This window comes from Cygnus atratus, chromosome Z (assembly GCF_013377495.2).
Source record: "Cygnus atratus isolate AKBS03 ecotype Queensland, Australia chromosome Z, CAtr_DNAZoo_HiC_assembly, whole genome shotgun sequence".
NCBI classification, from domain to species: Eukaryota; Metazoa; Chordata; class Aves; order Anseriformes; family Anatidae; genus Cygnus; species Cygnus atratus.
In genome coordinates, this window is record NC_066396.1 from 84300884 (window position 1) to 84428064 (window position 127181).

The window sequence follows — 127181 nt, forward strand, 5'->3', positions numbered from 1 at the left end:
TTGGACTGGGTATGAAGCACTATTCTGAGATTAGTTTATACTCTTTACCTAGTTCTGGCTCATTGCTGCTATGTTTCAGATGGTTGATATGTGGCATGAGAAGGGGGGCAGACGTGGCTCATTGTGACAACGCCATGGATTCTTGGACTAAAAATTGACTGCTGTTGCAAAGCTGCTTCTGAATGCTTTGGTAAGCAGAGAAGTAGAAAGAAATGGTTGCCTGACCAACCAGGCAAGAGCCTTTCCACAATTCAGAGCCACTCACAGCACAGATGAGAATGTTAATAGCTTTTCTTGACATCATCGCTGTGTCTGCAGAGCCAGTTCTGATAGTGTCTGAGAGCAGCATCCCTGGTTCTGGGAAAATGTGTTGATTTAGTCCAAAGAGACGAATGACTCATCTGCAGTGTGTCTCGCTATTAGCCACTGCAATTTGGAAAGCAGTTGCTCTCCTTCCCAGTAACGTAGCAGAGTTCTTCACGACTGAAAGTGCTGAGGTTAGTATGGCTGCTGGGGAAAGGGAAATGAGATCTTATTTCTGGGCCAGAGGGGTGCTCCCAGACGCAGGACAGTCCTGCCAAAGGGGCTCTGTCAGATGAGAATCACACAAAGTATAGGTAACCTAGAGGGACTTAATGCCCCAAGTCAAGTACTCATCTCTGTATGCATCATGGACAGGGAAGTGTGTGTTAATGGGATTAAATCCTGTTGGAAAATGGGAAGATGAATGGGAGAGGAACCCAGTAACTGTGGAGAAAGATGCTTTAGTAGGAAGGAAAAGGTGTTTTCTATCACTGCTCAATGTCAAGGGTCACCTTACTTGAGAGTATACCCCGGACATTAAAGAGTGCGAGGGAGCGACCAGAGAGGCTGGGAGAAAGCTTGTGCTCTTCTCTCCAGAGCCATTGTGTAAGTTACCTGTGGGCGACTGCACAGCATGGCAGCAGCTGGCTAGGTGACTGTGACCCATGCCAGAGCAAGGCACTGCTTAGCACTGGCAGGCAGAAGGCAGGAGGGCTGTGGCCCTCCTTGAACTGCTGTAGAGGAAATGCTCTGAGGCCCTGCTGTAGGCACACCACACTTGGCCAACCACCGACCATCATAGTCCTCTGAGCTTGTCTCCTCACATGTGATGAAGCATTCTTGTTGAAAGTCAGCATGGAAAATAGACTCGGAAGTGGTGAAGAAAGGTTCTCATAGGCCTGTGATTTCTTGGGAAGATGGGAATTTTGTGAGCAGGTGGTGAATGGCTCCTGCTGAGTGGGTACTTCTGGGCCTGCCGACCGCATGCTGCGGCAAGGCACTCCTGCAGGAGCTGAAAGACTGGCATTTTCCCTTGGGAACATGTTCTGGTAGAAGCAGGGTGGCTCCCATGGCTTCCTAGTCTGAAGATGACCAGAAGCAATCTTTACTGCTCCTCTGCCACTACCCCAGGATCATACTGGTATTTTGCTAGTGCACAGATGGCACATCTGTATAAGGCGTACAGCCACCAAGAAAGAGGTGCCATGAAATAGGCTGAGCATAGGCTCTTTCTTACTCCAGACTGTGGACTCTGTAGGGCATTGCAGCGTTGGAGCCAACTTCTGCTAGTGTTGCTGGTATGCTGTCTCACAAGTGGTTCCTGCAAACACAACAGGAGGACAGGTAGAGCAGCAGCCTGCAGGTATTCAGTTTTCACCAGTGCTGCCTTTCCAATAATGATGACCTCTAATGACAGATAAAAGCACTCTGAGCAAAGCAAAATGCAAAGTATGTGCCAACCAATGGCTCTACAAGTCCGGTGTGTGCGTTACCTTTTCACAGTGTTTAGGCTGTGAAAAAGGCCAACAGGTCTCCAGACAGTGCCCTCAGATAGCTGCTGCGTGGGTCATTTGGGGGCTGCTACCCTGCTTGTGACAATGAGCGCTTGAATTAGGGTTGCACAAAAATAGCAGCACCTCACACTGCTTACATTTTTCTCTATAACCTATCAGCTGTAACAAAAGAACAAAAAACATTTTACGTTTAATGAATGCATGCTGAATTCTCCCCGAAAAAGGAGAGAATAGTAATGTCTGAGTTTATGTCTGAAAGTCCTTCCTGAAAGTATGGACAAATCAGGGTCACAAATATACTCAGCATAAAGATGAAAGATAACTTTGGAAAGCAAACCTTATTTTTGCTTTGCTTGTGAAGATGAAGTTAGTATGAACATTTGAATTTGGGACAGCATGTTGCTAAGGTCTTCCCTTCCCCACTGTCAGAACCACAGTTGCAAAGATGTCTCAGGTGGTTACTAGGAGGGTGGACCCAGAAAAGTGCTATCCTGCCTTCGAAAGATCTGCTTTTCTGAGCCAATGTAAAATGTAGTAACCCCATTTCCTGCTGAGTGTTTGAGACATCACCCGTTTTTCCTCAGTCTCCTACAATAGCATAAATCTTAGCATTTGAAGAGCTCTACTTCCAGTTCCAACCTGTTGGGAAATTAAGGATACTTGATCATGTGACCTCTTCTGCATCTTATTCTATATACTGTAATTATCTGCTTGCTCAAATTCAATGTCAGGTGAGTTAAACTACATATATTTCGCCTGCTTGACAGCATTTGTGTCCTCCATGGCACATTTTGCTGCCTTGAAGAGCAAAAATCACAGAATTAAGAGGATGTTCAAGCTGCTGTGAAGATTCCAAATTTCACTTTTTTTTTTTTTTTTTTTGGAGGGAGGGAGGGAGGGAGGGGAAGGGGGTCTGATGGGATTGAGGAAATGCCTGAACTTCTGCTGATGAACTTCCTGCACACAAATCCCTGGCACTACCGTACATTTGTTCCTCTCCTGCTGCTTACCAACTGACTCACGCTGACAATTTATGTGTTTGCATCTCTCCTGCGATCACTGGTGGCTGCTTCTGATGGAGTCTTCCCACCTGCTTCAGAACCATCCTGCAAGCAAAACATTGTTACTAGCTCAGGTGGATGCCAGCTAAGAGCTCTGATCCTTCCCTCCCTGAAACTGCTGCTTCCTCGGTGCTACCGCTAGGGCTGGGACTGTCTTGTAGTACTACCCCACTACCTCCTCAAGTCTCATCTTTTAATTTCTCTAACTCTGCTTCAGCTCTAACCCCCTCATCGCAAAAGCCCCTGCCATACTCAGTGCTGAGATCTCCTTGTGCCGTATGTGTATTCTCCCACTCTGCCTGGGAAACTGCTACCAGCCGTTCATGTTTTGGATGTGCTGATCTCTGAAGGCTTGTGCTAGGTCAGCTTCGCCTTTAAAGCAGCCCATTACCTGCTCCCCTTTTCTGCCCTTACTCGTCTCATCAACAGCAGCTTAAAAAAAAGCAAAAGGGCATTGAGAAAAAAAAAAAATCCCCCAGCACGTTTCCTCTGCATTTGCGGACCCTGCCATTACAAGACAGCTTTGTCTCAGAAATTAATACCTCTCTGATTGAACACTTTCGTAATCCCTTCTTGGAAAGCCCAGCTCTGACCCCTTATGGAAAGTCTGGCCCAGACTTCTCCTCTCCAGTTCCCAACCTTGAAAAAGGGTCTTTGTAATCTTGTTCCAAGTGTCAGCACCAGTAGCCAGCCCTTCCTGTGGATCATGTACCTGCAAGAAGTCACTTACATAATGACTGCAGGATCTGAGACTGAACCACTGCTACTTATCAACACTTCCAGCATGAATACTGATGTCCTAGCTACAGGGCCAATCCGGAGCAACCATTTTCTTCTCTTCATGCTCTACGCTGCTCTACAGCACCGTGGTGGGTGCTCACATGCCTTCTTTTTTACCACCCACAGAACGGTGAGGGAGGAGAAGGGGCAGCAACACAGAGAAGAAGCCTTTAACATCTGCAACTGATACCAAACTCCAGCTGCCATCTCACTTACAGGCTCATTTCTGTCACCAGGTAGATGATGGCATTGGCCTGAAGAAAGCTTACCAGACTCCAATACTGACACTTGAACTGAATGGTATTAAACCACACAATCCAGTAGCTGCAGGTGAGTTTAAAGCAGAAAGGTGAATTGGAATAACAATGCTTTCAGTACTGAGTTCTGTTGCCCCCTTTCCTGCCAAAAGCATTTCCTCCTGAGATTCAGGGGGAAAAACCCGGGACAGACACTTGGCAAAGACCTGGGTGCAGCAGGCAGACAGAGGGAAGTCACAGGAAGGTACTACTGTGCAGTGGTGTTTCTGCTCTATCAAGGGGAAAGAAAAAAATAAAACGAAAGCGTGCACAGTGGAAGGAATCATTCTTAACAGACGAAGGAGGAGAAAGAGGTCAGTACTAGCTAACCTACCTCACAGCAGGGTTTCTGTTATACAGAATATAAATGCCAGCTCCTTTATTCCCATAGATCTGATTGCTACGGATGATGCCTCTTCCACTGCCAACAAAAACAGTGCCTGAGTGAAGGCCAGTGTATATCTAAGTGCACTGCAGTGTTATTTTTGCATGTGTAGAGAGAATAAAAGCAAAAGGAAGGAAGGTCATTCATAAATGTGAGCAAGAGGAGACAGCAACCACAGAGAAAAGCAACAGCTCCCAGCCCTGCTGGACAAAAGGTTAGACAGGTAATTAATCCAGCTGCTAAAAAATAACTCTCAAAGAGCTGAAGCACACTGAACTTTTACCTTTCTTTGAGATTCTGGTATACAATACCAACTTTCCCTTCCCATCATGCCTGCAGTTTCTTCTCCATCCAGGAGCTCCTGCTGCCATCTCAAAGAGCTGCCTGGAGCTGGGTAATACTTTCCTCTCCACAGCCCACCTGACGTGGGATGGGTCTGCAGCTCATTGTGAGCCTGCAGTGTGGCTGGAAGTCCAACTGCTCCCCATGTCCACCAAGTGGAAAAGACCCTGGGTGGCAGCCCACAGTGACTGGAGGCAGTTCTCCAAGCAGGATGCTCTGCATTAGAGCGATGCTTTTTCTCAAGCTTCCTGCAGCCTGAGTTACTACTGTACTACTGTACCACATGACTGCTTTTCACCACAAGAGGAGCCAGCACCTCCTGTGAGGACAGGTGTACCTGGTGACACCCTGTGAGCAGGACAGCAGTCCCAGCCTGGGATCTGAGGGAATGGTGGGGTAGGAACCACAAAACCCAGGCAAGGCAAGGAACAGCAGCTCAAAGCTTACAACCAAGGCTGGGAACAGCCCGAGGCTGTGAGAAAAATCTCAATAATTTTCTCTGACAGGATCGTCTGTGAAGCTATTTTATTTGCGATTGCAATAGTGGGCATCCTGCAAGAAGGAGCGCACAGTAAAAGTTTATCATAACCATACATACCCTATTACCTGACACCTGATTTCTCTCCTGTTTCCTCATTGCCTGAGTACTACAGGTTTGCAACCTTCTCAATGCACATCTGTACCTTATATGTACAATTTTATTTGACCAACCGTTAATTTCTCCTTTTCCTTTTTTTTTTTCCTTCTTCTCTTGTGACTAGAGGGCCCACGATTTTTGTTTTTACTGATTTTGCACTGCTCGTCCTGTTTTTCTTAGCTATCCTCCTTATTTTGGGACAGCGGGACCTTCCCCTTATCTACTTAACATACTCCCCGCTGCTATGCTACTGTCATGCCTGCACAATCAGTTTTGAATATGCAAGGTTAGTGGAATTTTCCACTGCAAAAACACCTTATATTGCAAAAAAAAACCAACTTTGTTTCTCACAGACCCAAAGCCAAATGCTTTAGTTCTGACAATGCCTTGCAGTGAAGGGGCGTGAAATCCTTGCAGCAGCCCAGCTCCTGGCCAGGTCCTGTCCCTGCAGCGCTGCACCAGTGCTCCACATGTGTGTGCTGCCAGGGAAGGCAGGTTTCAGGAGGACAACAGGGGCATGCATCTGAGCTGCACTGTCCTTCATCCCCTGCTGAAAACACAAGATGCTTTAACTCAGGTTTTAAGCAAACAACAGGTCTGCCTTTCCCAGCAATGTGCCAGCGCAAGGCTCTGTGTGCCACTCTGGCCAGCCAAGCTGGCTGTCCTCCTGCCCTGCAGCCTCCCGGTGCTGCCCAGGTCTGCCACCACAACTGCGTGGTGCCGGCAGTGCCATGAGTGGGTTACATACACATAGCCAGAGCCCTGCACTGTGCTGGAAGTTTTACCTGGGCATAGCAAACTCTGGCTGAGGCTGCAGAGCACCACCCTGGCGCCCATATGTTTTTTTGCATGTGAAGTACCTCACGCACATGTACGGAGTGCCAGGAGCAGAAAACATCTGAAAGAACACTGCTGATGGAGGGCCCAGGCTGCCCTGCCCACACGGAGGGGCCAGCCATCCTCAGGCAGGTTGCAGGGCAGGCACCAGGGGTTCTGATCCCATGCCTGCAGTTTCCAGTGACATGACGCTTTCTGGAGACGTGTAGTAGACAGAGAGGTACAGAATCCTGGGCCAGCACAGGCTTGGAAGGACACGTTATGAGGGAGAAACCCTGCCTGTTTGGTGTGGACTCTGCAGGGAACAACAAAGGTGATGATAAGTAGGGCATCCTTTTACAAGGTGTGAGCTTGATGTACAGGTGGAGGGGCCTGACTACATGACCCCAGCGTGCCCAGGTTGTGGCCTGCCTTTTGTTTGGCCTGGTTAAAGCAAGCTGTGCCTGGGAAAGGAGCTGGTGGAGCAGGAGGAGGGAGAGGGAAGAGGACTCACAGCAGCCTTCACAGCACCTCACTGTTTTGTATGCACTGCACAGCATAGGTGAGTGTCCTGGTTTCAGCTAGGATAGAGTTTTCCTCCTAGTAGCTGGTAGGGTGCCATGTTCTGGATTAGGATGAGAAGAATGTTGATAACATGCTGATGTTTTAATTGTTGCAGAGCAGTGCTTACACTAAGCCAAGGACTTTTGAGCTTCTCGCTCTGTCCTGCCAGCGGGCAGGCTGGGGGTGCAGCAGGAGCTGGGAGGGGACAGACCCAGGACAGCTGACCCAAACTGGCCAAAGGGGTATTCCGTACCATATGGCATCACGGTAAACAATATATAGGGGTGGCTAGCTGGGGTGGGGGAGGTGGCTGCTCGGGGATAGGCTGAGCACGTGGTTAAGATCACGATACCTTAGCAACAGTCCCTACATGGAAGAGTTTGCAACCTTCAGAGACTTGTATTTGCCAGCGGGCACTGTTAACAGGCCCAAGGGTTTACTGAGCGAAGCAGCAGGTAAGATGGCATCAAGCATCACCCAGTTGTCCCAGAGATCTACAATTCTCCCTGGAGCTGGTAGAAGGTTGCTCACCCATGATGCATCAAGCACAAAGCAAAACAAGTAAAAGTTCATGCTGTACTACTGCACAGGCATTATGCTGAGGTATCGCAGCAGGACTGATGATTCCGTGCTCCCAGGCTGTGATTTTCCATTGGAGTGGCTATAAGTTGTCAGATTGTGAGTCATCCCTACCATGGCCTTCCAGCTGTGCCAGCATTTAGCCATTTAGGTGAGCTTGTACATGGCATGATAGGTCACATCCCTAGACTTTGGGAGAAAAGGCTTTGGCTTTTTCTTCTTGGAAGAGTCCAATGGGATAAGGCTCTGGAGGAAAGAAGGGTCCAAGAAAACTGATTTATACTCAAGGATCACCTCCTCAAAGCCCAAGAGTGGTCCATCCCAACAAAGAGGAAGTCAGGCACAAATGCAAGGGTACCTGGAGTGGATGAACAAGATGCTCCCGGACAAACTCAGTCACAAAAAAGATGCACACGAAGGACGGAAGCAAGGATGGACCACCTGGGAGGAATACAGAGACACTGTCTGAGCATGCAGGGATGAGATTAGGGAAGCTAGGGTCTTAACAAAATCGAATCTAGCCAGGGATGTCAAAGACAACAAAAAGGGCTTCTAGGTGACATAGGTGACAAAAGGAAGACCAGGGGAAATATGGACCCGCTGCTGAATGAAACAGGAGAGTTGGTGACAGAGGACAGGGAAGAGGCTTAGGTACTGACTGCCTTCTTTGCCTCAGTTAGAACTAGCAAGACTGGATTTCAGGAATCTCAGGTCCCAGAGGCCAGGGTTAAAGGCAGGAGTAAGAAAAGTGTCCGCCTGGAGGAAGAGGATTGGGTCAGGGAGTGCTTAAAGCAAACTGGGCATACACAAGACTATGGGCCCAGACATGATACAGCCACGAGTGCTGAGGGAGCTGGCTGATTGACTGTGTTGCTAGTCTCAATAATTCTTGCATGATTCTGGTGGCCACAACTGCCCAAGGACTGGATGAAAGCAAATGTCGCTTCAGTCTTCAAAAAGGGCAAAAAAGGGTGACTGGGGGAACTATAGGCTGGTCAGCCTCACCCCCACCCCTGGGCAGGTGATGGAACAGCTCAGCCTGGAGACCATTCACCGGCACACGAAAGACTAGAAAGTCACCAGGAGGAGTCATGGATGCATGCAGGGGAAGTCAGTCAACCCTGACAGCTTGGTAAGCTTCTATGATGAAATGACCAACTTGATGGCTGGGGGGAGTGCTGTGGGCATTGTTCACCTGGACTTTGGAGGATATTCACACAGGATCTCCCCGTCAGATCCCCTCAAGAGAAGATGCTGATGTACGGACTAGATGGGCACACCATGGGGTGAATAAAATCTTGTCTGGGTGGCTGGGCCCAGACGGCGGTGATTGCTTGTGGAAGGGGGCCAGTAATGAGTGGACCACCGCCCTGTGGTGCTGCACCAGCTGGGCAAGTAAAGAGAGGGAGGAGGGCCAGCAGAAGTGCAACAGGGTGTGGGAGGGGCTATTTGAAACAGCTGACTCGGCTCCTGGCTGTACCAGGAATTTCCTAAAGCGTTTTTTTCTCTCTCCGCGTCCTCTCTGCACTGCCTAGCGGGCCCCACGGGGATGACAGAGCCACCAACCCCCGCGCGCACGCTGCGGCTTCCCAGCCTGCGGCGCCACCGCAGCACCCGCCCGCTTCCAGCCCTTGGCGCCGCGCCTGCGGGGGGCGGCACCGGCCTCGGCCCCGCGGCACGTCGGGGACCGGCTCTTCGCCCCGCCCCCCGGCCCCGCCCCCGTGGCGTCTGCGGCGGCGCGCTGCGTCATGCGTCACACGGCGGCGGCGCGCGCGGACGGCGGAGGCCGCGGGGCCGGAGCGGGGGCGCCCCCCCCACGGCCCGGCATGGCGGCGGGCACGCGCACAGGTGGGCGGCGGGGCGGGCCGGGCCGGGCCGGGCCATGCGCGCCATCCGCGCCGGGAGCCGCCGCCGCGCCGCCGGCCTGACCTTGAGGCGGGCCCGGGCCGGCCCCGCCGGGAGGCGCCGCGGAGCTCGGGGCCCGGCCGCCGCCCCGCGGGGTGACGGGGGCGGGGCGGGGCGGGGCGGGGGCGCGGCGGGGCGCGGCGCGGCGCTGCCTCCCTGCTGGCGGGGCCGGGCCCGCTCCGCCCCGCCCCGGCACCGGGCTGCGCTTGGCGGCGCTCTGAGGCCCCTTCCAGCCCGCAGAGCGCAGCGCGAGCGGGCCGCGCGGCCGGCAGGTAGGAGCGGCGCTGGGGCGCGGCGGCAGAGCCGTGCCGCTGCCTGGGGCCGGGGGGCGGCGGCTGGAAATGTGCCCAGTAGAAAAGGACGTGGGGTTGCTGGTTGGCGGCCAGCTGAACGTGGGCCAGCAGCGTGCCTGGGTGTCCAGAAAGGCCGACGGCATCCCGGCCTGCATGAGAACTAGTGTGGCCAGCAGGGCTAGGGAAGTGATAGCTCTTGAACACGGCAGTGGTGAGCCCGCACCTCGAAGAGTGCGTTCAGTTTGGGGCCCCGACTGCAAGAACGATGTTTGAGTTGCTTGCGTGTGTACAGAGAAGAGCATCAAAGCTGGTGAAGGGACTAGAAAACAGGAGTTACGAGGAGCGGCTGAGGGCATTGTGGTTGTTTAGTCTGGAGAAGAGGAGGCTGAGGGGAGACCTCACTGTGCTTTCCACCTCCGTGCAAGGAGGCCGCAGCACGGAGGCAGTCGGTCTCTTTTCTCAGGTGAGAAGAGAGAGGCCATTAGGAGAGGGTCTCAATTTGGGGCAGGTTGTGCTTGGGTCGGGTATTAGGAAGAATTTCTTCATGGAGGGTGTGGTCGAGCATTGGAACAGCCTGCCCAGTTAAGTGATGGAGTCCCAGTCCCTGCAGCTATTTAAGAGATGCGTGGACATGGCACTAAGGTACGTGGTTTAGTGATGGGGACTCAGTAGGCCAGGTGGATGTTTGGGCTGCATGACTTTGAAGGTCTTTTACATTTAAAAATCAATTCAAAATATCATTTAGGTCCTTTTCAATGTAAATGATTTTATTTTTCTGTGAGAAAGCAGTATCGGGTACCAAACACATTTCTTCTTTACTCTTTCCCACGTACCTTTCTGAATTACTGGCTCACACACCAGGTAGGTAAATGTGTTGAAATCGCTCTCCAGGAGGACATGCAAGTGCCACAAGGTGCTGGAAGTGGCAGGCACTTGCAGGTCTGGGTCTTGTAGCAGGGAACATGGTGTTGAAAAGCATTGCGTGTTCCCTTGCTCAGAGCGCTCTGCAGGGTGAGGGAAGCTGCCTGTGCACAAACAGGATGTTGTAACAGAGTCATGGCTTTGTATGTATAGGCAATGCAGTTGATCCATACCTCTTACATCTCTTTTATTGGTTTCTTTTGAGGGGAAAAATTAATGTCTTGGGCACACACACCTGCCATCGCTGTAACTGACTAGTTGTGAAAGGACTTTTGAGTAATATTTTTATAATGGTGCTGGTTTCGGTGATGCTTTTCCACACTGCAGTAGTGAATCTGCATGTCCCACTGCTCCCCTTCCAGCACAGGAGTGACAGAGACTGGTTTAGGTGCAGGTGTGGGTGCTTTAGTGTATAGAATCATTCAGGTTGGAAAAGACCTCTAAGATCATGTCTTTAACGTAGTACTGACAGGTCCACCACTAACCCACGCTAGTAAGTTCTGTATCTGCATGTTTCTTGAAGATCACCAGGGATGGTGACTGAAAAACTTCCCTGGGCAGCCTGTTCAATGCCACATAACCCTTTCAGTAAAGAAATTGCTCCTAATATGTGACCTAAAACTCCCCTGGCAGAACTTGAGGTCATTTCCCCTCGTCTTACTGCTTGGTGCTTGGGAGAAGAGCCTGATCCCCACCTCACTGCAACCTCCTTTCAGGTAATTATAAAGTACAACAATGTCTCCCCTGAGCCTCCTTTTCTCCAAGGTGAACAACTGCAGCTCCCTCAGCTGCTCCTCACAAGTCTTGTTCTCTAGAGCCTTCACCAGCCTCGTTGCCCTTCTCTGGACACCCTTCAGCACCTCGATGCCCCTCTTGTGGGCCGGGGGGGCCCAAACTGAACACAGCATTCAAGGTGCAGCCTCACCAGAGCTGAGTACAGGGCGACAAACACTTCCCTAGCCCTGCTGGCCATGCTGTTTCCGATACAAGCCAGGATGCTGTAGACCTTCTTGGCCACCTGAGCACACCGCTGGCTCCTTGTTCAGATGTCTATCAACCAATACCCCAGCAGGTCCCTTTCTGCCAGGCAGCTCTCCAGCCACTCTTCCCCCAGCCTGTACCATTGCATGGGGATGATAATGACTCAAGTGCAGGACCCGGCATTTAGCCTTGTTGAACCTCATACAGTTGGCCAGGGCCCATCGACCCAGCCTATCCAGACCCCTCTGCAGAGCCTTCCTACCCTCATGCAGATCTATATTCCCACCCAACTTCACGTCGTCTGCAGACTTACTGAGGATGCACTCGACCCCCTTGTCCAGATCATTGGAAAAGACATTAAACAGAACTGGCCCCAGGACTGAGCCCTGGGGGACACCACTCGTGACCGGCCTCCAGCCAGATTTAATTCCATTCGCCACAACTCTTTGGGCCCAGCCACGCAGCCTGTTTTTTTACCCAGCAAAGCTTTCGCCTGTCCAAGCCATGAGCAGCCAGTTTGTCCAGAAGAATGCTGGGGAGGAGTGTCCAAAGCTTTACTCAAGTGTAGGCAGACAACATCCACAGCCTTTCCCTCATCCATTAAGGGGGTCACCTTGTCACAGAAGGAAATCGGGTTCATCAGGCGGGACCTGCCTTTCGTAAGGCCGTGCTGATTGGGCCTGATCACCCGGTTGTCCCGTCTGTGCTGCGTGATGGCACTCACGATGATCTGCTCCATCAGCTTCCCTTGGCACCACCATCAGGCCTGTACAGCAGGCCTGTAGTTCTCCGGGTCCTCCTTCCAGCCTTTCTTGTAGATGGGTGTCACGTTTGCTAGACTCCAGTCAACTGGGACCTCACCTGATAGCCAGGACGTAGCCAGATTGAGCTCAAGTTGGGCTTTGGCCCTTCTAATTGTCTCCCTGCACAGCTGCATGATATCTTTGTAGTCTTCCTGAGTGGCCTGCTCCTTTCCCGAGGTCAGAAACTGTGTTTTTCTTCCTGAGCACTAGACAAAGCTCTCTGTTCAGCCAGGCTAGTCTTCTTCCCTGCTGGCTCATCTTTCAGCGCATGGGGATGGCCTGCTCCTACACCTTTAGGATTTCCTTATTGAAGAGTGCCCAGCCTTCCTGGGTTCCTTTGCCCTTCGGGACTGCCTCCCAAGGGACTCTGCCAGCCAGTCTCCTAAACAGGCCAAAGTCTGCTCTCCGGAAGTCTGAGGTGGCAGTTCTGCTAACCTCCCTCCTTTCTTCTCCAAGAACTGAAAACTCTTAATTTGTGATCGCTGTGCCCAGGATGGCCTCCAGCCTTCAGATCCCCCACAAGTCCTATTCTGTTGACGAGCAAAAGATGCCTTCCCTAGTTGGCTCACTCCCCAGCTGTGTCACCATTTATCTTCCGCACACTCCAGAAACCTCCTAGACTGTTTCCTCTCTGCTGTATTGTATTTCCAGCAGACATCTGGGAAGTTGAAGTCTCCCGTGAGAACAAGGGCTAGCGATTGTGAGACTTCTCCCAGCTGCTTATAGAGTGTTTTGTCTGCCTCTTCATCCTGGGTGGGTGGTCAATAACAGAATCCCACCACGACATCTGCCTTGCTGGCCTTCCTCCTGATTCATACCCATAAACAATCAACCCTGTTGACGCTCCTTTTGAGCTCTAGATGATCAAAACACTCCCTGTAACGTACAGGGCTACCCCACTGACTCTCCTCCTTGCCCTGTCCTTTCTGAATAGTTTATAGCCATACATTGCATCGCTCCACACTGTGGGGTGTGAGTCATCCCACCATGTTTCAGTGATGGCAGCTATGTCGTAGTTTTCCCACTGCACAGCAGGTTCCAGCTCCTCTTGTTTGTTGCCCATGCTGAGTGCATGAAGGTTTCATATCTCAGTTTGCTTACCAATTTGTTTCTGTTTTAATTAGAAAATTTACAGGGAGGACAAACTGCGTGTATTGAGGCCTATGAGACTTGTGTAGAAGCACAGCATCTGACAGATCTGCATTTACTGCTTTTCTCCTTCAAATTTTAAGGGCTTTCTTTTCTGGCTGTGCAACACTGAGTGTTGTTTGAGTAAACCACTAGTGTGAAAAGAAGCTGGGTCACCTGCAGCTTTGCTCATGTTTTTTCTTCTCTTTTTGATGTAGGAAAAGAGGACTGAGATGTACAACAGTAAAAAAAACAGTATGATGGATTCAGAAAGTTTTGCCCCAGCAGATTCAAAGGAAGAGCTCAGCAGTGACATTACAGATACCTCTGGTAAACATTACCTATGTGGCTACTGTGCAGCCTTCACAAATATAGCAGTTACTTTTCCCATCCAAAAGGTCCTCTTTCGACAGCAGTTGTATGGTTTGAAAACAAAGGATGCAGTACATCAGCTGCAGAAGGATGGAATGAGAAATCTCTACCGTGGCATCCTTCCTCCATTAATGCAGAAAACGACAACGCTGGCTCTAATGTTTGGCTTGTATGAAGATTTCTCATCCTTACTCCATAGCCACACAACCGCTCCTGAGCTCCTCACGCGCAGTATGGCAGCAGTGCTTGCGGGGACTACAGAAGCTGTTCTTACACCTTTCGAGCGTGTTCAGACTTTGCTTCAGGACTACAAACACCATGATAAATTTACAAACACATACCAGGCTTTCAAGGTACTGAAAGTGTATGGAATGAGAGAATATTATCGGGGATTGGTGCCTATTCTGCTCCGAAATGGACCGAGTAACGTACTCTTCTTTGGTCTGAGAGGACCTATTAAACAATGTCTGCCTGAAGCAACTTCTTACAGCACTCATTTGGTCAATGACTTCATTTGTGGAGGGCTGCTGGGTGCCATGCTGGGATTCTTGTTTTTTCCGGTGAATGTTGTAAAAGCTCGTATGCAAGCACAAATTGGTGGTGAATTTCAGTCCTTCTCAACAGTTTTTGTGAAGATCTGGCTGGAACGTGATAGAAAATTGATCAACCTTTTCAGAGGAGCTCATCTGAATTACCATCGTTCTGTCCTGTCCTGGGGCATAATCAATGCAACTTACGAATTCTTGCTAAAGCTGTTATGAAAACCACTTAATCTTCCTTCAGCCTTTCTGTTCATTTGGGTGTTGGCATGTTTGATGTCACTTAATCCCAGGGAACAGTTCCTGCATAAAGTTAAAGGTAATTCGTCTTGGCCTTCACTGTATATGGAGTAAATGGTGATGCATCTAAACCTTGGTGCAATTATGACTAGCTTTTTAAAGTATTTATTTGCCATCAGGTGAATTTACCAATAATGAAACTACTACACAAATGCAAGGTGTATGTAGAAAAGCAAACCAAAACCAACTTGTGTATCCAGCGGCTTATTCCGTATCAACTCCCAACAGTTTTCAACACTCCGTGTCTGAATGCGCTCCACTGTGCACGTTGTAGAACATGAAAGTCAAGAAGGGGCTGATGAGAATTAATTCCCTTACTTGATAAACTTCAAAGTCTTCATTTAAGAACTACATTTTCAAATGTTTTAGGGTCCGAAGTACTTGTTATTGTTCAAAGCTAAATGAACAAATGCAGATGGGGATAACTAAGTTTTTGAATTCTATGCTTAAACTAAGCCTACGCAAACTTTTCTGCCAGCTGTTGTGATGCTTGGCTTTAACAGAACATTTCATTCAGCAGCATAAAAGTAGTTACTGAATGTTGACTCCAGTGTAAGATGACTCAAGTTCAAAGTGGGATTTGTGTGTGTGTGTGTGTGTGTGCATGTGTGCACGCCTTCATGTGGAAAGGGAAAAGTGGAAGGAGTGAAACAGAAACTATACTGAAGCTTTAAAGTGTCCTTCCTTGTTAAAATTCTTCTACTTGTAAATGTGGAGCTTGTTCTGTGTTTTTTTTTTTTTTTTTTTGCATTACTTCTTTTTCTGTTGTTTTACAGCTATGGGGCCAGAAAGAAGACGGCTCTTTTTGTGAAATTTTGTGAAATAGTTAAGCTTCCCATTGTTGTAGAAGTAGGTCAGGAACAGCTTTTCTGTACTTAAGGTATCTTGTCTTTTGCAAATTGCTTTTATTTTTCATTTGGGCTATGAGTTAATTGATAACAAGAAGGTATTTTTTTTACCTGAAAATTGGAGTTCCGTCTCCAATGTATACACTTAACAGTTCTGTAAGACAGAATTGTACTGCAACACTGAGAAGATAAAATTTCTGGGTCATAACCCGCATTGGTGAAGTCTGTGATTATGGTACAGAAGATACCAGAAGGCAGACAAAGTTTGTGTGAGAAGCAGCTAAGTAGAAAAGATGCAGCACTTGGAGGACTGTTAAAAGACTTCTGTAGGCAAGTGCTGTTAAAGACTTACAGAAGTGTGCAGTATTGTGTGTCTTACAGACTTGGAAGTTGAGATGTGTTAGACTACAGTCCTTAGGGAAAAGGACAGGAGAGGGATAAGCATGGTTATTGTAAACCAGGGGAGGGTCTTAATGAAAAGCGTTTCATTCTCCTGGGGACTTCTTTTCATTAAACTGTATATTTAAAGCCACCATCAATTTTTGGAAGAGGGAGGGCAGGAAAGCTTTCAGAAACTTTCCCAAGTTGTTCTTTTCATAAACTTTGTAGTAGCTACTACTTTTCTTGTTTGCTAGACTGTCTTAAAATACTGGTTTTAATCAGTGTGTTATGATTGTAATCACAATATACTCCGTAGCTTCACAGTCAAAAAGAGCCTGGCACAGTGCTATATCTGAATGTTGTGGTTATCTGCATTGAAATAAAATGTTTATTGAATGTTTGTTAGTGGCAGAATCTGATTTTTACCAGGGTATTGTTTTTTGTAATCACTCCTTGATGGAATAAAAAAAGCGTATCCTGTTTGTCCTGTGGAAGATACTGTATGCTTCTCTTAATGTTGCGGAATTTGAAGAGTTGAACCTAAGAGTTTAACGTAAGCCTGCCACTAATTGGTGGTATTCATTACTGCAGCAAAAAACAATTGCACATCTGTTGCTGTCTCTGCTTATGTGGCATGGTTCAATGAACATGGTAAGAGTGTGTAGAACTGTGTTCAAATATATGTGTTCATAGTAGAACTGTGTTCAAGTATAATCTTTGCTTTGTTTTATAAGTACTACCAGTTTTACAACACAAAGTAATTCTATGTTTAACAAATTACAGATCTTTCATGTATAAGAGGAGAGATACTCATAAGGAGTGAAGAGAGAGGGGTCCAGTGAGTTTTGGCACAGTAAGTCTACATACCAGTTAGAGTGAGATGGAATAGGATGTGTTGCCAGTGTTGGAAAACAGCACGGAAAGAGCTACGGTGGTTCAGCTAAACTAAGAACAAATTGGTTCAAGCTAGTTTCAAGTTTGTTTTCAAATATTAACAAACTGATTATAACCAGGCTAACTGAATTCCATATCAGAATTTAAGAGTAGAGCTGACACACGCATCTCCAGAGTAATCATGAGCTGGCAGCATTTCTGTGTGTTGTGTTGTGTGTAGCCCAGGGTTACTAGCTTCTCCATTGTTCTTGGGGCACTACAATGATCATTTCCAGCTGAAGGAGGGAAAGGAAATTCTACTGATGATAATGGGAATACTGCTGTGTGACAGAATAATAGCGAGAACTCTGGTGATAACTAGCTTGAGCACAGAACAACATTATAAAAACTCCTCTGTCCCCGAGGCATGTTTCTGTTCTGAATACCTGGTACACCTATTTTAGACAAATTAGGTCTCAGCAATTCCATGTGTCTTAGATTTGGCCAGTTCTTAGTTGTAAATCAAGATCATATTGAGCAAAGGCACTGTGCCTCTTGCATGTGTTACAGCAAAGTGGCAGTCTGTGCCACAAGTGATGCCGAGGCAGAAATAGCATTTTTTTTTTTCTTGCAGGTGCTGTTTTCATTGTGCTTAATGGTAAGTGGCTTTGCAGGAATGCCAGCTTTCACAAGTGGAAGCATGACTGCCAAGTCATGACACTTCACAAGAGCAGCCCGTGGGCCTGCTCAGGCACACCTGTCCCTGACCAAGGTGGGGGAACCAGGTTTCAATTTTATCCTCTCCAATGGGGGCACGCAGTGGCCTTTCACCACTGCACAACGCCATCAGCAACATTTTACAAGAGCAGCAATGCTCTTGGGGTGCTGCCTTCAAGGGTATGAAGAGAAGGTGCTCTACCCAAGGGGTAATGGCTCAGGCAACGGATTGCTCAGCAACACTTAGGTTTGTTATTATCATTCTAGCTTCAATGTATGTCCTGCTTTCTAGGCTTCAGGAGTGAGCTGTTTCTTCCCACAAATGTGCTCAAGCGAAGAAACTAGTAGAGGGAGATGGGTGTATGCAGATTTCACTCTAAAGCACTTTTTTCTCTCTTGGTTCAAGTTAATATGCAAGAAGCAATGAGTGTTACAGAATAAAGCTCAGTGTAGGATAAATACATTAAAATAGATTTTAATTCACTGAATTATTAAATGTTTAATTTATTATGCAAGCAAGAGAAACTGTTCACAAATAGTAAGTTACTGTACAACTCTAAGTACAATATATTCAGAGCAGTTCTGATACTTTTTGTATTGTATTAAAAGGCTACACTTCATACTATGAAATCTCAGGTATTTCAAAATATTTACATGCACAATTTGTTCTAGTATTAAAAACCTTACACTTAAATGAAGATACTTAGTGCGTAAGAAAATGCACCATCGACTAAGATCAGGAAATTATAAGTTTCTTTTTCCTGCAGGACAAAAATATTATGGTTGTCAACCTTCTTTTACTCCTACTTCTTAGAATCTTGTAAACTCAATTTTTTTTATTTTATTTAAAAAAAAAAAGCTTCCATAGGGCAAGTTTATTTCTTCTTGCTAAGGGTTTGTATTTCATAGAACAACAGACCCATTACTTATGGTATCAGGACCTATTATATATTATACATCAGTGTTACCCAAATTAAAAACAACAAAACCCACAAAAAAAAAAAAAGATCTTTACATTCTTATTCTGGTAGCAGGCAAGCTGTCTTTACTGAGTGTCAAAGAGTGCAAACAAATGCGTATGTGGGTATCAAGTGTGCTTTTCCCCCTATCCCCAATAATTCTGTGGAAGGTTACATTTTTCCCTGAACTAACCATGTTTGAATGATGCCCAGTGGCTGTATATACACTGAAATACACACATGTACTTCATCAAAAAATTGCACATACATGAATGTCAATTTATAGTCCCATTAATAGTTTCTCTCCCTCTCCCCACAAATGCATAATGGTGCTACAGTGATGTAAAGACTGACCTCCAATGAAATACTTGGAAAATGCAATTACTCCCACAACATACAGTCACTGGACTATTACAAAAGGAGTGCTAGCTTCAAACAACTGTTTGGTTCCTGTGAACACTGCTGAAAGTTGACATTCCCATGGAGATCTTAGTTATGCAGTTTATCTGCTTCTGCTGACCAGCTATGTTGTGAAAGAAGGAATTACTTTACTATGGAAATCAATGAATATGAAACCATGCCTCTAAAAAATATATTGCATGCTTTACAATCGAAGAGCTCCATCTTCATTAGAAAAAGTATGAAATCCATCAAGTGATTTAACACTTGAACGGTCAACAAGTTTACAGACACTGGTTTAAGCCACTACTGTTAGTGCAGTCTTTTAATATACCATTTAAGTTTTATACAGCTTTGTCCCTAAGACATGTAAGGATGCAAGGTTAAGAATTTGTCGTTTGAAACATAACATAAACTTTTTTTTTGGGCTACCTAGAAAGATCCAAAGCTCATTGAATTACTTCAGTAATTCAATAAGGCAATATAAAGATTTAGAAAGACAAAAAAACTGTAAATCATTCCTTCCACCAAACTGTAACTGCAAGGCATTTCAGTTATAAGTAATGGAATAGTGTTTCAGTAAGTGTTTTATGAAATTTACAGATAAAATCTATTAGCTTTAACTGAAAAGTTCCAAGTCCTGTTGAAAAGGAGTAGTCAAATAACCAAAATCTAATTTTATCTACTTCTTCTAGTTCAAACTTACCACAAATGTAATCAGAAGAGTTAGGTAAGATTTCTACCACATATATGGACAGAATGCTTATGAATTGTGTTCCAGAAGCATTCAAAAAGTACGAGTGTTTAAAACTAAGAGTGATGCTGTTTTGGAAAATAAGGCATATCCCCATTTATGGTTTCATCAGTGTAATTTTGAGTTCAAGACAATAGTTTCAGCTACAACAGACTTGCTCTGAAGTTATATATATCTAAAAATTTTCCAAAGCATGACTTGCTATCTGAGAAGTCTGTGGGCATATATCTGCATGTGAAGTTAATTGAGTGTATTCTTCCTCCTCCAGCTGGGATGATATTCTACTTAGACACTAATGCCAAATGATTCAGTTGGAAAACCATGAGAATTGAAAATTTAGGACACTTACTAAATAATAGGAATTTTGTGAGTTTCATATACTTGATGACTTGAAGGTACTCCTTTAGCACCCAGTTGCTAGAACTACTGAAAACCCAGTGCAGGAGTAATTGATTAGTCCTCAAATTATCAAATACCTATTACTGAAGGCTTTTTATTACTAAATACATTCACCAAAAATTTAGAATCAGAGAATCCCAGAATGGTTTGGGTTGGAAGGGACCTTACAGAGCACCCACTCCCACCCCCACCCTGCCATGGGCAGGGACACCTCCCACCAGCCCAGGCTGCCCCCAGCCCCATCCAGCCTGGCCTTGGGCACTGCCAGGGATGGGGCAGCCACAGCTCCTCAGGGCAGCCTGTGCTGGTGCCTCATCACCCTCAGAGTAGAGAAGTGCATCCTTATATCTTAATCTAAATCCATCTTCTTTGAGTTTAAAGCCATTATTCCTTGTCCTATTGCTATATTCCCTGAAAAAGAGTCCCTCCCCAGCCTTGCTGTAGGTCCCGTTAGGTATTGGAAAGTTGTTACAAGGTCTCTCCGGAGCTTTCTCTTCTGCAGGCTGAACAAGTGTCCAGAGGAGGGCGACGAAGACGGTGAAGGGCCTAGAGGGGAAGACACATGAGGAGCGGCTGAGGGCACTGGGCCTGTTCAGCCTGGAGAAGAGGAAGTTGAGGGGGGACCTCATCGCAGTCTAGAACTTCCTTGCGAAGGGGCGTGGAGAGGCAGGTGACCTATTCTCTGTAATCACCACTGATAGGACCTGCGGGAATGGTGTTAAGCTGAGGCAGGGGAAGTTTAGGCTGGGCATCAGGAAGAGGTTCTTCACCGAGAGGGTGGTCACACACTGGAACAGGCTCCCCAGTGAAGTAGTCACTGCACCAAGCCTGTCTGAATTTAAGAAGCGATTGGACTGTGCACTTAGTCACATGGTCTAAACTTTGGGCAGACCTGTGCGGTGCCAGGAGTTGGACTTGATGATCCTTGTGGGTCCCTTCCAACTCGGGATACTCTATGATTCTATGATTCTATAACAATCCCAACTCCCTCAGCCTGTCTTCATAGAAGAGGTGCTCCAGCCCTTGACTATCCTCATAGCCTTCCTCTGGACCTGTTCTAACAGGCCCATAATGCACAGGAGCCTTAAGTGCCTTAAGTTTCAATGACTTCACCACTACCACCCTGAGTATGCTACCTTCAGAAATTCAAAACCTGAAGAGAATCATCAGGTGTATACATTTCCAACTGTCTTCGCAGGTATCTCCTTTCCACCCAAGCTGAATTTTTGCAAAAAGGCTTTTTAAGAGACAATCTTTGAAAGCATGCTCAGTAGAAAGTGAATCTGAATAACAAAATGACAGCCCTTTTAGGGTAAAGCTTGCTACTGAAATCATTGTACGATTTGTCAGCAAAATCTTAGTTAAATATTCACAAAAGATCTTAGAACACTTATGTGATAAACTCATATGCACATAAGAGACTGAAATGACTGCACAGGATTAGCTATATTACAGTGAAATGACCAGCCTGATGGTTGAGAGAAGAGCAGAGGGCATTGCCTACCTGGACTTCAGTAAGCCCTTTGGCACTGCCCTCCGTAAGATCTTCATAGCGAAGCTGCTGATGTATGGGTGGGATGGGCAACGAGGTGGATACAAAAACAACTGAATAGTCAGGCCCAGAAGGCAGCACAAAGTCTTGTTGGAGGCCAGTGACTAGTGCTGTATGCCAAGGGTCAATACTGGGTCCAGTCCTGTTTTAGTGTCGTCATTAATGATCTAGATGATGGGGCAGAGTGTACCCTCAGCAAGTTTGCAGATGACAAAACCGGGAGGAGTGGCTGATAGGCCAGAGGGTTGTGCTGCCATTCAGAGGGACCTTTACAGGCTGGAGAAATGTGCTGTTGGGTTAGGAGCCTCCCAGAGTTCAACAAGGGGAAGTGCCAAGTCCTGCCCCGGAGAGAAACAACCCCAGGCACCAGGACATGCTGGGGGCCACCCAGCTGGAAAGCAGCCTGCCAAAAAAAATGATTAGGGGGCCCGGTGAACGTCAGGTTGAACATGAGCCAGCAGTGAGCCTTTGCTGTAAAGAAGGCCACTTGTACTCTTGCCTACCTTAGGCAATGTATTGCCAAGCAGCTCAAGGAAGGTGATCCTTTTCCCCTCTCTCCAGCACTCGTAAGGCCATACCTAGAGCACTGTGTTCTGTGCTCCCCAGGGCAAGAGATGCATGAAGCTGCTGGAGAGAGTCCAGCAATGGGCCACAAAAATGATTCAAGGACTGAAGCATCTGTCCTACAAGGAACTAAGAGAGCTGGGACCATCTACAGAAAGCAAGGCTCAGGAAGGATCTCATCAGTATCTAAAGGGACAGTGTAAAGAGAACGGAGCCAGGCTGTTTTGGGTAGTGCCCAGTGCTGGGAAAAGAAGCAATGGGCACACATGGCAACATAAGAGTGTCCCTCAAAACATCTGAAACACTTTAGTGTGTGGTTGACTGAGTACTGGAACAGGTTGCCCAGAGAGGTTTTAGAGTCTTCCTCCTTTGGAGACATTCAAAAGCCATCTGGGATATGGCCCTGGGCAACCTGCTGTAGAATGGCCCTGCTCAAGCAGGAAGGCTGGATCAGATGACCTCCAAAGGTCCCTGCCAACCTCTACCAGTCTGGGATTTTGTGATGAACTTGAGGGATAAAACTTGGCATTCATAACTCCATATGTGATTTAATAGTGAACATTAACATTTTTCAGATTTTATGATTAGCCCAGTTAAATCCAAATAGATCTTACTTTAGACTGGAATGCTTCTAATCCATTCCCATACTGACAATACATATGAAGAAATACTTATCTAGTTACACTACAGAAACTTCCTAGTTGAATTCCTCTCTTAACATTAATTTGTAGAACAGTTAGAGGAACTACAACCTTAACATGAGCAGAAATTCTGCAGTGTTCATTTCCAAACACAAGATGAAGGTTTCTGTAACTGATGTGGAAAGCTTCCCACAAAAGAAACCCTACTGACTGAGGAGTAAGAGACATCCACTAACCATACACATTGTAAGAAACATTCCCTTTGATTCATTTGCAGTGGATACAGCACAAGATGTTTAGCTCTGTTAAGCTCTTGTTTCACTGCCCCAGGCTTTTCCAACTAAATTCTGAGGAAAAAAATGCAGATACATCTCCACACAGAACCTCTTCCTTCTAACAATAATCACAAGATATGCAATTAAGGAAAAACAGCCTAGAAAGATTTTTAAGGACAACAAAATATTACAGAAAGTTTACTTTTTTTTTTTTCCTAGCCAATCACAAATAACCAAATTAGTAAATAAATGAAAACATTTTTGTCTTTTTGTGCCAGCTAAACTAGCATGCACAAAGCCTGTTCATTATCAATCATGGTATAATGGTTTTGGCAACAGAAAAAGTCCTTTGGAACGAAGAGGTGTCATAACAGGGAAGCCTGAGTGAGTTTTAGCTGAACTCCTACCCGCACAAAATCTACATTTTTTTCAGATAGCCCACTTCAAGTCATGTTGCTGAAAATTAATCACAAGTATTATTGTATAAACCAACCAGAACTCAATGGCACAGGATCAGCAGGAGCAGAGTTCTGCCTAGAAGGCTAAAAACACAATGCATGGAGCCTGACTTGCAGATACGGTATGAGAATGTATACAGTGCTGGACTGAGAACTCATGTCATTATTACGTTCTGAGACCATAGTAACTATGATCTTCTCTGGATTTATGGGATTTCGAACACACTTCAACTAAACTGAAGTAATTAAAACCACAAACATCTGAAGGTCCTGTTGATGCACAATGCGCCTAGAACTTTGGCTGATACAAAGAAACACGTCCGCTAAGGCACCCCGAGGCAATCTGACAGTGAGTTGGAGAGAACTTTGTTGTCAGTACCACATCATTGTGAGAATAGAGGGAACGGATTTCTTTTAAGGGACCAGCTTCTTTGGGCAAACAGTCAACAAGTTCGCTGCAGTATGCATCAAACCCCAACAAGCGGATCCCAAAGCCATGCGGGGATGAAATCATCCGGCCATCAGGACTGAAACAAAGCTCTTTGATGTAACCCCGGCCCACATTGGCTTCTTCAATGCAATGAGTCAATCGCAGGGAGCAACGAGGTGAGACAGGGCGCACAGGGGCTCCTTCCTGGAATTCATAGACACAAGTCCACTAAAGGGAGAGTCAGAGAAAGGAACATTGAGAGTAAAGCTCTGCAAATATGCATTCACTCCTGCTGCACGTAAAGTAAGTAACAAAGGAATGACCAACACATTGCTTATCTACTCCTTGATAAGCATTTACTATGAGACACTGAAAACTGGCAGGTTCCTTGGCATCTTGTCTTTGAGTGGCCTATGTAAACCAGACATTTAGATTCAGAACTTTTTTTTTTTTTTTTTAATTAAATAGTTGCTAGATACAGCCTTTGAAATCTAGTTTTTAAAAGAGCAAAGCATAATCCTTTGGACAAGAGTTTGCTCTAATGTAGTGAGGATTTAAGTGAAATCTACAATAAAGCAGAACTCAGCCTTGTCCAATTTACAACTGCCCTTTGACATTTTGTGCCCTTAACTTCAAAAGGAAGGTCTTGAAACAAGACAAGTAGATGAAGGAATGTTATGAACAGCTCTATAACCAGCTTGTTACCTGTGAGATGGACAGGGACTTTAATGAGTAATCTAATAATCTAATCTCAAACCAAATGCAAGATCACTCCATGACAAACTAAATTTATGTCATCGTGGAAGACTCAGATTTAATCACAAGACAGAAGAAATGATTTTTGTTCTGTTCAATGTATTCTGTTAAAGTAAACACAAAGGGAACAATACTAATGAGTATTAATAGAAAACAGTAAAGCAGATACTTGGACTCTGGAAAGTTATAACTAGGTCAGTCATCAGTATCAACTAACCCAATATGATATTTGCCTTTTCAAAAAATTCCACAGTTTACAGAATCAGCACTGAAATTTCTAACCAATCTGCTATGCTTCCACTGAGTCATCTACATATTTGTATGCTGCCATTACAAAGAGTGGCTTTATTCCAAAAGTAAATAAAGAAATAAATAGATCAATTTACATCAGTTACCAGATTAAATAAACTATTTGTTAAACACTTAAATATTCAACGAAATCAGGTATTCAAACAATTATTTGGAATGGGTTGCCCAGGGAGGTGGTGGAGTCACCATCCCTGGGGGTGTTTAAGGAAAGGTTGGGACTTGGTGCTTAGGGACATGGTTTAGTGGGTGACATTGGTGGTAGGGGGATGGTTGGGCCAGATGATCTTGAAGGTCTTTTCCAGCCTTTATAATTCTGTGATTTGCAATTTTGAAATAAATATAAAACCTCTGTCTTAGTTAATAGGGAAGTCTGCACAACTGTTAAAGCAGTAATATTGAAATAAGCTTAGGAGGAAAACATGGTTACAAGTTGACTGACTGGTGGAATCTAGGTGTTCTGAGACTTTGGCTGGAATTTGAGTTATAACTGAATTTGAGTTAACCCTGCAAGTTACTACATCAAAAGCAGGTACTCCCAAACAAAACTTGCAGGTTCTTGCTTTCTGTATACAATCCATGAAGAATGGGTTTTTCATTATTTCTGACTGCATAACAGACTGCTTGTTTTTCTTTTATGTCCCAGTGCAACATATGCCATTAAGTGACAATTCACAAATACAATCTAGGGAACATAATACAAAACTGATCTCAAAGTCCACTGTAACTTATTTAAAGCAGTATTTAGGGGAGTGAAATCTGCAAATTGCATTTGAGCTGTAGCTGGTCTTGTAACTCAGTATTTCAAATACAGGCTTGAAATGGATTCTGCCACGAAGATCACTGATATCCCCTTTATTTTTAAATCGCAGAATTTTTCAGATGAGATCACTTTGAAGTTGCATAAGCATCACTGCAGTTAATAAGGTTCAAACCCATGATGTCGCAGTTTTAAGCAGATGCAGAACTATGCCCCGAATTTTTTTCATAGTGGTGCAGGAGCAGGCTCTGGAAAGCATCCATCGGCGTAGCAGAAGCACTTCATTCTTGCAACACTGACAGATAAGCACTTGAGGAATTCAGAGGAGGTTCTCTGCTTAACTTAAAATATGCTCACCACTGCACAACTGTGTAATCCTCTGTCTTTTACAAGTTCCTTCTTCCTATATTTGGGTGAGTACATATTTTTAAGTCATGTATTTGGCAGCCCAGGAACTGTTTGAAAAGTTTTAACCGAGCTGTACCTATAAAATGTATTCCATGGAAAAGTCAGGCAACAGGAATACTGAATAAAGGATACAAAGCTTTGTAAAAGAACTCTTTAAGAAAGAGAAGTACTCCATAACCCTGGGCTAAAATTAATTATTTCTGCTTACAAATGCACTAATTTATTCAAATGCAAACTTACCCCAAATAACAGATTTTCAATATAGTTGTATGATTGATACATCTTACTCAAAAGTTCCTAAGAAACATTTGTTTTACCTCTTGGTCATCTGTATTACTTGAGCACCGAAGAAGAGTAGCCCACCCTTTTGGATGTAGCTGTAATGATGTAATGCAGTTGCCTCGGTCTCTCTCTCCAGGAACCTCTGGTGTTAAGACCTCCAGACTATTTCTAGGTGATCCACCTAAAAGGGGAAGTAAACCGTAAGTCTAAATGAATTCTGTGCATTAACTTTCACTTCTCTCTTCAGTCTACTGCTGAAACTATGTCAAGTGTATTGACACCCTCATCTGTCTGTTAGAAAAGACTGTGCCTTATGAAAGGCTAGATCAAAGAGAGGTTATACTAACAACTGAAGTTAGTATCAATGAACTCAGTCCTGATTCCAAATAATCTTCATATTTTGAAATTCACCTTCCAAAACCTGTGTTAAATCATCCCATGTTGTGGTCTAAATTCAGGGTTAATGTTCCACACAAACACATAATTAGAACAAAATCTAGAATACCTTTTTTTTAGTAAGAACTGCTATTTTAAAAATCTTACAATGTCCTTCTCAAATTCTTATAAGTCTGCTCAGCTGTGTGCAGGTATACGCCCTTCTCCTCCTCACTCTGAAAGAGGTTTTCACTGGTAAATCATGCCCTGGGGTCCAGATAAGCTTCATTATGTCATAACTATGTTTGAACATCTCACAACCGTAAGTAATAATAACTTTATCCTTAGTTTAAATCAGCAAGCAAATTAAAAAGTATTTATCAATTTGCCAAGTTCATGCTGACTATTTGAAAGTGTATCCTAGATTCAGAGGAAGCCTGCTAATCATGGGATCATCAGTCTTCCTAGTTCTGTGTTTAGGATTTGCATGGAGAAACAGCAGGTACATGTTCCAATCATTAAGGAAAACAAAAAGCAAAACACAGCTATGTACTGCTCTGTTCATTTATTCCCTAAAGGTCATTCAAATGAGGTTTGCTGGAGGGAAAAAAAACAAACAGGGAAAAGACAGCATGTCTGCATAACAAAAATAATGTACTAATATGAAATAAAATCTCATTGCTGTTTTCAGGCTTCTTGGAGAAAAAAAAAAAACGATTAGAACTCCAGATTTTGATATGCAATGATATTTTATTGGTTTAACAGAAGTCATAGCAACGCTTTTAAAGTCCACAGAGAAAACACAGTATTTCCCTATTATTCTGTGGTCTCTTTTGGCTACAATTAATTGAAGTTCCTGATACTTATTTTCCTACCTTCTCGCTGGGAGGACCGTGACATCTGTTTCTCAGACAGTAGACCTGAATCATTCTGGTGACATGGTGAACCAACAGTTCTAGGAGCAGACGAACTTGAAGATGTTATCTCTGCAAACAGCAACACCATATGAACATAACTAAACGCAGCCCATTTACTGTCTATGTCCTTCACTTAACTCTCCCTAGCAATGTTAAGTAAAGCATAAGGGGAAAGCATCTTGATAAGAAAACACCTTCCAAAGATCCGTCTACAGCCTAAAAGTACCATTTTGATGTGCCTCAAACAAATAAAATGCCAGCACAACAAACTGTTATGAATAAGGAGCAAGTTGTACTCCTTCGTTTTCATGTGCTTTCACTACTTTTCCTCTGGCCACTCCGAAACAGGAGTTTGTCACTGTTTGGCTGTTAGTGCCACAATGTGGGAAGAAGCAATAAAATTTTAGAGAACATGATTCTACCAGGTCTGTTTTTGAGAGCAACTGCACCAGCACTTAATTGCTGGAGTGTGCACAGTCAGCCTACTCAACATGAGTAACTTTTATTACAGGACCAAGGATGCTAGATAAATAACACTAGAATAACAGCCTGAGGTGACAACATTCCACAGACTATGTCCTGTGATGCTCAAGTCTTGATAACAAAAATCACTTTGCCTGAGTCAGAATGTTATGCAACAGTACAGATGTGAGACCCCTGAAGAGCCGAAGAGCTCCTCTGCAAAATCCTTGTGACTCCACCTCTGCCTTCTTTTGCTAAGAGCATCACATAGAACACCTCTATCACAGAAACTGTTACAGATTTTTGCACAAGCATTTACCCGAACTTGATGTAGTCCTCCTAGCTCTTAAAATTGGGTAGCTGCCAACCTCTAAAGATTTATTTAGATCAAGATCATGCAAAATCAGAAGATATCCAGAGGATGTTGAGATCAGCATTTTGGAACAGTCTGGTGTCAATCTCATTCTCATAAGAAAACGGGTGTGAAAAAACTTCTTGTGAGGACATCCATCTTCTGTGCACCTGGACAGTGGAGGAAACAAACAAACAAACAAACAAAAAAAACAACCAGGAAATTGCTGCAGCGAACTCTGACTGGAGTCCCTGATAATGTCCGGAGGAGTCCAGGACATGCTAAGCATCCTTGTCCGTCCTAAACCTCTTTCTGCATGTTGTCTTTATCCTACTTATTTCATTACAATTTGGTCTATCAGTATTCACATTTTCAAAACATCCTGATGGTGAAGAACTTTTCATAAAGGACAAGCTACATTTCGTAGTATTAGCAAACAGCTCTCTTCTCTTTTTAGCAACTGGACTATGACAATATAAACCTGATGTGAAGTCTAGGCAAGAATTAGAAATCTAACAGCACAAACACAGACACATACCTGTTTGTATCCCAGATGATCACATTTCCATCGAACCCTGATGTTACTAGTAGTCTGGTATTGGTATCATACTCGATGTTCTTAACCCAACTGGTGTGACCGTGCAAAGTGCACACTTTTGTGTTCAGCTTTCTCAGATCCCAAAGGGCTATTGTAGTGTCATCAGAACAAGTTGCAAACAGTCGATTATCTAGAAATCTGAAAATTCAAGAAAAATACTGTGGCTGCTTACTAAATAAAATAAACTGGGATTTAAGCTAACACAGGAAAAGCAGAGCGGCTGCACAGAAAAAAAATTGTATATAGCAAAATATTTGTCAATAAGATTTGCAGTTCTGTTAAAAAACAGTACTGTGCTATTGTTTCATACCTCAACACCTCTAGTAACAAAACAATAAACCTTCACAAGCACAGTAGGCTACTTTTCTTCCTCTTTTTGTAAGTTAATCATATAAAGATTGCACAATCACCAGTGGGATGAATGCACACACAGAACTCCTGTGTTAATTAAAGCAGTTACACATCTGTACAATATTCACCTTTAACGAAGTTTAGCAAGTTTTTGGAAAGCCCAAATGCCACAGGAGTAGCCAGCACTAGTCCACTGGCAAGATGTTCAAATTGACTGCTTGTCCCTGCAACAGAAACCAACTAGCCTAGACTATCTGTAATTTATGCCTTTCATTTTCCCCATTATTTGCCAGGTCCCTTTGCCACTAAGATCAGCCAGCGCCAGAAGACACACAAATTCTATGTGCTTTTCAGACTACATGAAGTCCTATCAGCTTGTAACAAATTAAACCCATCCTCCTCCTGGCTCTTCAGTTCTACCCACATATCCACCCTTATTCTTTCCCTACTACTCTTTAAATCTTGTTTTTTTTCCCCACCACAGATGTAAGTTCTCTCTACTCATATATATATATATATATATATTTAATAAATACCACTCTTTGTTATTCCTACTGGAAATCCCCTACTGGTTTTAAACATTGCTGCTCTGTACAGCGCAAATCCCACTGACTTTGCCAAAGCACTTTGTACCCACACTTCCTTTAGTTAAACTCCTGAACTCCTCACTTTGGAAGGCTTGTCTTTGCTAGGCAAGACATATTGTTACTTCGCATCTAATTCAATCATTCACAACTGAAATACCACTCTACATCTTGAACACACTATGATAAACAGAACACTTGTTGTAAAGATTGTGATAGAAGTTGATTAACAGGAACCTGCTTTCAAAAATGCCCTGCCTAATCACCTTACAGGCACCTGCACAAAGAACTGGTGACATCACCATTGCTGAAAATACTTAATGCTAAGCTTATCAGGGTGCTGGTAAACAAATCTGTAGCCCTCTTTGTATCAGAATGTTGGATCAGACAATCTCCAGAGGCCCTTTCCAGCTTAGGCTTTTGATTCTGAATCAAAATTTTTGATTCTGTGGTATGACTACAACTTTGTATAGGCAGCTGAGAAACTCCTCTCCTGTACTGAAGACACTGAAAAACTGGCCCCATTGTTTCACGCAGGATATTTAACAGTGCTTCTCTTAGAGACCTAATCAAGCTGATTAACTGGCCGATGTACTGCTTGTTTTACTAACCAAATGGTTTAAACTGCATACAGTAGTGCTGTCTTGGAAATATTTATTACATTAAAATCTGAACACAGCCATTGTGTGCTTATTTCCCAAGAACTTTAACTATACTTCAATCCTTCTTTGTCCATCTTTTGCTGTAGTGCCCACTTGGCTTCACAAAACCCAAGGAAAACTGCTCACTGCAGCTGCAAAGCCAGGAGAAAGAGCCATGTAAACCTTCTGCATCCAAGCTTATGTAGCACCTGGAGCAGTCCCAACCAGCAAAGGGCTTTTGCTCCCACATTCTGCCTTTCCTTTCCCCACAATACAGTTTATTTGAATTTAGAGGTAGACATATGAAACTGGGTTTCTCAAATGTGAAAAACAATGGGTATACATATCAAAAAAAGTGTTTACAATGAGAATTCCAGATCATCTTTGGAAATATCTGCAGAAATGGCACAAGCTGCCCAAATTTATTCAGACTTCAATACAAATGGGCATTAGAAGAAACTGAATTGCAACATAATGTGAAATTCTGTTAAACTAGTGCAAGAACTGCATGTGTAATGCTACATATTTCACAAGATATTTGCAGAGTATTTGTGCATCAGAGAGTAGTGTAGAACTACTACAGAGAGTTGAATTGAATGAATTTGTATCACATGTATGGTGCTCGATATGCACCACCTATGTGGTAGATATGCACTTAACAGGTCTAGAGTTCCTGCTCACCTAACAGATGGCAGGCTTGTCACAATGTAGTGGAAAGAGAAGAAGAGAAAGTGAAAAAGAACATAGGTCATACTAGTTGTATTACTACACTTAACAGATTAAGGTCTTAATATGATCAGATGGTAATTCTTTATCCTGATAATCTTGCCTTCTGACAAAACTAAATATATGTAAACACTCCAAACTGAGGTAGCATAAGTCTGCTTGACCACCTCCAAGTCATTATATAAGGAATAATATATGATATAAAAATGCTCTGTCAGAAAGAAGATAGAAGGGCTGGAATCAGGGTAGAAGAGGAATCAGGGCTGGATGGCTAGGAATTAAAGAGAATAAACTGAGTCTAAAGGTTACTGAAGACAAAACAGAACTATTTTCAAAAACACCATGTGAAGACAATGCTTCATTTTAAAATGTATTTAGACAGACAAGTTATTCTTCTCATTGAGAAAATCACTGGAAAAAAATATTCAGCTTGAATTACCCAAAGCAAAGTTTATCTTACTCCAATTCTGCTGTAATTTTTCAGAAAAAAAATCCAGAACACCAAAAGTAGCTATGGAAAGCCAGAGTTCCAAGAAATCACATCAGCCTAACCTGCTGTAGTTACAAAGTCAAGATGCTAAGACAACGATGATCTACATGGAGACATGGTAAGTTACCCCTAGAAACTGCATTTTATCTTTTAGAGTTAGAACCTGACTACACCTGGTAAAAACAGCAACAAGTCCAATCACACATAACCAACTACGGTGAGACGAATCCAAATGTCTACACAATGAGTTTATGTCCTTTTAATTTCTAAGCCCTTCTTTAAGTTGTATGGTAAAGTAGCGAGATTTTAATTGCCCTTACACCCTAAGCTACAGTCAGTTATATGTCCATTAAAATATTTACCTACAGTGATATCACTACAGATGCCAAACGTGCAGCAGCTGCATTACATGAATGTCACTGAAATAGCCACTGCATTCAAAACACAAGTCATCAGGAAAAAATAAAAAATAAAAAACAGGCAAACAGCAAGGTGTCAGTGCCTAGCTATTCAGAATGAGGCAGACTGCGGCCAGACTGCCAGAGAACAATCCTGCAATACTGAGCATGCAAGTGATAAAGTGAAAAGTAAATGTCTAACGTACAGAAACATAGCTCTCCTGGTAAGTTCATCATAGCTTGATTTTTATCTTTATAATTATGAGCTCTAACTCATAACATGCCATAATATTCCTGAGGCTACACTGGGTTTATGCTGCAAGGTTTTGTTGTGGGGGAGCTGCAGGGGTGGCCTCTGTGAGCAGAGCCCAGCAGCTGCCCCATGTCAGATCAGAGCCAGCTCCAGATGACTCTAAAAGCGACCCACCTCTGGCCAGAGCTGGGCCATGAACAAACAACATTGGTTGGGTCTCTGGGAGAGTGTGTTTTTTGCCCCTTTCTTAGGGCAAGAAAAACACTGCATTGCAGCAGTTGGGAAAGAGGAGTGAGCAACCAAGAGAGAAAGAATCCTGCAGCCACCCAGGTCAGTGAAGAAGGAGTGGCAGAAACAAAATGTTCTGGACTGACCACAACCTCCTTTCCCTTTTCCCCCTGTGCTGCTTGCTGGGAGGAGGTAGAAGAAAGTGCATGGCAGGAAGGTGGTTTTACGATGCTTTTAGTTCTCACTGCTTGTCTGGTAGTAATTGGCATTAATCTTTCCTATGATTATTTTGCCCATGACGGTAATTGAAGAGCAATCTCCCCTTCCTTACCTCAACCCATGAGCTTGTCATCATATTTTCTCCCCCCTGTTGTGGAGGGGGAGTGAGAGAACAGCTGTGTGGTGCTTGGCTACTTGTTGGTGCTAAACCACAACAGCATCATATATATTCAATGCTAAGTAACAATCAAGGGAAAAAAATAGATCAGATTTGCAGGAAGAGATTGGAACACACTACATCTCCTCACTGTATAAATCCACCTTTTGCCTTGATCTGGAATGCTGCATGCAACCCTGCTTAGTCCACCAAACAGGTTCCAGAAGAAATGGAAAAAACATAGGGAGATACAAACAGCACGGAACAGCTTTCATTTAAGTAATGAAAACGTAAACTAGGATTCCTCCACTTGAGAAAGGCCTAGTTGAAGGTACATGTGATTCAGGCATATAAAACTGAGTGCGAGGGAGCAAGTAAATAGAAGTTAATGGTTTGTTGTCTCTCTTGTTTAAAGAAAAAAACTAAAATAAAAATAGAGAACATCATATTAAGCTCACAAGTTTTAAAAAACTTCTTAAATATACCTGGAAATACACTTTTGCTGTGGAACTCTGCCACATGAGGTGCAGTTACTGAAGCTCAAATGAGCTCAAAAACTGACCAAATCCAGGTGCAAAAGATGTCTGTCTGAGGTGATTATACACAAATCCGCAGCAAGTGGGAGGCTAATAAAAGAGGATCAGTAAATACTTCCCTCTTCTTACATACCTCTGAAAGCACAGGTTGCCTCAGTAATAATATTTGTAACATTAAAATGGTCTGCCCAGGGAAGTGGAGTCCCCGTCCCTCAAGGTTATTTAGGAGATGTGTAGATGTGGCACTAAGGGACATGGTTTAGTGATGGGACTCAGTAGGCCAGGTAGACGGTTGGGCTTGATGATCTTGCAGGCCTTTTCCAACCTAGATCATTTTATGATTATAACATAAAATAAAATACATTTAATTTAATTAATGCCAATTACAACAGACGCTAATGCCATGAATTGCAGCTCCTCCATCAAAAAAACCACTTGGCAGCATTAAATACCACCATCAATGCTTTCAGATTCCTCCTCTGCCCCTTCCCAGCCTCAAATGCAGGAGAAAAGGCAAATAGCACAAAGCAAACTGCAGCCTAATGGCTACACAAAATACACTTTCCCCAAAATAACGCAGAACACAAACTTACTACACTCTTACCAGAAAAGCATCCATGTTAAGAAAAAAAAAAATCTTTTCTTCATTCTGACCAACCTGATATTATTTACACAATCTTCATGAGCTTCAGAGAGAGTTTTGATGTGCTTTGAAGATATTGGGTCGAAAAGCAGCACTTCAGTCTGTTCACAAGCAACAGTCAACACAGACCTGAAGAGAAGCAGAGCAAAACAGAAACATTTGCATTTGGTAAAAGAACACAACATTTGTGCATACTCAACTAATCTTCAATCCCTTCATTCACAGAAACACAGATTTGTAATTATTTAGCTTGGCTTTCTCTTCACATTGCACAGAACTTACAACAGTGTTGTAAACAACTGCTATCAGACATCACATTACTAATCAAAAGAAAAGTGAGTTCTCTGACGAAAGGTGTTTTCTAAATGCGGTACTGTTACCATCAACAGAAGTCATAGTCAAGGACATCAAAAGCAAGGCACTGGCACCAGTCTAAGTTTGGTATTAGCACAGACTCGGCTGGGAGAGGATAGAGGCTGTTATCCATGTTGTCAAATTAATCTTAGAAAAACAGTCATTGAAGCAGGCTGCCGTTACTAAAGTAAGGACATAGAAAAGTCTGGAGCAAGATTTACTATCTTGCTGTATCAACTAAATCATTTTCCAGAAACAGGACAACTGTTTTGAACTACAATACGAAGGACTTACTTTACTCAATCTAAAACAAAAAAAAATCCTTTTCTTCCGCATGTAAGTCCATTTATCCACTCACAGCTTGTTACGGAGATGAAAATCAAAGACCTTTTCCAGATTACGCATTATTTATGAATGAGATCAGAAAAGTTTGCAGTAAGTTCAGAGGCCCCATGTAGGCATTGAAAACATCACCTGATTTCAATTTTGGCAGGTTTTCTAGTTTTCCATTAGCCTGTCCTAAGTTATCGATATTTATTTCCATTATATACGTTGAAAGTCTGATTTTAAATACACTAACACTACAGCGACAGTTAAGATTGGCCTGAAAATTAGTGAATTAGTGAAGGCAACCTCCACGAAAGCTGAGATGTTCCCCCAGCTCAGCAACAACTCTGACCAGTTACAGGAAGGGGGCAGCGTACCCCAGCAGTCCTTGGCCAGCAAAGCAAGAGCTTGAACAGCAGTACCCCATGGGGAGGCCAGATCTAACTGGCACTGCATGGACAGTCCACAGGTCAGATCATTGGAGTACTATTTTAAGGAGTCAGAAACCAACAGCATGGGCAAGCAACGGGAGCACAGCACTGCTCACCACAGTTGGCTCTGCTGAGGGAGGCTAAAAAGGAATCAGAAGTCACCAAAGCACAGAGGTGTTCTCGTCAGCACAGGTCAGAGCAGGTCTGCAACTAACTGTCAGACAATTTAGCAAATGTAAACAAGGCCTAGGCTGCTTCACCTGATATTAAGATAACTGAGGTTCAATGCCAGTTTATGCCCAACACCACTTGTGGCACACTAGGACAGGGAAGATGTCCCTATGTCACCACATATTTTTTGCTGAATTTGGTTTTGGACAAGAAAGATCTCTGGTTTAGCTACAGTGCAGCCTCTCAAGCACCAGATACAGGGGGCAGGAAGAATACAGAATTACACCTTGTGCCAGAGTCCTGCACAAATAATCTTAAATCACAGCACGGTTCTACACTACCGCAGGTGACACTTCTGACACTGCTATAGGAAACCTGTGTGTGGCTATTTTTCGTATTACATCACTGTGGCTAAGCCAGAACTTTCTCAGCTAACTGCTTTACCCTGCAGAAAGGTGATGGCAGAACCTCACATCTTGGGAAGCCTGTGTACAACCTACTGAGGATCTACAAAAGAAATTGCCTTCCATCAACATAGTCTCTCAGGACTAGGTTCGATAATCATGGGAGCTTAACTTTAACTTCTCTGAATAACAGAGGAGTGAATAAGGAGTCGAATTGTGGCACTACAGCACAATCATGGCAAAATTGTCATGAGTTCAGGTGTTCAAGGAAACTGGAATGCTGTTCCAATGAAAACTCACTGAAAACAGAAAAGGTGGCTAGCTATGTGAGAAACCAAGTAGTGTTTTTGCAGTAGAGAACTGATTTTCTGTATTCAAAGGTAGCTGTGTAGTCATAATAAGGAGAAATGCTAAGTAGATAAGTGGACAGTAGAAGGCCTCACTATTCCAAAATAAGGTAGAAGCTTGAGAAAAACAGGATGAGCAGCGTGAGAACAGTAAAACAAAGATCACAAGTTCTCAAAACATAAGAAAGGAGAAATTAAAGGGTTGAAAAAAAAGAAAAAATGTACATATATGGTATAGAGAAGCGTCGAGTAGCTTGTGAACCTATAGTACTCAGGCAATGAGGAAACAGGGGAGGTGATCAGGCATTGGGTAATAGGGAATAAAAGGTTTGTTTTGTGAATAAAATGATTGTTTGTGAATAAAATGATTTGTTTACTAAAATGTGCTCCTGATTGACACGACACCCGCCATTGCAATCACAAATAAAAGAGCTTCACAGAAGATCCTGTCTGAAGAAAATTATTTGAGATGTTTCTCACAATTTGGGGGCTCGTCTGGGATCTTGTCGCCTGCCAAAGCTTTCTTGCCACCACAGACAGGAAGGTGCACCCCGCTGATTTCAGCGGTCCCGTCGGGGGTGGTGGGTCGTCTCAGTATGGCAGGCAAAGGACTGAGACTGTTAATCTGAAGACAGGCTCCGCGAAGCTCTGCGGAGAAGGGAGGCCAGCAGTGACATACACAGACACAGCCCAGACATAGTCCAGCCCAGATCGGGAACAGGCACAGGCATTACTGCTGATAACCCGGACCGGGAAGCCGTGCACGGACCAAGGTAAGGGAAACTTTACCCTATCTTGCCTCGAGCTGGGTTCGGGGAGACTCTTGTGTGGAGTGTGAATGAGACGCACTTTTAGTGCGAAGTGAGTGTGGAGTCCTGATCCGCGAGGTTCTGTAGTCCCGCGAGGGGATGAACGAGGTCCCCTCGGCTGGAGAGGGATGAAGCGAAAGAGAGAAGAGCGAAAGAGAGTCTCGGGGGTTTGGGCCCCTAGGTGTAGGGTACCCCGAGCACAGTGAAGTGAGGTGCTCGGCAGTACACCCCACCTCTGTCCTAATCCTAGGTGAAGGCGTGTGGTACCCTGTGGGTGGTGAAGTCCACAGCAGCACGTCAGGAAGAGCTGGGGATTAAGGGTTCCAAGAGTCAGCAGGGTGGGGTTGGAGACCCCGGGACTGTACCTAAAGATAGCCCTTTGGAGAGAATGATAAGGATTTGGAAAACAACCCAAAAACTAGGGAAAAAGATTTTTAAAAATATAATTGAAAAATGGTTAAATATTGTGTAATTGTCTGGCCTAAAAAGCTAATAAAAGGAGCTTCAGTATTTTGGCCAAAATACGGGTCTGATGAAAATTCAGGCTTGAAATTTATATGTAAACAATAAGGTTCCTTTTTCAGAGGAGGAATCAAGTTATGCTCCCTATCATCCTAATAGTGCACCGGAGATGGCGGCAGCTGCTCCAGGAGGGGACGAGAGGGACTGCAATTGATGCTGTCCCTGGAGAAGTCGCGCCAGGGAGCGAGGAGCGGCAGGAGTGGAGCCGGGGGGGGGGGGGTCCCGGTGGGGCCTCGGGGCCGTGCAGGGCCAACCCGGGGCCGGTGCCACTCCCCCCTTACCAGCAGAGAGGTTAGGAGTTTTAGGAAGGAAATGAAGCCTTTAATTGAGGGCCTAGCAGAACAGTCAAATCCGTTTCTAAGGCCTAATTTGTATTCCTGAGAGGGAAATGTCAATCCTGAGTATATTATTCACTGGAGAAGAATGTTTAGGAGGGGAATGATTCTGCCAGGCAGCTATGCAAGAATGGGAAAGAACTAACACCCCCCCAGACCAAGAGTTAATTCCGATAGAGCAGAAATATCCGCTTATCCAACTGAACAGTAACAACCCACAACACAGAAATCATATGAGAGACTCGGGGTCAGAATTAGAAAGTACTCGGGGATGAACCCTGAGGACCCAGTAGCCCAAGGGCTGTTTAAAGTTCATTTTGTGATTAAAGCCTGGCCAGATATACAGAAAAAGCTCCAGAAGGTGGGAGGATCGAGTGAACAGTGCAGGTAGTGTGAAGGTGTACACCAAGAGGGGAGGTGAGAAGGAAAAGCAGAGAGCGAAACTAATGGTATTCACAGCGTACCGGGTAGTAAGGCAGAGGGGGAGATAGAGGGAATTTCGGGAGGAGTCGGGCCCAGGATGGAAAGGAGAGGAAGAGAGACACAGGAATGGCAGACAAGGAAAGCTTCCTGTGTTGCAGCCTAAATCCTAGCAGGGACAGGCTTTGAGAAGATGTTACAAGTGTGGCCAGGCTGGCCACTTCAAATAGGAGTATCCAGAGTGGAAGAAGGAGGAGAGATTGCTGTTATAAATTCAGAATAGGGGAGTCAGGGCTTCTCAGAAAGCTAGTTCCCTAATAAATGAAAAGGTGTACCTCAGGGGTTCCTCAAGTGTACCTCAATGGGGATCACTCTACAATTATCGTTACAGGCAAAACAGACAGCATAGGAAGATTAATAAAATCTACTACCTATTGCTGATGGGCTGGAGCGGTGAGAAACAAAGAAACAAGCTGGGGGCACCTTCCCCCATCCACTCTCTTCCACCTTTTCCTGCTCTGAGTGGTGGTGGGGGGGGGGGGACAGGAGTGGGGGCTGCAGTCAGTCCGTGGTGCTTTGTTTCCACTGCGCTTTCAGGGTCACTCTCCCCCCTGCTCTGTTGCGGGGTGCCGACCTTCCTGGGCTGGTCCTGTGTGGGTTTCTCCACGGGCAGTGAAAAATGGGCTCTTTGGGAGCTGCTCTGGTGTGGGGTCCCTCTCGTGGGGTGCCGACCTTCCTGGGCTACTCCTGAATGGGCTGCAGCATGGAGATCTGCTCCACTGTGGTACACCATGAGCAGCGGGGCGGGAGGGGGGGTCTGCCTTCCCCGCCAGGGGCCTCTCTGTGGGCTGCGGCGGGGCTTCGGCTCCAGCACCTGGAGCACCTCTGCACTGCACTCCCCCTCCTCTGCACTGAACTTGGTGTCTGCAGGGAGGTTTCTCACTCCTCGCTCTCCCAGCTGCTGTTGTGCAGCAGTTATTTTTACTTTTCTTGGGTGTGCTCTCAGAGAGATTTGAACTGCATTGCTCATGGCTTGGCTCTGGGCAGCGGTGGGCCCCTTTGGAGCTGGCTGAAACTGGCCCTTATCTAACATGGGGCAGCTGCTGGATTCTTCTCACAGGGGCTACCACTGCAGCACCCTCTGCTACCAGAACCTTGCCATGTGAACCCAGTACACTAGGGTCATTACTGGCCTGTAAAGTATCAGGGCTTAAATTAACTAATGAAACCCTAAATGTGATAGGGATAGAAGGGACTGGGATAACAGTGCTACTTTTTGGGGACACCAAGCTGAGACTAGGGATAGAATGATCACTGGGCAATTAGTATATGCACCCGAGGCAGGGACTAACTTGTTGGGAAAGGATTTGATAAGGAAATTGGGCATTCAAATAGTGAATTGTTAGGCTGGAATAACGGTATTATTAATGGGGTGCTCTCAGACCCTGAGAGCAAAGATATATTTGCCTTTGAGTGGAAAGACCCTGAAACGGGGCGGAAGCAGCAATACAGATGGACACTTTTACCTGAGGGGTTTACAGGGCCACCAATTTATTTGGGCAAGTTCTAGAACAAACTTTGGAGTAATTCCAACCTCCTGAGGAGGTGTTACTGTTACAATATGTGGATGATCTTTTATTGTCAGGACAGTTGAAAACAGCTGTGAAGGAAGCCACTAACAAGCTATTCGACTTTCTGGGAAAACAGGGCTTGGAAGTATTGGAAAATAAATTAAAATTTGTAGAAAGAGAAGTCAGATATTTAGTGCATCTAGTCTCTGAGGCGGAATGAAGAATAAATCCAGAGAGGATTCAGGGAATTGTTGAGCTACCCCTAACCAAAACTAAAAAGAACTAAAAAGTTTTAAGAGAGAGGGGTTTTTAAGGAATTAGGAGTCACAAAGTCCAAAGGAAAACAGATACTCCCTGATAGGAGAGAAATGCTGAATAAAGTACTAATGAGGCAAATAATTAACTGTTTTGCATCAAGAGGGTCATTGGAGAATTCAAGCAACGTGTGACGCTGTGCTATGAAAATATGTATGTGTAGGAATATATGTACTCTGGCTGAACAACGCAGGAGTTGTATAGCACGTCAAAAGGTAAATAGGAAAATTATCTGCAGTCAGCCGAAAGCGGGGGGCAAGAACCAGGAATTCAATGTTTCCAAAACGTACAGGTAGATTTTACAGAACTCCTTAGAGTAGGTAGATGTAAATACTTGTTAGTCTTGGTAGATCATTTGTCAGGGTGGGTGGAAACTTTCCCTTCAGTATCTGCTACTGTGAACATAGTAACTAAAGTAATTCTAGAACAAATAACTTCCAGGTATGGAATTGTTGAAAATATTGACTCTGATCAAGGAAATCACTTCATGTCAGAAATATTGCAAGGGCTAATGTGGGCTCTAGGAATTAAGTGGAAATTTCACACTCCTTGGCATCCTTCCTCTTCTGGAAGGATGGAGAGGATCAGACAGTAAGGAAGCAATTGACTAAGTTCTGGAAACTCGGCTTCCCCAAACGAAGTGCTTACCTTTGGCACTACTCTGAATTCAAACTGCACCAAGAAAAGATGTGGGAGTTTCACCATATGAAATATTATTTGGATTGCTGTACGTGGACAAAGGGAATGGATTACCTCTTTTTGAGACAAAAGATGCTTTTCTTAAGAACTATATACTCGGGCTGTCGTCCTCTTTGTCATCTCTCAGGACCTGTGGACTGTTAGCTCAAACCCCACCCTTGGAAGCCCCGATCCATCCATCCCGAGAAGGAGATTGGAATCTGATGCGAACACGGAGAGAACTGAAACTGCAACCTGAGTGGGATGGACTGTTCCAAGTGCTCCTGACTACTGAGACAGCAGTAAGAACGGCTGAGACAGGGTGGACTCATACCTGGGTAAAAGCATCAGTTAACCCTGATACCAGAGAGACCGCATTAACAAAGACTTTTAAGGTTAAAACTGTTAAAACTATCTATTGTAAACCTTTAACAACTTCTTAGAGGAATTCTTAATGAATTAATGAGTAAAAGGGATTGAATTACACTGAATCGGAGTGTTTCCAGTGTACACTCCCTGGAAGTGGGAGAAAGGAGGGTATTCAATCCCCACCAGAAGAATCCTTATTATTTTTTGATTGTTTTTCTTAATTATTTCTTAATTATAGGGGTGTATATATACATAGAAATGATGTACTTTAAGTTTATCTTAGTAATACCTATTCTTAATGGATTAGTGATTGGAAGGAGGTAAAAATCAGCACTTCCAATTAATCCAGAACATCTCTTGAGTTCTATCTCGAAATAATTGTTGGATTTGCACCCAGATGCCTAGAAAGACTAAAAAGGCCTTGTCCCTGATTGCCATTTCCAGCAGCAACCGTGTCTGGATTCTCTGGATTTCTAAAAATGACAGATCATACTCAGTCCCGGGAAGGAAGAGATTTTGAAGTTGAGCTCCCTACACATAGTCCTGGCTCCAATATACTGTGTTATCAAAGGTGCCTTTTAAACGACAGTGATAGAAACTCAGGGGGCAATATTACTGACCGTGGGTGTGGAAATATCCATGAAGTAGGGAATAATCCATACTGTACCGAATATGGTAGCCACGGGAATGCTAATATACATAATGCACACCAGATACAACATGAGAATCCTGTAACTGGATGGCCTGTCCTGAATAGCAAGGGGCGGTACTGGCTATATGGCCATAAAGCCAGGAAGGTGTTGCCCCTAGGATGGAAGGCAGCTTGCACCCTGGAGGCAGTAATTCCAAATGTGACTATTATGAAGACCCACAAAGCCAAAGCCCCCTTGAAACCACACACAGAAATAAGCAGACTTCAGATAATGCTCTAGTAAAATTCTCTAGCATTTTACACTTTTGCAAGGTGGTTTTTACCTTGGTTAGGGGTGAGTTAATTAGAAAACACTACTGTAAATATCTCAGCTATAATTGAAGAACTCGAAAATAAGTTAGATAAGTTTGCAAAAATAGTACTTGAGAATCAAATAGTATTAGATTTATTAATAACCTCATAAGGAGGAGCGTGCACTGTAATTAATACTAGTTTCTGTATATATGTAGATCAAATGGGATGAATTTGACTGATCTCAAAAATATTTGGAAAAAAAAACCAAAAACACAACAAGATCCTACACAGAGTAACTCAAGATGACAATTCCTGGGGATTTAGAAACATTTTGGAGAAACTAATTTTGTGATTACCTGAATAGAATTGGCTCAAACAACTATTTGTTGGTATTGTAATAATAATGGCATTGTATATGTCATCCTCCGTGACATCCGAAGAAGAATATTGCACCTTAATGTTGGAAAAACTCAAGAGTGCGGTATGTGAAGAGGTGCAAAAACAACAATAGGAGTAAGAAAAGAAGAGGGGGGAATTGTGAGAAACAAAGTAGTGTTTTTGCAGTAGAGAATTACTTTTCTGTATTCCAAGGTAGCTGTGTAGTCATGATAAGGAGAAATGCTCAGTAGGTAAGTGGACAGTAGAAGGCCTCACTCTTCCAAAATAAGGCAGAAGCTTGAGAAAAACAGGATGAGCAGCGTGAGAACAGTAAAACAAAGACCACAAGTTCTCAAAACATAAGAAAGAAGAAATTAAAGGGTTGAAAAAAAGAAAAAATGTACATATATGGTATAGAGAAGCGTCGAGTAGCTTGTGAACCTGTCGTACTCAGGCAATGAGGAAACAGGGGAGGTGATCAGGCATCGGGTAATAGGGAATAAAAGGTTATGATCTGTTTACTAAAATGCGCTCCTGATTGACAGGATGCCCGCCATTGCAATCACGAATAAAACAGCTTCGCAGAAGATCGTGTCTGAAGAAAATTACTGGAGATGTTTCTCACAGCTATCACAGGTGATGTGGATTTCAGGTGACTATCCACACTGAAGACACTGTTGAGATCAGTCTAGGAGGAGATCTCAATCCTTTTTCATGCCAAGAAAACTCAACATGAAAGCCTACTGCAAGGTATGATTATGCAAACTTTTCTGAACTGAAATGTTCAGGTACGAGCTAGCGTGCCAGGATTTCTCTACTTCTTATTCTACGTGGTTCCAGGTCTCACTTGTGTTGTCTGTACTGTTAGGAACATGTTGAGCAGGACACCTCTAAACACATTTGCCAGTGCAGAGCCACATAATTCATGTAGCTGTAAACATTAAAAAAAAAAAAAAAAGAAAAAAAGGTCTCGCTTCAAACCTATCTCAGGAAGAAAGTCAGCTCGCTGAGCACACCCGATGCCAATGTTTTTGCTTCTTAACCTAAGAAATAGCTCCCCCGAGCTGCGCCTCGGTTTGTCTTCCTTGTCCCGCAGGAAGCCCTCCGAGGGGAGCGGCGGCACGGAGAGGCAGCAGGAAGCACGCCCGTCCAAGGGCAGCCCTCCTGTGCTGCCGCTGCGTGCGGCCCGTGCAGCGGCAGCTCACCGCGGCTGCGGGGCCGCTCGCGCCGCACATCGCCGTCAGCGCGGGCCGGGGGGCAGCTCCCGGCCGCCCCGAGCGCACCGGGCCCCGGCCCCGGCCCCGGCCCCGCCGCGGCGCCCCCCGCCCCCCCACGGGCCGGGAGCACCCCGGGAGGCTCAGGAGCGCGCAGGCAGCGGGCCCGGCCCCCCCGTCGGGCCCGCGCGCGGCCCCTACCCGTCGGGCGAGTACTCGAGGTTGAAGACGGCGCCGTGCGTGCGCGTGCTGAGGTACACGGAGTCGGCGGGCTGGATGGAGCCGTACAGCCCGGTCATGGCGCGGAAGCTGTCCCGCGCCGGGTCCACGGCGGCGCTGCGGCCTAGACAGCGCCCGCGCAGCCACCCGAACAGCCCGGGCCCGGGCCCCGGCGCCGCCCGCGGGCAGCCCGCCGACGGCTCCATGCCGCCCAGCGGCGGGGGGGGGCCGGGGCCGGGGCCGGGGGGGGCCGCGGCGCTGCGGGGCCCCGCCCGGGGCGGCTCCGGCTCCGCGCTCATCCCGCGCCGGGCCCGCGCATCTCCGCGCCGCCGCCCCCCGCCCCGCGCCTGCGCCGCGCCCCCGCCGCGTGACCCCCCACGTGACCCGCCCCGCGCGCCCTCAAGGAAGAGGCACCGAGACGGAGGCCGGGCGCGGTCATGTTTCTCGGCCCGCGCCGCCGCGCGGCTGCCGGCCCATGCTGTAGAACTCGGCGTTGGGGCGCAGGCCGACGTAGTGCGCGACGCGGTTGGACATGGCGAAAAAGGCCGAGATCATGCCGATGTCCCACGCGTCCTCGCGGTCGAAACCGTGCGCCGCCAGCTTCTGGAAATGCTCGTCGGTGATGGTGTCCGCTCGGCAGACGGCTAGCGCGAACTCCAGCATCGCCAGCTCCCGGTCGCTCAGGTCGGCCAGCTCCCAGTTCACGGCGACCTGCGAGGGGGTGGGAAACAGCTAAAGCAGACAGATGTGGCGAAAAGTGCAGCTGGGTGACCAACGCCGTGCTCCCCAGAGCAGAGGTGGCGGCGCGCAGGCTCTCGTTCAGGACCCGAACCAGACATCCTGCCCACCAGCAGTCAGAAGACCAATCTGTTTTACTTCACTTCTCATTTTCAGAACTGTGGCAGCTTTGCCGAGCAGGCTACTGAGGAGTTCTCAAAATGGCACCCGACACCGTCAGGATGCTGCCCCCCGACGGGAGCAGATGCCTCCACAGACCGGATTAAAACAGCAAGGAGGGCGGGCAGTAGGATGAATGCCCAGCAGGTCAGCTAGCCCCTCACACATCTTGCAGGGAGGGTGGATGAGGATACACAGACACCCACCCCAAGGTCCTACTTCCAACTGGCTTACTGGTTGGGCTGCTCACCAGTAAACCTACCAAGCCAGGTATCAAGTTAGCGACCCATGTCAAGATCACTCTCCTCTATGCTCTTCCTGGAACCACATAGACTTAAGCATCACAGTTGTAGGTGAGGAAGCACATACAGATGAGAAAACCATCCTTATTCCCCAAAAGGACCATGCAAAGGAGGTGCAGCACATACTGTTCTAACCGCACTTACCTGGTCAGCCAGTGCTGGCTGCTTGGAATATATCCGATGAAGTGCTCCATGTGCAACCACACAGTAGGGACATCTATTCGCAGCACTTGTAGCCACAATTATGAGCTCTTTGTCTGCCTTGCTGAGTTGCCCTAAGGGGAAAGCAAAAGATTTGGGATGCTTTATTATCAAAAATATCCACCACAGTACCATTGAGGTAACAGGAAGGAGAGGGCTCTGGGTGCAGGCTGCATGCAGCATAGCCCTGCAGACAGACCTCCAGAGAGCATGCAGGGACATGCCGCAACCAGTCCCTGATGGCCATCCAGGCCACCAGCTAACCCTGACTGCTGCTCATGAGGCACCTAATTAGGATGAGGGACACAACAGGGTAGCAATGATTCTACATGATACGAGAACTCAGAGGAGAACAATTACTTGTTCGTCAGGCAGAAACCTGGTACTTTTCTGTACCTGTCTCCACAGCAAGTGGCTGGGGGCAGGGGGTAACCTGTTCTTTCCCTGACACATACTTGATTGCTTCTTTTACAGAAAAGGGCAACGTTCTAGAATTTGCTAGGTAGGCTTAAACAAGTGAACAACTTTTGAAGTTAGAGAGAAGAAAGCAGACAGGAGCAATGAGATACCCTACGACTGCGGCTTTGAGAACTTCTAGGGACCACAACTTCTTCAGTGTCTAGCCCTGTGACTTCTCCAAAGAAGCTCTGAAGAAGATGGCTGTACTTTGTTATACTCAGAATCAACACTAATCATTTTGACAAACAGCTTCACAACAGGACTGTGCAAAGGACTGGAGTAACTTACCTGGCTATCAGCACTCATATTCTTTGCCTTTTTATCACGTAATTAGAATCAGGGTATTTTGAAACCACACTTCACAGCGAAGGCCAAGGTCCCTCTTCCTCCCCACAAAAGCTATGCTTTACTGGACCTTGCAAATATTTCCGTACAACAAGTGTCTTGTAAGAAAGTGTGTGAAAGATGCTAATAAAACCTCTTGGATGAAGAGGAATCAGAAGAGGACTTCTTGCTCTGAAACGGGTTAGTGCCAGAAGGTGACAACTCTGTGATACTTCCGGATAGATGCTGAAAAGGGAAAGATGCAAGATAGTACTACCATCCTGAGTCAAACAGGGTGGAAGTGTGGGAATGAGAAGGGAAAAAACAAGACTCTCATACAGTTGGCAGCATGGCTTCATTCCAGCAGCACCACCAGAGCAGAAACCGTCACGCACAGACTGCATGTATGACAGTGGGTGAGCCATAAGGTTGCACTCCTTGCTGTCCACAAAGACCCTGCCTGCAAATCCTCATCTTGTCTAAGCAAGAGTCTACTCATGACAGCTTATTTTACGCAATCCTGATCTTCCTTATGTACCTGTACAACACAAACAATGAGAACAGACACCTCAGTGGCCCACAGCACAGGAAAGAGGAGGGGGGAAGAAGCAGTCCTCAAACTCTGTTCTCTCGAGGGTTAGAAAGCTGCGCAACATTCCCTACATGAAGCCCAGCCTCAGCTGCACTGCTGCAACCAGCCCTCTGTCACCTTCCACTCCAAGGACACCCAGAGGCCACCTGCTGCACAAATCTCCCAGACTGTATGGAAACAGCACTGGCTTCTTCCTGCTTCTGCAGGATATGGTCAACAGCATGGGTTTGGAAATCCACAGCAGTGCGTCAGGGACCACAGAGTACATCCTCTCTCACAAAAATTTTGTGTATGGCTGATGGCCAGTTCATTGGTAAGAACTGTTGTGAAGAAAGAGCTGCAGGAAGCCTCAGCAAGGACCTTGGAACATCTCCCTTTCCTTGGGAGCTGTTTCTATGCTGGGCCCTTAGCTATAGCTCCCATCTGACCTACGTGGCAGCCGCATTGTCTGGACATGTAATCCTGCTGATCTGGAACTTGACGCAGACACAGACCAGCTTTCTGCCTCGATCTTGGATCCGCCTCATCACTATGGCCATGTCTGGGGAATCTGGACTCCTGGCAGACTCTAGTCACCGCTGGCAGACCTACTCTGTTCACCTTGCTCAGATAACGTGACACTGTAGCATTGTCCATGAATCCAGTGCCTCTGCCTGTGCTCTACTTGTGCTCTACTCCTGACTCCTATTCCCATAGGCAGCAACCTGTCCTTTTCTGTTGTGACACAGAGCATAGTGTAGCGAAGTACCCCAGCCTGGCTTCAGAGCTGCTTTTTAACCACAGGATTAAGTATGAAGATTTACACAACATGAGAAAGCAAGAAGTACCTACACAATTCTTAACTCTGACAGTTGTTATTACGAGGTGAGACAAGGCTGGTGAGGGAATAAAACTGACAATGTCAGAAATGCTGCTTCTAGAACTTTTTACATTTATAAAGGGAAGGGCAGTTTTGAGGTGGTTGTATGGTTTACCTGTCTCCTTGTTCATAATGGCATTGTAATAAGCAAAAAAAGCTCTGAATTCATCAGGTCGGTGAGACAAGGCTTTGAAGACATTGGGCAGAAATCCAGTCTGTTCAAGGAAAAAGATAAACAAGTCAAGAACTGTAACTTAACAGAGAACAGCAGGCCACATTAGGCTTAGAGAACAATTAAACAGCACAGCAGTACTGAGCAATCTCCACAGACCCAATCTCTTTGTGCTTTGAACCCATTTCTACATGACTACAAATGTAATGATGTTGTACTTAACTGTTGCTGCAGTTTCATAGCAGGACTGATTGCCTTGGTCACTTTAGACACACCGGTATTGCCTTAGGGCAATATGACAAACTCCTTTTCAAACAGAAACATTATCATCTGTTTCATCTCCCTGCGCAGAAGCTGCAATGCCCCTTTTACTGTACTACAGCTCCTGGAGCTCTCCTCATTCCTTCAAGTTTACTGGACACAAGACAGAGCCAGCCCAGCCCAAATGGCACATTGCTGGAGGTACAGGCAGACTGTAAGTGCGATATGCTGTCACAATGATGTTGTTCTGTTTCTTTCTCCATTCTCTCCCGGGTAACTGGCAATGCACAGCACATCTCTTTGACGGCATGCCATTCACAGAGAATCACTTGCTACTTCTTACAGGCAGAAGAAGCCCTTACAGCGCTCACCTGTTCCAGCAGTCAGCATTTATCAGTATGGGATTTCAATTGCCCCTCAGCGTCTGGCTGCCAGACATGGTGAGATCCCACTGCAGTTTTACACAATCTTTTTTGTTGTGATTGCAGTAATTGTCTGCAGACTCTACCAGCGTATGGGCTGCTGTTCTTCAGGGTGTTTACGTGGAATAGCTCATAGAGTAGCTCAGGTGTGACTGACTCTTCAAACAATCTCCCCCCAAACAACTACCTAAGTATTCCTCCCTTCTCACACATCTGTTAATTGATAGTTAACAAAGGGGAGGCGTATCCCCCTTAAGACAATACTGAATAGTTTGATTAGCAACCTCTTGCCATAGAGAGTGGCAGCACTTTTTGAAAAGCAAGTTTTCTGTGTTGCGTTGATACTACACACAGGTCTTTTCTGAACCTTCTATGCATTGTCACAGAAGAGTTTTTGTCATAGCATCTGAAATCTGTGCTGACTCTTCCTCAGTATATCAAATTTGTTATTTGACTCATTCTGTTAATAGACAAACTTCCCTGAGGTCACTGTAACAAAGCAAAGATTCAGCAGACTCACAGGACAGGAAGGGATGGACCAGCTTTCCTGTGAGAGGAAGGTCTTGGAGAAGAGAAGTCTCAGAAGAGCTGTGGATTTGTGGAATGTTTCACCATCAGTGAAGCATGTGCAACATTCGCTCTCCACAGCAGTAGGGAAGGAAACTCTCGTCCTCCATACACACAGTTGTGTGTTAGGCTTACTGTTCTGTTTTGCCACTGTGCTAAATGTGGTTCTCCATGTAGCTTTGGGTAAAAAAGTCAAAGCACAACAGCAGAAGTACCCTCTTAGCCTTTTAATGCTATCATCAAAACAGCTGCCCCCGCTTTTTTTTTTCTCCAATTCAAATAAACAAAATGTATATATATATATGTAACAGTGTTTCACTTGAATGCAGATGCTCTCCCCAGAAAACCTAATATGCCAACATTCCTGCTTCCGCCCTACACAACACAGTCTGACACACTAGCCTCGGGGAACCAGGAAGACATACAGTGTTTACACTGTAGAATTACCAGTAAAATCCCCATCCTAGAGATTGGAAAGAGCTTTGGAAGAAGTGCTGCTCACCTCAGTCTTGTATCAGGATTGTGTTACATCTAAGTGTACAAGAACTGGTCGCTTACAACGTATTACCTACTCAAAGTTTGGATGCTTTCCACTGACATAATTTTACAGCAAAACTTTTTACCTTCATTTCTACTTCCTCCATGAGTTCCACAATATCATATGGCATGTCCTTCTTTTTTGGCACTGGGTATCGTCCAATAGGTCTTGCAGAGCTATCTTCCGTGGTGCTGTATGCATGGCACAGGGCTGCCATGCGGGGCCTTCTCTGGAGTACCCCGGAGGCTAGGAAGGGCAGATGCTGGTGAAAAAGGACAGAGGAAAATTTATTATTTGGAAGGACATTTATTGTGTTGGGAGCCTGGGAAGGGAGGGTTTTTCCTCAGCTACGACAGGACTGATGGGCACCTCTGTCTCTGTAAGTCACTCTGTGCAGGGCAGCTGGCACACTGGAAAAGAAAACCCAAGTCTCACTCTTGGCTTCAGCACTACACTGCTGTGTGGACATCAGATGAGCATGACATCCCGTCACCTCCTTCCTACACATTCTTCTCAGATGGCAGGCTAGCGCTGCTGTTCTGCATAGTCCTCGCTATTCATGGATCATCCCATCTGCTCCAGTGCTGAACCTGAGGCATCTCACAAGCTAAAAAGTTTTCTCCACTGCTCTTCACACAACACAACATCACGTAAACATCCAGCATTAGACCTAACAGATCTTCAGTAGCAGGCAGCACTACGAGTAAATTAAAAGACTTTGTTTTTTCTTTTCTGATCCACCTTTTTTACCCTAGGCAAAGCAGCCTCACCTCCTGCAGGCCAGTAAGTGGCACCAGATTCAGGCTTTTTAGTGGTCTGTAGTAAACAGCATTGTCCTACCGAAACCATTGGAAAGAGTTTGGTACTGATAGGACTGTGTGTCACACTTTGAAATACTGCACTAATACAGTAAGGAGTTGTGATCTTGCAGTGTCTGGTAGAGAAGCTATAGGCATTTCTAGTCTATGGGTCTTGGTAGCTCTTCAGCTGTGTCTCAAAGCGCTTTACTAAAGCAGCTGCAATTTACAGCTGAGGAGAGTGGTGTTGATGAGGGGTGACTCCCACTGGGTGAGCCTTAGGTCAGTGGTGCAGGTGTGGGAACAGCACCAAGGTGTCTTGACTCCGTGTAGAGAGTGTACTGTGAGCAGTCTCCACAGCTCTTCATCACTCACCACAGCGATATCCAAACTCCCAAGGAACACTGCGTAACTACCAGTCATTCCAACAGCGTTCCCCACAAATTGGGGGTGAAAATTAAACCTGCTAGATCATGCATACTCCAAGTGTTCTTGTTTGGCATAGGTGTAGCTGAGTTCCAAACTGAATTGTCAATGCACTACTACAGCATGAATGAGTCACGATGATAACCAGGGTCATGTCTGCTTGCTGCTGTGAAGGATGACTCCAAAGCAGCTGCACCAGAATGCATCTATGCAGCATGTATGAAAATGAGCAAAACGCTGCAGCAAGTATTAACAGGAAAACCACCTCAGAAGGAGACTTCTGAGGCTAACAGAAAAATAAAATTGGAGTACAACAAGCAACTTCAGGGACACTGAAAGCAAGGTCTCCTAGTATGTAAAGATCAGCCACCCACACTGTTCGCAATCAAAGCCAGTCAGTATGCATCACTACGAAGGCCTGACTGGTTTTCTCTCCAATAGTGGAAGGGAAAAGTGCCCAGCTTCAAGGAAGCAGTGTGTCTGAAACGGCACAGCCTGAGGAAGGGTTGGCAGGCAGGTGACTGACACATTACCCTCTGTTTGCACCGACCTGCCACTCCACGAAAGAAAAGGAAAAGCTATCAAAGGGAAACAAGCCGCGTGGCCAAAGGGAGCAAGGCACCACCGGCCAGCGGGCGGCCTTCTCCTTCCGGGCGCTCCCGGCCAGGGGCCGCACGCCTGCCTCCCGCGCCCTCGGGCCCGGCCGCGCCGGCACTGCGCCCCTGGGCGGCGCCGGGACCGCGGCGGACGGCTTCCCCAGCGCGATGGGGCCGGGACCGGGACCGGGACCGGGACCGGGACCGACCCGCTCCCCTCGCCCTGGCGCAGCGGGAGCCGGGGCCGAACGCCCCGACGGGCCCAGGCCGCGGGCGCCGCCCCGGCGCCGGCACCCGACCGCCGGCCCGGCCGGTGCCGCGCCGCGCCGGGCCGTGCCGGGCCCGCTCCCCCTACTCACGGGCAGGCAGCCGCGGCGCAGCGCCAGGCCACGCAGTAGGGAGCCGCTCATGGCGCGTCCTGCCCCTCACCGGCCGCTGCTGCGGAGGCGGCGGGGCCGGCCCAGGGAGGCGGGGCGGGCCCGGGCTGCCGCTGCCCCGCGGCCTGGCGCGAGATCCCGCGCCTGGGGGCCCGTGGCAGCTTGGGGCGGCCGCAGCAGGGGTGGCACGTTGAGTAAGTTGCTTTAAAGTCCCCTCCTAGACGCGCAGCAGCAGCGCTTGCAACGTGTGCCATCTGTCAAGTGAAGCCAGGCACGATCAGACAAAGGCAACGTTCTGGGTTCCAGCTCTGCTTGGCGTTGCTTGTGAGGGACAGAGCTGCTCTCCATTGAGTTTGCCACAGCCATCCTGGCCTGCCGAGGGCTGCAGCTTCAACACAAACTGAACTCACTGTCTGAAAAGCAGTGGGTAAAAAGAAATTTTAAAAATCATCGTGTGCCCATATGGGTAGGTGTTTAAGAGGAGGAAACTCTCTGACACACTGTTGTGCATCTCTGCATGATCCCATCTGCTCGAACCAAAGGGGCAACCACCCCATAAAGTGCTTTTCAGGTGCTTTAGAAACCTCTCCGAGTGCAGGAACGCAATCCAGGTGATCACAGACCCTAGACTGGTCACTGTGAAGCACAGGGCGCCTGTGCACGGCAGGCAGTTGTTCTGGAGGGCAGCGCAGAGAGGCTGCTTTGTGGGGTGCCCGTGCCCAGGGCAGGTACCGGTAGGCATGCAGGTGCCCCGCTGAGAGACTGGGCCGCCGCCCCACACGCCCACGGTGATGGGCTCCGAGGTGAAGCCAGAGTCAGTCAGAGGGCCCGGGACCCCGGCCAGGCCGGGGGGGTTCAGGCAAGACGCCACGGCGTGGAGCCTCTGCGTGAAAGCAGCTCCCGAGGCACCGGGCAGGCCGCGGCCGAGCCTTCCTGCGGCTGTCCCTGCGCAGCAACGCCTCCCTGCCAGCCCCGGGCCCGCAGCGCGGAGCGAGAAGCACCCAGGCCTCAGCGCAGGGCTCCGAGGTAGCCGTCCGCCCGCAGGCCGCTGCCCTCCGCTCCGCCCTGGGCCCGCCCCCCTCCGCCCACCACGGGCAGCCTCGCAGCGGAGCGGAACGCGGCGCCGATGGAGGGCGGCAGCGCGGCGGGCGGGCCGGCGGCGGGGGAGGCGGCAGCGCTCCGCGAGGCCCTCCGCCTGCTGCGGATCGAGCCGTCGATTGTGGGCTCGAGCACGGCGCGGGCGGGCGGAGCGGCGCCGTGCTCGGTGGGTGCCGGGGCCGGGGCCGGGGCCGGGTCGGCGCTGGGTCGGTCGCGGGCCCTGAGCCGTGTCGCCACCCTCCCGCCCCGCAGAGGAATGTCCTGCGGAAGCGGAGGCGCTGGGAGCGGGTGCTGGCGGCGCGGAGGAGGCGGCGGCGGCAGGAGAGGGAGCGGAGCCGGGCGCGGCGGGCCGGGGGCCGAGGTGAGGTGCGGAGCGGGGGCGGGCGCGGACGGGGGTCTCTGCCCGCCCGGGGCGCAGGCGGGACGCGGTCGCGGCGAAGCCCCGCGACCTCTCTCGGCTCTGTCCCGCAGGGGCTGCCCGCCGGCACAGCAAGGCCCTGGCGGAGGAGCGGCTTCTGGAGGCCCGGGCGTCGGGGCCCCGGCTCTGCGTGGACCTCGGCATGGCCGACCGCATGACGCTGAAGGTACGGGGTCGCTGCCCACTGCTGCTGCTGCCAGCCCGGCCTCTCTCCCGGGCCCTGAATCTCCTCAGCGCGCCGGGGACTCGTCCTGCTGCGGCCTCAACGTGGCCTGGCAGCTGCTGCCACCACCCCTCAGTCCTTCTCCGCTGCGTCTATGGGAAGGATCCTGGAAGGAAGCGCTTCCAGGGAGGGCGCGGAGGGCAGCAGTGGCGGGAGAGGAGGCAGCTGGACAGGTCACCGGTCTGTCCTGGCGGTGCTCAGAAGCTCCGAGGAGCCCACCAGCTCAGCTGGAGCTGGGACTGATGAGGGTGCGTACACCGAGGGAGATGTGGCAGCTCTCCTGAGCTGAATTTCCTGGGGGACGCAGGACCCTCCTGGTTGTGGCCATTTCTCCACCTCGAGGCCTGCCTCTGGCTGTTGCTCTCCAGCACAGGCTGCCTGGGCACTTGGCAGTTGGGGTTTCAGCGAGACCTGAAGGCAACAGAGCTGTGCTCCCTGCACCTTCCCTCAGCAGCCAGCCAGTGTCATGCATGGCAGACAGAGCCATGGTGCTCCTGGCCCTGAGGTTTGTGGGTCACTTGTTAATATGATGCTTGTTATCTCTTGGAAGGAAACAAGCCGCCTTGCCTCTCAGATCAGGAGACTCTACGGGGCCAACAGACAGGCCGAGAAGCCGTTTTGGCTCTATCTGACGGAGTTTGTCGTGGGCTCGTTGATCTATGAGGAATGCTTTCGTATGAATGATGGCTTCTCCAATTACTTGGTAAGGGTTTCTGTCTACAGTGCTTTTGAGGCCTAGAAGGAAAGGCTGTCCCATTCCAGTGGCTTGTTTTCCTGTCTAATGGCACCCTACAGCCATTCTGCTAGCCCTCCACGTTGACCCAAGACAGGTTGAGATGTGCTCAGATGAGAGCTGTGGGTGGTGTCAGCATGCAGGTCAGTGGTAGGCTGACCTGGCCTTTTGTACCAAGCTCAGTGGGACTTACGGATGGGACCCACACATGTAGGTTATGGTAGTGACATTGAGCTATGTGTTCTGTAGCACACCTGGGGCCATGTGTTGTAACAGGGAGGGGAGAAAAACACATGAAATGGAGATTCCTGAATCTTTCAAGAATTAAAATCTCATTTGAAATCAGGAAATTGTTTCTCTCTCTTTCTCAAACCATGTCTAGAGATTGTGATGAGAATTTAATGGATCTTGACGTACTCAATCAGTGCCCATGTAGAATTTTTTTTCAGTTAAAAAAACAAAACAAAAAACTTATTTGTAGGGGTTTTAACACCAAAAAGCAGTAGTATCAGTTTCAGTATGCTTCTTTCTGTCTGGGAGTGGGTGGCAGCTGAACTTAAGACTAATGGGCTTCTCTCACTGTGTTGCATTTTTCAGATGGATACTACTCAAGAAAGTTACCTGGACCTGTTTCCTTTAGATGCAATTGTTTATCTCACTCCTGACTCTGAGAATGGTAAATACTTTACTTGCTTTAGGCACAGGGAACCAAGGCATAGGATTGATTTTTTTTTTAAGCTTTTATTTTAGGAATATTTCACGCATCATATGATTCAATTCCAAGCATTCGTTGTCTCAAGCTGCGTAAGATATACAGTGTCCTTAGATATGATGCTCAGTCTGCTGCAATTTCAATCTGTTTGGCACAGGATGAGGTTCTGAAGCAGTGCTGCTTGTGATTTGCAGCAAACCTAACCTAAAACTCTGTGTAGACACCTGCAGTTTGTTATACTACCAAGTAGAAAAGTGGAGATGCTGTGGCAGTTTTGGATGCAGTATAAATGGCATCTTTCTTTGAAATAACACAGTGGTTACAATATCCCCTTTATTGTTTAATTTGGTGCTGAGTTCATTTTCTCCTCTCCCTCTGTTTCTACCTGGCCCCATGTTCATGGGGACACAGATCCCTTTCTTGTTCTATGGAAGAAAGCAGTTCTGATAAAGAATCTGGTTAGGGCGTGTGTGTGTGTGTGTGTTTGTTTGGTAGGTGACCCTGACAGTGGGAAGCTAACTGCAGAGCAGATTAGGATCACACTTATCACATCAGCCATGCGCCAGAATAGAAGTTATGAAAAGGAGCAAAGCATTGCTTATAGAGCTGCGTCTCTGGCAGTCTGTGCTTTCAGTCTACGAGTGCTGTCCCCTTTTCACGCTGCCTGCAGGTTCAGGCAGACACTTCTGTCTTAGAAGCCTTGGCTTCCTGCACAGTCTGAGGGTGAAAGGTGACTGGCCACAGCTTTCTCATGTAAGTTGGGCCTTGCCTGGAGAATGGTGTAGTGCATGACTTTACTGTTTTAGGTGATGAGCATGTACTTATCTTGTTTCTAGTCCTTGAAGATATTGATCCAAAAAAAGTGTACATCCTTGGAGGCCTGGTGGATGAAAGTATTCACAAGGTGGGTAGTAGCCTGTTGGAACCTGAAAGTCTGGTCTGCCCCACATTCTACTGAGCAGACATCCAAGTGGCAGCACCCAGTGCTGCTGCTGCCCTAATTTGAGACATCACTATTGTGCCACCATCCGTTTTCCTCACAGAACTTCAAGGTTCTGCCTGGATCCAGCACCAGGCAGAGACCAGAACAGTCTGAGTGAAATGAACTCCAATACAGTTTCCAGCTTCATAGCTGCTTGCACTCAAGATGATGTGCATGCTATATATGTTTGTGCATGTTGGGTACCTTGTTCTTGTTTCCCTTACAGAAGCTGACTCTGCGAAGGGCACAAGAGCAGTCCTTGCAGACAGCCCGCCTCCCAATTCGTGAGTACATGGTAAAAGCTGTAAACACCAAGAACTACCACTCAGAGACACTGGCAATTAATCAAGGTGAGGGGCTGAGCCATGTCCTGTCATGTGCCTGGGTGGGTAAAGTTAACAGGCTCTGGAAGAGCATTCAATATGGAGGCATAGTACTGAGTGGTTGGGGAAACTGTTAGCAGACTTTTCTTTTGCTAGGCCTTGTCCCTAGTGTTTCAGCTTTAAAGGTCTCACACTTTTCTGTATCAGCCCATTCTCAGGGAGCAGGACTGCATAACTAGCTTTGCACAATTCAGTGTGAGGAGGCTGCCCTTGCTAGAACTCACTTAAGGTCCTAGGCAAGGGAGGACAGGCCTGTGTCATCCTGAATCAAGGCAAGTTGTTTTGGCTGACAAAGCCTATGCTTTTCCTAGTCAGAGCTTCCCTGTCATCATCAAAATAGGTATATCACTTGCTCTCAGATAAGCTACCTTACACATTTGCTCATAAGATTTGAAGTGAAAAGGAGCACAAGCCCTATGCTAACCTCCTCTAGCATCATCTGCTCTCAGTTCCTGATGTTTTGCAGCCAGTGGAATTTGTAGCATGGCTTGCCATGGATAACAGTGTCAGAGCATGGTACATCTCTCTGTTCCTAACAGTCTTTGATGTCTTGTCAACTTACTACAAGACCCGAAGTTGGCCAGATGCCTTGAAAGCTGGAATTTCTTCTGGAAAAGGCTATGTGCTTCCAGATGCAGAGAAGTAAGTGGAAATACCTCAGCATGACAATGCACAAGAAAACTCTTTTATTTTCTAATGTTAAGGAGTTCTGCAGGGAAGAGCAACAAACTTCAGATTTCAAGCAGAGGCACCAGCATGAACGTGTGTAGAAAAAACAGCTCTGCTTAAATTTATTTGCATACAGACTTTGTCAAGGGTGACACATTCTGCCTCAGCAGTACAATGCTGGAAATGACTTTTCATCCTGAAATGAAAAACAAAAGCCAGTTGAGCCTTGGCATCAACAAAGAACTGACAGGAATTCAGTTTAACAAGCATCTGCAAACAAAAATAGAGAATCTGTGACTCTTAAGCCTGCAACTGTTCTAAGACAGGGAGGAGAGCTTAACAGTATTTCTTTCACCTTGATTAAATAGGAAGAATTGCAGAGCACATTGTTGAATAAAAGTCCTTCCTCCCAAGGAAAAGAACAGTGCTGTTCTAATTGGGCAACACAGGATGGGAAGAGATTCTGCAATGAACAAAGTTCATAAGTACACCATGTGCTATTTTCTTCATACCTCTTGTATTGAAGACTTGGTGTGTTGCTGAAGCCTGTAGGTAATTCTGTGCATGCTGCTCACAATCTAAAATAAAACGTTTAAAGTTCCATTGCATCCTTACAGTTACTGCTGTGTTATCATTATCCGTCATCCTGCACTAATGTGTGAAGTTCACTAACTCTGATGTTCCTCTTGAAAAGGTATCTGGGGTTTGACTATGCACAGAGCAGAACCATGACACGTTTTATGTCCTGAGCAGAGAGCATTTTTTTGATGCGCACAAGATGAAGTTACCGAAGTCATTGTTGCTTTAAAAACAAACAAGAACACCTACTGTCAATGACTAAAGCTGTTGATAGGCAGTAGTTGTTGATCCCCATATAGGCTGTATTTGTCTTTGCAGGTGCCTGTTGCTTTAATGTATCCCATGGGCTCTTCCTGTTTATAGTCACATTGCCCTGCTCATCAGGTGTTAGTGCATAGTTAGGTGTCACTGCACCCTGCTAAAACAGCAAGTCTGCACTTTGGCGTAAGTATAAGAGATTTTAACTTGCTAATTCATCCCCTGAGAGTGTTAGGCAGCAGCACACACACTAACTAAAACAACCTGCCAGCGATAACTGTCACGAAATCCTGCTTCAGTGAATATTCAGCTATCCTCCCCAGTGGCTGAAGGCACTTTAGCCTCTGCAGCCAGGAAAGCAGATGGCCCTCGGGTAGCTTGCTGCCTGTAGGTGCACAGTGAGAGGCAGCACCTACAGTGGAGTCAATATAGAGCTGCTAAAGGCTGCCAGATTCTTATGGGTGCTTTTCAGCATCTCCCTGGCTTGCGAGGTGCCTTAGGACTGCTAGAGCATCCATGTAGCACCCACCAGCCAGCACCCTCAGCTGCCTCCATCTCCTGCACCAGGGTTCAGCTGCAAGGACTTGTCCTTTACTCTAGAATCATGGGACAGTCCTGACCAGCCACTGCCTCGGCACATGACATGGGGTGACCTTGCATGGAACAAGGCAGCTGAGAGTCTGCCTGCTCCCCTTTGCTGCCTTAGGCAGACCCCTCCATTCTGAGCACACTCATCTGCAGGGACTGTTGAAAGCACTACCCCCTGCAAACAAATTCCTAAGTCAGAAAATAGCACTCAGCGACCTTTTGCTGCCTTCTTTATCACTGGAGAGCTGAGGATGTGCCTCCAGCAGTGGAAGGCACACTGATTGACTAGACAACTTAGAAAACATTTACATGCTAACAGCTCATACCTAGCTAGGGATACCTAGCACATAATGCAAGACTAGCTGTTGACAAGAAAGTTGGCAAAAGGGGTGTGCCTTCTCCAAGGGAGGCTAACATCATGGTTCATCTCCATGGCTGTCAAGTTGGTACTTCAGTCTTAGGACTTCCTTTTTCGGAAGGCAGGGATTCTTAAATAGCTGTTATATCATGGCGAGGGGGGCAAAGGGAAGAGGATGCTGATTAGGGACTTTCTTTAGCATCAGCAAATGGAAACAGAAGATATGGCTGACATGCAGAAACCATGTCAGAAGGAGAGGATATGGTGTATCCCCAGCCTGGGAAAACCTTCTCTATCACCTTTGCAAAAGCAGTTAAACAGCATATATATTTTTTCCCCCTGAAGTGTTTTCTATCACAAGCTCAGCCACAGAGGCTGGACCAAGCAGCCTGAGTTTCTTTGTCAGACCAGGGTGGGCTTTGATCTCACTCAACTTCAGAGCCTGCCTGGCGTGTTTGTAAGGAGACTGAGGAAAGGCAGACAAAAGGCTCCCTCCACAGCTGACAGAAGGCGGCTAGGACACCACCCTGAGACTGGCCATCTGCAAAGCATTCAGGAGGTGAGGGATGAACCCCAGGCTAGATATATAAGTTACTGAAGTGCTCTATGAGTTTGCATATTACACAGTGCTTGTGTACACAGAATTACACAAAGCTTGGCTAGAGCAGGGCATGCCCTTCCCCATGGCCACCCTTGAACTGGGCAGTTGCCAATGTGCATGGACATGTCCTTCCATGACTATTTGCTGAGCTGGGGGTCTAAACATCCTAGGCAGGAGAGCCTGGTAATTCATGGAGGGAACACATCTGAGCTCCTCTCCACTCACTGCATCCCTCTGCCACCAACTGGCCTGTCAAAACAACGGGGGTACCCTGAACTGCTGCAGAAGGCAAAACATGGCAGCAGTAAGGGCTGTGTGCTGGCGAGTGAGGAGCTTGGTGCCCAGGTCTGGGCAGCCTTGCCTGTGAAGCTGCTGGTGAACAGCCTGCACAAACTGGTGATAGGTGCCTACCACATCCATGAGCGCGGCCCTGAGCTCCTGCTGCCTCTGCCTGCACAGCCGGCAGTGTGTCACCTGGAAGCAGGCCACTGCCAGCTGAACAAGGTGCCCAAATGTCACCCTCAAAGCATCCTGCAGTTCTTCAAGTGGCCGCTCTATTTTCAGAAGCTCCTTGCAACTGGACAGCAGGTCCTGGGAGGCTAAGCCAAGGGCACCCTTGCTCTCAGCACCTTGCTCAGCACATCGGTCTTGCAGGTGGGTTGCTTGGCTCCCTGAGAGGTTTCCCACAACCTCCTGGAGCTCTGTAGTGTAGGCCAGGAAGCAGGAGAAGTCTGCGGGGCTCATCTGTGCTTGGTCATTCAGCTGGCTGAGGGCTTGGACATGAGGGTCCCACACAGCCTTGTCCCTAGCAATGGTCACAGGGTAACTGTCCACAGAGGACCCAGGAAGACTGCGGTTGGTAGATGGTGGGGTAGTGAGGGGCTGCAGAAACAAGCTGCACATAGGAATGGTGGTTTCCTGCTCTCCTTCTTCATCAGGCCTGTGGAAGCAGCTGACATAGGATAGCTGACAGCTGCACTTGTCCATTCCAAATTGTGGTGGTGATGTCTTCATCATGGAAAATCCCCAAAATCTGGTCATGATGGGTCCAGAAAGTGCCTGCTCATCCTTCTTATGGTTAAAGCAGAGGAAGGAGTAATTTGAAGTCCTGTGGTCTCCTGCTCTTTTTTCCAATGAGCCCAAGGGAATTGGGCCTGAGGAGATGGAAAGCCCTTGAGAAGGAGTCAGGGGAGAGTCTTTCTCCACTTCTGTAACCTGTTCTCTGGGAGAAGTCTGAACAGACCAAGTCTGTTCGTGAACAACATTTTCTGTGTCTTTTCTGGACTCCCCTTCATCCAGCCCATGTCTGCTTTTCAACTCTTTCTCAAAGGGTAGTGTAGCTGAGGATGTCTGCATCTCCTTTCTGACAACATCAACCTCTAGGCACCTACTGGTCCTCTGAGAGTCCAAAAGCTCTAGTGGGGCATCTATCCTCTTCTGAGATGGGCTGGGTGAAGTTAGGTCTGATCTCGCACCAAATGAGAGCCAGGAGAGGCGAGTTATAACCCCTGAGGTGCTGCTGCAATCTGTTAACAGCTGGGTTGCATCTGGAAAGCCCATGTGATTTTTATTGTGCACTTTCTGTAAGGCTTCCTTGTTTATTTCTTGTCTGTTTTTTGCCTGTGATGAGGCATGGTCACTCTTGTAGTCAGCACAGCTGTCAAGGTTAGCTTTTCCTTCCTCACAGGGAGCCAGGACAGGCTCCTCACATGTAGCTTGCCTCCCAGCAGTAGGAAGCAGATCCTGGTCCCGTGTCACCCCATGGGGAATGGCCATGCTGGCACCACAGCATAAAGACGGCAGAGTACATTCATTAGGAGGGCAAGTCACCTCTTGGACCTGGAACAGAGGGACATTGCCAGCCTCATGCTTGGCTTCCATCATCTCACCCTCCCCTTCCAGTGCTGCTTGGGCCAGCCAATCTCCGATGCTCACACAACTCTCATCACTTGGCCACCCAGTATTTACCTTCATTGTGGGACTTTCCTGGACAACTCTGCTTTGTTCCCTGGGAAGGTACATGGGTTCCTCCAGGAACAAGAAAGGTGGGTATACAGCACGTGCTGGACAAAGGTCATCCACAGGTATGGCAACATCTGCACTCTCCTCCCTGTGGTCACCCTGCAGGCGAACAGCTGAAATGGAAGAAACCACCAAATCAGTCACTGACTTTGTTTCCATGGTGTCAGGCTCCATTTCGATCATGTCAGAGGATGGGTTTGTGCTAGCAGTGTCTCTCTGGGCCTGGGTGGCAGCACGAAGTCCCGATTCTGCATCCTTCTTGAAGTTCTCAGGGGAGGGTGGATCTGGGGGCTGAGCAAGCAGTGGTGGTGTAGGTGGCCAAGTGCAGTAGCTCTGCATAGAGTCTGGTAAAGCCAGTGGGAAAGTGACCTGTGAGGTGTAATTGGTTTTCAGAAAAGATCTCCTCTTCCTCAGGCTCTTGGCATATTTCAGCTGCTTCTCCTTTCCATACTTCTCTCTTGCTGTCTGCCTTGTCATTAGGTTTTCCGCCAGGCTGTAACACCTTGGTTTCTTTAGCATGCAGGAGTTGTCTATACCTTCCTGGGACATCATCTTGTAGCCTGCTGGCAAAGAAAGAAGATGCAAGTCAGAAAATGGCCCCAGGCAGCAGGATACAGATACACTTACATAGTGGGCCAAAAAGCTTTTAACTCAAGTCCTGCAATTGCAGACATAAGGGTTTGGCAGCAGAGCCTGCTTCCTAAGTGCCAGAGGAAAGCCTCTCTTATTGTCATGCACCAACTTGGACTGAGCTACATCAAGAAAAATTTATATGGGCCTATGGCTACAAAAACTGAAGTAGAGGATTAGTTATGAAAGGAGCTGGATAGTCTCTCCCCTCGCTTACTGAAGTCATTTGATCTGACTGCAGGTACAGCTATAATTCTCAAGTTAAATTTGCTGATAAAAGCAGCACGCTAGAGTATTACCTACAGGAGCAGATTTATTAACACTGAAGAGAAGCATCGGAAATTTCCAGCCCGGATATTTAGATCATAAAAACACACAGAGATGACAGTTTTGTGCCTGAACATTGTATTGTCACCATGCATGAACTCAAAAGCCAACACTGTTTTAACTACATAAAATGAATTTTTAAGTTCAGTTAGTGCTAGCAGAGCTGGTTAATTCAGAAAACAAGAATCCTCTCCTTTCTGAGAAAATACAATTACAGAGAGCTGTTGCTCAGCCGTAAGTCTACCCACCCCATTTACATTGCATGCCTCTAACCCCTAAATTTGTTTTGATCTCAGGGGTGCATGGAGCAGTAAGCTGTTTTACAGCTTCCAGCTTTCCCAAAACTTGAAGGAGAATAGCAGAGTGAAGGTAGTGCCTGACAGGAATATCTGTCATCAAGGTGTCTGCTAGTGCAAGGGCATACATCTTTCCTGCATTCTGTTTCTGGAACTCATTACCTTTTCCATCACCAAAAACTCAGCCTATACAGAAGGATGCACAGAACTTACTCCTGCAGCATGATGGCTTCAAGATCAGACAGAGCCATACTTTGGTATTCTGGAATTCCTCCAGAAACCTGGGGACTTCCCAGAATGCCAAACTCATTTGAAAACTGACTCTTTTTCAGACTGAGTGCTTAGATGTGATGACAAATCTCCCTGCCAAGCTGCTGTTCTGACCTCTATATGCACGTTCACTGACAGCTTTGTAAAGTACTCTTGATGAAGAGTGGCTTGCAGAGAACGGGTGTTCAAAGGTCTTTCAACAATCTTGGGAAAACTATGAACAGCTGAAGGATGCTCTTTCTCAGAAGACTGACATGGCAAACAGGCATCACCCTAGCTCAGGAGAAGGAAGGAAGGTGAGGACAGGAGATGACCTGCAGTGGGTGGGTACAGGTTTACCTGCCAGGGTGTCTGGGGGGCTGAGGCTGTCTGCAGCGTCGTAGAACTCTTCCTCTGAGCTGGTGTCACCAAAGCCTGGGGGTGGCTCCAAAATGAGATCGCTTGCTTCTGCTACCTGCTCCGCTCCACAGTGTGCCTCTTCCTGGGCAGAGGCATCTTTCCAAGGACTTCTTCCAGGGCTGTGACTGATATTGCTCTTCTCTACACTACCTGCAGGCGATACGCTGCAACACAGGCTGTAATAGCCCATGGCATTTCTGTCAGATAGCTTGGTCCCTAGCATAGACACACCTATGTCCACTCCTCTCTCCTCCCAGGGGCTGTGCTCACATTCATGCTCCTCTGCTTCTGGTACCTGCAAGAAACAGAAGAAGTCCCTGGCTTCTGCCCTTCTGGAGTCTTCTGCAGCACAAATGGGGAAGAAACTCTCATCTGAGTTGTTCATTTCGTGCACAGTTGGTGTGTAGAAGTGGAAGAACTCTGGCCTGGAGGAAGAGCAAGCTTCCAATTCATCTTCCTCCAGTGCATCCATTGAGTCACTTGAGCCACTTGTCTTAAACCCTCGGCTCTCTGTGTTGGCTGAATCTGAAGCCTCAGATGTACTGTCTGTTGTGTTGCCACCCGCATCGTGTTGGTCACTTCCTCCAGCTTGGGGCTTTGTGCTGTCCTTCTCTCGGCTGTGAAGCTCTCCCAGCTCCTTCTCGCACACAGGAGGGGTGCTGCTGTATGCTGCAGGCATGCCCAAGCAATGCTCTGAGGAGGAATCCAGTTCCCAGGAGTCTTCAGAATCACTGCAGGTTCGAGATTCATATCCTGTGATTTAAACACATCTGTCAGCCTGTCCTTTGCGGTGGCAAAGAGGAACCGCCAGAAAAGGGTTTACAAACTTGGTCACACAGTAGGGATTCAAAGCCCAGAGAACTCTGCCTTCAGTTCCTCATCAGTAAACAATGTAAAGACGCAATCTGACCTGCAGGGTCATAACCCGTAAGCGGAGGCTTGGTCCTTCCTGCCTGCTTTGTCTGGTTTTACTGCAGAACAGTAACCAAAGGGAGCTGCAGAAAAGCAGCCAGGCAACACGTTGCCTAAAGCCTCTGCCTGCAAACCCTATCAGACTGGAGTTATCCTTACAAGAGACAGGACAGCATGGCAAACATTCTCCTTCTCCTGGCCAGCAGATGCTGGGCAGAGGGTAAATTGTTCTGGAGGTTGGTAAAAGAGCGCAAGTGCTCAGTAACAGGTTTGCTATTTCAATGACAGAAACAGCCTCCACTTCTTGGAGAAAGATGATAATCACTCCTTCTCTCCCCCTGCCCAACAGGTCTGGGGTTCAAGGAAAAATGGCAGTGACACCAAGGCTGATAGTCTCAAAATTTTGTAGTTGTCACTGTTCATTCCCAGGCTACTGTTCTACCATGACACTGTTCTCAAGAGGGAATAACACCAATACTGCTGGATGATCCACCCACTTTCTCCCCATTCTTTGGCAAATTAACCTTCTTCAGCTGAGACACGGTGCGGTTGCTGTCTTTTCTCTCCCCAAGTAAATATGGAGGCATTCGCATCCACGAACAGTCTGTAGTAGCCAATGATGAGGCAAACAAGATCTTTTGCACTGTTTGATTCCAGCAGCAGGGTCAGCATCTTTTTTTTTTTTTTTCCAGTAGGGGAACAGAAAACAGCAACAATGTTAGAACAGGCAAACATCACCTGTACCACAATCTGCAGGAACATGCGGCACACTGAAAAGACATTTCCTCTCCCCTATATGGCCATAATTGTACAGCACTCTGTTTCTGTATGAAACACAGAGAAAGAAGAGAAATAGTTTTTGTTGTGTTTTCTTTGATAGGTCTCACTGATAAAGCACAGCAAGAATAATAACTTTTCTTCACTCATTTGGTATTCTTCCTATAAGCTCTCCCTTCTTAGCCTTTTGTAATAATGATACCATCGGCTTAATGTCAGATTTAATTAAAAAAAAAACAGTGTGCATGATTCCCCCCTTTTTCTCTGTCCCTGACAGAGTGACATGCTGGCTACCACAAGAGCACCACTTACCTTCAGATCCTGTAGGTAGATTTTTACCATGCTCACTTTCTCAGACTCTTCTGTAAGCTCCACCCTGCTGATGTTTGCAAACTCTGCCAGACTTGTTATGATGTTTAGCTTGCTATTGATAATCTGGCTCACCCCATACTTGGCACCCACCAGCAATGCAACGTATGATTCTCTGTCCTGTAGCTGTAGGGAGAGAGGTTGAATCTTTGGTTGAAATCTAAGCAGGAACCCATTTGCCTGTGCTGGGCAGGGACTCCTCAGCCACCCGTTCTTTTGTGGTATCTTTTAACACTGGACTCCCTTTACAACTGGACTCTAGCCAGCTGCAAAGGGAGCCCCCTGTTACTTACAGGCCATCAGGTCACCTGCTCCTGGCCGTTCTCTTCTCTGACTTGGGGACCGCCAGTTTCCGGGTGTCCCCAAGGCAGGTGGCCCCAGAGGTGCACCAGCCATCTAGCAGATCCAAAGAGGTGGTCAGCAGCAGCTTGCTATCAGAAGTGTCACCTGGCTGGCTGTGCCACATAGACCTAGTAAGACCTACTGGAGCTGGCCAGAAACTTCAAGAAGGCATTTTTGGTTTTGGAAGCAATATCAAGACTTTCTGTTAGGATCAGACACTTAAAAAAAATGTGTTAATGCCCATATAGTTTGGCAGAAATATTTCAATTTGCACATAAGTGTAAACCTAGACATTACTGCAAACCATTCAGAAAGGTCCTCCTCTGGTACAGGCCCACCTACACTGCTCAGCACTCTATGAACTGCTTGTGGTCCATCATTCATTACAGATCCACATGGGGAGAGGCAACTAGCCAAGAAACTTCTTGCCTGAACAGTGTTCTTTTTTACAGAAAGGTTTAAGATTGGCCAAAACATTTTCATAACAGTTGTTTTTGAAACACGCTCAGATCTTAATCTTTGAATGCCTTTTGACATTCAAAACATGGACAGAGTTCATCTGAAGGGCCAGTCACAAACTTCAATTAGGAAACTATGCATAATTATCAGGTAACTGTTACTGCCTTCTGTGGAGCTATGCTGAGTTACCCTTGCAGACACCCTGACCAATAATTACCATGATGTCCCAGGGCAGGGAAGAGTGGTATTATACTGGAGCTCATTGAAACAGCATCAGCAGAGCCAATGTTGCATTTTCTACAAGCATCAACAAAGCAAAGACATGGAAGAAGGCTCAGCAGCTAGTCTTACATCAACAATGTAGAACAATATTTAAATATTCTTGCTTTAGATAGAGTTTGCTTTGGTTTAGACCTGATCTTGTTCACCGGTGGAAAAAAAAGGGTAAAACTACTCCTTGTGTCCTGGATTTCCAGTTATTGTCCAAGTACACCGCATGGAAGATGCACAGAGGAGGCATTGAGACAGCATATCAAACCCCAATTACATTGATAAACAGCACTCGTACCATCAGGGTGGCATTAAAGATCTTCCCATTGTACATCTTCAGGTCACTCAGGATTTGTAGGTAGTTCAGACGCACTTGGACTGCTGCGAGCATATGCTTCATTTTGCAAGAGAAGAAACATTGTTTAGAAACGTGACAGAGAATAAGATTTGTCAGGTAGCCTATTGGCTAGAAGACAATCTTTTCATACAGGACACAGTATTTGACCAACACATATAGCTTGCTTTCCATATGCAATAAATCTGAATAGAACCATACTATATTACCACAATTACCATCTGACAACTGCACAAGCAAACTGCATCACAACACACTATATGGGGAAATTAGGGTGCATATGCTGCAGAGATTACAAAATGAAAATATGAGGAGAAAAAAAAAACAAACAACAAGCAGTCACACAGAGAAGAGACCCGCACAGGAAAGACATGCCCTCTGTGGCCTTGAGAAATGCTGCCAGCATTCCAGGAAGCACCTCAAACACAGGCCACGCATACTACCTTCTGCCGAGGGTCCAGCAGGATCTGGTTCCGCTTCATATGGTAGCTGATGGCTTTCTTGATATCCTTCCCTCTCATGTTTCGAAGCAAAGTTGGTGAGATGAAGTTTTCAATTCCCCAGTCTCTCCTGCCAGAAAGACAGGAAGGGGAACAAAAGAGGTCCCAACTGTGCTGTCCCACAACAACAAGGGAACATGCTGAACGGCAGCCAGCTGATGGGGTTGGAGGAACATGTGGTCTCATGCAAAACGCCTGTTATGCAGGAGACAATCTAAAAGCTCAGTAAGCATATTGGTCTTGTCTGTCCTTGCTACGCGCAGGATGAAAACTCTGTCTTTACAATCACTTTACTTCGGATACATGATTACTACATTTCAACATCTCTGGTTCCCTAGACCCAAAAACATGGCACATCTGTTTTGCTGAAAAGTTTACTCAACTGAAGCATTAAATATCCACGAACTAAGAACGGTGTACTTGTCTGTACTTGCTTCTCACTCTCCACTAACAGCATGTGGTTGAGTATGTCTGGCTGTACACAGGGAATCAGTGGCACTGTATAGGGTGGTTTTGGCTCTGTGGTGCAGTTACAGCACAAATGCCAGTTACTTAATGATTGACCCATGACAATTGCTTAAAGCATGGCTGGTCTTTAGGGAAAGTGTGATCTAACATCACTGACAGGCAGCACGGCACACCTGCTGCTTGTGAAAACTTTTTCTGTATTATTTTCCAGATCTTATTATTTCACATAAGGACTGAAATTAGGTATTTCTGGGAAAGTTCTGGTGGGTGAATGGATGTAAAGTACTGACTGTGAAAATTTGGTGATTTTTCTCTCTCCAAATTACAGCTTGCATATTTCAGTATACTGGCAGAAGCAGCTTCAGTAAGCACAATTAAGCAGGAGATTTGCAATTTGATGTCCCTCCTGAACCAGGATCAGAATCTCTGTCTGCTTAGGGACATGCTCAGATGTTGTAATACCCATACTATTTAGGCAACTCAGCAGGTTAAAGACAGGGAGGCTCAGGCAGCTACCTTGCACTAAAACAACAGGCAAAACGAACAGACTATAGTCTCTTTGGGTCAGAGACAGTCTCCTAACTGGAACTAAATACTAGGCAAACACAGAGCTGATGACACTATTTCTTCCAGGCTTACTCACAACATAACACAGAAATTTTGGAACTTACTCAATGTATTTCAAGGATACTTTCTGTGGGTGAGCACAAGCATAGATTCTCTCTTGTATGTGTAGAGCAGCCAGACGTAACGCCACACTGCATTTCATTTCCACAGCAAACCTTTCCTGAAGCACATCGCTGCAGCTCTGGAACAAATAGAGCTCAGTTAGCATGATGTCACTACCACGAAGCTCAAAAAGAAGTCAGGATAAGACCTCTTATATGACTACTACAGGCCAAATAGAGGGAGTCACCCAGCTCATTTCATTATCATTCTGTTAGAAAGCCAAGCTCACAAACTGATTTAAGAATTTAATGCAAGTTCAGTACAAATGCTTTATTCTTATATGCTCTGCATTTCATATTCATGTAACTGAACTGGCTTAAAGCATGCTTCAGTGTAAAGCAGAAATGAGAACTGGATGGGAAAAGATCCAGAATTATGAAATGCCTCAATTTCACCTGCAGGTAGAGATATTCGAAGGCAACTGGGTCTTCCTGCAGGAGGTCTAAGGGATCCTTTGGGACAAAGCAAATTCTGAAGAGGCACCGGTAGTCATGGGATTCTCTTTTTTGGACCACCTGCAATGGACAAACAGCATCATACCAGAACAACTGGTGCAGTCCCTCCATACATGCATACTGAGCACCTGGCTCATATGGACACACAGAAATCATTCAAAGCACTGGCAAGTGGGATGGCTGCAGATCAGCCACTGTTCTTAGCAAACACAGGGAGATGCTTCTGCATTTCTATCTTAGATTCTTTTTCTGGTTTTTGCTTCTTCCTGTGGTAGTGCCCAAGCAGCATTTGATAGAACTTCATTAGTATCTACTGATCTCATATTTGTAGCATAAGCATGACAGAGGTTTCAAGGCCATATGAAAATTGCAAAGGGGCAGGTTTCTCTGCTTTAAAGTTTGGTCTTAAGATACAGCAGCCCAAAGCAGACACTTGGATCATCATCGTAATTTCACTACACTGTAAGATCCCTGGGTTATCTATTAGCATATTTAATTCTGGGCAAATCCAGTACAAGTTAATCAACAAAATCTACACAGAAATTCTCAGACACATGCTCAAGGGATGGATGGTATTAGCTACCAAACCTCTCTGCATTACAGTGGATCACCAACCAGCAAAGTGTCGTGTTCATACTGCTGACTCACAAGTAGACTCATTCTCCCAAATTAGATTAGCTCAGAATTACTAACAGAACAACAGAATTACTAACAGAGCTAACCCCATGTTTGTTTCTTTATTAGCAATTTGATCAAAGTTGGTGCTTGGCTGGGTTAACTCTCTTTGACTATCAAGGAAACTGCAAATGGCTCAATACACAGCTATTTTAAGACAATTTCAACCGATCCTCTGTGTTGATGGGCCACTCTGATAGGTGGCACAAAGCATACTCGTCCCGATTGCTCTACATAATCCAAGCCATATCAGCCTGTGGGTATTGCTCTGCAAGTTCTCTAAAGGGAGTGAGGCACTTCTGAAAGGTCTGTTTCTCAGGGGGCTCTGGCTAATGCAGTGGTAACACATGCAAAAAGCAGAGAGAGAAGAGGGAAGCATCTCTGGAGATGGGGCCAAGGCCATTCTCTTTTGTGACACCTGCGGAGCTGGGCCTTCTCCACACCTCACGGGCTACAACCCACTGGTGTCGGTGGCCCCCAGCACAGCTGTGGGGCCACGCGAGGGGTTCTCCACACCTGCTCAATGAGCTCCTCCTCATGCAGCAAGTGGACCTTTGCTGCATTGTACTGCTCCTCCAGGGTGAGGGCGAAGTGTGCAATGCTCCGGATAGAGAGCTTCTCCTTCAAGGTGAGAACAATATCCTGGGAAGGGAAAGCACATGGATGGTCAAATATTTAAATATAGTTGTTGATCAATACTAGCACACTGAGTGTAGACGATTCCAGTCAGCCTCTGGAAGCTGTGTGGGACAGCAATGAAAAGGCAGCCAAGGGCACCCAAAGGCACCCAAGAGTCTCTGCAGCCAAGAACAAGCTTGCTGCAGCAACATAGCAGCAGATTTTTTAGTGGTGTTTCACAGGAAACCAGTGCATTCCTTTCTTCACTGACAACTTCTGAACACAATGATCTGGACAGACCACTGAGGTCTCAAGGTTAGAGAAAGCCTGTAAGTTCATCAGAAGTGGAGGTACAGATGATGACAGACTCTCTGTGATGCCAAGCACAAGCTTGGTGGTTAGCTGCTGTGCTATCCCAGCGGGCAGCCAAGCAATGAAAGTGTACATCAGCCAGGCAGGACAGTGTTCAGAGCCACCCACGTACACTGATGCTATCCAGTGGGCAATGAAGGGAGCCAAAGGAACTGCAGGGGAAGCATGGGAAGAGCAGATGAAGGTAGGAAAACACATTATTTTTAGTAGGGCAGGAGGTCAAGGGAGGGAAACTGCAGCTTGCTGTAGAGTTAAGAGTGCAATAAGATGCAAATCTTCAAGGTGTAGTAGGCATCAAATTAATTTCCTAGAGTTCCATGGCCTGGGCTGCTTCATGTCCAAAGTTTTTGCATTATGGTTTTTAAGTTTGGTGGTTTTGAACGCTTTGTCACCTTCAATTCTAATGTTTGCTGTTAACCATTCTAGCTTTCTAGAACTCTACAACACTTTTTGAAGAAAGTGAAAAGAACTGGTGAAAAACATTTTTCTCCACCAAACCCCAAGAATTTGGGACCATAATCATTAGTGAAAATCTTACCAAAGTCGATGTAATGTTTCAGTTATATGAAGAATTCTGTTGGAATATTAAATGTCATTGAAATAAATGAGTTTGTTTTTGGCAAACAGAAAACATTACATAAGGCTTGACTAAGTACAAACTGAATCGGAACTCCTTCAATGCATTCAGTTCTCACGGGGTGAGCATAAATATTTGACTTGTATCAGTTTTATATAAGGATCTCTACAACAATACAGGAACTTTAGAAAACAATTATTTCAGAAAGTATTTTACACATTTGAGTGTTACTGTGAGGATGCTGGTGAGGGTTTCACTCAACTCCAGTACGGAAACTGTTGTTCCAGGTTAGAGGTGAGGAACGCAAGTCAAACATGAGGAGCTAATCCATCTTTTAGAAGTAAATCCCTTGCAGATGGACATCCAAATATTTTTTCAACTCATTCCCCACTTCCTCACTGCCTCCTTGTTTTATTTCACTATTTTCTTTTTATCTGCCAAGCAAATGATTCTCTCAAGGTTTGCAGGGACTTCAGTGCATGAGAGACCATAACAGTTTTGTGAAGTTGGGATGAAGTAGACAATAAACCTCTTTTTCATGAAAGTCTTAATTGCATTACAAATAAATTCTCCTTGCTTTGCCCTGAATATTCTTCCAGCCCAATTATGTCTAGTCTGGTCATCACGTATCTTTCCACAGTGACTGCACTGCTGCAGGAAAATATTTAACACTTAAAAGAAATTACGGCCTGCCATCAGTGTGAACGAGCAAAGTTCATTAACTCCAACAGAAACAGTGAGCAACACTGCAGATCAGGCCAGAAAAACTCAGTTTGTAGGCCTTAGTCTAAATATGACAATTATGGAAAGTGTTGGATTAATGGCTTTAGAACCTGGTGCCTTGTATTTTGAAGAGAATGATGGTTAACTCATCTGTGATGCTTCCAAGCACAACTAATCCTAGGGAGGTGGTGCTGCTTTTTCATCTCAAGGGGTTCATTGGTTTTCATGTCCCTGCAGGGAAGATGTTTTCACCAATGCAGAAATGAGGCTGCAACATGGACATGGGCTTCAAATAACAAGGCACAAGTGCACTTGCTGAGCTCACACAATACCCACACCTGGACTCCACTCTCCACGTCCCAGGCCAGGAAACTTTTTCTCCTTCTCAGGTATGCACATCATCAATGCTATATTAAACAACCTTCTCCTCTGCATTTGGTCATGTGGTTTCCTAGGAAAGCAAAGTTTGCGTGGACAGTTGGTGATCTGTCAGTCCTCCAAGCAAGCTGTCTTCTTGCACAACTTCAACCGCACTTCACAAAGTTGTAGTGGTCTCCTAGCCAAGCTTCTGTAAGTTCTGTGAAAACCAGTTGCTGAGAAGAAAACAAAGAACCAAAGTAAAGCTTCCCCTTCAGGGAGGACAAGGAAAATCCAGCTTGATCAGCAGCAGTTGGCAATCCAATTGGCACCAGCTGGCCAATGCAAGCAAGAGGTTCCAAGTTCCACTACATGCACTGTTGCAACTGGACTGAATAGAGGTGGTGGGAATGAAGACAGATAACCAAGTTACCTTTACAGTAGTGCTTGTCTCAAACCTGAAAGCTTTTGTCTGCCCATTTTCCAAGTATACTTTGAGAACGTTTGGCATACAAAGAAGAGAATTCCCCTGCAGAACAAAAGAAACAACACTAATTAATCATTGGACATTATGCCTCTGGGCATCAGGCTGCTCTGCCTGACACAGTACATCCTGGTATAAATCATAGAATGGTTTGGGTTGAAAGAGACCTTTAAAGACCGCCTAGATCCAATCCCCCTGCCACGGGGTGGGGCACCTTCTGCCAGATCGGGTTGCTGAAAGCCCCATCCAACCCGGCCTTGAACATCTCCAGGGATAGGGCTTCCACAGCTTCTCTGGGTAACCTGTTTCAGTGCCTCACTGGCCTCACAGCAGAAAATTTTTTCCTTATGTCTAATCTAAATCAAACTTCTTTTAGTTTAAACCTGTTACCCCCTTGTCTTATTACTACAGGCATTGGTAAAAAGCCTCTCTTTATCTTTCTTATAAATCCCCATTGAAAGTATTGAAAGGCTGCAATAAGGTCTCCCCAGATCCTTCTCCACGCTGAACAGCCCTCTCAGCTTTTCTTCACAGGAGAGGTGTTCCAGCCCTCTGATCAGTTTTGTGACCCTCCACTGGACCGGCTCTAGCAGGTCCGTGTCTCTTTTCCTGGGCCGAACACAGTACCCCAGGCAGGGTCTCATGAGAGCACCAAAGAGGGTGAGAATCACCTCCCTCAATGCCATGCTTCTGTTTACGTAGGTGTGCTGGGTCTGGCTGGGATGGAGTTACCTTTCCTGCAGCAGCCCACACAGTGCTGCGCTCTGCACTTGCAGCTAGAACAGCGCTGGTATCACACCAGTGTTGTGTCTACTGCTGAGCAATGCTGGCACAGCACCAAGACTCCCTCCAAACCCCACAGAACCACCAGGCTGGGGGTGGGCAAGAGGTGGGAGGGGAGACCACCAGGGCAGCTGACCTAAACAAAAGGGATATTCCATACCATATGGTATCACACTCAGCAATAAAAGGTGGGGAAGGGGAATGAGATGGGGTGCTCTCATTATGAAGACGTCTGTCCTCACAAAAAACTCCTACACTTATTACGGCCCTGCATCACAGTCTGTAGCTGAACATCACTTATTGATGGGAAGTGGAGATTTTTCTTCTTTTCTCTCTGCTTCCACACAGCCTTTGCTTGTTTTTTCCCTCTTCCTTTTCATTTTAATTAAATTATCCTTATCTCAACCTGTAAGTTGTTTTTCTTTTTTCTTTCCAGCATACTTTCTTCTCGCTTTTCTTTTGAGTTATGGTGGTGTTTGGCTGCCCAGACAGGTAAAATCACCAGGGCAGGTTAGGATATGACTAGTTTTTTGCAGGCACACATTGCCAGCTCATATATAATTTTTCATTCACTAATATCCCCATATACTTCACCACAGGGCTGCATTCATCATCCAGTCTGTTCTGATTAGGGATTGTCCCAATTCAGGTGCAGCGCCTTGCACTTGGCCCTGCTGAACTTCATGAGGTTCACATGGCTCCACCCCTCAAGCCTATCAAATGAAAATCTTTCTCTACTTTTACAACCATCTTTTATGGCACCACTTATTCTGTAAATATGTTCCTAGGACAGAGCAAGGGAAGGAGTCTAACAAATACCTTTACCATAAATCTCCAGCTAGTTCAACAGCTGCACATGGCCCAGATATGCCCACCGTCTGGTTCCCACATAGCATAGGAAGACCTGACAGATACTGAAAGCTGAGAGCTATCCTCCCACCTTGTCGAGAAGGAGCAATGGCTGTCGGAAAAGACATCTTCCCATTACTGGGCACCAGGCAGCACTAACCTCCCACACTGACACTTTCCTCCCACTGGCAGCAGCCATGCCTTCAGCTCAAGACCTATCTAAATCCTCCATGCTACCAAAAAAGCACCTCCCTTGAATGCTCTGGGAAGGAACTGGAAACATATTATATTCTCTCTCTGGGGCTGTCTAGAGTTGCACCTTCCACATTCTTCCTTTAGTAGAGGTCATTTGCACCGTTCTTCTTGTTTCTAGCCTTGCTCTTGTTCTTCTTCCGTACTGAGAAAGCTTACTCCTCCATCCTTGGACTTGACATTCAGCACATCTTTCTTATGTTCTTGAACCAGCATATTCCTCCAATTTTAAAACAGTTCAATCTACTTGTCACGACACTACCAAGGTTGAAAATGGCATTTCGAAGATGATCTCTCCTACGTTTCATTCGCTGTGCAACACCTTATAAATCTCACAACCTTAGTTGCTTTTGATAGTGAGTCCATATGCCATGTAAGTACCACAAGTAAGAATATAAAGTCACTTCTGAGTTTTGTTCCTTGTTTCTCCCCTCCCTGTTTTGTTGGGTTCAAACAATCTACAGTCACCACTGAGAAAAATGAGCAAACATTGCGACTGCTCCTGAGCACAAGCTCTAACTCTTTCATGCTAAGTAACATGAACACATCACATCTTTGACAGCCTTTGCTTCCTCCATCAATTTCAGAAAAGTGATGCTGGTTTACACCTAATCAACTATTTTTCTAGTAGCTCCACGCATTGTCATATGAATATCACCTTGTACAGCCAGAACTTTAAGTCGATATATAAATTCTCATATACAATTTAAGTATCATCACTTTCCTGGTCAGATCCAATTAACTGACCAGAATATCCAGATGGGATTTCTCTCCTTTCGTGCAGGCTCTGATAGACTACTATGAATTCATTCTGAAAGCTTCAGCTATTGCTTAAGCCTGTACCCCTCGTGTTTTGTCTGGTACAAGCTTGATTTACTCCAGATTACAGCTAGGCCCACAGGTTCTAGTAATACATTGACTGATGCTGACTTCATGATCCTGAGGGACCTGACTCTTGCATATCATTCAGCTGTATGGAGATACGTACTGAGCTCGTAACATAAAATGGAGGCTGGGTAACACTGAGGCTCATCAACAATTTATGTTCCTAAACTGTAGTTTCAGGTTTCAACTGCAAAAGGCAGCTTCTGGGTTCCTTCCAATTGCCACAGAGATAATTTAGTCATCAGCACCAATGCTCCATTAAAATCACAAGAGCGGTGTTGTTTACTGAAACAGGAGTCTCTGCAGTTTTTCAGGGCCATGATACATTTTTGCTTGCCTTAATATAGCACTCCTTCTAAAAGAGGATAGTTCTGAAACATGCAAGCAGAGTATATCTAGTATCTGCTGTCTATGCAAATACTGCTTTTCCAGAAAGATGTAATAAATGCTCTCCTGCTCTGGATAGCATGCCAGGGAAGTAGTGGTCCTAACATGCCCAGGTGCAAGTACCAGAGAATTCACACTGTGCCTGTCTGCTAGGTTGGTGACATCCAGGACATTCACCTCTGCTCTGACGTAGGGGGGAGAAAAGGAAAGTGATTAAAAGTTTTCCACATAGAAAGCTCTGCCTGAGCTCACTGCCAACAGAGATGAGAGACAAGAGACAGCCCAGAAGAGAGGAAGAAAAGGCTAGTTTAAAAAAAAATAGCTAGAAAAGGCTGTAGGTTTTTTTTGTTTGTTTGTTTTTTGTTTTTTAAATAGGTAGGGGATAGTTTTCATTACTGCAAAGAGGAAAAAAAGCATGATTTGGTCAGATCTTAACAACTGAACAGCACTAATAAGTACGGGAAAGGATGAGGGGCATTTTGAATAATGAAATTCTTCATTCCAGAGGGAAAAGGAAAACTCAACATAGTTAAAGACTCCCAATTCACCCCAGTTCATCCCAACCACGTTGAACTTAGTAAGTTATACAAAAAACAAAAACAAAACCACACACTTAAGAGCTGTTCTTACTTTAGGATCAGCTACAAGTATTCTCAGTGCTTGCCTTTTTCTGTCACAGTAAGACCCACATCTACTCAGCTCATTTGTTATCAGTACCAGAAACACTGTGATAAATTTGCAGCATCTCTACAGCGAGCCATGATCTTGTTTCACATCAGAACAGCTGATCCCAGCTCAGGTTACAGGTGGTCTATCACAGAGCCAGTTGTGAATGCCTTGCAGACACCCTCTGCAAGGATATTGTGGTGTAATTGCCTAAAGTAACTAGGAAAATAAAACTAATATTCACATTTTACAGAAAATGTACAGCATTGAAGAGACTTTCAGGGTAGGGTGTAGCTGCATTACCTGAGCGTTCCCTAAGGCTTCCAACCTTAGATGCTATCGCACTGGGGGAACATGGTGTGCTGACTCTAAGGAACAGTACGGAGCATAGACTGGAGTGGAGACACCATGGCTAGGTTCTCTAGGTTCTGTGACCAGGTGGGGACTCGATTGTTCTAGTGCACACAGAGACCGATAAGCCGCATTTTTTGTTACCCTGAGCCAACGACCTGTCATGTTTTGACAAATGCTGTACTCTCGTGTACTTTTGCTCATTATAATATCATTATAATACCAAAACACACCTCCATCCCAAAAGCTACCCGCCTCCAAGGTGCGACCACCCCTCACTGAGCACGCGCTCTGAATTTCTTGGAGCCCATTCCTTTAAACAGAGACAGGAAAACTTTTCACCAATCATAACTAAGATATGCTTGACTAGAGTCACTCAAGCTCCACCTAAAAGATAGAAAATAATATAAATTGGCCTATGAGAGAGGGGATGTTAGGGAAGATACCATCGTCAGGGAATACACCATCCCAAAGACCTCCTGACTCCTGGGATCAGTCAACGGGCTGAGCCTCTCTTCCCCCCCCCAAATGGGACGCCTTTGGGTGAGATTTGAACACTTGGTTATACTGTGTGTCTCCGTAGAAACTTAGAAATCTCTATAGAGTCTTTGTGCCTTTTAACATGTTAATTTCCAGGCTGTGTACCTGTGTTATTTCATGCATGCTAGCTTGCTTTTGCAGACAGTAAGTTATTGCCGGCAATCCAAAGAAGCTGTGTACCTGCTGCTGTAATAAATTGCACTTAACTGCATTGTTCCTAGCTGTGATAGTTCTCATTGAACGCAACTAGAGTAAGGGCGTGGTACATTATTGGTGAATCTGTGACCGTGGTAGTTCAGTACCCTGAATCTGACTGGACTTGTAACGGTTAATCGGCTACACCCCTTAACGCAACAGATATGAAATACAATAAGCTGTCATCTTAGCTTGAGAACATGTCAAATTTATCTACAAAGCAAAGTCTCCAGTACCAAACTCTCTGAACAGAATGGCATGCAAGCACTGCTGAAGGCTAGGAGGAGATAACCCAGATACTTTGGCAGAAAAAGAACGAGCATTAACAGCAGGATTCACCTCTTATCTTCAGGGTTAAGATTTGTCATGCCCAAACTTCAGTCTACTATGGAGAGAATGGCAATTCAAGAGATGACTAGTACATCTCTTGGTAGCAGTGGCACAGCTGTCTAATGCTGGCATAAAGTTTACATGGTGGCAAAAGGATAGAAGTAGTACATGCAGGTATTTTTCATTAGCCCTAATAAGAAAATGAAAGATAAAGCCTTCTGGAGATGCCAGCACTTCACCAGGTAGCACAGGAAACAAGATGGGTCCAAATGCCTGGATGAAAATCCAAGTCAGGCAAGCACAGTGAAGGTACAGCCATTCTACGGGTCCTGGCCATGTTGACCCAGCCCAGCATGGGACCCATTTCTTCTCAGCACACAGTGCTCATAGTGCCCACCTGCAGCCATGCCCCACTGACCTGTGTGTGTCCATTCACCAGCACTTCCTCTGCAAAACGTACTTTCACAGGGTTTGTTTTCAGTCTCGCCCTCTTCTCTGCAGTGAGGAACGATGACTTAGGCCCACCCTGAAAAGATTAACAGCACTCAGTTGGCAGCTCAGCCTGTTGTACCTATGCACAGAAGAAGCAGCCCACAGTACAGTCATGGGTGCAGTCACAGCCAATGCTGCTTACACCACACCACCTCGCACCTACAGAAGCGGGAGACATTAGGAGTCTCTCATCTTCCTGCACAATCCAGGCATGCTGCAGGATTTTGGACCCATCTGGGCAGTCACTGAGCCCAAACCCAGGTGCCCACTAACAAGTGGACAAACATGCAACACATGCTGCGCACAACCAATTTCACTACATATTTGTTCAGTTGCTGTGTTTAGGCATCTGCCCAGCTCCTGCAATGAAACCAGGATCCTGCAGAAAAACTGTTAACTCAACAGCTGGCTTGCGATGGGTATATGTATATATAAACACAGTATACCATAAACTGCCACACACAGAGTGCCTGAAGTCATAGACAAAAACTCTTCTGTCAACGTATCACACAAACACAGCAGTATATGCAGCACTTTGCAGCACTGATGCGATTTCTAGAGCATACTGACGTATTGCAAGTGTTTAAGAAAACTGCAAGGCTAAAAAGACAACTTGACGTCATCATGCTGCTGTCACATAACCACAATTTCACCATGACACTTTCACAAGAGATAACATGAGCTTAGGAACCACTAGGTTTTTGTACCAATAGGTCCCTCCTCTTGTAAACCATGATATTCCCTACAGAGATGCCAACAGGCGATCAGAGGCAGCATCTCTTAGTATCCACCCAAACAGCTTCCAGGTGGAGCACTTACCACAGTCTCAGCAGAGGCACAAATGCCTCCCAGCCTGCCACAATCATCTTGCTCCAAGCCCATTTGGCAAGGACAGCGGAAGAGAGGTGGGCAGGAGTCTCTGTGCCCTGCTTGCAAGTCCTTCTAGAGACTGCCAGGGCACAGAGAGCATCATGCCCATCAGCTACTCCCAGAAGAGCCTAGAACATCCTGTCTGGCGTGGCCAGAGCAGCCACATCAGAGGGTCTGATATCCATCGGTGGGAGGCGTTACCTCTCAGCTCTAAGCACAGCTGCCTTCAGAGTAGGGCAAGAGCCAACCCCAAACCCAAGAGATAAGCTGTAGCTGTATTTGGAGGTGTCCTTAAAGTGACCTGCAAAGGAAAAGACAAAAATGGATTTGTGTCCCATTTACTTCTAAAACAATGCATGAACGCCTGTGAAGGGTTTTTCCAAATCCCATAAAGGGTTTTCCTAATCTTTTTTCTCTCTGAAAAGCAGTTGCATTTCCCCTTGCTGGCTGACATTCAAGTCTTGTACATCTCTCATTTTTCCTTTATCTCCAAAGCTAGACCAAGCACTGGCAAGACTGACTGATGTCCTGGATATGGGAAATCAAATTAACAAAAGACAGGAAGCCACCGTTCACAGGGTTTGCCTAACACTTTTCTGTTATTTTGGCTTTGTGTACATCTGTTCAATGCCAACACGTAGGAGACTTAGTGCAGGAAAAAGGTATTTAAGAGGCTTTGTCTTTAGTGCATTTTCACTGAACGGTCAAGAAACCTCATAATCTTAAGCCTGAGAGCTCCAGCAACAATTCTGAAGGAGACCAGACATTTTTCTTGTTTCTAAGAACAGATCTAAATTTAAAAGTCCAAACAATCAAACGAAAATCACTCCCCAAAATGTTTGGTAGAGGGGAAAAAAAACACCTCCTACAGGCCACTGTCATACATTAAAAGAAGCCAAAAAGCACACAAACCCGATTTTGTCCTTGCTTTGCAGCTCAGCTTTTACACACTTTGAAATCTACGTTGGCACACACGTTATGCTGGCAGTACATCCCTGCTGGTGATTTTTATACTATAGGAATGGGCAACCAGCACTAAAGTTTGTACTAAAACTTGGCTTCTCTTCCCAAAGTAGGATCAACACCCAGGTCCCAGACCTTACTAGAGATAGATCAGGGAAGGACAAACCAGCCAGCACAAGCAGGCTTGCTTGCTCAGGAGAGAGATGGAAGAGTAAAGAGCAGGAGAGGAATTTATAGGCCAGCACTTTGCTCAGCTCAGTCACAGGGCCTGCTGAACTATCAAGTGGAAATCCTCAGGTGGTAATGAATAGGCAGGCAGAGCGCAGAGAAAAAGGGATAAAAGTTTTCCCACACTCAGAAAGAGTGCTAGGAAGCACCCGAGGTTTGAGAAAACCTCAAGAGCTTTCAAGGAGCATTGAGGGTGAGGGGAGGGTGGTGAGGGGGCTGTCCACAGCCTCAGCATTTGCCTTACAATTCCTGGGGTGTAGAAGGCTTCCTGACCCCCCCGGGGCCAGGACAGCTGTGGCACATGGGGAAGCACCCACACTGCTCCTGGCAGGCTGGCACGAGACATGGCATGCTGGGCGAGATGCCTGTGGCCTGGGGGGCGGCCTCCTCATGGCCAGGCCCTCCTGGCTCACAGGGCGCTGATGCAGAACCATGGCCAGGCACCTCCTGAGCCCTTCGCAGGCTGCCTCCAGCTCCAAATCACTCACTGAGCCCCTCACATGGGGCAGGTTCTGTGGGGTCTCTTGCCCCCTGCCCAGGGGAGCTGTGAGGCATTACCACTGATTATCCCTAGAAGCTCTTCAAAAGGCACAGGTGTGCACAAAGGCAGCGGTTCCTTGCAGCTCCCTCACAGCTTCAGTCAAGCCCATGCATCCTGCATGCCAGCCCATCTGCCCCACCTTCCCAGGGCTGCCCAGGATGGGGAGTGCTGAGAGTGCTCAAGAAGCCATTTACCGACGTACTGCGCAGGACGGTTAGGAAGAGCTCGTCACCAGCCTCCCTGTAACAGAGACAGATGCAATCAGCCAGGGTCAGCAGCCGCTCGCGCCATTGTAACCCCTGGTGAAAGTGGGTTCCCACCCCTCCACTCTTCACCCTTGTACCCTTACCCAGACAGGGTGAGCAGGACCATACCTGATCATGTCAGCCACCCGTTCAATGGACATGTCCTCTACCATGGTGGAGTTTATCCGGAGGAGCTGGTCACCTGGCAGCAGCTTCCCATCAGCAGTGCTCCCTGTGGACAATTGGCACACTGTTAGTCATGCACTGGCAGACCTCCTGCCTAGGGGATGCACACTGAGCTCTCTTCCCACCCACCACCTCCTTGCCTCAGCAACTCCCTCTGTATGGCACTATAAAAAGGGGCCAAGAGGTTTGGGGCCCTGGTGCCAGCTGGTACACGCAGCCCGTATTCACACCACCTAGCCTGGGCTTCCCTCTGGACCTCCAAACCACTGAGCAACCCTCTTGTGCATGCCTTGTCCATTGTCACAGCGCATTACACAGCACTCACAGGCACTGTGTGCCTTGGGCACAGTGGGGATGTTCATAGGATCTTGGGAGGCCACGGGATGACTGAGAGGGATCACCAGACTTCCTGCTACACTTCTCCCTGGGAGAGACAGGCTACGCTCCTGGCACGATGATGCCCCTTGGCCACCCAGGAGAGCATGGAGGAGGTCTTTTCCACCACACGGGTTGCTGGGAGGACCCACAAAGAGGTTTCCTAAAGACTAACAGCTGCAGGACCCAAGGGGCTACAGGGCAGGTAGACTTCTGGTCTGAAGAGCAGTAGTGTGCAGGCAGCCCCTGGCTCCATTACCATGAGGCTACCAGTCAAGGTATTTAATTTCTCCACCAGACAGGTTTGCCCACACAGCACACTAGCACCCAACACCTGTCCCCTGGGCACCCTGACACACAGAAAAACACAGAACACAAAGACAAAGGGCTGGAAATAAACACAGGGCTTTTAGCCATGACCAAGACTTAAAAGGACAAGTTTCTCTGTGCCTGTTTTAATAAAACACTGATGCTTTCAGATTAGGAAAAAAGAAGAGCCTAACAGAAAACACTCCCTCTACATTTTTTACCCTTCAATACTCCCAGCTAATTTAGTCACAGGTTTCATATGGGGGGATGTCACAGCCTACATAGCTTGCTGGAGTCAGAGCCCAGACCACTCTTCTGCTACCTTTCCCACACCATCTACCTGTCCAGCTTGGGCAGTTTTTCCTCTGGCTGTCAGACTGTTACCAATGGGGGTACAAAGCAAGATTTTTGTGTATCTATTAGAAGAAAAAAAAAAAACAAAAAACACCTTAGAAGCAGAATTATGTCCCTTCTTATGGGGAAGAGTTGATTTGCTTGACCTAAGCAGAACTCCATCTAGACTGCCTGTATCTAGCAGTGATCCTCTCCCTGTTACAGGGTGTTAAGCCCAGATAGCATTTTCGGCAACAGGATCTCACTGCAGAGTAAGAACTGTAAGATTAGATAAAATTCTTCCTTGGCATTTCAGATTCAACTCCAAAAAGAACTTTGCTTTCAAGCAGCTCTTTGTGTCCCTCAAGATCAGCTGTGTCTGAGTGCAACCAGACAATTCATGGTGAAGCTGGCACTGTTTCAGATTTCCTCTGTGTTGTGAGAAAGCAGACAGATGTTCAAGCACTCTGCACGTCACAGGCACACAGGCTTTCTCTCCTCAGAGATCAAGGTTCATATGCTAACCATAGGCATCTGGCAGGAGTTTATCACAAAGGCCAACTGGGACAGCTCAGGCTTCTCACACGTATGGTTGTAGGGACAAGAAAATGGTGCTTACCTGCAGTGACAGATGCAATTGTAAGAGGAAGGTTTGGGCAAATCTCAAAGCCATAGTGATGGAGGACCAAGTCTTTGTATACTGTGACAGTGAGCTTGACATGGCTGGCAGGCTGGCCACTGCCATCCCTGGTGACATTTGTCACAGGCACTCTGCCACTGTGAGACAAGAAACTAGTTGTTAAGATATAGTCAGATATATATAGTGTATATATATATATATATATATATATATAGTCAGATATATATAGTAAGATATAGTCAAACTGGTATATTAAGATATAGTCAGAAAAAATGTTATCAAAGGGGCTTAGATTCCACAGCTCCCCTGATTTCAATGGGCTGCACAAGTATACAGAGAGGTCAGAACTCTTTTGGGTACCCATGGGTGTCCCCATGGTGCGCAGGCCAGCAGTGCTCCCCTGGGCTCCAGGGAAATGTGAAGATCACAGGCCAGCAGCACCAGGCAGTTGCAGCCACAACTCTTTCAGCCACCTCAGTCTGGTGGTTGCATGGAAGGAGAACTCCAGGTGAGCCCTGCAGCAAGCCCTGACCTCCATGGGTCCAAGCAACACCTTTACCCAGCAATGTGGTGAGAGAATTTGCAGCTCTCAACTCCTGCCAGGATTCCATACAGTTTAATTTTGATTCACAGACCTTAGAAAAGCAAAGCAGATACAGGCCAGGATCTCTTGCAAATGCAACACTGCCTTGTCCTTAAGACCTGGGCCAATGGCAAGACACAAGAGTTAAAACCCCATCTTCAAGAGAAGCACATTTCACATTGAATGGTATTGTGTTTCTGTAGGTGTGGTTCACACAATAGGAATGCGTGAAAGAAGGAACATTTGGCCCACTGGAAAATGAGGGAGATGCTTGAAAACATTGCTTATTTCTAGGGAATGCAGTATGCATATTTTGAAGGAACTGAAACAGTGAGTGAGAACCGCAACCTGTGACTTCCCATGTTCATTGGAAACAAGCTTTTGTTGTTGGAAATACAATGTTTACCTTGATGCACCATCCCGGGAGCGATGAAGCCATTTCGCTACCATTTGCTCTATTCTACATGCTTTACGTGTCTGGATTAAGTTAGTCTCCAAATCTTCCATTTACCTGAAAGTGACAGAAATCACAGGAAAAAAAAAAATCACACAAGATTGAGAAATCTAGACACTGTTCAGACTTAACAACACCAATTCGCAACTCCTGTGTAATAAAGAGATCCATCAGCACCTTGGGAAAAACATATGCTTTAACAGAGGATGTTAATACCTGTAATACTTGCAATGATTGTACCTACCATCCAGTTTCCCGTGCCAGTGCTTTTGTTTTGTCCAGAGTGGTGGTTATACTGCACTAAATTCTCATGGCAGAGAACAACCTAGTAGTCTCTGCAGTCCTTTCTCAAGGTTTCTGGATCCTGCAATTTGTTCTCTCAGAAAGGGAAAACTGAGCTTTCCTATGACTATAGGAAATGCCTGGGATCTCCAATTAATGTGGTCCTGCCCAGGACCACATCCAGACGGTTTTAAATATCTCCAAAAAGGGCGACTCTAAAACCCCTCCGGGCATCCTGTGCTACTACTGCTCAGTTGAAAAGTGCTTCCTGATGTTCAGTGGGATCCTCCTGTGTTTCAGTTTGTGCCCACTGCCTCTTGTCCTGGCACTGGGCACCACTGAAAAAGATTCTGGCTCCATCCTCTTTGCACCCTCCATTCAGGTATTTATACATATTGAGAAGATTCCCTCTCAGGCACTCTGTTCTCCAGACTGAACAGTTTCAGCTCTCTCAGCCTTTCCTCATAAGACAGATGCTCAATTTCCTTTATTGTTTTCATGACCCTTTGCTGGATATTCTGCAGCAGCTCCATGAATCTCTTGCCCTGGGGAGCACAGAACTGGACACAGTGCTCTAGGTGTGGCCTCATGAGTGCTGAAGAGAGCGGAAGGATCACCTTCCACAACCTGCTTGGCAATACTTTCTTTCCCTAATGTAGCCAAGAGTACAGGTGGCCTTCTTTACAGCAAAGGCTCATTGCTGGCTCATGTTCAACTTGACGTTCACTGGGCCCTCTAATCATTTTCTGCCAGGCTGCTTTCCAGCTGGGTGGCCCCCAGCACGTCCTGGTGCCTGGGGTTGTTTCTCTCCGGGGCAGGACTTGGCACTTCCCCTTGTTGAACTCTGGGAGGCTCCTAACCCAACAGCACATTTCTCCAGCCTGTAAAGGTCCCTCTGAATGGCAGCACAACCCTCTGGCCTATCAGCCACTCCTCCCGGTTTTGTCATCTGCAAACTTGCTGAGGGTACATACACTCTGCCCCATCATCTAGATCATTAATGATGACACTAAAACAGGACTGGACCCACTATTGACCCCTGGTATACAGTGCTAGCTACTGGCTTCCAACCCGATCTTACACCACTTATCACCACACTCTGGGCCCAGCCATTCAGCCAGTTTTTGATTCATCTCAATGTCTGCCCATCCCACCCGTACATCAGCAGCTTCTCTACGAGGTTCTTATGGGGGGCAGTGTCAAAAGCCTTAAAAAGTGCAGGTAGATAATGCCCACTGCTCTCCCCTCATCCATCAGGTTGGTCATTTCATCACAGAAGCTTATCATATTAATCAAGCATGACTTCCCCAATGTGTATCCATGCTGACACCTGCTGATGATTTTCTTGTCCTTCAAGAATTGACCCTTGACTGCCTTGGGAAGGCAGATAACTAGTATATCCCCTCATTGTAAGGGGTTTACTGGGATTAATGTAACCACAGAAATTAAACGTAGAGCAGTAAGGAAGGAGAAAACTGGGTGGCCTGTGCAAGCTTCTGCACATAGCTCATAAACTTATATTGAGTTCATAAATGATCTCATAAATGAACTTCTCTAAATGAAGTTCATAAACTTAAACCTGTCTCTGGTAAAACTGATCTAGAGTACTGATGTCTACTAATGCTGGAACTCTGTGAACATATGTGGTTCCAGAAATAATCAGTGAAGTGAATAGCTCATTCTGGATCTTCTAATTAAAAGTTCTAGTTAAGCAATATGAAAACAGTCACTCACCCAACCTGCTCCTTGTGCTTGTACCCCCTACTGTCAAACCTGTGGGATGGGGCATGACACAAGCAATGGAGTGAAAAAGTGCATCTACCAGGGTAGTGAGGAATGCTTCCCAACCCTCCAAAACAGGTTCTGTGAAAAAGGTTAGGCAGTCAAAGACCCAAATGAAGTGCCTCTATACACAAATGCACACAGCATGGGGTAACAAACAAGAAGAGCTGATAGCCACTGCCCAGCTGGAAAACTGCAATTTGATTGCTGTCACAGAAACTCGGTGGCATGAATCAAATGATTGCAGTGCAGCAAGCAATGGCTATGAACTATTCAGAAGGGACAGACAAGGAAGGAAAGGTATGGGAGATACCCTCTGCAAAAAATGGGACTGACTGCACAGGGAACAGCAACGCACAGATTGAGAGCTTATGGATGAAAAACAGAGACTAAGCCAACAAAGGAAATTTTGTGGTTTATGTCTACTACAGGCCACCTAATCAAGGGGAGGATGCTGATGAGTTCTTTCTTCAGCAACAGGAAACATCATGCTCACAGGCCCTGACCCTGCTCAGGGACTTCAACCAAACTGACATCTGCTGGAAAAGTGGCACACCAAACTGCAAGCAGTCAAGGAGACAACTGGAGTGTGTTGAGGATAACCTCCTAGTACAGATGATAGGAAGACCAACAAGAGGAGAGATGTTGCCAGACCTGTCATTCACCAATGCGGAAGAATTTATGGGACAGCTCAAGACTGCAGGTAGCCTGGCCTGTAGTGACCATGTCCTGGCAGAATTCTCAATCTTGAGGGATACAGGATAGGCAAAAAGTAGAGTCAACACCCTAAGCCTCAGAAAGGCAAACTGCAGGCTGTTTAGGGGACTATTTCATGAGATCTCTTGGGAAACTGCCCTAAGAGATGAAAGGGAGAATGAGAGCTGGGAGATATTTAAAGACATTTTTCTTGGGGCACAAGAGCTCTCAATCCTGACATGCAAGAAGTCAGGCAGGGAAGACAGTAGACCAGTTTAGCTAAGTCAAAACCTCTTAGCCAAACTCAAAACAAAAACAAAGTGCACAGGCAGGAGATACAAATCCTGGAAAGATTATAGAGAGATGGCCTGAGAACACTGGAAGTGTACCAGGAACAACAAGACACAGATGGAGCTGAATTTGGCCAAAGATGTGAAAAATAACCCAAAGGTTTCTTCAAGTACACAGGACAATACAGATAGATAAAAGAAACTGTGCACCCCACAACGAGTGGTACAGGAGACCTGGCTACAATCAACATGGAGAACTCAACTTCTTTGCCTCAGTCTTCACCGGCAAGCCACACCACCCAAGTTGCAGAATCCAAAGCCAGGTACTTGGAGAATGACATAATGCTGACTATAGGAGAAAATCAGATCTGAGACCATCTAAGGAACCTAAAGGTGCACAAGTCCATGGGACCTGATGATATGCATCCACAGGTCCAGAGGAAACTGGCAGACGAAGTTGCTAAGCCAATATCCATCACATTTGAGAAGTCACAGTAGTCTGGTGAAGTTCCTGCTGACTTAAAGAGGGGAAACATAGCTCCCATATTTTAAAAAGGAGGACCTGGGAAACTACAGGCTAGTCAGTCTCACTGCCGTGCCTGGCAAGATCACAGAGCAGATCCTCCTGGAAACTCTGCTAAGGCAGACGGAGAACAGGCGACTGGTGACAGCCAGTGTGGCTTCACTAAAGGCACGTTGTGCCTACCGAATTTGGAGGCCTTCTATGATGGGGTTACAGCACTGATGGATAGGGAAAGAGCAATTGAGATCATATACCCGGACTGTTGCAAAGCATTTGACACTGTTCCTCAGGATCTCCAAATTGGAGAGAGGCAGATTTGATGCACGGACAACTCGGGGGATAAGAAATTGGCTGGATGGTCACACTCAAAGAGTTGCAGTCAACAGCTAGATGTCCAGGTAGAAACCAGTAAGAAATTATGTCCCAAAGTGTCCACACTGAGATCAGTACTATTTAACATCTTTGTTGATGACATGGACAGTAAAATTGAGCGCAACCTCAGCAAGTTTGGAGATGACATCAAGCTGTGCAATGTACTTGACATGCTGCACAGAAGGGATAGCATCCAGAGGGACCTTGACAAGCTCAAAAGGTGGGCCCGTGCAAACAACGTGAGGTTCACCAAGGTCAAGTGCAAGGTCCTGAGCCTGGGTTGGGACAATCCCAAACATGAATACAGACTTGGTGACAAGTGGATCTTGCAGCCCATGAAGCCAACCACATCCTGGGCTGCATCAAAAGCAGCATGGCCAGCAGTGTGAGGAACGTGATTCTCCCCTTCTGCTCTTCTCTCGGGAGACCCCACCTGGAGCCCTATGTTCAGCTCTGGGGCCCCCAGCAAAAGAAGGACATAAACCTGTTAGAGCACGTCCATAGGAGGGCCACAAGAATTATCTCTGATCATCCAGAGAGCTTCTCTCATCCTCTTATCTTCAGATGGCTGGAACACCTCTCCTACAAAGAGGGTTTGAAAGAGCTGGGGTTGCTCAGCCTAGAGAATAGAAGGCTCTGGGGAAACCTTACCGCAGCCTTCCAGTACCTAAAGGGGGAAAGACAGGGAGGAACTCTTTAGCTGGTAGTGTAGTGACAATGGGCAATGGTTTTAAACTCAAAGAACGTAGATTTAGATTAGATGTTAGAAATAAATTCTTTACTACGAGGGTGGTGACATATTCAAACAGGTTGCCCAGAGAAGTCGTGGATGCCCTGTCCCTGGAAGTGTTTAAGGCCAGGTTGGATGGGACTTTGAGCAAACTGGTCTAGTGGAAGGTGTCCAGTGGAAGGTGTCCTTGCTCACAGCAGGGGAATTGGAACTAGATGATCTTTAAGGTCCCTTTCAACCCAAAGCATTCTGTGATTGTTTTAGTCTTACTGAAATGAAGAACTGTGGCACTGGAATCATCTGGCTCAGATCTATTTAATTCATTATGACTTTAATTGCACCTAAAAATGTTAAAAAAAAAAAAAGTTGTATCTTTTGAAGATGTGAAGGCCAGGTCAGCTTCCAGACCCCAAACTTAATCTGCCAGTCCACCTCTCCTCTATAAAGCCAGCTCATTAGTAACTTTAATATCATACCTTCCAAGTTACAGAAAGCCTGTAGCCACCATTCTCATTACTTGTTCAAATGCTGGAAAGAACTGTGGGCTGCAGGTGAATCAAATGCAAAATGAATCAGAAAATATGTTTGCATCTACAAAAAGTCATAAAGAATATCAACCCTTTGTATTTCAAATATTGACAAAGAAACAGAATCACCTTTCACACTGTCTTCCACTCAATCTGCAAGATTTGTAAGCCCCCAGCTTCCCTTGTAGGTCTTCTGCTCAGACAGTAAACTCAGCAGAACAGGGACATTCTTTGTTATGCTGAGATGACAGCAGCTGCTGATCCATGGCAGAAGCTCTGCTGCAAGAGAAACATTAGTAAGTTAATATCAGAATAACAAGATATAAAAGAGATGCTTGGAAGCTGACAGAAACGAGGCATGAGACATTTTGTCTGAACACAAACTGGATCTCTATTCCTCTTCACCTTCCCCACTCACTACACTCTTCCTAACAATGATGAAAGGATGGGACCAACATTTGTTGATTTCTCTTTTCCTTCCCTGGAAGCTGTTCTGGCCCTTTTCACTACCCAACCACATAGCAATGGACAGAAAAGAGGGTCATAAAATTCAACCCTTCATTTCTTTCACGAGCATTTTTTTGGCTGCTCTTTTTTATGCAGCACAATCAAAAACTGACCCCAGCCACACCGCTCCTACACCTGCCTCTGAACAGCATCTTTGAGCTGAAAATGAGCATTCTTGCAATAAAACAGTACTTTCTGAAGGAAGAAATAGATTGTTGGATAGGAAATCTGGCCTCTTTCCAGATGGGTGACTGGGGAATAGTGTACATATGTACAAGAATATGTACATATACGCATATGTACAAGAATAGCAGTTCTGCAGCCAGGAAGACATAAATCGGACATTTCAATCCAAGGCCTGATTATTCATCATCTACGCTTAACATCACTCTTTCGGTCAAAATCTTTCACCGTCTCTGTCTGTAGACAGCCCTAGACACTATTACACATGTGTCACAGTGTGGCTACTCCATCCTCTATCCCCGCCCCTTATCTTCTTTGCAGAAAGGACAGACTTTCCTTTTCACACCTGTGCTGCCCTTCACAAAAAAAGGATTTCTGGAGGAAGTCTGAGTCCACGTGACAAGGACAAAAAGCTTGAAGAATGAATATAAATGCTCAGAAACCCTAGATGGAATATAAAAGAAGAAAAAAAAAAATCGCTCTTCTTCCTGTGAAACAGAATTTTTGAGATAGGCATCTTAAAAGAGGAGGCTTTGGCAGGTATTTCCTTATAACAGTGCAAAACTCAGTGCAGTAGGGTTTGTTTTCTTTCTCAGGGTGTCCCCTGGGCACGCAGGCACTTGCACATGTGTTGTGTGGGAAAGGGTTATCCAACCCTTTGCATGTACAAACCAAGCATGTGTGACTGGAACCTCCTCTTTGCTTCAAAGCAGCCCCAGAAAAGCTCTCACCTGAGTCTTCTTCCCACTTGCACCTGCCATTTTGGAACTATTTTGGATCAAGTCCTTGAACACATCATGAAGCTGCTTGAGTGGACCAGGATCATAATACCAGAAGATCCTTAAACTTTGTTAGAGGAAAACAAGACTTGCCAGGTATTTGCACAACCAACTGACCCATCCAAACAGCTACCGCTTGGTGTCTCAGAGGAAACCTGAATGGTTCTGGCTCTTCAGAAAGAACATCGACTTGGAGATCAAGGCCTTGGCAAACCTCAGAGTGCGTAGGCACAAGGTGGCACACCAGGAAACATGTCCATCTGTCAACCTGCACTGGCTGTGCAACATGCACCTCACCACAGCAGCAAGAATGTCCCTTCCCCACCAGACACCTGGCTGCTGTTGGGGCTTCCTTTCCCATAGCCTCCCTTTTCGCCACTGCAGTGCTAAAGGATGTTCATATATTCTGCCCATGTTGCAAATACAAGCAACATAGTTCTGACTGTATGTCACCTGGTCTCCATCCAACCCAGTGAGGAAAGCAAAGTTTGCAGCAGCCCACCCTATGGGGAGAGGAAGCCGTGAAGAAATGAGTTCCTACTGTGCAATCCCACAGAAGGCACTGAATGGGAGTGTTCAGCCACCCAGCCCAGATTTGACTGGCAGAAAAATATTATATACATGTATTTGTGCGTGTGTGCACATGTGTGTTACACGCTCTCAAAGAGAATACTTCGATTTTTCCCACATCATTGAATGGAAGTATAAATCCATCAAACTGAAGTTTTCTAATGAGCAAAAGTAGCCAGAATTGCTTCCTGGGGCCACATCCAGATGCTTAATGAAGATCTTCGAGCAGGGAGACTCCACAGGCTCCTCAGGCAACCTGTGCCACAGCTTGGTCACCCTCCCCACAAAGCAGCTTCTCCTTCTGCCCAGACAGAGCCTCTTGTCCTTCAGTGTGCGCCCACCACCTCTTGTCCTGTCACCAGGCTCCACCCTGCTCCAACTCCTTCCCCCCTTCTCTTCAGCAGTTTTGGCACCCTGGTGGCACCCCCTAAGCATTCTCTTCTCCCAGCTGAACTCTGAAATCACCAGAGCCACCCAATTCATCTGCCAGAGCAGCTATTGAAACTAAGTCTCTGCTATGTGTGATTTACATTTTTCCCATGACATTACATACATCTGCAGACTGGCAGCACAGCCCAGATGGTACAGCAATATGTTCCTCACCAGAAAATACTCCTTTCCACCCCACAGCACTCTGATGTGCAAGAGCTCTGCAAAGTTAAGTGATCTCCCCAAGGAATTACTGCATCTCTCCAGGAAACAAGGATTCCCTCAGCAAAACACCTCAACCCTCTGTGCCATACTCCTTCCTATGCAGCAGGAGAACACTGCAAGGAGAACACACCAAAAGCTGCAAGAGAGCAAGCAGACTAGCATCCAGGCGACATAGAGAAGGCAGGAGTAACACTCAGAATCAGCAAACCTCCACTGCTCACTGATAACAAAGAACTGCACAAACAGAAACAGTTGAAATAACCTGTCATAAAACATCTCTAGATGTAGTCCAGCCTTACCACCACTGACCTGAATCACAGGTCTTCTAGAAGCATCATTCTCAGTGATGACTACTGAGAACTCATCACTTTCTTCTGAGTGACGCTAGTCAGCATCATGCAATTTCAAGGAAGACAACAATACAATCAAAATAGTGTATAATGCACCCTTTCCTTCCCCAGTTCCCAAACCGCAGTACAATAACATATACTGACAAAGAGCCATTACACTTCAGTGTTCTTCTGGGCCATCTCAAACATGCTGCTTTTGATTCACTTGCTCACTGCTGATGTAGCAAACCTTCAGCAAGCATACCATTGTGCACACAGCAAGAAGCCCTGCAAGGTTAGGAAGAGTGTAATGGCTTGTGGGAACGCAGCCCGAGCTCTTCTACTGCAACTTTCCCCCACCAGCACATTGCAATGGCACACATTGGTGAGACAGCACCAGGCTGAAACCCAGACTTCCTCAGAGTAATCAGACAGAACATTTAACTAGGTCAAATGACCTCTGGTTCTCTTTGAAATATTTATCATGGTGGCTTTCCTTATACAGCTTTTCAATTTTGCCACCATTGTCAGACAGGCCACCCAAAAGCAGCCAGAACAACAGGCAGCCTGCAGAGAAGCAGACAAGAGATCATGAGCAGGTTTGACTCCAGCTGCCTGTGCTGAGCTCCAAGAGCTGGGATGCAATGGGAAGGATAACCAGTCTCCTGCATTCTCCCACAGGCATCATCAGAGGTGGTCAGGCCAGCTGAGCAAAATTATTTTCTTCTCCTTTTAAGGGCTTCCTTGCACCTGTACTTCGCCACAAAGCTTCCAAAACCTCCTGTGGCCATTAGTGACTTGCTGGATTTTGCAGGACAGAAAAGAACATCCATCTGCAGACAACATGTAGGGGCACCCAGAAGACCCTTCTGCAACACTTCATCCTCACATCAGCACTGCCAACTCATTAAAGCCTAGCCACCCTTATACTGATGTTCCCAGCATCCACTCTAGAGTTACAATGATGGCTGAAGTTTCAGATTTGATTTAAATTTTTACCATAAAAAGAATGGAGTTCACCTTCACAGTGGCAATAAAAAACACCCTTGATGCATGATCCCAGATGCATCCTTGTAAGGCAAATAAAGAGGAATTCAAGTTTTTTGTTTGTTCTAAATGTCCTAAAGTTTGGGGCCTAGTTTGTTTTGACTAATGAGAAAGAGCAGCTACGACACACACTACTGTGACAATATGTGTATTTATAGCATATGCAGTGGAACAATTGCATTATTTTCTTTGCAAAACGTACTTTTCTACCTGAAAAGCATATGACCAACATTTGCTTTGCCACTCAAGCTGCCAGCCCTGCTGATGGTTCTCAATGTTGCAAGGGGGTTGGAACTAGATCTTTAAGGTCCCTTCCAACCCTAGCTGTTCGATGATTTTACAGTTATTACAGTACTCCTGCCTCACATGTGTATTTAGTAAGGGAGTAAAGGGCATTTAAGGCTTCTTCCACCTCCCAACCTCAGTCCAGCTTCCCATGCACTCTGCAACAATGCTTACAAGCAGACATAATCATGGAAGTACATAGTTCAGGCACCTAAGCTCCAGCTAATACTGTGCAGCCCTCACAGGAAGCCTTGCCATGCTGAGCTGAACTGTATGACCATGGAAGACACTGAAACCTTGCCTCTGGCCACCCTGGCATGCCATGGACCCAAATACTAGCAGCAACCTCCACAGTAGCTGGGATATTGAAAATACAAGCAAATAAGATTCAGTGTCAGTCACTGCCATGACCCAAAGCATAAATACAGTGCCTTGTGTTGGTCCCGTCTGCTTCTCATTCAAATCAAATCTCTCTTTTTGTGCATGATCAAAACCTGAGCACTAGGTTAGATCTTTAAAAAAGCTCTGTCTGTTGTCCCTGAGGAGCAGCTCAAAGTTCCTAAAATAACCTCTCGTCCTCTTCCCAATTTTCCTTTATGGGGCTGTTGAGTCTCACAGAAGCTGCAAGACTGCTGGTATTAACTCCACTCACTGAAGCTACTTAGGCCTCAGCATCCTCTCTCTTTTCATATCCTTTGATGGATGGCTAACTTCCTGATCAGATCTCTTGGTCTTCAAAGTAATCCTAATGATGTTGAACTTCAGCAGTTCCCCTGGATAAGGAGCAGAGGTGTCTCTGCCTTGCATGCAGTGCTATGGGGATACTATGCTCTACAGCAGTGAAAGCCACTAGAGAATGAGCTGTGAAAAAACATGACACGGCTGTGCACTTCATCATGTCTTTTGCTTTTGCCTTCTCATGGCATAGACAGAGCAATATAAACAAGTCCACAGTCCTGCTGGTATCCAGACTGCAGCTATTCCTACTGAAAAGGCTTGTGCAGGAGAATTTTACCTCCAATGTAGCTGGCGACTGATCCTCAGACAGCGCAGTTTGGAGACAAAGTGGGGCTGGTCCCTGCACAGGCTACCCAAACTCATAAGGCCTGCTATTCCCTAGAGACCAGTCACCTGCTACGTGCTGCTATCACAAGCTCTAAGAAGCAGAAACTGCAGCAGCACAGTGTTTTCTTGTGCAGCGTGGCTGATCTTGGTTTGGAGAACAGCACAGAAATCTTCTATATTACACTCAGCCTCTCTGCTGTCAGAAAGTGTCAGAAAGCCCCAGTTTTTCCACCTGCTTTCAGAGATCAAAAGGACAGTGAAAGAAGGGTTCGGCTCAGGTGCTCCTTGAGGTCATCCCCAGGCAATGAACACCCCTGACTCTGGAGAAAGGTTGGGCTCCTATGGGACAGTTTGGGATCCCTCAGCCAAGGGATGGCTCTCCACTCTTGACAGCGTAAGCAGGTGCGGAACTGGTCAGATGCAGGTTCAAGAGAACAGGCAGGTTCTCACACAGCCAAACTCGTGTCTCTGTGACCTGCCAGGGTCATGGAGTGGGTCCCCTATGGGGTAGAGAGGTATCAGTGAAACTGGTGATGTCTGTCCTCAATTCTTAAACCCTTGTTCTCCTGCATGTGCCACCAGAGGGCAAGCCCATTCCTTGCTTCCCAGGCAGACAGTAGAAAACTAAGCTAATTGCTGACAAATGTAGTCATTGTGAGCCTGAACTGCATCAGAAGACACTTTTGGGAGGACTGGCTGTCTCTGCAGCAAAGCTTTTAAAGGTCAGCCAGTCCTGACAAGCCACTGGGACAAAACAGTATTTTACAGATATTCCACATAGTAGCTTCTAAAGACGTTCTCTGAGATATGGTCAGAGGAGATAGCTGGTCCAAAGGACCATGATTAAACCTGCAATGGCAACCTGCACTCCCATCAGAACATGAGAAAGCCCCAGCCAGGAGGATGTTACTAGAGCCCCCTCCCCAGAATATTTCTGTCTGCATAGCACCTGCCAATAAGGGCTTTCCTCTTCTTTGGAGACATTTTATGCACAGCACCGACACTGCAGCGCTGCTGAGATGCACACACCAAGGATTCGAGCTGTGCCATCAGGCAGGAGCAGCTAGATGGCACGTGAACACAGAGGAAAAGCACACGCCTGCAGCTGCAACCCAGCAGCCAGCACTCACCCACTACCTCCCAGCTCCCACATCTCCTGGGACTCTCCTCAGGCTCGCTCCCATGCAAACACAGCAGACACTGACAGGGCAGGCCTCCTTCCTCCTCCAATGGTCACGACTTTTACAGAAATCAAGGACTGTTACAGCCCCATCACAGTTCCCTTCTTCCACCTCTGCAGTGAGGCAGGTGAAGATTTGAGGAAAAATAAACAGGAGCACACAGGCTGGGGCAAGCCACGCTCCTTTCATTACTTGAGTGTGATTGAGCTGTTGCTAACAAGTTTTCCACAATCACATAGTTAAATAACATAGCCTTTGGAGAAGGAAAAAAAAAGCAGAAAGGAGGGGAAAGGAGAGGGGAGAAAGAAAAGAATCACCATGGTCATCCTGTCTCATAAGTGAATTCAGTATGAGGAGAAGATTTATTTCCCTGAGCACATCTGTAACTCTTCCCTGGCTTCTGCAGAAACAAGCTGCATTCACACAGGCTTGCCCAGCTCACAGGACAGCCCAAAGAGCCCAAATGCATTGTGGTGTCTCCTGAGGGGCACGGGCCTGCCTGGGGCTCATCCCAAGGAATTCCTCCTCTCTGTGCTCAAAGGGCAGACAGCCACAAACATCCTTTTCTGTCAGTCCCCTCACCCATGCTGCAGTGCTGATTCTACTCACGAGGAAAACACCCCCATGACACTGTTAGATATTGCCAGATGTCTCTAATGGGATTTAGATCATCCTCCACACCCTTATGTCAGCTGCTTTTCCGATCACCCTGGGGCCCTCGTTATAATCGCTTTGGTACCACAGAACAGCCTGCTCTCTTAACAAGGACTTCACAGCTGAGCTGATGTCCCCCTGACTGTATGACTGTTCTGAGCATTTCTGCCCAGCTTCCCCATGTCAGGGAAGCTCAGCAGGGCTGAGGGCTCAGCAGGACACAGAAAATGAAAAGCTTTGACTTGGTTAAAAGGGGAAGGAGCCCTACAACACCAGCCGGTGGGTCAGCAAGCCCACGGCCTAGCACTGAGGAGCAGGTGACAGTTCCTTTTCTGCTGCCAAGAAAGGGAACTAACTCGGTCTAGGTGACTTATAGCTTTTGTTAGCAAAATGTCCTCCAAGGTGTGTACACACACCCTTTTACCAAGCTGTTTCTAAAAGACTTTAAAAACAACTGGTATTGGGTGTTTGTGTTGAGATTGTGGGGGAAGGCAGACAACAGTGACTACATGAATTGCTCTAGTGGTCAACCTTCCTCTAAAAGCTGGCAGATCGTGCTGATGTGGGCTCTGAACAAGGACAACCCCAACCTCACTGCTTCCCTACTTAGGGAGATAATAGGCAGAAGAACAAACATTGCAAGAAGAATAGGTCTGCTGCATCACAGGACCATTCCTCTGCTAGTGAAGAAGTGTGGACCACATCCCTCCAGGCTGATCCTGCAGCACACTAGCACATCCTACATAGTCTCTTGTACAGCCTGTGGTTCCTCTACTGCCATAGGCAGCCAAAAAGAGAACCTGTGCTGTTCCAGAAACATATGGTCTTGTTTGCTAAGCAGCACCAGGCAAGTCCAGCATCACCTAATTCCTGCTCCAGTGTGAACTAGCCTTCTTCATGTGTTCCAGTAGTCACCATTTCTGATTGCAATGCTTTCAGTGGGCAAGCGAGCAAGTTCTGGCTCATCAGGTGTTGTCACTAACCACCTAGAAAAGAGCACCAATCCAACTTAGTTTTTCATATAGCCAGCAATGTATCTTGGGCTTCAGGTTTTTGTCTTAACAGAACAAAAGTACTTTTTGCATGAGTGGTACATCACACCTCACGGAATGAGATACCACCACGTCCACCATCAGCCCACCCGCAGAGCCAGAATCAGCCTCTGACCCTGTGGGTCAGGCCCTCACCAGCTGAACACAACATGTTGCAGCAGCCTAAGGGACTTGTCATTTCTAGTCTGCAGCTAGTAAAGTCATACTCCTTGACTGGACTCCTCCTCCATCAACATACCATATCCTCCACTTTGAACTGAGGAAAACAAGGCAACGTGGTAATGAAGCCATGAAACATTTCAGGAGGTGCAGTCAGTGTCAGAAACATGATGTGCCCCAGCCACTGCCCCCAAAAAGTGCTTCCAAGTCATAGCATTATTTCCTGTTTTCCTTCTTGTTTAAAATGGAAAAAATCATCAATATTCAGCACTGTTTTTTGTTTGTTTGTTTGTTTTTGTTTTTTAGTATCAGGGAGAATTACCACTTGCCTTTCTGACTCTGGAAAACAAACAAACAAAAAAACAACAACCAAAAAAAACCAACAACACTACTGCCTTTTAATCTTAATGAAAACCCAGGTTTTCACCTAAAAACAGGTGATGCTAGGAAAAAAACAACCAAACAAACAAAAAAACCCCACAGCAACAACAACAACAAAACTGTCCACCTGCTTGAAGTCAAAAGCCTTCACCACAGAAATACCAAGCACTTTGGCAATCCAGGAAAGACAAGAGTTTCTCCTTCAGGCCTTCATGCTGGTGAACCCTGCCTGATGAAAATGCTGCACACAGAAAAGGATTTCCAGGAACATCAGGGATATCTGAAGACACACCACTCATGTTGCCTCTACTTGGATATTCCAAATACCCCTGGAAGTCCTATGATCTTTCTATTTTCCACAGTGCTGGTCAGCAATGATCCAGGTTTTCCACAGACTCACTCTGGCTCACCCAGACCACAGCATCTTCACAGGTGCCTGTCACTTGGGACAGAGCTTCTCAGGGCCCCAGATTCACCTTTCAGGTGCTGTTCACAGGGGAACCTGCCTTGCAACAGATGTGTCCAGTGGAAATGCACTGCCTAGGGACGAGGTGACCATGGAGAAGAGGAATGGCATGAGACCACTCAGCCTGCAGACACACCGTACACTGGCAGAGGCACAGACTCAGCCCTGCTGAGGACCTGCGCAAGGTGGCTCCATGCCCCACCCCAGAGGAGGGACTTGTTGCAGCAGAACAACAGAGGAAGGGACACAGCAGCTATTGACAAGCTGAAAGATGAATCTGAAGGTCCAAATGAGCCATGCCCTCCACAGCATTACCTAGAGTAGCCACTGCCCAAGAGGCCCGGAGGAACCACTGTCATCTGGAATCTTTAAGCAAAATCCAAGTAATGCTTGGCCAGACCTGAGGAGGCAGGAGCACTTCTTGCAGTTTGCCTGGGAACAGGCACAAACAGGAAGCTGACTGTGTGCTACCAGATACTCGTTAAGACAGTCCCTCTCATTAGCTTGACCACACTTACTACCAGTGCCCAGAAGTTGTTACTGAACACAAGCTGCTGTGCAGCTCAGCCAATCTGCAGGGCAGTGCCAACTGTTGGCTTTCTTTCAGCAGTCATTTGCAATAGTTTGGACTGTACCATTACACCTTCATACTGCTTTGGTTTAAGAACTTTCTGCAGACCTAAGAGGATTGAAGTCCGAGTTAGTTTCAAAATACAAGGTTCTGGGCACAGTATGCAAAGCGTTTAGGCACCGAATAACAACGTTAGCAAAGACCTTACATTCCTGCCTTGTGCATAGATTCAGAACAGAAGAAGGGGAATAGTAAGAATAGTATCATGGTCCACTACACACAAGCCAAAGAAAATTATAAATGTTTTTGAGCAAGGGGGAAAAAGGAGAAAAATCAATGCCTCTCTTCCTGAATAACTTTCACTTCCAGAACTAGACTTGTGTGGAAGTGTGTGAAGACTTCCATCCCTTCGGTTATATTTCTCTGAACAAGAACTACCAGCATATAAGGAAATGTTCCCCTTTAATTTCACACAATCACAGAATTGCTCAGGTTGGAAGGGACGTTGGAGGTCATCGAGTCCAACCCTCCTGCCCAGCAGGCTCACCTAGAGCACATTGCACAGGATGACATCTAGGCAGGTTTTGAATGTCTCCAGAGAAGGAGACTCTGCAACCTCTCTGGGCAACCTGTTCCAGTGCTCTGTCACCCTCACAGTAAAGAAATTTTGCTCATATTCAGCTGGAACTTCCTCTGTTTCAGTTTGTGCCCATTGCCTCTCGTCCTGTTGCTGGGCACAACTGAAAAGAAACTGGCTCCATCCTCTCGACACCCTCCCCTCAGATATTTATACGTATATTGATGAGGTCTCCCCTGTCTCCTCTTTTCCAGGCTAAACAGGCCCAGTCCTCTCAGCCTGTCCTTGTGCGACAGGTGCTCTAGTCCTCTAATCACCTTAGTAGCCCTCATCCGAATTCACTCCGGTACTTTTATGTCCCTCTAGTACTGGGGAGCCCAGAACTGGGCACAATACTCCATGTGTGGCCTCAGCAGGGCCGAGCAGCTGGGGAGGATCACCTCCATTGAGCTGCTGGCAGCACTCTTCCAAATGCAGCACCTGCAATTTGCACGGCATGGAGAAAAAAAAAAAAAAAAAAAGAAGTTCTGTGGAACTGGAGTTCTGTGCAGAACTCCACATACTGGCACTGATCTCCATGTTCTGGTGCAGACCTTGAACCAAGAAACATGCCTCTGAAATTCAGCACTCTGGAGTATTCCCAGTAACTTCCTGCGGTTGCTCACGCAGAAGAAAACTAACCTGATCATACACAAGCTCAGGACAGGCAACGTAACAGGTTCCTCCATATATGGAGGTGATCTTTACTTGTGCTTGGGGTTTTATCAAGCTTGAGGACTATATGTTGGGAAACAACTTCTGCACAACCTTTTGGTAAATTATATGAAAGGAAGATTAAAGAAAGGAAAAATACACGCACTTGAAGAACACTGACTTGGCAATGTCATGCTGCATGCTGAGCCAATCATTTCACAAGCAGCCTAAGAATCCTCTTCAGCTTTAATGGTGTCAGGCTCTTTGGAAGCATTACAGCCCAGATGGCTAAGCAGCACTAAACACACCACTCTATTTGCTAGCAGCTTGCTTAGAGGGTAATTTACTAAAACTTAGATGGGTGAAACCACCTAGGGATGGTTATATAAATTAGATAGCACTACGCTTGGAAGCATGTGCCATATGCCTGCTACCAATGGCTACATTAGAGAAGCAAAGGAGTCTCTATGGCAAGCTCCACACTTAACTGCAAGCCCAGCTGCAACTGAATGCTGGCAGTTTTGCTGCCCAGCTGCTCTTCCCCACAGCAGCCATAGTTGGCACAGAATGCAACTGAGAGGCTTTGGTGGAAAAGAGCTTCACTTACTATTTCCTGGAAGTCTTCACGGGCTTCTTTCAAGGCTCCTTTTCTTCCAGAGCACTCCTGCCCCTCTAGTCAATCTGAGAAGAAGCCGTCTCCACGCTGCCATCTCTACCATCCCCTTTGTACAATGGGGCCAGCAGCTCCCTTTCAGTTGTGCTGCGTCCTTGCAGATGGTCCCAGTGCCTCTTTTCTTTTGGTCTTCCCACCCAATTCAGTCCCTGAGCTTACTCATCACGGGCAATTCAGAAACAGATAAATGGACCAAGAGTAAAGTGCCTCTCTAGCTGATGTCAGGTAGAATGTACACAGACAGAAAAGTTCCGCTTTGCAGGCTTCTAGATTTTTTTTCCCAGCTTTGATTTTTATCAGGTTGTATGACAGCCTTCTCAACATTTCATTCTTTGCCTTGTTACAGAAAACCCCATATGGGAGTGGGAACGGCAACAAAGCAAAAATGGAGAAAATGGTTCACTGAGGGCTTCATATCTCACATGACTACACTTCATCTCCAGTTCTGCAGATTTTTCTGCGTCAGTAGGACTGCTCCTCCAGGAGGAGACCCTTATAGCTAACACACTTCCTAATATTTCTGGTCTTACAGCCCTTTTAGACCATTAGTCTGATAGATATTTCACACACAGATAAGTCTGGAACCCAAATCTGCCAGGAAGGAGAAACTTCAGATAGTTGCCCACTGCTTTAGTTACACTCATCTTCAACAAGAGAGCCACAGACAAAGCACACAGAGCGCTATCAAAAATACAGAAGGTAGAGATCAGCATGTACATCCAGAACAGGTTTCTCAGGTGGAATCTGGCAGGTGCGTTTCAGTGCTTAGATAGCCACCGTAAGCCCATACAAATGGAGTAAATCCGATCAAAATCTGTAGCACCTACCAGACAAACACGTACAGGCTGTCTGATCCTACCTACTGTCCTCTGCAGAGTTCTGATTTCTGCATGTCATCAGACCCACAGAGACCCTGCCTCTGCACAGCAACACCAGTGCCCTTGGTCATGACCAACCTCTCTGGAGACCAGTTTACCCACCACTTGCATTTTAAAGCCACTTTGACTTCAGCTTCCTCAACCGTTGGTAAAATTCCTCTCATAATGTTTTCCCATTGTGGTTAAAAAGCCAGTATCACAGACTGAATTCTACAACTGAAAGTCTTCTTTGAGAAGGGGGGAGCATCTATAGCTTCTTCCCATGCAAAGGAAAATTAGCTCACAGCATTTGGTGTGAGAGTGAGATCAGGCCAGAAACAACTAAGCAAGTCACATGCAGACAGCCACTCAACATTCAAGGTCATTAGCATTTCATTCAGACTGACATAACAGAACAAGCTGCCATGTAGTTAGGCATGCATTTTTTTTTTGTTAAGAGAGAAGAGCAGGACACTAGACCAAACCCCAGAGTTGCTGTTTTTCTGCTGGACTCGATTTAGAACGGGGCAAAATCTCCCACTTTGCACCGGGCTGACCACTGCCAGCAAAGCCACCGTGATGGCTCTCGCGTCTCCGACGACAGCTTTGGGCTGACGCTTTGGATCGGACATCACCGAAGCCAAACGAACACGTCAATACGAAGACCCTTCTGTATGCTTTCCACCAGGCAGCCAACGCCGAGCGAAACCTGCCGCGGTACTGACTGCGACGGCCCCCCCATCCCAAGCCACTCACCCCTCCTGAACACCCCGGTGGCGGGGCTGCCCCGCGCCCTCCGCTCGCCCCGCCGCTGCCTGCGGGGCCCTCGGGGGCGCGCCCCTCGGGGGGACGGCGGCGGCGGCAGGGCCGGGCGAGCCGCACGGCGCCACGGCCCCGGGTGCCGCCCGCACCGGGAGAAGCCCCTGCGGCGCCGCTCTGCCCTCGCCTCCCCCCGAGCCCCCTGCGCGGCTGCCGGCGGGGGGACCCGCGCCCCATGCCTTGCGGCCCGGGACCGCGGGGGGTCCGCCGGGAGCGCCCCGAGGAGCCGCCCCCTGGGCGCACCCCGAGCTGCCCCGACGGCGGCGGAGCCCCAGCTCGGGCGGTGCCGCCGGGAGCGGACCTCGTTACCTGCTACGGGGAGTCGAGCGCCCAACCGCCGCCGACAGCGGGACAGGTGCGGCCTCTGTCCGGAGAGGCGGAGCCGGGGGGGGGGAGCGGGGGCAGAGGGCACCGCCCCCCGGCCCGCCCCGCGCAGGAGGGCGCAGCGGGGGTCCCGGCGGCCCTCGGCTCCGCGACGCCCCCTCCCGTCCCTCTTCGTCCGCGCTCCCGAGCCCTGCTTGGTCCTGCTGCCTGCCACTTCGGGGGCGGCTGTCCTGCTCTCTCACACCCCACAGGTCTCCTCCACGCAACCTCGTGCTGGCTGCTGCACCTACGCTATTTTTGAGAGGCTCTTTCTGACTATGCACCACGTCTCCGGGCAAGTCTCAGGTTTTCTCAGTCTCTGCAATGTCTTGAAGAAGACAAATCCTGGATCCTGACAGAGGTGAAGGTGCTGCAGCTCTTTGCCCCAGGTAAAAGCAGCAGTGAGACTGAGAATGTATTCCCCAAAGGCACACACAAAACACATCTACAGCATGTCTGCTGGTGGCTGTCTGCTCAGGGAGATGCAAACAGATGCATTAAGTACCCATAGAAACACAAACAGCACCAACGGTCTCATCCTGTTCTCTCTGGATGGCTGGCATGAAGGTCCATTACTGGGAAATTAATATATATATATATATATGTACGCCCACATACATACAAATATATATGTTAGAATTAGAACAGTTAAATTGGATGGGACCTTCAAACATCATTGAGTCCAGATGCCTGACCTCTTTCAGGGCTAGACAAAAGTTAAAGCAGTTACTGAGGGCACCGTCCAAATTCCTGTTGAATGCTGACATGCATGGGGCAGCAACCACCTCCCTAGGAAGCCTGTTCCAGTGTCTGACTGCCCTCATGGGAAAGAAATTTTTCCTGACGTCTGGTCTCAGCCTCCCCTAGCGCAGCCCTGTGCCATTACCGTGTGTCTCACCATCAGCTACAGAGAGCAGAGGCAGGCACCTCCCTCTGCGCTTCCGCCCTCCTCTGGAAGTTGCAGAGCGCAAAGTCACCCCTCAGCTGCTTTTTCTCCAAGCTAGAAAAGCTGTGTGTGCTAGGAGACAAAGCGTTGCATGTCTCACCTCGCCAGCAATGGAAACCTCCCTCCCTTAGTAAGCGCCTCTGCCTCTGCTTCCAGCTCCTGCTCACAGGCAGGTTAACCCCTTCTGCATCCAGGCCTCCTTGCCAGGTTGTTCCTGGGTCACGAATCACCAGTTGTACCAGCAATTGTGATCTGAATTTCCCCTTTATGCCCCCCTGTCCTGCTTGCTCCGGTTGCTGGCACCAGCAGGTGGGAGCCCCTTGCAGCAGCAGCAGCACTACTCCAGCTGCTGGTACAGCCCCCCTTGCACGCACCAACCTACACGCAGGCACCGGCACACAGCTGCCCAAGGCTGCCCTGGTCCCCCCTCAACAACCAGTCCCTCCGGTGGTATCACCCCTTGAGACCCGCACCCCCTGGCTCCCCAGCCACATCCCCTCCTTGCCCACTTGACTGGCTGGATCTCCACTTGTGCTTGCACACTCACATGCACACCCGCACTGCTCCAGGTGCTGCACCACTGACACGTGGGCCCTGTGACTCCGCGCACACATACACTCCAAACAGAGTCCCTGCCCCACGAAAGCAACTAGAAGTGGAGTTCAATAAGGAGGCAGGACAGGCTGCCCTGATTAGGCAGAGGGCATAGAAGACAAGCATCCTGACCAGCACACCATTTATATGCTGCTGGCCCCTTTTATCCCATTATCTCTCATTTTTCCCACATTTGTTCTCCACGGGCTATCACCATCCCTGCCCTTCCCCACATTTGGTTCCTGCCCTGAGCATCCTGCAATAAGCCCTCTGCAATCTTGACATGTTCTTCTCCTGCACACCATAGCATTTCCCATGCTCCTGGCAGGGAACCCCCTAGGTTCCAAGGGTGCTTGGGCTTTGACTCCCCTTGAAGTGTTTTATGCCTGGACCCTGGGGCTGAGGCTCTCCTGAGATAGCTCTGGGAGGGTCCTGGGTAGGGTGCCCCTTCTGCTGAGTCCCTAACTCAAGTTTCCACCTGCCTTTGTGCCCCTCTGCTCCTCTGAGCTTGTGGAGACAGACCTTTGTTAGGCTGATGGCTCCTGGGAGTAAGTGGCACAGGCTATTATTTGGGTTCCCCCCCACCATTGCCTCTCTGTGCTCCTCTGAGTGTGCAGAGCAGCTTCTATCACATAACACAGTGTGCAGTGCTCTTTCTCCTGATGTGCACAAAGAAAGTGGGTATAGGGCTGCTTGGTGATTGCCCAGCACTGCACAAATGGGTATACAGGAACCCACATCCACTGTGTCAGCTCTTCCTCTCCATCTCTGACACTAGCCTTCCCTGTAAAAATGTCCTGTTCTGTATTTAAACTCCTCTGCTACTGTCTGCAGCCCTTTATTTAGCATAGGGTTGGACAAGAAAAGAGTCGCGTACTGAAAGGTATTGATTTTTTCTCTTTTGTGCCTTTCTGGTTTTGCTTTTTCATACTCCCTAATTAGCCAGAGTATTTCCGCACTGCGGGTCCTTCTGCCTTTACCTTTGTTCTTTTTTGCTCCCAGCCCAGGAACTGCTCTTCTCCCGAATCAACACCCACAGAAACTATGATTATTTTTCTCTGCTGCTGTTGTAAAAGCTGACTTTGTCTGTCACTGTTCATGATCAGTACTATTTTGTGATTGCTGAACTTAGCCAAAAATGAGATTTGCTCCTGCCATCTATAACTAATATAGCATTAAATAGTGCCCCGGAATAGGTTTTGCATCAACTGCTGATTCATGTAGCTTTTATGGACAATGGACAAACATACATCTGTGCCTACCAGTGCCGATAGATGATGTTTCTAAAGTAATCTACACAGGAAGCAGAATCTTAATTAAAAACAAAATTAAACAATAGTTGTCTTTCATGTGGATGAAAAGTGGAATCCATTAAAAAGAGGAATCAGAGCTCCATGTCAAACTATCAGATGCATTAGTTATCTATCTGTGTGTATTGTAGAGCTGAACATGTAGTTTTCCTCTCTCTGAGTATTCCAAGTTTCAGAAGCTTGGGAAACATCTACCTAGAAAGGTATGAGACATTTTATCTCTCAGCAGTGTTCTTCCTTGCCTGTGTTTTCATCATGTCAGAGCTGACCTATAAAAGCCTTCCATATGGGGAAACATTGCAAAACTATTTGGAAGCTTCCAAATGGTTGATTCTGAGATGTTCTGAAGAATGCAAGAATATCAAACCTCTGGGAGCTCATTCTAGTCATGAGCTGAGCCCATGAACCCATTTCGATGTCTTGTGACCCAGAGAATTGCTTGGGAATTACCAGGCGTCAGAATAAAAAAACCTAAGCCTGTGAAGAAGAGTGATAAAGATTTCAAGACAGAGAAAAGACCTCTGATTTTGCATGTCTGAAAAGCTGAATTTAGTGGGTTAGTCAGTCCCTCTTTCAGAGTTGCTTGGCCTGGTATGGCTGGGCTGCTGGCTTATGTTTGCTTGCCTGTGTGGTCTGGGTTTTTGGCTCCATGAAGTCTGCAGGAATGCCTTGAGTTCCCTTCTCTGCTGACAAGGCACAGCTTTATCCTTCAGCCTTTCTGTATGGTTGCCCATGCCATTCTGCTGCTGCTGCCCAGTCCAGTTTTTGCTGTTGGTTGGCCCATCACAGGTCATTGTGTGTTATGTGGGTGACCCAAACCACCACCTTAAATTACAGAGAGGTATATGTGAGCAGAGGAAGAAAGAGCAGCTCAGAAGACAAGAGGCAAGAAGGATGTGCTGCAGAGGCAGTTGCTGTGAAGATCATCTGGAGAAATGGATGGGGCCCTCAAGAGGAGGCTGTGCCTGCCCAAGTCCTTCTGCATGCACCAGCTCTCTCCTCACAGTGGGAATACTCATCTGTAAGGCCAGGCTGTAGGTTGAGCCAGGGCATCTCTCTGAACCTCTCTTGTAGAGTGTCTGCCTCTGTGTGCTTAAGAAGAGCTTGTCCTGCCTGTTTAGAGCTCGCACTGACACTCTTGCTAGTGGATGACTTCCTAAATGTGTACAGCAAACCATGGAAAAAGACAGTGGTGGTGGGCTCCAAATTCTGCTGTATATGTAGTCTTAAGCTGAAGAAAGCAAGGAGACCTTGAAGAAAACAGGGAGGCCAGTAGCCTTGAGCTAGCAAAAGCAAAGCAGATAAGAGATGAAAGCTAGAAAATGAGAATGAGGAAAACAGCTGAAGGAAGATTACAGACAAACCCATAGTAACACTTTGGTCATCAAAGGTCATTCGCATATTAAAAAACACACCCATCAAAATGAAAACATATGGAAATGTGAGATTTGCTCTCTCCCTCCCTGAGTCTTTGTGCTTGTTGGCCAGGTGCGCCAGGTACAAACCTACAGATAACATACAGACACTCCTCACCAAGCTATTTTTTGAGGAAATACTTTCAGATCTCTTAGCAAGGAATGGACAAATGTATCTGTGAAAAAGAAAAGTTTAAATGTATGAGGGTTAAACTATATGGCCCACAATTTGGCCTTGAAACTTCTGACTTCCTTCTTACACCTTTGACAATGTGTTTCAACAACAGAAAGCTCAAAAAGGAACCCACACATTTTATATCTGTGGTAAAAGGCAAAAAGGGGAGAGAGTGACAAGAGAGACGCTTCTGCTAATGATCCAAGTGACCAGAAAACATTTCTCCAGAAGGTTCAGGCTCACTCAGACTGCAGACACATATCATAATATTCTGTCATTCTTAAGAGTAGCAACTGCTTCTTAAAGTGATCCACACAAATCATACAAGTGATGTTCCCTTTCTTGTTCTCCTCAGTATAAAGTGCATTAAACTTTCAGAAGACATCAGAAATAATTTTCAATCATGCCTGGGCAGAACAGGAGGAAAAGCCTTCCCTTGGAGTCCTAGCAGAGCCAGGGAACCCATTTGGCACTGTAGTCCCAGGCTAGAATAGGAAAATAGGACGAGCCGAAGACCTGGAGTGTTGGGGACATCCCTGGGATTTCTGAATCAAGAACCGACAGGTGATTTCAAACTGTCTGACCTCACCTGGGTCGACTGATGCAGATTCCAGCCTGACTGGTCAAATAACACTTCTCTAAGCATTGTCTCTCAGAAAAGAAAATACACTTTGCAGTTGCTTACTTTGACACCAAAAAGCTCCTTTGCACAAACAAGAAGACCCCCGGATTCAAGGGCTGTCAAAGGATCCCCACTGATACACTCCAAGACAGAAGCCCCTGCCCAGCCCCTTCTGGAAAAGGGAGCTTGGCCACATGTTGAGGGTGGACACCCACCCTCCCCTGAGCACCCCACAGACCCTGCCAGGAGCATGGGAAATGCTATGGCATGCAAGAGAAGAGCATTTCAAGATTGCAGAGGGCTTATTGCAGGATGCTCAGGGCAGGAACCAAATGTGGGGAAGGGCAGGGATGGTGATAGCCCGTGGAGAACAAATGTGGGAAAAATGAGAGATAATGGGATAAAAGGGGCCAGCAGCATATAAATGGTGTGCTGGTCAGGATGCTTGTCTTCTATGCCCTCTGCCTAATCAGGGCAGCCTGTCCTGCCTCCTTATTGAACTCCACTTCTAGTTGCTTTCGTGGGGGAGGGACCATCCTTTTCATGTGCAGGTGTTTTATGGCATTTCAGAGACAGAAAGAGAAGCAGAATAAGGTTGTTTGGGCCATCTGAGTTTGTAGGAGTGCTGAGGGTGTCTGTCCGTGTTGCTACGTGTGGCCAGCCATATACGTAAGCATGTGCATGCACCTTCTGGTAACACCCATTCAGATTTGCTCCTGGCTGGACCGGCGTGCTTGGAGATGCAGCAAACTTGCCTTTCTTGGGCTGCTGGATCCAGCATCCCCTGATGGGGAACAGCCAAAGATCATGTCTTTGCTGATGAGGCAGTTGCAGCAGTCTGGCAGAGGCACACAAGGGAAGGTTGAAGCATTACCACTAGTAGTACCCAGTAGTGGTAACACTGAAGTATTACCCACCACATGACAGCTTGAGGGTACTATGTTGGCCCCCCTCAGTTCTGTGGAGCCTTCATCACTGGTACATCTTCAAGCCTTCACAGGCAAGCTAGAAGTGCCCTGAATTTTTCATATGGGGGTGACAGGAGAAGTAGAAGAACCCCTTGTCTAAGGCATGTTCCCTCTGGGAGGACCCAGTTGAGCCCTGCTGTCTGTGCACTAATCCTTATTTGCCTCTGCAGATAGTGAGGAAAGCAGGATACTAAAGCCACATTGTCACAGCAGGAAAGGGCTGGCATGCTGCTGGCCTGCTGATACACAGCAGGGTGGTAAGCTTTGATGCTAAAGGAAATCCTGTCTTTGAAAACTAGCCTGTCATTTTCTGTGTCATGGTCTGGCCCCCAGGATGCTGAGCCCACAGCATCCAGACATGGGAAGCATGTGGGTTCCCTGGACAGAAGCCAGGCCAGCGCTCGGAGCAGTGTCCTATTGCCCCTGCTCTTCCTGCTGCATACCAGGGTCTGCCTTGCTGCCCTAGCTTCCCGCCAACAAAATATAGCTGATGAGAGAGCTGTGGAGAGCTGTGGATACTGTGACCCCACAGTAAAGGGGGCCATGGGGCTGGGTGGAAGCATGAGATTGCTGTGAAGTGGGAAACCCCCAGCTCAAGGTGCCGTATTTCTGTGGTTAGCAGTGTTTCTCCATGCTGCTTGTCTTTCTGTGCGCTGCTGTATCTTTTCGCTGTGCCTACAACAATGCAGAGGTGAGGTAAGGGCATGAATTTACTCACCCTGGACTTCTGTTGTGGATTTACTATGTAGATTTATGCTGCTGGAGTTTCTGTTCAGGTGTGTTTTTTCCCCATATTATCCACTTGGTTTACATGACAGGACAGCAGGCCTGAATGTTGCTTTATTTATTGTTACTTGGTCTGCAGGAAAGTAACATCTCTCCCACAGTCCTAATGTCACCTAAGGATTCCACTTTCTCCAGGAGTACCATGTTGAATGTACTCCTGCATGAGAATTTATGCAGTCTCCTCCCTTATGCCTAACAGAGGTCACTGCAATATAGTATTTTAAATCTCTTTCTCTGATTAAGCTCCTTACCATTCTGCTTCCCCTTTAGATTAGGAGTTGACAGCACTACTACAGCAGAGCATTCAAAAGAGTAATGTAATTTCCATTTTGGTCTCTGTCATCCAATTCAGTTATCTGTGCCAGAACATCTTCCCCCTTGTACAGTCACCAGAAGAACCCTGCTTGGCACTGCTGACTCTTCTGGACCTAAGAAGTGGACATGAGCTGCAATCCATGGCAGAGCTTCTGGCTGGAATTAGTTGAAAGGACAAGATTTCCAGCCCGCTGAATTCAGAAGCAGAGCTTTAACTGTGCATAGTTAGATGCCTATCTAGCAGACTTTGTCTCTTTAGTGACCTGGGGATGGTTTTACCTGCTGCAGATCTGAAGAGAGGGACTGAATAGAGGGAAGACTGTGCCCCCTCTGGGTGTCTGCTACCATAGCCCTGGATGGTATGACTGCCATGAACACTGACTGGACACTGATGTTGCTGTACAGCTGCCCTAGACACACCATGTACAATGTCTGGATTTACATGTGCACCATTTGAGTAGATACACTGGCTAGAAACTTGCAGAATCCCTACGTAATAGCCATTGTCATCTTCCGTGATCTTCACACCAGAGGGTGCAGATTCAGACTGCATAACAAATGCAATAAAGAAGAAAGCTATTCAATATTGACTGGCCCAAAAGAAAACAGCTTGCACAAAGACATGGCAGACCAAGCCTCAGAGGCAATACTGCCAGTGCCATCCCATCTGGGAGGGTCTGCCAGAGGCTGGCTTAGATACCTGTATCTTCCCATGTGCCTGTGCAGTATTGCCTGCAGAAGATACATGCTGTAGTTTAACACTGGTGGGTAGCTAAGAACCACACAGCCACTCTCTCACTCCCGCTTCTCAGAAGAACAGGGGGAGAAAATACCATATAAAAAAAAGGTGGGTTGAGATAAGGACAGGGAGATTGCTCACTCATTACTGTCATGTGCAGAACAGACTCAGCTTGGGGAAGACTCATTTAATTTATTGCCAATTACTAATAGACTAGAGCAGTGAGAACTAAAAGCAACCTAAACCCACCTTCCTATCACCCACTCCCTTTTACCTCCTCCGCCCAAGCAGTGCAGAGGAATGGGGAATGGAGGTTATGGTCAGCCCGGAACATTTTGTCACTCTCTCACCCAACACTACAGAGGACAGGCAGGTTCTTTAGGGATCTTTGGCAGAATGAGGGCTGGCCACAGGTCTCTGGTTATAATTATTAAAAAAAAAAAGAGAGAGTAACAATCAGCATATTTTATTATCTACAATTTCCAGCACCTAGCATAGCTTATTGTTGCATAGAATTTCTAGAACTACACTAGAATCACTAGTTACACAGGCTTTTCAGTCACCTGGACCCCTGCAGGTTGGGTCAAATTCTTATCAACCGGTGCAAGATACAACCATAACCTAGACTCAGGCTTTATGTAAAAGACCAGAAGTCACTCAGTCACTGCTCGGAGGAGGAAGACGACAGCGGAGGTGCCCCTGTTCACCAGGGGACCACAGGTTTTGCTGTCCAGCAGCAGCAGCTCCAGTCTAAGACCCCCTTAGGGCTGGTAGCTGCCTGCTTCTATAGACAGCGCTCCTGGAGCTGTTATGCTTCCCTGTCCCAGAACCCATGCTAACCCATGCTACTAAGTTCTACATCTACATATTCCTTGAAGACCTCCAGGGCTGGTGACTCAGCTGCTTCCCTGGGCAGCCTGTTCCAATGCCGCATAATCCTTTCAGTGAAGAAATTCCTAATATCCAACCTAGACCTTCCCTGGTGCAACTTGAGGCCATTTCCCCTCGTCTTTTCACTTGGTGCTTGGGAGAAGAGCTCGATCCCCACCTCGCCATAGCCTCCTTTAAGGTAACTGTAAAGTACACTAAGGTCTCCCCTGTGCATCCCCCTTCTCCAAGCTAAACAATGTCAGCTTCCTCAGCCACTCCTCATAAGGCTTGTTTTCTAGAATATTATGGATATTTGACTTACTCTTTGTCATGCTAACCATACTGCTAGGGGTCAGGAGCAGGGAGCACCAGTCACATACCTCTTCATGGTCACTCTCTGCCCATGTACCACGTGGGGTCCCTTCCACGGGATGCCATCCTTCCCGAATTGATCCTACGTGGGCTTCCCACAGGCAGCAGCTCTTCAAGAACTTCTCCAGTATGGGTCTGTACCATAGGGTCCATCCCTCAGGAGCAAAATGCTCCAACATGGGTCTCCCGTGGGCAGCAACTACCCCCAGATCCCCTGCTCCTGCGTGGTTTCCTCTCCATGGGCTGCAGGTCAACCTCTGCAGGGTGTCTGGAGCACCTCCTTCCTTCCTTCTACACTGATCTTGGTGGCTGCAGGGTTTTTTCTCTCTCAGTTTCTCAGTCCTCTCTCCCATCTGCTACAATGCAGCATTTTTTAAACTTTCTTAAACACCTCCCAGAGGCACAACCAGCGTCACTCACTGGCTTGGCTCTGGCCAGCGGCGGGTCTGTTTTGGAGCCGGCTGGAGCTGGCTCTGATCTGACACGGGGCAGCTGCTGTGCTCTGCTCATCCATGCCAACCCTGCAGCCTCTCCCAATACCAAAACCTTGCCATGTAAGCCCATTGTATATGCATCAGTCCTAGACTCAAAACATACATGGAGAGGTGTCATGGCCATAAACCAAGCCTGAAAGTGGGGAGGCATCAGTGGAGTGGATAGGAACTGTCCCTTCACCTTGAAATAGCAGTGACATTCATTTGTTTTTCAGGCTGCCTTACTGAAACCCAGAAAATGTATCTTTGCACAGTCTGACTGACTGTGTGGAGTCCGTAGAGAGAGATTACAGAACTGAAATTTATTGGCCAGATGAAGACAGACATACTATTTTTGCTTGCACAAAGGTAAACACTGCCATTAGTGTATGTATCAATATTGATTCTTTTGATGGGGCAAAAGGGTCAACATAGTAGGTAGCACCAAGGCTCCAGCATTATCTACTTTGCCTCCCCCTTGTGCTTCTGCAGGTCTTCCCCTGGGTCTCTAAAACCTACTTGGTACGCATCAGTGATAAACATCCTGATCTGACTCCAGCAGTGAAGGTTTCTGGTACTTCTCTGTATCTTATTAGTAGGTGCTCAAGGGGCTAGAGAAAGCTAATGTTGCCTTGCCTAAAGGGAAGGTGGGCTGTCCTTTCAGGTGGCTGATGAGCCCTCTCCAGGATGTTGGAGCAGCCCTGGAGAAACACTCCAGAACAGTATGTGGAGGATCACTTCACAAAGCATCTTCATTAAGGAGGATCAAGATGTCTTGTCAAGTTCCTTTTCCCTCACAGAAGTGCTTGAGATCTCAAATGGGCAGTCAGGACAGATTTAATTTCTGAGCACTGTTTCTTGCCTGCCCTCTGCACTTCTGTGTCTTATCCCAGCACTGGTGCTTGGACTTCATGAAAGGGCTCCAAAAAGTGCAAGCTGTCACCAGTGTCTCCTAGGTCAGGTCCATGGGTGGCCCTGCCTGGCCAACCCCTCTTCTCTTCATTCCCACCCAGTACTCTGCCCTGCCGTTTTCACTTGGAGTCTTTGTCCCGTGGCCTGCGGAGCTTGTTTGCACCTATATCCCGCAGTCTTCCAGACAGCTTCCCCACAGCTCTAGAAACGGCAAGAAGACAGAACCCAAGCTGCTCACTCATGCAGAAAAAAAGCCATTTGAATCACTGGTACGAGGGAATATTGCCTTATTTATTGTACAGCTTTTAAAAATCCAAAGAAAGACCAGGAGGACCAGCAGTCTTGAAATGCAGGATGAGACTCCTTGCTTTTCAAGCAAAATGGGCCTAAGACCTACCTATCTCTTTCTTCTAGCCGAAACCAGAGAAACTCACCATTCAGAAAGAAACTTGGAGTAAATCAACAAGATTTCCTGGAAGCCAGCAGAGGGAGGCTCACTTACCTCAGCTGCAGAGCTGGACAGATCTGTTATACTTTCTTTTAGGGCCTTGCTGTAAAACTCTTGGGAGGACAGCCTTTCAACTTTGGTAATGAGAAAGGGCTGCCCATTCATTTGGACTAGGGGTTGCAAGTGAGTGTCCTGCAAACTGGGAAAAGTCCCAGTTTGGAGTAGGGTGGTTTGGGAAGGCTCCTCCTTGGCTATTCTTTGCCAAAGTCAGGGTTCCTGTGGTAGCACAGAAGGAGAGAAAACCTTCCCGAGACAGTAGAGATGCAATTAGCCCCATAAATCATTGGCACAAAGAAGCAACTGCCCTGTAATTGGCTTTGCCTTAGGTCATAGGCAGCTTAGCTAGGAGAAATCTGTTTTTGTGAATTATCTGCCTGCTTCTGTGCATGTCCTGATCCCAAGTAGCAAAGGCAGAGTGGAGCAGGCTGTGGAGCCCAGATATCTTCTGGGGCTCCATCTGTGATGGTATTCCTGGAATCTGTGGACCGCTTCCGAAAGCATTGCTGGCTGCTTGCCCAAAGGCAGGAAATGCAGGGTTTGGCTAGCTCAAGCCTGTACAGTTCAGATGGAGTTCAAGAGTGAGCGAGGACTGAGGGCTGTGTACACAGCTCTCTGGGTTAGCCTGGGTCTCAGGCCTGAACCCTAAGAACACATTTTGAGTCAGACGCTCACAAGCATCCGCTGTCCTGGCTAAAACGCACTCGGAGCTCAGCTTCCTGCGACCTCTAGCGCCCAGGGGTGGGCTTAGTGGTTGGCAAGGGGTCCCACCAGAGCCACGACCCAGGACGGCCGGCTCTGTTTCTTTGGTCCTGTTAAATACTACAGGCCTCCCGCAGCCTCCCTCGACCTGCTTGGGCCCGAGGGTTTCTCCTTTACAGCAGAGCGTGCGTGACAGGGCGCTGCGCCGGGTGGCAGCTCCCGAGCGCTAGGCGGAGCGTGGCGGAGACACCAGGTACGAGCGGAGGCAGCCCCACACCGCACGTCAGCGGCGGTACCCGAGACCAGCGCCGGGCTCGGGAAAGCCGGCGAGGCGGGCTGCGCGCCGGCACCGGCCCTGCCGCCCCCTCAGGGCCGCACGGCGGCCCGACCCCGCCCGCTAGGAGCTCTCCCGCGCCGCGGGGGGCGATGACGTCACCGCCCGACCGAGGGCGGTGCCTTCGCCGCCTCCCGTGCGCATGCTCGGGGCCCGCCCCGTTGCCGCCTGTCCCTGCTCGGCAGCCGTAGCGGCGAGCGGCCGGCGGCATGTTCCGCATCGAGGGGCTGGGGCCGAAGATGGACCCCGAGGAGCTGCGGCGGAAGATGCGCCGCGACGTCCTCGCCTCTGTCCGCAACTTCCTCATCTACGTGGCGCTGCTGCGGATCAGTGAGTGCGCGGCGGCCGGGCCGGGCCGGGCCGAGCGCCGTCCGGCGGCCTTGCTGCCGGCAGGCTGCGCGCTGCGGCGGGGCCGGCGCGGGCCCGAGGCGCCCGCAGCGCCGCCTTCGGGCGGGCAGGGGCGCCGCCGTAGTTTCCTAGGTCGCGGAAGCGCAGGGTCGTGCTTCTGCTGCGCTCTGTGGGCAGCGGCTTGAGCGTGGCGACAGGACGCGGTCTGCTGGGCCAGCAGAAAGTCACGTCGGGATGCTCCCCCCGCCGGGGGCGTGCACAACAGGCACAAGGCCCCGACCTGCAGCACTCGCGGCATGCCTGAGCCCCTTTAAATCTTGCTGCTTCACCTGCCAAAGCGGTGATGTCAGGTCGGGAGGAGGGAGCTGGGTGGTGGTTACACAGCCCATCTGAATATTTTAGATGTGCTGCAGTTTCACTGCAGACTCATTGATGCTCTTTTGTTTTCTCTTTTCAGCTCCGTTCATCCTGAAGAAGCTGGACAGCATATGAACGCTTATGAGTTGCAAAGAAGACGCAGCTTCTGAAAACATTAAATGGACTGTAGCTGCTTTCCCTTTTTTGTTAATTAAACTTTGTGCCAGAGACAGGCATCCGATACTAAATGGTTTTAAAAGTTGACATTTAAGCATATCTGACCTGAGAATGATAGCTTGGTTGGGAGTGTGGGGAAGATGTCTGTTTTTCCTGCAGCTGACTTCCGGTCGCAGGATACTCTGTACTATAGAAAGCAGTATGTTATGGTAGAATACTTCTGATACTGTTTAAAAAAAAAACAAAAAACTCCATCTTCTTTTTGTATAAAGTGCTAGCATCTTGCTTTGTTATGCATCTGCCTCTAAATTGCCACATGGCTATCAATATTACTGAACCTGTCTGTATGAGAAATTAGGTAGTTAATGAATCCAATTCAGAAGATTGATTTAAAATAAATAGAAGAGCAGTCCTATCAGTTAACGAGCTCTGGTATTGACTTATTTTTAAAATCTCCCAGTGGGAGCAAAGTGACTCCCATAGTAAGCCGAAACAAGGATTGATACCACCTGATCAATCTGAACAGGCACAAGTCTAGGGGGTCTGATGATGTGCATCACAAGGTCCTGAGAGAACTGGCTGATGCAGATGCTAAGCCTGTCTCCATCCTATTTGAAAAGTCCAGCTAGCTGACCAAAGGAAGCCTGTCTGGATTTCACTAAAGCATTCGATACTGTCTCTCACAGTATCCGTCTGGACAAAATGACCAGAATACAGTTAGATAAAAGCATACTAAGATGGGTGAACAGTTGGCTGACAGGTGGGGCCCAGAGGGCTCTTGTAAATGGGGCTACATCAGGCTGGTGATCTGTCACTAGTGGGGTTCCCCAGGGCTCCATTTTAGGACCAGTCCTCTTCAGTGTTTTCGTAAACGATTTGGATGAAGGACTTGAAGGATTTTTGAGCAAGTTCACAAATGATTCCAAATTGGATGGAGTTGTTAACTCCATCGAAGGTGGTGAGGCCTTGGAGAGAGATCTGGACAAATTAGAGAGCTGGGCAATCCCTAATAATATGAAGTTTAACAAGAGCAAGTGCCGGATTCTGCACCTGGGAAGGGGCAACCCTGGTTATATGTACAGAGTGGGGGACGAGAGGCTGGATAGCAGCCCCGCAGAAAGGGATCTGGGGCTTTTGGTCGACAGCAAGTTGAATATGAGCCAGCAGCGTGCCTTGGCGGCCGGGAGGGCCAACCATATCCTGGGGTGCATCAAGCACGGCATTGCTAGCCAGCCAAGGGAAGGGATTTTCCTGCTCTGCTCTGAGCTGGTGCAGCCTCATTTTGAGTACTATGTGCAGTTCTGGGCACCAGAGTATAAGGAAGAAAGACATAAAACTGTTAGACAGTGTCCAAAAGAGGGCAATAAAGATGGAGAAGGGTATACAGAGGAAGACGTGAGGAGCAGATAAGTCACTTGGATTGTTAAGCCTGGAGGAGACGGCGGGAGACCTCTTGTGGTCTGCAAGTTTCTCGCAAGGGGAGTGGAGAGGCAGGCACTGATCTCTGCTCTGGTGACCAGCGACAGGACCTGAGGGAATGTCAACGTTCTTCACTGAGAGGGTGGTCACGCACTGCAACAGGCTCCCCAGGGAAGTGGTCACAGCACCAAGCCTGCCAGAATTCAAGAAGCGCTTGGACAATGCTCTCAGGTGCATGATCTGATCTTCTATTATTATTATTTCACTATTTTATTATTATTTTGAGTGGTTCTTTGGGGATCCAGGAGTTGGATTCGATGATCCTTGTGGGTCCCTTCCGACTCAAATATTCTAAGATTCTATGATTCTATGAAGTCTGTCGGGCCTGATGACATGCATCCCAGGGTCCTGAGGGAACTGGCTGATGTAGTTGCAAAGCCTCTCTCCATCCTACCTGAAAAGTCTTGGCAGTCAGGTGAAGTCGCTGGTGACAGGAAAAAGGGAAACATCACTCCCATTTTTAAAAAGGGTAGAAAAGAGGACCCTTTTCTTGAACTAAGAGAGCGGAGACTTAGATTAGGGGTTAGGAGGAAATTCATTGCTGTAAGGGTGGTGAGGCACTGGAACAGGTTGCCCAGAGAAGGAAGCTGTAGATGCCCCATCCCTGGAGGTGTTCACAACCAGGTTGGACGAGGCCCTGGGCAGCCTGATCTAGTGGGTGGCATCCCTGCCTATGGCAGGGCGATTTGATCTGGATAGTCTTTATGGTCCCTTTCAACCCAAGCCGTTCTATGGTATGATTCTATGATATAATATGATTTCATTTCCTGGGAATCTTTGGCACATTCTGTCTCACTGCTGTTTGTTATTTTCTACACCAAAAGGGAAGGCTCTGAGGGGCACTTAGCAGCAACCTTCCAGTACCTACAGGTACTTCTTTTCTAGAAGATTGTCAGGCTACTCACAGTGGTGCATGGCAGGAGGATGAGAGACAACAATCATAAATGGAAATGACAGATTTCAACTGGATACAAGAACTTCTTCCAAAGGACAGTCAAGCAGTGGAAGAGGTTGCCCAGAAAGGCTGTGTAGTCCCTATCCTTGAAGGCTTTCAGGACCAGGCTGGATAAAACCCTGAATTATCTGGTCTGGCTTTCAGCTGACCCCAAGGTAAGTGTGAGGTTGGACTAGAGACTTCTAGAGATTTCCTCCAGCCTGAGTTATTCCATGTTAATTAAACAAATTTCTGTCGTTTCTGAGACAGAACTGTTACATGACCAACAAGCTGTGATTTCCTTCCCCTGGTTGTATGGGCAGCTACACACTAAGCAACTGTTAAGGAGAGCAGTATATCACTTCTGTTCCCTGTGGAGCTGATTTTACTAATTTGTGTGATCAAGATGCCTCCCAAATTGACTCTCAAGATTGGAAATGAACATTGATGAGGCAGTGGAAAACAATATTTCCTGGAAATGTGTTCTGGTGGCAGCAGTACTGTGGTGGTTTTACCTTGCTAGGCAGCTGAACTCCACCACAACCGCTCTCTCACTCCCCCTCTTCAGAAGAGGAGGGGAAGAAAAGGAAAGAAATAACTCACAGGTTGAGATAAGGATATGTTGTGGTTTAGACAGGGGTTCAGCATGACGTCAGATGGTATGGAATACCCCTTTGGCCAGTTTGGGTCAGCTGTCCTGGGTCTGTCCCCTCCCAGCTCCTGCTGCATCCCTAGCCTGCTCGCTAGCAGGACAGAGCGAGAAGCTGAAAAGTCCTTGGCTTGGTGTAAGCACTGCTCTACAACAATTAAAACATCAGCATGTTATCAGCGCTCTTCTCATTCTAATCCAAAACATAACACCCTGCCAGCTACTAGGAGGAAAATTAACTCTGTCCTACCTGAAACCAGGACAGGATAATTTAATTAAAGGGAAAAAAAGTATTAAGGGAAAATTATTATTAATTAAATAATTTAGCTAAAGGGAAAAGGGAAAAAAAAAAAAGAGGAAAGAAATTACTCTCTACTTCCCACCAATGAGTGATGTTTGACTACAGTCCTTGAAGGCATTCTCAACACATGTAGCCATTGTTTGGGAGGACAGATGTTTTCACAACGAGAGCCCACCCCTCCCCTGTTCTTCCTTTTTCCACCTTTTATTGCTGAGCGTGACATCATATGGCATGGAATATCCCTTTGGTCGGCTCAGGTCAGCTGCCCTGGTGATGTCTCCTCCCCAACTCCTGCCCACCCCCAGCCTGCTGGCTCTTGAGGGGTTAGAGAAAGTCCTGATGCGGTGCCAGCACCGCTCACCAGTACACACAACACTGGTGTGATACCAATGCTGTTCAAGCTGCAACTGCAGAGCACAGCACTGTATGGGCTGCTGCAGGGGACGTTAACTCCATCCCAGCCAGACCCAGTACAGGTAAATGAGTTCAGACAGTCAGAATAATGCGACTCTGGGGAAGATTAATTATCGCTGCATATAATGTGGGGAAACAAGCACTCTACTGGAGAATTCTACAGACAGCACAGCATACAGTAACATCTAGAAGCATGGCAAAGACATTAGAAAAATAATGAGAAAATTATGAAGCATTTAGCACTAAGAATTAGCACAGAGCAGGGTTTACCATGCAGCTTATTTTATGTAAAAGCACTAGACTGGAAAGTGTGTAAAAATACACCTGCAAAACTTCTCTGAAAAATAAGCACTGAAAATCAATGCAACATTTTTTTTTTTTTTTTTTTTTCTGGATCTGTGTTAAATACAATACAACTTTTTTGTTAACAGATTTGTCATCACACCTGCAAATGCTGACACGGTTGTACTAGTAATTGACATGAATTGCTTGCTGTGGAAACCAGGTGCTGTTTAAATGCAAGAGTAATTAATCATTGTGAAGCTCACATACTAAAATACACAATGGTAATGTACAGTTACTCCCTAATGTGAAACAGATGACTTCATTTTCCAGCAAATTACCTGTACTTGTACCTGTTCTGCATTTAAGACCCATTACTAACTCCTGTATATTTGTTGCACATGTAAATGTACCACATCAGCAACTCTTTTTTTCTTCCCAGTCAGTTAAGTACAGATAAATAAATAAATTAAATAAATAAATTAATAAAATAAAAAATACCCAGTGTCATACAAATTAGTATCTTGGAAGTACCTCTTTATTCAGCCAGCAACTACATTCCCTCTTGTTCTGCCCCTGCAGAGCCATCATGTTCAGCTGCTTGGCCAATCCCATGGCTTAATCCTTCTAGCATCACTACACAGAACCCAATTCTGTCACCGTAACTGATATTTTCTGCTCCTAGACTCCTGCTTGGTGCGTGGGTATGCCTATCTGCTCAGGCAGCTTGGGCTATCTGTCCTTCTGGCTCACCTGCAAATCCACCCAGTGGTCATTTCATATATAGCTTCAGAGGGCTGACAGGAATGAGTATTTGCATGAGACATGAGTCCCTGTGAACCGCCTACAACATCTGATGATTGTCTATGGTAAACCAAGTAAAAGGTGTTTGTTCCACAATGCCTATGCTCTTACTGTCTTAGAATGGCTGGCATGTAAAACAAAGCTGGAAAACACCCTTGTGAGAAGTCTCACACATGTACAACAGCCTTTACCAAATTTGTAACCATGGAGAAATACCTCCTCTTTGACCTCAGAGCCCTATCATCTAGTCCTGTCATCATTCCTGTCTTTTACTAATCAAATCCTGCCTCAGGCCTCTCAACCATGGCCAGTGTGGTGTCCGAGTAAATAGTCCAATAGTAATGTCCATGGCTTGCTCTACTTTTTCTTTGCGGATGGTATGCCCAGATTAACTTGTCTAAGCTTTAGCTCTATGTGGTTACGTACTGTAACAGCTATTTTAACAACAGGTTTGGTGTGCTGTGGTATATGTAGTGACTAATGGATTAAACAGACTAACAGATAAACCAAGTAGTTATTTTCTTAGTTATTTTTTCTTAGTCTTGAATAATAAGCACTGTGAAGTAAAAGAAGCATGGGGGGTGGGGAGGGTAGGGGGTGGAGGTGGGGTTGAAAAGACAGGCCTTGATCCTCTGCTCAAAGCACCATAAGGGTTCATTGCTGAAAGTAGTTAGGGTTACCCATAGAATTACCCATATTGCTGCTGATCGTATCTACATTGACATTGTGTCGCTCTTGCTGTTTTGGGTAGGCTGTCATCATGACAAGGAAAGAGTGTAGGTATATAGTGCCAAGCACTCACATGTGGCTGTAATTTATACATACAGGCATTTGAACATATGGTCTCTGGTTAATCAATCCACCTTTGCCAAATGAATTGCCTGGACTGGTTTTCTTCCCTCTCCCTCTCCCACTTTTTTGTTGACTGGTGTTTTGGTAGGCTACCCTGTAATGTGGATACAGCACACAGGTAACAGTGGCAGCTCTTCACCTGTGTGCCCACGGCTTTCTGGCATTTCCTCAGAACTGAAGCATCTTATAGGCAATGCAAGCAACCAGACTTAATCAGATAGCTGTCAGTACTGTTGGACAAAAGTAGGCCAGAGGTGCAAATCTACAGATTGAAAAATTGATTTCAGGAGTTTTCAGTTTCAGGAGTCAGTAAACTATTCCCAGTTTACTGGAATAGACTCACATGTTCCATTTGCAGCAGAGAAGCAGTGTCATGAAGGACTTCCGTTTTTCTTGCTTCATTGTATCACATCTACCTCTCTGAGTATTTATCAGCATTAGCTTCTTTGTTTCTAGACCACTTCTGGAGGTGGCAAGGCGTGACAACTGGTGGCCTTTTGCTCAGAAGCATCAAAAAATATGCCAGAGAAAACATGTTATTTGAAATGATGAAAAAAGTCCTTGCTTCTATTGCTATTTCCTTCCTACATATTTGCTATGTATTGTCAGTATTGATAAGTATTTTTGGCTACATATTTTCAGTATTAATCACATATTTTCAAAATAAGAAAACATAATGTATTGAAGTGACATTAAACCTGTAACAAGAGTATTAATGCGACACTTTCTAATTACTATGAAGAAAGAAGCAAAGGTGGCCACTGATGGGTTTGTAGCTTGTGCCTTTTTTGAATGAGCACATTCCTCCTTCCTAGAACAGGGGAGAGAACACATTTCAGAGGGACATGATTGTCCTGCTCTACTCTGTGCCTGTGTGGCCTCACCTCGAGTACTGTGTGCAGTTTTCGGTGCCACAATACAGGAGGACAAAACTAATAGAGAGTGTTCAAAAGAGTGCTACAAAGATGGTGAAGGGTCTGGAGGGCAAGAAATATGAGAAATGACTGAGGTCCCTTGTTTTGTTCAGCCCAGAGAAGAGGAGGCTGACAGGAGGCCTGATGGAGACCTGCAGCTTCCTCGTGAGGGGGAGTGGAGGGGCAGGCGCTGAACTCTGCTCTCTGGGAACAGCGACAGGACCTGAGGCATGGAGCTGCAACAGGGGAGGGTCAGGCCAGGTGTAAGGGAAAGGTTCTTCACCGAGAGAGTGGTCAGGCACTGGAACCTGGCCCCCAGTGCAGAGGTCAAGGCATCTAGCCTGGAATGTGTCCAAAGAACTCTTTAGGAGAAAACTGAGTCTAAAATCCACATCCCTACACCCCCAAATATCAAAGGTACAGATTTCTACTATAAAGCAGTGCATTTTCAGAATAGCTTTCAAGTGACACATTGCTCTCCCTTTCTTTTCTTTCCCACAGCCTGGTTTCCTAGTTTCAGATTTTTCTTTACATGCAACAGACCATTCACCATAGTGCAATTTGCTGGTCCAGTGTAACCTATGCTTTCTCACTGAGATGCATTACAGAAGGAACCACTATTGTGCTACAAATTTGGAAAGTGGCAGAACTTTCACAGAAGGGTTTCTAAGGCTCTTACGTAAAATATTATCACTCTGTTGCTATTATTACTGTGTTTAGGGTATGATTTGCATATCTGGCCTTTATGAAGGGTATCATCCAGAAACGTTTGGTGCCAGTACAGCTGCTTGTATCCTTGTTAGGATGGGGAAAGGTGGTATAAAGAAATAGCCTTGTCTGTTGCGCTAGAGAGGAAAAATTAAATGCACATAGCACACATATGAGCACATCCTTCCCTGCAACTGGCTTTTTTTCCCATCTACAAATTCTGATCTGTTTATAAAAGCTAACTGGCTCCTGGGAATGGTGTGCACTGCTTTTGCCAGCACTATTTGCTAGGCTAGGTTGTCCCATGCCAAAAGGAATTCCTCCTTCTTGCTTTTGTTCTCCTTTAGCACTGTGATACTTCCATCTGTATGTGCTTGTCCAGCCATGTCAGTAGTTTGACACTGGTAGACCCCGTCATCTTCTTTCCTTAGCGAATAAATCTGGAAAAACCAGCACAGAAAATATTTTATTATTAACATGCACATACATGTTGGAGAGCATTTTGGAACCGCTCACACAACTAAGAGCATTTGAGGTTTTCTATACTACCATTTATTCAAAATAGGCACAAAATTCTGGTCCTCTATCCAGTCATCAGTGCAATCTGCTCACTGTGAAATGTCTGCCTGGAAGGTCCTTGGTCCTTCACTTACTGCATTTACTTAAACTCAGTTACTTTTCATTACCAACAGAGCCCCTGGCTGATGCCTATCCAAGCCTGTCTTTGTGTAGTTGTTCTGATGACTATTCCAAAACCCACTCTGTATGTCCATGTTGGGAAGGTCCTCCCTAGACTTGCATGGCCATGTTTACTCTGTCTTCAGGCTCCTTCTCAGTTTCACTGCTGTGGATAACTCTTGAGACCTGTACATATTTAAAGGAGTTGGAAGATGTTAGAGGACATTTCTAAATCTGTGAGAAGCATTTATTCATGATGATATAATTTTCTCTTTGTCTGTGCTGTGACTGACATGCTTGGACCAGCAGGCGGAGGAGCTGCAAGTAGTGCTGAGAGTAGGAAGTGGGGTGATGCTCACTGGGCATGTATTTTCTGCTGCAGAGAAATGCACTGGTGAAATAAACCTCTTTTTGTATGCAGCCAGCCAGTGCCAAGGCTCTCTGATTCTCCTCTTCCTCATCGCCTCATAGCATCAAGTAGGCTCTATTTTACTAGATTTATGGGTACATGTCTGCTTCACATACATCACAATATTAACTACGATATTAAGGCCCTCTCTAGTTCACAGTACTTCATAAGGCACTCTGTCATTGTCCATTGTCTTAAACTAATGTGAGAAAAATGCTGGCATTCATGAGACACTTCAGAGAGATGAGGACAAGAACCACCCCCAACAGGTGGCAGATGGGTACTCCAAACTTAAGAAGTGTTGGAAGAAACTACATTGCTCTCAGCAAGTAAACAGATAGTGAACTAAGTTACCTGAAATGCAGTATGGCAACAGAGAACCTAAGCATAGGAATGCAGAGCCATGTCTGCTTTCAAATGCTTAAAGTGGTCTTCCAGTACAAGTTCCTACTCATACCTTTCTCCAAGTGATGCCAAGAGTGGGCACTTTATTCAGTTCATGGGATAGATATGCCCAGGCCCCTATGACATTGTGAATTTTCTTTGGTAACACAATGAGCACAGGAGCTGGAAGAAACTAAACACTTCCCTAGAGGTGATGTGGCCACCCGGCATGGCTAGCATTCCCCCTGTGTTATGCCAGATGCACCAGGCAAGCTGTCTTTGTGCAGGCAGGCAGGGTGTGAAATCATTTACTGGCAGAAATAGCTTGGGCTTTCAACTCAGCTGCCAGAGAAGCTCATGTTCTTGTGAACCAGAACTAGGTGCTTTGCAATTTCTGATGTTTAAACATGCAAAGAGACTATCAAAATTAATACAGATTTAATCATAGAATCATAGAATATCCCGAGTTGGAAGGGACCCATAACGATCATCAAGTCCAACTCCTGGCACTGCACAGGTCTACCCAAAATTTTAGACCATGAGACTAAGCGCACAGTCCAATCGCTTCTTAAATTCATACAGGCTTGGTGCAGTGACTACTTCACCGGGGAGCTTGTTCCAGTGTGCAACCACCCTCTCGGTGAAGAACCTCTTCCTGACGTCCAGCCTAAACTTCCCCTGCCTCACCTTAACACTGTTCCTGCGGGTCCTATCACTGGTGATTACGGAGAATAGCTCAGCGCCTGCCCCTCCACTCCCTCTCGCGAGGAAGTTGTAGACCGCGATGAGGTCTCCCCTCAGCCTCCTCTTCTCCAGGCTGAACAGGCCAAGTGACCTCAGCCGCTCCTCACATGTCTTCGCCTCTAGGCCCTTCACCATCTTCGTCGCCCTCCTCTGGACACTCTCCAACAGGTTAACGTCCTTTTTGTACTGTGGTGCCCAGAACTGCACACAGTACTCGAGGTAAGGCCGCACCAGCGCAGAGTAGAGCGGGACAATCACTTCCCTCAACCGACTAGCAATGCCGTGCTTGATGCACCCCAGGATATGATTGGCCCTCCTGGCTGCCAGGGCACACTGCTGGCTCATATTCCACTTGCTGTCAACCACAACCCCCAGATCCCTCTCTGCGGGGCTGCTCTCCAGCATCTCGCTGCGCAGTCTGTACGTATAGCCAGGGTTGCCCCGTCCCAGGTGCAGGACCCGGTACTTGCTTTTGTTAAACGTTATGTGGTTGGTGATCGCCCAGCTCTCCAATCTGTTCAGATCTCTCTGCAAGGCCTTTCCACCCTCAGCCGAGGCTACAACTCCTCCAAGTTTGGTGTCGTCGGCAAATTTGCTCAAAACACCTTCTAGTCCTACATCCAAACTGTTTATAAAAACATTGAAGAGGACTGGCCCTAAAATGGAGCCTTGAGGGACCCCACTAGTGACCATCCACCAGCCTGATGTGGCCCCATTTACCACAACCCTTTGAGCCCTGCCCGTCAGCCAATTGTTCACCCATCGCATGATGTTTTTGTTTAGCTGTATGCCAGACATTTTGTCCAGTAGGATCCTATGGGAAACCTTGTCAAAAGCTTTGCTGAAGTCCAAAACGATCACATCAGCTGGTTTCCCTTGATCGACTAGATGGGTGATCTTATCATAAAAGGAAATCAATTTTGTTAGGCAGGACCTACCCCTCATGAACCCATGCTGGCTGGGACCAATGACTGCATTGTCCCCCAGGTGCGCTTCAATAACTTCAAGGATCATCTTCTCCATAATTTTACCAGGCACTGACATGAGACTGACAGGCCTGTAATTGCTAGGATCTTCTTTCTTACCCTTCTTGAAAATTGGCACATTTACCAGCTTCCAGTCTACTGGGACCTCTCCAGATTCCCAAAATCATTGAAAAATAATTGAGAGAGGTCCCAGTCAGCTCTTTATGCACCCTGGGATGAATTCCATCCGGACCCATGGACTTGTATGGATCCAAGTGGAGCAGCAAATCCCGCACACATTCAGGGTCGGTTGGGAGTTTGTCATTCCCGCCGTCATGGTCCTCCAGCTCAGGGCACCCTGGGTCCCGAAGCCCATCATCAGTGTTGAAGACAGAGGCAAAGAAGGCATTAAATGTCTCTG

At 46.8% G+C, this 127181-nt stretch overlaps 6 protein-coding genes across 12 annotated transcripts; 3 read left to right on the forward strand and 3 right to left on the reverse strand.

Moving 5' to 3' along the window:
- The first annotated feature begins 9006 nt into the window (after positions 1 to 9006).
- On the forward strand, positions 9007 to 16244 carry SLC25A51 (solute carrier family 25 member 51). 3 transcript variants are annotated; one of them, XM_035567585.2, is made up of 2 exons: positions 9007 to 9125; positions 13527 to 16244. In XM_035567585.2, the coding sequence occupies exon 2, from the start codon at positions 13542 to 13544 to the stop codon at positions 14439 to 14441; it is 900 nt and encodes a 299-aa protein (XP_035423478.1). In that variant the 5' UTR covers positions 9007 to 9125; positions 13527 to 13541; the 3' UTR covers positions 14442 to 16244. The 3 variants fall into 3 exon arrangements, with proteins under 3 accessions (XP_035423478.1, XP_035423479.1, XP_035423477.1); XM_035567586.2 differs by lacking the exon at positions 9007 to 9125 and adding an exon at positions 9373 to 9454; XM_035567584.2 differs by lacking the exon at positions 9007 to 9125 and adding an exon at positions 9974 to 10117.
- A 1553-nt stretch (positions 16245 to 17797) lies between these two features.
- Positions 17798 to 44230, reverse strand: DCAF10 (DDB1 and CUL4 associated factor 10). Of its 2 annotated transcripts, none has more exons than XM_035567582.2 (7): positions 44004 to 44230; positions 34227 to 34340; positions 28926 to 29123; positions 28355 to 28557; positions 27532 to 27642; positions 26317 to 26462; positions 17798 to 23997 (listed from the first exon to the last, which is right to left on the reverse strand). In XM_035567582.2, exons 1-7 carry the CDS (start codon positions 44225 to 44227, stop codon positions 23629 to 23631), a joined length of 1365 nt encoding a protein of 454 aa, XP_035423475.1. In that variant the 5' UTR covers positions 44228 to 44230; the 3' UTR covers positions 17798 to 23628. The 2 variants fall into 2 exon arrangements, with proteins under 2 accessions (XP_035423475.1, XP_035423476.1); XM_035567583.2 differs by having other exon boundaries at positions 17798 to 23973; positions 44004 to 44195.
- A 208-nt stretch (positions 44231 to 44438) lies between these two features.
- Positions 44439 to 51945, reverse strand: LOC118258668 (uncharacterized). The gene is made up of 5 exons (XM_035567589.2): positions 51794 to 51945; positions 49701 to 49877; positions 47771 to 47870; positions 45365 to 45495; positions 44439 to 44732 (listed from the first exon to the last, which is right to left on the reverse strand). The coding sequence occupies exons 1-5, from the start codon at positions 51842 to 51844 to the stop codon at positions 44457 to 44459; spliced, it is 735 nt and encodes a 244-aa protein (XP_035423482.1). The 5' UTR covers positions 51845 to 51945; the 3' UTR covers positions 44439 to 44456.
- Positions 51946 to 52900: 955 nt separating this feature from the next.
- Positions 52901 to 57637, forward strand: TRMT10B (tRNA methyltransferase 10B). 4 transcript variants are annotated; one of them, XM_035567590.2, is made up of 9 exons: positions 52901 to 53075; positions 53162 to 53270; positions 53381 to 53493; positions 54101 to 54253; positions 54881 to 54959; positions 55832 to 55899; positions 56204 to 56327; positions 56900 to 57002; positions 57398 to 57637. In XM_035567590.2, exons 1-9 carry the CDS (start codon positions 52938 to 52940, stop codon positions 57420 to 57422), a joined length of 912 nt encoding a protein of 303 aa, XP_035423483.1. In that variant the 5' UTR covers positions 52901 to 52937; the 3' UTR covers positions 57423 to 57637. The 4 variants fall into 4 exon arrangements, with proteins under 4 accessions (XP_035423483.1, XP_050572531.1, XP_035423484.1 ...); XM_050716574.1 differs by having other exon boundaries at positions 56929 to 57002; XM_035567591.2 differs by having other exon boundaries at positions 56900 to 57637.
- Positions 57638 to 59665: 2028 nt separating this feature from the next.
- Positions 59666 to 89463, reverse strand: FRMPD1 (FERM and PDZ domain containing 1). The gene is made up of 16 exons (XM_050716553.1): positions 89408 to 89463; positions 84209 to 84313; positions 83199 to 83356; positions 81506 to 81608; positions 81326 to 81371; positions 78456 to 78563; positions 72749 to 72844; positions 70185 to 70310; positions 68934 to 69053; positions 68481 to 68617; positions 67285 to 67411; positions 66785 to 66880; positions 65359 to 65541; positions 64794 to 64941; positions 63298 to 64110; positions 59666 to 61998 (listed from the first exon to the last, which is right to left on the reverse strand). Exons 2-16 carry the CDS (start codon positions 84307 to 84309, stop codon positions 59666 to 59668), a joined length of 4695 nt encoding a protein of 1564 aa, XP_050572510.1. The 5' UTR covers positions 84310 to 84313; positions 89408 to 89463.
- Positions 89464 to 115489: 26026 nt separating this feature from the next.
- On the forward strand, positions 115490 to 116666 carry TOMM5 (translocase of outer mitochondrial membrane 5). The gene is made up of 2 exons (XM_035567594.2): positions 115490 to 115691; positions 116167 to 116666. The coding sequence occupies exons 1-2, from the start codon at positions 115571 to 115573 to the stop codon at positions 116199 to 116201; spliced, it is 156 nt and encodes a 51-aa protein (XP_035423487.1). The 5' UTR covers positions 115490 to 115570; the 3' UTR covers positions 116202 to 116666.
- Positions 116667 to 127181: the final 10515 nt, after the last annotated feature.

What these genes read in the sequence shown, in the direction of transcription:
- SLC25A51 (XM_035567584.2), top strand. Translation starts at nt 10,097, where the DNA reads ATGCGTGGACATGGCACTAAG. An exon ending in TGCGTGGACATGGCACTAAG is followed by an intron (nt 10,118 to 13,526) that starts GTACGTGGTTTA and finishes TTTTTGATGTAG; the next exon opens with GAAAAGAGGACTGAGATGTA.
- DCAF10 (XM_035567582.2), bottom strand. Translation starts at nt 44,227, where the DNA reads ATGGAGCCGTCGGCGGGCTGCCCGCGGGCGGCGCCGGGGCCCGGGCCC. An exon ending in ATCATCTGGGATACAAACAG is followed by an intron (nt 28,558 to 28,925) that starts GTATGTGTCTGT and finishes TCCACTGTCCAG; the next exon opens with GTGCACAGAAGATGGATGTC. An exon ending in ACGGTCCTCCCAGCGAGAAG is followed by an intron (nt 26,463 to 27,531) that starts GTAGGAAAATAA and finishes TTCCCCTTTTAG; the next exon opens with GTGGATCACCTAGAAATAGT.
- LOC118258668 (XM_035567589.2), bottom strand. Translation starts at nt 51,844, where the DNA reads ATGAGCGGCTCCCTACTGCGTGGCCTGGCGCTGCGCCGCGGCTGCCTG. An exon ending in TGCGCCGCGGCTGCCTGCCC is followed by an intron (nt 49,878 to 51,793) that starts GTGAGTAGGGGG and finishes CTTTTTCACCAG; the next exon opens with CATCTGCCCTTCCTAGCCTC. An exon ending in AGCCAGCACTGGCTGACCAG is followed by an intron (nt 44,733 to 45,364) that starts GTAAGTGCGGTT and finishes ACCCCCTCGCAG; the next exon opens with GTCGCCGTGAACTGGGAGCT.
- TRMT10B (XM_050716574.1), top strand. Translation starts at nt 52,938, where the DNA reads ATGGAGGGCGGCAGCGCGGCGGGCGGGCCGGCGGCGGGGGAGGCGGCA. An exon ending in CCGACCGCATGACGCTGAAG is followed by an intron (nt 53,494 to 54,100) that starts GTACGGGGTCGC and finishes ATCTCTTGGAAG; the next exon opens with GAAACAAGCCGCCTTGCCTC. An exon ending in ATGGCTTCTCCAATTACTTG is followed by an intron (nt 54,254 to 54,880) that starts GTAAGGGTTTCT and finishes TGCATTTTTCAG; the next exon opens with ATGGATACTACTCAAGAAAG.
- FRMPD1 (XM_050716553.1), bottom strand. Translation starts at nt 84,309, where the DNA reads ATGGAAGATTTGGAGACTAACTTAATCCAGACACGTAAAGCATGTAGA. An exon ending in TCTTTAATGCCACCCTGATG is followed by an intron (nt 65,542 to 66,784) that starts GTACGAGTGCTG and finishes CTCTCCCTACAG; the next exon opens with CTACAGGACAGAGAATCATA. An exon ending in CCCCCCAGACACCCTGGCAG is followed by an intron (nt 61,999 to 63,297) that starts GTAAACCTGTAC and finishes TTTCTTTGCCAG; the next exon opens with CAGGCTACAAGATGATGTCC.
- TOMM5 (XM_035567594.2), top strand. Translation starts at nt 115,571, where the DNA reads ATGTTCCGCATCGAGGGGCTGGGGCCGAAGATGGACCCCGAGGAGCTG. An exon ending in CGTGGCGCTGCTGCGGATCA is followed by an intron (nt 115,692 to 116,166) that starts GTGAGTGCGCGG and finishes TTCTCTTTTCAG; the next exon opens with CTCCGTTCATCCTGAAGAAG.